This window comes from Eschrichtius robustus, chromosome 14 (assembly GCF_028021215.1).
Source record: "Eschrichtius robustus isolate mEscRob2 chromosome 14, mEscRob2.pri, whole genome shotgun sequence".
Taxonomy (NCBI): Eukaryota; Metazoa; Chordata; class Mammalia; order Artiodactyla; family Eschrichtiidae; genus Eschrichtius; species Eschrichtius robustus.
Genome location: NC_090837.1, coordinates 76,509,857 through 76,654,035, shown reverse-complemented (window position 1 = coordinate 76,654,035; position 144,179 = coordinate 76,509,857). Strand labels below are relative to the sequence as shown.

The following is a 144,179-nucleotide window of genomic DNA, read 5'->3' as shown; positions in this document are numbered from 1 at the left end:
CCCATAACACTGGATCTGATACCCTTAACACTGGTCTGATACCCTTAACACTGGAACAAATGCATGATTCACAATGTAAAACTCCGAAGTAGAAAAAATGTTCTGTAAAATTTATCACATTCAGTGTGCTCTCCTCCTACATTCGTTCCTGGAGGGAATATTTTTTGAAAGAAATACAAATGGTTCTTTTTTAAAAAAAATATAAATGTCACTCTATTGTTAGATTTGCAGTTGCTATGTTACTTGATTATATTAAATGTCACTTCTGCTCATCCAAGAACAATCTTTCTTTTCCTTCTCTCTCTTTTTTTTTTTTTTTGAGGAATAACATATCTGTGGCCTAAATAAACATTCATTTGGGAAAGTGAATTCTTAGCACAAAATTTGTAATAATGAATTCAGCTTTACTTTTATTCTAATAGAGTTTTAAATTCAGGAACAAATAGAAGGGAACAATTGGAACTCTCTTTTCTCTAGGGATCAAAATCAAAGGGAGAAAGACAGCTAATGTCCTTCTTCTACACCCACTTCGTACTGTAAAGTGAAGTAACACACAATTAGTAGCTTTCTACCAGGTCCCTGGGTTTTAAATAATGGGCAACTCTGGAAGCACTGAATTTACACCCAACTAGAACTGAATTAATAGAAAAAGGTGAGTTAATGATACTCTTCATCTATGATTAAATATATTCATTGTCTAACAGATAAATGACTTTAGTATTTGTTTTCAGAAGCACAAATTGAGAGGTGAAAATGCCCTAAGATGTACAGAGGGCTCTGCCTTCCTGCTTCTCCAACCAGCCTTCTCCCTCCTTCCCCTCCTCAGCCCCACTGCTACAAAAAACAAAACAAAACACTGCAGCTTTTTTTTTTAATGTGTTCTCTTGGGGGGATGTGCACAGCAATTAAGAAGTATGTCTTAGACTTTTTTTATGCTTAAAAGTGCATGAAATAAAAAACACCTGTAACTTTCTATTCTGATAATCCCTGTTGATTTTCTAAATTGAAAGCAATAAATACGTCTGGTAAGAAAAATTCAAACTACACAAAAAGGTATACATTTGAACTAAAAGCTTCCTTCCTCACCCAATTACTCTCCTCCTAGGAGACTCCTGTTAATGATTTCTTGAGTGCCCTTTTAGAAAAAAAAATGGCTATATCAGCACATATTTCTTTTTAAAAATTTACGTACATTGATTTATAATATATTCTCCTCTGAACCTTGATTTTTTTACTTAATAATATACCTTGATATATCAGCACATATAGATCTACTCTGTTTTATAATGCTCCCTAGTATTCCATTGTATAAAGGTACCCTAATTTATTTAAACTGTCCCCTGCTGATGGACATTGCAATAATTTATTTGATATTACAAATAATATTTCAATGAACACCTTTAAACATATATCCTGATGTCATTCTTCATATGTATTTACAAGGTAACCAGGGTTAACATATACAGTTGCATAGGTTGTACACTGCACAAAGTGCCTCATCTGTGTGGGCACCAATCACTTTGTAGACATCATAACTTTATTTTTAAAATATTTTATATATATATATTTTAAAAGTTTTTATTGGAGTAGAGTTGATTTACAATGTTGTGTTAGTTTCAGGTGGACGTCATAACTTTAAATACTTATTATGATACTTTTCTGGCAGATAGACATAAAATGTCTCGAGGAAGGGGTTCTTTTTTCTAATTTGCACAAAATCATCACCGCCCTGGGTGAACCACTATCAACAGAACTGCTGAGTCAAAGGGCACATGCACATGGACTTTTGATAGATATTGTCAAGTTTCCTCCCAAACTTAAGAGCTACAAAAAAAAATTCCTAGTGGGTAAAATTGGGTGATTTGCTTGTTACCTACTTTCCCTTCCTTTCAGGGGACGATCTAACGTATACTCTCTTGAAGGAACAGAGACCAGTAGGAGAGAGAAGCAGCTGCTCTAGGCCCAGAGCACCTGAAGTCTGCAGACTTGATTCCTGAACAAATATATGTTGATAAAATTGACTTCTTTTTCTCTTTTCTTTTTTTTTTGGTTGCACCGCACACGCGGCATGTGGAATCTCAGTGGAAGAACGTAGTTTTAACGACTGGACTACCAGGGAAGCCCCTTTTTGTTCTTTTCTGGAGGAATTAAATGAAAAATATTGGGAAAGGTGCAGGAATGCTGTGATGGAGCTATGGTGGGAGGTCGGTATTGTGGGATAAAGATGGAATTGTTGAAATACATCTGTTGTGGGCTATATGAAAGAATGCTCTATTACTATAGTTTTCTCCAATCCCTCAAGGAAGAGTCAGCTGTCCCAATCATAGCCTGGATTTCTAATCCAGTACACATTATAGGGCACTTTTGGACATGGATGTATTGTTCTGTTGGTCAAATTGTGCCTGACGTCGTTCTCATTGTCATAAAATGCCTATACACTTGTCAGTCACTGGAATTCTATTGGATTCTACTGTAAATGCAAAATTAAAGGAAAAGTAAGTGCAATCCTGAGACCGATTCATTGAGGAGGAAGGAACGTGTGAAGCAATGTCCACAGCAAACTGAAAATGGAGACAAGGAAGGTGAGGGATGGGGGGAAGAAACCAAGGTGGGGAAAGGTCAAAGTTGAGAGAAAGGTAGACCATAGAGAGTAAGAATGGCCTGTAGAGGTGAGTGGCCGAACCCTCCAATGACTCTGATTGGTCAAAGCAGGAGAGGAAGCCCAGCCCCATCAACCAGCTTTGAGACTTTGGGCAAGTCCCCTGCTCACTCTGCCTGCCCCTCAGTTTCCCTACTTGTCAAAGAGGCCTGAGAATGACCCCCTTCCTAGGATTGTGGGGTACAACGTGACAAAGAGCATGAGAATGCTTGGGGATGTTGAAAGCAGGGCCAAGATGACACGTGGTCATGTCCGTGGGCTTGATCTGCCGCTCATGGTGCTGTCTATTGATCCAATTCTCTTCCAGGATGAAGCTCGTGTAGCTTTCTCCCTGGGCCCTTGCAGAAATAGGAAACTAACATGAGAATCTTCAAAGTTTGCAAAACAGCATGGCCTGTAATGAATCTCTAGCAACTATCAGGGGCAGATAGCCTAAAAAGGTGTTATTATGTATTTCCCTCTCGTGATAAAACTCTGATCTGTTTAATGTTTCATCTTCAAGGACAAAATGCAGCTTACAGCCGGCCCCGAGCTTGTTTAAAGGACAGCGGCGTTCCTGGGGGTAATCAATTTGCCTTTCATCAGGATGAGTTCTGAGGAAGAAGCCTCATCGCCCAGCTCAGGTAAGACAGCACAGAACATTTTCTGGATTCAACCGATTCTACTAAACCTTGTAGTTCAACACAGTTCATTGACTGCTACAGATTTAACCAGTTGGGCTGGAAAATGTTTATATACGTTTATGGTTAATTTTTGGAAGTAGGGGTGTTGGTGATGGTGTGAATTAATGTCTCAGATAGGAAAGGTGTTTAAACTTGAACTTCTTCTTCTTTTTTTTTTTTTAATTTTATTTGCATTTGTTTAATGCTGAATTTATTCTTGCACCATAAGTTTTTGCTTCTTCAGTTTCTTCTGGGATATCTTTTTTTCTGTGCAACAATCTGACCTTTTTCAGTAAGGCTCACTGGATGGTGGCAGAGGGAGTTCACGCAGGGGTGAATCGGACCATGAGCTCTGTAAATCCAGAGGCACATCTTGGGGCTTTGTTCACCTGGATGAGCTCAATGCCCAGAGAGAATTGACATCAGAGCACTTAAGTTCAGCATTACTCTCTGCATGTTAAAGCATTTGCAGAAAACACTCAGCACTCTTTAGGGGCCACCAATGCTGTGCCAGCCCCACCGTTTGTCCTGGGCATTCCGCCATCGTGACGATGGAGGGGCACACATTGCTTCTGCAAAGTGGCATCTTTCAGAGACTTGGTGGTTTTTTTAGATATGCACACTTTGGTGGTTTGGGCAGTGAACATGGAGATTTGAACCTCTCGATTTGCATGATTCTGTCAGCTTCCTGGGTCAAGTGAGTAGCGAAGCATTTTCAGAGATCATTGCAGGCTATTTACAGAAGAGTTTGAATATATTCTCCCATCCCGGTACTAATAAAGACTGCCAAGTAATATAGTCGGGAAAACAGAAGGCAGGACAGCTGGACGGTGGGCTGGATAAGGAAATGGCTGAGAACGGCTTTCTGTTCATAGTTTGTAGAACTGGAGAGACTTCATAGGCTCCTGCTTCTCTGTGCCTGAGGGTATTTGAAGAAGAGGGATAAAGCTGGAGCTTCTCCCTGTGGCATCTACTATACTCAAAGATTTGAAACAAAAAGACTATTGCTTTTATATTAAAATAAACCAGATATGTAGTAGAGTGGGAAGCAAACGGGGGGGGGGGTGGGTGACATTTGAGAAGAGCTTCCCAAGGGATGTCCGCCTGCCACGGGCAGCTCTGGGTTCCCATCAGTGCTGGGGGCTCGTGGAAGAGTCTGGGGAGCACGAGGTTCCCCGGCTCATCCATGGTCCTCCATCTGGGGCCCCGCGCCCGTGCTCCTCCTGTCTCCCAGAACGCCTTTGCCTTTCTTCTCTGCCTCTCCCTGCTAAACCAGTAAGCCCAGGTGCTGATGCACCTTCTTTTACGAAGGATATCCTGAGGGACTGCTCTTCGTCACCTCCCCTTTATGGCCCTTACCGAGACCATATCTCACCTGCGTTCCCAGTGGTCTCCAGAGGGCACGGTGCCACCTGATATGTGCGCTCTGCCTTGTTGAAAGTAGGATCTCCATAAGCATTTGAAGAACAAGGAATGAATGAATGAGAAGTTGGCATTCCCAATTAGTGGCTCAGCAGACAGCCAATTTGATTTCTTTTTCGAAGTGAAAATCAAGACAGAGTTTGGCCTGACCTGGGGGTAGTTCTTGAAAGAAGATGAGAGGGAAGAAATTAAAAACCATTCCTTTTAACAGTTTCCTGATAAGACTACGCACAAGGAGGGGCTTCTGAAAATCCTGACACTAGAGATCAAGCCATGTTGATTGCTGCCATCATTTGTCTTCACTTCCCAAGTCTAAATCAAAAGTGAAATGCTGATTGATTTAGTTCTGCCTGTTGCCCTTTCCATCAATAATGCAGACTAATAATTACCCTCTTTTGATTTTTTCCAGTGGCATCAGCCCTTGCACTTCTGACAATAAGGAAATATTGAGAGTGAAAACCGAGTTGTTAAACAAGAAAATTAAATAATTATGGTATGTGAAGGACATCATGTCATCAGCCCATCAATCTGTTGCAATCGAATTATGAGAGAGACTTCCCCTCTCATTCCCAGAAGAACTGTGCTGTGTCCTAAGGCCATGTTAGGAGAACCTTTGTTCTTTTGGCATCATGTCCTGGTCTGGATGCTTCCCAAGTTTGTGCTGTGTCTGGGACTCTTTGGGGCTGTTAGCTGTGTCCTTTGTGGGAAGTGCTTAATAGAGCTGAATTTGGATCAATAAGTCTCCTGGGTACCAATTCTGGTTGTGCCCTGATTTTCTCTGTGACCTTAAGCCAACCAGGAAAACTTGTCTGCCCTTTTGTTTTCCCATTTGGCAAGTGAGGAAGACATTATTTCTCTGCAAAATGTCTCAACACCTGAACACAAAGAAACTTTAGACACAAGGGGTTATTAAGAGTCTATCTGTTGTATTTCTGTCCATGCTGTGTGTGTGGGGGGGATTTCAGTCCTGAGTCACCTGTGAGACTCAGCAGAGAATCCTTATACTTGCAGCACAGATTTTATTTCTCCAGCTGCTTCTGTGGCCTAGTTTAATTTTATCTGCTTTTTGGTCATCCTAAGCACTACACGGATTAGTTCAATGCAAGGATATGACCTCCCCAATCTTATTCTCACTCTTGGCAGATAACCCAACTCTGGTCTTACTGAGAAGACGGAGGCTGATTTGGATGAACTGAACTTGCCCATCCTTCTCATTTTCACGCTGATGGATCTCCATCTCTGCGGTTGTCTCCCAGTTTCAGATAAAAAGAGGAGGCATCTCTCTCCCTCCTCCCCAGAGCTAACCCTGTCCCCTGTCCCCTTGATCCCTCCCTTCAGCTCTTTCTATTTCGCTTTTCACTGCTTGCATTACCCACCTCTTAGGGTTCCCTTGCAACTGTTTTCAAACATGCCCAAGCTTTATTCTATTTTAAAATCACACAACAAAGCCGAAATGCCTTTTTTGACCTTGCTGTCCCTTCTAGTCTATTTATTGCCTTCCTTTTGCAGCAAGATGCCTCCATTTCCTCTTTCCACATAGCCCCTGAGCTCTGCAGTCTAGCTTCTTTGTTGAAATTGCATTCTCAGTAGTCACCTGGGTGCCCTTGTGCACCCAAAGAGGGTTTTGTTTTAGCCTCATTCTTATTTTCTCAGGGCATTGGTTTTCTATCCCTCTGCTTTTTTCTTCCAACCTTCCACTCTGATGTACTTCTCTGGTTTATATTTGCCCATCTGACTCCTAGTTAGATTTCCCAAACTTGCCCACTGCCTAGCATTGTGGCTAAGGGTCTAGGCTCTGACATAAGCCTGCCTGTGGGTGAATTCTAACTCTGCCACTAATTAACTGTGTGACCTTGGGCAAGGTCATCTCTGTGCCTCAATCTCCCCATTATGAAAATGAGGATCATAATAAGAGTACTAACATAAGAATCAAACAAGATAGTCTATGCAGTATTTACCCCAATGTTTGGCGCGTAGAAATATTCAATGAACATTACCTATTAGCATAACAATAAGCTCCTAGAGTTTTGAAAATATAACTTTTTCCTTTTAGGACACATTGCCTACGTCACCCAACACAGAGCCAGACAATAAATCATTATTGATAAATAGATTCTCGCACTTGGATGGAGAGTCCAGGGAAGGATGGGAGGAAGGAAGCTCCCCAAATCTGCAAGTACCCAGGTTTTTTTGGTTTGGTTTTCCCAATAAATCATTTAAATTGTTGAGAGTTTAAATCAGTCGTTTCAGGTCCTGTGGTGTTTGTTGGGCTGCAAGGGGCTTCAACGGTTAAAGCTTTGGCTGGTGGTACACCAGTCAGTCACAATGAAGCTACCTGGCCTGGAGCACAGTGTCCTGTCCTGAGATTAAAAGCTGCCCCAACAGGGATTAGGGAGGGAAGCGCTGCAGCGGCTGCTGGGTACGGAGGCCGCCTGGAACCGGTCCATTGAGTGATGCCGCCATCTAGTGGTCTCACGGGGAACGGCGCTGGGCAGAGTCCTTTCATTCGCTGCAGGGGCAGGACCCTAGAATTGCAGTCTTTTCTTTAGAAACTGTGGGTGGGACTCGGAATGAGGGCAAACACAGCATAGGAAAGGAGGAAAAACACCTCAGCACAGTTTGGCGCAGTAAAGGGCACAAGGGATGCTTATTCCCACCTAGAACAACCTTGTGGGTATCAGAGGACAGTTCCCTCCCCCACTTCAATTCCATCTAAACTTTGATTTTTTTTTTTTTTTTTTTTTCCTCGTATGAGTCTCTCTTTCCAACACTCTGCGCTGACCCGTTATCCTCAACAGACCCTGCTTCACCTTCTCATTTCCCTTCTTCTATGTTAGGAACTCAGGGCTGGGAAAATTGAGCCGACTCACCCCATCCGGCTGCTCCCCAGGGAACAGCCGCTCTCCGCGCCGCCCGGGACCTGAGCTTCGGCCAAACCGCGCTTCTTCACCACGTGACCGCCGCAGGTAAGGGCCGGCTGCTGGCTGGGGCGGCCCGGGCTGCGGCGGGAAGAGGCTAAGGTCCACTTGGGTTCCCCAGTCCCTTCTGGAATGTCACTCAGGTCGTTGTATCAGAGAGCTGACGTTCTCTTTGTAAAAATGTACTAGGCAATGTTGACGAAGCCGTTTTTTCTTTTCGCAAACTATGTCAATCCGTCTATGATCAATAGATGGATTATAGATCATTATATTAAGATCACTGTATTAAGAGCTTTAGATGGGAGGGGACTGAAGGGAAGGTATGGATGCTTCAAACTGAAGTGTCTCTGCCGTGTGTCCTTACCTGGTTAGCACGCAGGACACCGTCTAGGAGCTGGATATAGGCTTAGAACACAGTGATGGAAAGTATAGATTTTGGAGTCTGGAACTCCGCTCTGCCACTACTAGCTCTTTTACTTTGGGTGAGTTGTTTGTATTACTCTAAGCCCCAGTTTCTCCTCTAAAATGGGCGTAAGTAAACCTACCTCTCAAGATGATTGTAAAGGTTAAGTGAAGTACAGAAAAGACCTCTTATTTGAGAGATTGGATTTTAGAGAGCTTACGGAAGAAGTTGGTTAAAGCAGTGAATTATAAAAAATGATATGTAATCCAACACTTTACCTTAAAATATAGAATTTCCCAATCTTTAATGTAGGGCCATGGCCTTTTCTTTGAACATGGATCCTCTAGTGGGCATTTTTTGATATGTCTCTCTTGCACAAGCCACATGCATAATACTCATACATCTATGAGTTCTAGTTTTGGCTTCTGTCAATGTAGTGAGACTTTAAGGCTTCTGGGAAGACGCGTGTAAAATCACTTCCTGTAAGATCATCCCAATTCCAGTAAATCATTCCAGATTATTAAGACTGTTTCCAAACTTCTGTCCACACGAATCCTAATTGGACAGCAGCTATTTTTAGCAGCTTTCCATTGTTGAATCCTTCCAAAATATTCAATTTTGCTTTCACAGAAACAACTTCCTTTCTTTGTATACTCCTGTTTCATCAGTTTCTATAATATTTAAATTTCACAGTTACAGTAACAAGTACAGCTGTCATAAACTGATTCTTGGTAAGCCTATGAGAACTAGTGGAGCAGAAGTTAGCAGTGGGTACTGTCAGCCACAAGCATTGGTTGGTACCGTTCGCGGAGGGCCTGCAGAACACGGTTAACCTGACGAGTTGGTTAAGCAGAGGTCAGCTAAACAGGCTCCCCTGCAGTGTACACAAAATGCTAAGTATAGTGCCTAGTATACACGTGTCCAGTAATAGTAGCTACTAATATTATTAGCATGAATACCTTCAGTGTTGGAAGGATTGTTACACATCTAACAGTTTCTTCCCCTCATTTTACAGATAAGATCAAAGTATTATGTAATTTTGGCCTTCATAATATAGATTTTGGCTTTAATAAGTTAAAGGATTATTGACGATGAACGTAAGATTTTGAGTCAGAAGGATTTAAATTTGCAAAGGCATCTGGGAGTCAGCATAAAGCACACAACTCATCTAAGTCACCCCAAATCCATGTCTGTTCAGGAAGACCAGGTAGGACCACAACATGGCAATGGAGACAAGCTGCAGGGTCGCGGTGACGGTGAAACTGTCCCCACTGGTGACAGGGCGTTAGCACAGAGGGAAGGACTTCCCAGAGGGGGAAGAATTCGTTGAAGAACGTACACAGGGATGAATGAAACTACAAGCAGAGCCTTGCCTTAGCTGTCCAGGTGTCCTCCCGGACTCAGTCACACTAGACTAGGCACCTGGGAAGCCCAGAGCAACCCGCCAGAAGGAGGACCCAACACTCCCAGCAAAGAACGACTGTCTGTGGGCGAGTGGGTTTGTAGGTGGAGTTATGAACACCTAAGAATTCTTTGAATCCATATACTCTGTTTCTTCGTAGTTTGTTTACAACATTCCGCTGGGAGCTCCTGTATTGCAACAGTTTTGTTTCATTGGGTTGGGTCAAAAGGACTTAATTTGCCAGAGAGGAGGAGGGAGGCCTTTAAGAGGCTGCAAGCTCAGGAGACACAAAGCTCAGGTAAGGGGCTCTGCAGCCCCGAATGAACTTTTACTTTTGTTTTATTCTTTAAGCAGACTTTTAATTTAAGAATAGTATCCAAGACGAGTGTACAAATCATAGCCCGTGCAGCTCAATGTGATTTTAATTTTATTTCGAAAGAGAAGTTCAATGTGCTTCACAAACATGTGCCCTCCATCCCCAGTTCTCTGCAAAGACACTGACCTCTCCCCTCTTGTGCCCTCTGGCCCCAGCTGCTCCTCCCACTTCTGGGATCTCTCCTGCCAGTGGCCTCAGGTGAGTGGAGTATGCCACTACTGGAGGTAGTTAATTTCCTCTGGAGTATTCCGGGGGTCCTTCTACACCAGCATGTGTGTACCGTCACAAGGCACCTTGTAAAAACGGGCAGCGCACAGGCCCTCCACTCCCTGAGACTCTGACCCCATAATTATGGAGCCGGCCTGGCGCTTATAACAAGCACTCTGGGGGATTCTGATGTAGGAGGCCCAGCCAAAGAATGCTTTGCTTTCTCTGCCCCAAAGATGGAGATGAGCCCTGACAACCCGAGATTGAACTAGATCACAGTTTTTATCTTGTGCTGGGGAGGCAGGAGGTGGGAGGTGGTGAGCCCTGTGTTTTTCTTTCTTTTTTTAATAAAACTATTCTTATTTATTTATTTGGCTGCGCCGGGTCTTAGTTGTGGCATGCGTATGGGATCTAGTTCCCCGACCAGGAATCGCGAACCCCAGCCCCCTGCATTGGGAGCGCGGAGTCTCAAACACTGCGCCACCAGGGAAGTCCCACCCTGTGTTTTTCTAACCACACGCTGAATCTCCCACGCAGGGCGCTCAACCCTCATGTACTTTGCTCTGCTTGAGAGCCTTCCATGACCTTAAATTCTAGACGTGCCTTTTAAGAAGTGACAAGGCAGGATGCTTGGCTTCTGAGGCCTGGGGAAGTGGCCTTGGGTGGCTAAAGCCCTCAGCTACTGTGCTAATGCTGCAAGAGAAGTCCAGTGTGAAGAACAGGGAACCACGTTTGCTTTCCTTCCCAATGGAGCGAAGCTTCAGGCATGATTTTCTTATGCCTCAGAACAGGGACACCAGCTGTCTTTAAATGAGGCCTGTGCCCCCCTTGGTGAGTGAGCATCAGCTTGAGGGAACTTTGCTTCTTCTAAGCTCCCCATACCCACTGTCCGGCGCCCATCGGCTCTGATCCAGAGCATTCAACCTGAGGAGTGGCAGGTTCCATTGATACAGAAGGTTGTGTCCAGAAATTCCCCAGAAAGAAACAACCAAGCATGTTTTTTGCCTGTGTTAACTTTTAAATCCTCTTGTCCTGGAAAGGAATCATAGCAATACTGGTTTCTTTCTGTCAATGCATTGCTTCTCAAAGTGTGGTCCCCAGACCAGGAGCATCCCAGCATCACCTGGGAGCTTGTTACAGATGCAAATTACTGGGTCCTGCTTCAGATGTACAGACTCAGAAACTCTGGGGATTGGGTGTGGGAATCTGTGTTTTAACGAGTCCTCCAGGTGATTCTGATGCGGACTCGGGTGTGTGAACCACTGGCTTAATGTAAAGTGTATGGGAACACCTTTTCACTCAAAGAAAATCTTGCTAGTTAGTGGGAGTGCAATTTTCTGGGGGGGATGGGGTGGGTTGGGCTCCCTCATTGCCATGGTGAGGGGAGGTCTGCTGGCCAGAGATGGAGAAGAAATAGAGACTGCGGCTCTGGGGTGAAGAGGTGTGTTCATGGTTCTCTTGAGTGTCTTCTGACCAAGAGAGCATGACCTAAACCTGCTGGGGGGGAGGGGCACAGAGATGATGGAGAAACCAAATCCCCGTGTACCTCCAGGTCAAACAGAGTCAAATGTTCCAAAGCACAGCTGTTTAACAGGACTGGGCTCTATCTGTAACTTGCATTAAATAAGTTCCAAACTCCAGTAAAATCAGCGTGGCCAACTTGCCCTTGTTTGCCCAGGACTTTCCTGGTCTTAGCACTGAACGTCCCATGTCCCAGGAAAGCCTTCAGGGCCAAGCTCCAATGTGTGTTTTTTGCACACCACCAATCAGTTCTCCAGTTCTCAGTGAATACTGACTGGGTGTCCTACAATTCAGTTCAATTCAACTCAGACACTGTCTACTTGAAAATAGCGTCAGATCCCACAGGTTAAGGGCTCAGTCCTCATACTTTAGAGCCCAATCACAAGTCCATGTTGTCACCTGTGCTTGTGACCAACATGCTAAAGATTGGAGGTTCCCACAACCCTGTCCTTGGGTTCGATTAATTTGCTAGAGCAGCTCATAAAACTCAGAGGAACGTTTTACTTCCTGAATCACTGGTTTATTATAAAAGGATGTAACTCAGCAACAGCCAGATGGAAGAGATGCACAGGGCAAGACATGGGGAAAGGGCAAGGAGCTTCCATGCCCTCTCCAAGTGCACAACTGTCCCTAAATCTCCATGTGGTCACCAATCCGGAAGCTCTCTATCCTTTTGTTTTTTTGTGGAAGCCTCATTACCTAGGCACGATTGCTTAAATCATTCACCACTGGGTACTGAACTCAATCTCTAGCCCTCCTCTCCTCCCAGGAGAAGAGGGGGTGAGACTGAAATTTCCAACCATCTAATTACAGGATTGGTTCCCCTGGCAGTCAGACCCCACCCTTAGGTGACCTAGGGTCACTTCATTAATATAATACAAGATACCTTTAATCACTTAGGAAATTCCAAGGGTTTTGTGCCAGGAATGGGGACCAAGACCAAATATATATTTCTTATTAGAAATCACAATATCACAGGGACAAAACAAGATGATTGGTCACTGGTCACCCTATTCAGTGACTGCCCATTGGAATTACCTGGTGAGTTTTAAAAACTACTGATGCTCAGGTCCACCTCCAGATATGATGGTAGACTTGGTCTGGGGTATAGACAGGGCATTAAAATGTTTAAAAGTTCCTTAGGGGATTCTAATGCAGCTAGGGTTGAGAACCACTGTTATTTCTCCTACTAAAAAAAAATTTAAAAACCAAAACAAATAAAGGTCAATGGTTCTGATGAAGTTGAACCCCTACTGCACACCATACACAAAAGTTGACTCAAAATGGATCAACAGCCTAAGAGATAAAACTATAAAAATCTTAGAAAACGTAAGGGTAAATCTTCATGACCGGAGCTGGCAGTGAATTCTTAGATATAGCACGAAAAGCCTGAGCAACAAGGACAACAACAAAGATAGATAAATTAGACTTTGTCAAAATGAAAAACTATTATGCATAAAAAACATTATCAAGAAAATGAAAAGCCAACATACAGAATAGGAAAAAATATTTGTAAATCATATATCTGATAAGGGTCTAGTATCCAGAATATATAAAGAACTCTACAACTAAAAAAAACCAAAAAGATAGACAACCTAATTAAAAATGGGCAAAGGATTTGAAAAGACATTTCTCTGAAAAAGGTACACAAATCACAAACAAACATACAAAAAGACACCAGTAGTCATTAAAAAAAGTGCTAATCAAACCCATAATGGCATACCACTGTACACCCACTAGGCTGAATGTAATAATAATAATTAAAAAAACTGGAAAATAACAATAGTTGGTGATGTGGGGAAACTGGAACCCTTGCACATTGCAGCCACTGTGGAAAACAGTTTGGCGGTTCCTCAAAAAGTTAAACGTAGATTCGCTATATGTCTCAGCAATTCCATTCCTGGGTATATACCCAAAGAATTGAAAGCAGATACCAAACACTTGTACACCATTATTCATAGAAGCTCTATTCACAATACCCAGAAGGTGAAAACGACCCAAGTGTCTAACAACAGATGAATGGATAAACAAATGTGGCCTATCCATATAATGAAATATTGTCCAGACCTAAAAAGGAATGAAGTACCCTTACATGCTACAACGCGGATGAACCTCAAAAAGGTCATGCCAAGAGAAAGAAGCCAGACACAAAAGTCATAATATTATTTGATTCCCATTTATATTAAATATCCAGAATAGGTAATCCATAGCGACAGAGAGCCAATTAATGGGACTGGGGGGAGGGCAGAATGGGGAGTGATTTCTTAATGGGTATGGGGTGTTCTTTTGGGGTAATGAAAAAGTTTTAGGACCAGATAAACGTGGAGGTTGCACAGTGTTGTTAAAATAGTTAATTGTATGTTACATGGATTTCATCTCAAAAAAAAAAAAAATTCAATGGCTCACTCTTATCTACAAAATACAATTAAAACTAAACTCTTTAGCAGTCAGTCCTTCACAGCTGGCCTTTAATTATTTCCTGTAGCCTTATCTTTTACCACTCTCCTATTTTAACTGTTATTACTACCACTACCATGATACTTACTACGTAGAATCCCATTAGAATCCCAATGTGTGAAATACGCTTCTGCCTCTCCATTAAAGCTCACCCACGTGCAGTGGAATGTCTCTACCAGCTCTTCCAGCCCACACTCCTCTCTTATCTCTTGGGGCTCCTAACTTTGCATCCCTCAAAGCATGGTACTTGGGACCCAGCAGCATTGGTGTCACCTGGGACTTATAAGAATGGCAGAATCTGGAGCCCCGCCCAAAACCCACTGAGTCCGAACCTGCATTTTAACAAGTTCCTCTGATGATTCAAGTGCACATTATAGTCTGAGACACACTGGTTTACTTTAGTGGGTCTCAAGTCAGGCTGTAGATCAGAATCACTTTGTAAGCTGTATTTATTTATAATGTATATTTTAAATAATATATACACATGGAAAAATTACAAATTCTATACCTTGTAAACAAAGAACAAACAGCATTGCTCTGGCCATTCGGGTTTTGTGTTTCCATACGAATTGTAAAATTTTTTGTTCTAATTCTGTGAAGAATGTCATTGGTAGTTTGACAGGGATTGCATTGAATCTGTAGATTGCTTTGGGTAGTATAGTCATTTTCACAATATTGGTTCTTCCAATCCAAGAACATGGTATATTTCTCCCTCTGTTTATGTCATCTTTGATTTCTTTCACCAGTATTTTATAGTTTTCTGAGTACAAGTCTTTTGCCTCCTTAGGCAGGTTTATTCCTAGGTATTTTATTCTTTTTGTTGCAGTGGTAAATGGGAGTGTTTCCTTAATTTCTCTTTCTGATTTTTCATTGTTGGTGTATAGGAATGCCAGAGATTTCTGTGCATTAATTTTGTATCCTGCAAACTTACCAAATTCATTGATTAGTTCTAGTAGTTTTCTGGTGGCACCTTTAGGATTTTCTAGGTATAGTATCATGTCATCGGCAAACAGTGACAGTTTTACTTCTTCTTTTCCAATTTGTATTCCTTTTACTTCTTTTTCTTCTCTGATTGCTGTGGCTAGGACTTCCAAAACTATGTTGAATAAGAGTGGTGAGAGTGGACATCCTTGTCTTGTTCCTGATCTTAGTGGAAATGCTTTCAGTTTCTCACCATTGAGTATGATGATTGCTATGGGTTTGTCATATATGGCCTTTATTATGTTGAGGTAGGTTCCCTCTATGCCCATTTTCTGGAGGGTTTTTATCATAAATAGGTGTTGAATTTTGTCAAAAGCCTTTTCTGCATCTATTGAGATGATCATATAGTATTTATCCCTTAATTTGTTAATGTGGTGTATCACATTGATTGATTTGCATATATTGAAGAATCCTTGCATCCCTGGGATAAATCCCACTTGATCATGGTGTATGATCATTTTAATGTGTTGTTGGATTCTGTTTGCTAGTATTTTGTTCAGGAGTTTTGCATCTATGTTCATCAGTGATATTGGTCTATAATTTTCTTTTTTTGTGATATCTTTTTCTGGTTTTGGCGTCAGGGTGATGATGGCTTCGTAGAATGAATTTGGGAGTGTTTCTCCCTCTGCAATTTTTTGGAAGAGTTTGAGAAGGATATGTGTTAGCTCTTCTCTAAACGTTTGATAGAATTTGCCTGTGAAGCCATCTGGTCCTGGACTTTTGTTTGTTGGAAGATTTTTAATTACAGTCAATTTCATTACTTGTGATAGGTCTGCTTATATTTTCTAATTCTTCCTGGTTCAGTCTTGGAAAATTGTACCTTTCCAAGAATTTGTCCATTTCTTTGTGGTTGTCCATTTTATTGGCATATAGTTGTTTGTAGTAGTCTCTTATAATCCTTTGTATTTCTGCACTGTCAGCTGTGATTTCTCTTTTTTCATTTACAATTTTATTGGTTTGCATCCTCTCCCTTTTTTTCTTGATGAGTCTGGCTAAGGGTTTATCAATTTTGTTTATCTTCTCAAAGAACCAGCTTTTAGTTTGATTGATCTTTGCTATTGTTTTCTTCATTTCTATTTCATTTACTTCTGCTCTGATCTTTATAATTTCTTTCCTTCTACTGACTTTGGGTTTTCTTTGTTCTTCCTTCTCTAGTTGTTTTAAGTGTAGGGTTAGATTAATTATTTGAGATTTTTCTTGTTTCTTGAGGTGAGATTGTATTGCTATAAAATTCCCTCTTAGAACTGCTTTTGCTGCATCCCATAGGTTTTGGGTCATCATGTTTTTGTTGTCATTTGTTTCTATGTTTTTAAAAATTTCTTCTTTGATTTCTTCAGTGATCTCTTGGTTATTTAGTAACACACTGTTTAGCCTCCATGTATTTGTGTTTTTTACAGTTTTTTTCCTGTAATTGATTTCCAATCTCATAGCATTGTGGTCAGAAATGATGCTTGATATGATTTCAATTTTCTTAAATTTTCTGAGGCTTGATTTGTGACCCAGGATGTGATCTATCCTGGAGAATGTTCCATGTGCACTTGAGAAGAAAGTTTATTCTGCCACTTTGGGGGGTGGAATGTTCTGTAAATATCAATTAGATCATTGGCGTAAGTGGGGTGTTAAAGCCCCTACTATTATTGTGTTACTGTCGATTTCTCCTTTCATGGTTGTTAGCATTTGCCTTATGTATTGAGGTGCTCCTATACTGGGTGCCTAAACATTTATAATTGTTATATCTTCTTGGATTGATCCTTTGATCATTATGTAGTATCCCTCCTTATCTCTTGTAACAGTCTTTATTTTAAAGTCTATTTTATCTGATATGAGTATTGCTACTCCAGCTTTCTTTTGATTTCCATTTGCATGGAATATCTTTTTTCACCCCTTCACTTTCAGTCTGTATGTGTCCCTAGGTCTGAAGCGGGTCTCTTGTAGACAGCATATACATGGGTCTTGTTTTTGTATCCATTCAGCCAGTCTGTTTTGTTTGGGGCATTTAATCCATTTACGTTCAAGGTTATTATTGGTATGTGTGTTCCTATTACCATTTTCTTAATTGTTTTGGGTTTGTTTTTGTGGGTCTCTTGAGAAAGAAAAACGGAGTTGGAGGAATCAGGCTCCCTGACTTCAAACTATACTACAAAGCTACAGTAATCAAGACAGTATGGTACTGGCACAAAAACAGAAATATAGATCAATGGTACAGGATAAAATGCCCAGAGATAAACCCACGCACATATGGGCACCTAATTTATGACAAAGGAGGCAAGAACATGCAATGGAGAAAAGACAGCCTCTTCAATAAGTGGTGCTGGGAAAACTGGACAGCTACATGTAAAAGAATGAAATTAAAACACTACCTAACACCATACCCAAATGTAAACTCCAAATGGATTAAGGACTTACATGTAAGACCAGACACTCTAAAACTCTTAAAAGAAAACATAGGAAAAAACACTCTTTGACACAAACCACAGCAAGATCTTTTTTGACCCACCTCCTAGAGTAACAGAAATAAAAACAAAAATAAATAAATGGGACTTAATTAAACTTAAAAACTTTTGCACAGCAAAGAAAACCATAAGCAAGACAAAAAGACAACCCTCAGAATGGGAGAAAATATTTGCAAATGAATCAACAGACAAAGAATTAATCTCCAAAATATACAAACAGCTCATGGAGCGCAATAGCAAAAAAAACCAAACAATCCAGTTAAAAAATGGGTGGAAGACCTAAATAGACATTTCACCAAGGAAGACATACAGATGGCCAAGAGACACATGAAAAGATGCTCAACATCACTAATTATTAGAGAAATGCAAATCAAAACTACAATGAGGTATCACCTCATGCCAGTCAGAATGGCCATTATCCAAAAATCTAGAAACAATAAATGCTGGAAAGGGTGTGGTGAAAAGGGAACCCTCCTGCACTGTTGGTGGGAATGTAAATTGATACAACCACTATGGAGAACAGTATGGAGGTTCCTTAGAAAACTAAAAATAGAACTACCATATGACCCCGCAATCCCACTACTGGACATATACCCTGAGAAAACCATAATTCAAAAAGAGGCATGTACCCCAATGTCCATTGCAGCACTATTTACAATAGCCAGGACATGGAAGCAACCTGAGTGTCCATCGACAGACGAATGGATAAAGAAGATGTGGCACATATATATAATGGAATATTACTCAGCCATATAAAGAAGCGAAATTGAGTTACTTGTAGTGAGGTGATGGACCTAGAGTGTGTCATACAGAGTGAAGTAAGTCAGAAAGAGAAAAACAAATACCGTGTGCTAACGCATACAGATATGGAATCTAAAAAAAAAAAAAAAGTTACTGATGAACCTAGTTTCAGGGCAGGAATAAAGAGGTAGACATAGAAAATGGACTTGAGGACATGGGGTGGGAGGGCGAAGCTGGGGCGAAGTGAGAGTAGCATCGACATATATACACTACTGAATGTAAAATAGTCGGCTGGTGGAAAGCAGCCACATAGCACAGGGAGATTGGCTTGGTGCTTTGCGATGACCTAGAGGGGTGGGATAGGGAGGATGGGAGGGAGGTTCAAGAGGGAGGGGTTATGGGGATATATGTATACATATAGCTGATTCACTTTGTTATACAGCAGCGACTAACACAACATTGTAAAGCGATTATACTCCAATAAAGATCTATGAAAAAAAAAAAAAGAAGAGCGTTGCTCACCACCCAGTTCCTCAAGAAGTTAAGTCCTAACCCACTGCAGTCTTTGACCGACAGTGCCCTCTGAGAGGTGTGAGGTGACCCCTCATTGTGGTTTTGGTTTGCGTTTCCCTGATGATTAGTGATGTTGGTGTTGCTCTTTATCTTTTGATGCAACTGTTCCATTTGCTCACCAAGGTGACATCCTGAGGAGGCCTCGTGGATGCTGCTTCTTTACATTCTTACCCTGGCACAGGGCTTTGTGTGACGATGCTTGTTAATGATGAGGCTTCAAAGAGTGTTTGTGGCTCGTATGATGATTTGTTCTTTTTTTAGTTCCATGGACCAAACACAGAGAAGAATGCTGGACCAGCCCCTTTCCATCCCCACTGCCCAGCCCAAGAAGAAAAGGACATCAGTGATATCTTTCTTTTCCAAGGTCTGAGACAAATTATTATGAACAAATGTCCCTGCTCAGCAGCCACTTTGTGTGCTTGCTGTTCTGCCTTCGTTTGGTTCCTTCCATTCCTTCTACTGAGGTTCCTTCTCCTGAAAAAAAGTTTGATGACAGCTCTTTTAACACGAATAGGATGTTTATATGATAACAAGAAGATGAGCTGGGAAGAACTTAGCTTGCTGCGAACTTAATGATAAAAATATAGAATGAACTGCAGTGAATATTCAGAAATACTGATGAGACTTGGTAATCACCTGAATACCATATAGGGCTGTGGGTCTCCTCTCCAGCCCCCACCCACTAATAAGGATGGTGAGGAAGTGGTTTGTTCTTGGATCTTGGTTCTGACTCCAGGACATGTTGGTATGTCCTGTGATGCGCAGAACACCAGGGCCTTCCTAGCATCAGGGGTTAAATGCTCTAAAAACCTATCTCTTGCCTTGCACTTAATTAGAGTTTAGTCCTTGAAGTACAGATTTCTGCATCAGCCACAAAGCGCTTCCACTTTGCATTATTTATGCATTTCTTTTCCTAATCTTAATTGCTCAGATGCTCGCATTCTGAGGTAGGATATCCTTCAGGTGCCCTGAAATGCCTGTAGATGTGCTTTGCTAATTGTGTCAAATGCTGTTGAGAGGCTGAGTGAGGTGAGCTCTGAGAATTGACCCTGGGATTTAATTACACTGGGGGGCAGGGGGTGGGGAGCGGGTGTGGATGCCATCAACCTGATTGCAGAAGGTTCAAGGGAGAATGGAGGAGAGGAGCTGAAGAAAACAAGTATAGACATGTCTTTCAAGCTTTAGCTACAAAGTAGAGCAGAAAAATGGGGAAGGGCTGGGGGAGGGGGAAGGGTCAAGGAAACTCTGAGACAGGAGGAACACAGCTTACCTTGTCCTCTTAAAGGGATCCCTATTCTCAGATCACATCAACACTTCTAAAGCCCCCTTTTCTCATTTCTGTCACACCCACAACTGTCTAGACACCTCTCTCCATAATGCCCCCAAACCTACCTCAACATTAGCTCTGCATTATTTTTCTCCACCCTTTTCCTCTTCCTCCATCCATTTCTTCATTATGTAGATCAAACTAATATATTCCCAGCAAAAACCAGATGTCTTTAGGTGGAGAAATAAGGATTAAAATTGAGCGGGCAACACACATTTTCTTTAGAGGGAGGGATTAGGGTTGGCGATGGGTAGGGTGTGACTCTGAACACTCCCAAATCAATACATTTTTGACTCGCCACCCAGGTCTCTTGGAAACTGAGGCTCCAGAAGCAGGAGCCTCTGAAGAATGTGTTTTTCAACTTGGCAGAGAGAGCCTGGGACCCCAGTGTTAAAAAGTGTCATATGGCAATGAGAAGCCTGGGAACTATGGCCTGTGAGACCCCGGACAAGGTAGGAAGGGCAGGGGGTGCTTGGCCAGCCCTCATGGCCTGGAGTCCTCAGTACTGGGATGTGGGGCTTCATGTACTAGTTGTCTACCGCTGTGTAATAGTACATCAGGGGCCTGGCGTTTATTATCTCACAGTTTCCTTGGGTCAGGAGTCCAGGTACCACTTAGCTGCGTCCTCTACTCAAGGTCTTGCAAGGCTGCCATCAAGGTGTGGGCCAGACTGCATTCCTTTCTGAAGTTCAGGGTCATCTTCCAAGCTTATGTGGCTGTTGGAAGAATTCATTTCCTTCTAGTTGTAGGACTAAGGTCCCTATTTCCTTGCTGAGTGGCCACCCTCAGCTCCTTGAGGGCACCCTCTCACAACACGGCAGCTCACTTCTTCACGGCCAGTGGGAGAGTGTCTCCCACTCCTGTCTGCTAGATGGAGTCTCATATAATGTAAGGGAACCATGGGAATGACGTCCGTCACCACTGTCATGTTTGAGAGGCCACAAGCAAGTCACTGGCTCCTTACACACTCAAGGGAAGGAGATTGTACAAAGGCACACATGACTCATTTGGGGTCATCTTAGGGTCATCACACCTCAGTATCATCAGCCTTGGGAAACAGAGCTGCAGGTAGGATTAACACACAGCTGGACATCACCCTCCGGTGAATTTAATTTTTCTAGTAATTAATGCTTGTTTAGTAAAAGATGTTTTCCCCACCTCTTCCTTCAGCATCTGTAAACTTAAGGGACCATTTCGCCTTATCTCCTGTAAAGGTACCCAGTACACCCAGATCACTAGATCGTCCAGGTCCACCACCCTCCTTGATGTGCCCTCCCCAGCCTCACCCACCCATAGGCTGCTCTCCTCCCAAGACCAAATTGGGCTCTTGGGTCAGGTTAACGGAAGCATTTGTACTTTGCTGAGAGTTGTGGCAGCAGGTGCTGAAGAAAGCCATGGCCTCTTAGTCCAAGTCCCGGGTTATTGGAAGATTAGGAGTGGAGATAATTTTCAACTCATGGGGAGCAACTCCTGTGCTGCTAATGCTTTCCAAACCTTGGTAACAGGTGAGAAAGTATAAAATGATTGTCCTGGACCTGCTGGTGCATGGACTGTATGACCCCGTGAGTTCTGAAGTCATCCACGAGAGCCTGAAGACCCTAACCATCATCCTGGGCAAGATCCAGGGGAAAGGCTTGGGCTCCTTCTTCATAGACATCACCCTTCGGACCAGGACTTTGTTAGATGACGTAAGTGAGACAACGCAGGAAGATTCCAGGTTCTTCAAGTCAAATGTGAGCCCTGGTTGGTGCGTTGCTCAGGAAACAAGGTCTCTATTGTTCACTATTTATTAAGAAATCTTGTTGAGAGATTGGTACTGTGCTGGGGGTTATGGAAGACGTATAAAGACATGTAGGATTTCATCACCACTCTGCAAGGAGTTTCCACTGTAATAGAGCAGTGAGTACATATACACTGATGAGGGTGATGCACGTGTGTACTCAGTGCTCTCTTATAAATGTAACAATAAGAGTAGTTTGCGCTTAGTGAGCCCTTACTGTGTGCCAGGCACAGTGATGGGCAATTTACATGGATTGTCTCATCTAATCTTCACAATAACCCTGTGAGGCAGGCACTGTTATCTTCACTTTATAGAGGAGGAAACCAAGGCCTAGAAAGGTTAGGTAACTTGCCCACGGTTCACAGAGCCAGTAAGTGCACATGAAGCCAGGCCCTTTGCCCAGGGCCTGCACTCTTAACTGCCGGGTGACGAGGTAGGTGGAGCAAAAAGTGCACAGATACAGAAAACGCGAGGACTCAGAAGCTAATCAGTTAGCTTACCCCAGTTACACACACACACACACACACACATACACACATGCACACACACACACACTAAGACAAGACCTTTAGAACAGGGAACATAGCGACAGGGAACTTGCATTTACTCGCAGAGCGTCTCGCGTGAGTTCCCCACACCTAATTCCCCAGGAGTAACCCAGCAAAAGCGGGGTGCCTGCACCTCACGGGAGGAAGAAAACCCTCGAAATTCTAAAACTTGGAGCATATAGAGGAGCTGCTGGCACACTGGCCTCTCCTCCCGCTCAGAGAGGCAGAGAGGCCTTTGCTCTGGGATGTAAACCAGACCTCTCTGGGGCTGGGAGAGGAAGGTCTCTACTCCACGTCCCTGGAATATAAGCAGATATCTCCGGGTAAGTGTCTCTAAATCTCTCTGGAGGTGCCATCTTAATGGCCAGGGCTTGTTTGCCATGCAAGTAGTTTTTAAACCCAGGTCGACTGTAATTTTTGATCAGAAACTCCTTGTCATGGGGAAACCTGGGAATACTCATGGGGAGCTGTTTCTGACAGTTTGTATCCCTGTCATAATTCTCTTCACTGCCTGCCTGGGCTCCGCCCCATCAGATGATTGTCAGACTCCCAGGGGGACAGGCACCCCCTTACACATCTCTGTACATCTCACAGCGTTAGGGTCATGCTTCAGATAGAGTTAGGTCTCAATAAGTGCTAGTTGAATTGAATTAAACACATACACACACACACACACACACACGTAGAACAGTGAAGAAAGTGCAACACTAAAGCAGTTTCTGTATGTGTCATATGTGCTAAAAAATTGTTTTAAATACTTCAGAAGATGATCAGTGGTCTCCACTCTTGCTGAGTGTCTGTGACCTCCATTTCTAGGTGAGGAGGCCTGTCCCAGACCAGTCCCTTCTGGTTCACTTGGAGCTGGACAAGATCAAGAGACATTGATATAAAAATCCCTTCACCATGAGTCAGGAGGCTGGGTTGCTACCCTGATTCGCTGTTCCCTGATGGTGTGACTCTAGTTGAATCACTGAAATGCCCTGGGCCTCCGTCTCCTCACCGGGGCAGGGAGATACTCAGACCAGACAGCTCTCCTGGGAGAGGGAGGAAGGGCCGAAGCCACTGACTTGCAGTCAGGGACAAACCAACGAATCAGACCCAAAGCAGGGAGAGCTGGCAGGGCGTCAGGAAAGAAACAGAATTGTTATTTCTGCTGCAGGTGGGAGAAACTCAGACCAGGGTAAAGAGAGATGGCCTGGCAAACATGCTGGAAGTAGTAAGCAGGGGATGGGTCGAATGAATTATGATGCAGCCAAAAGAAAATCCCTTTACGTATTGACATGGAAAGAGCTCCCAGAGAGAATGATGAAAAATCAAGGTGTATAACAGTGGGATGGTCCACATCCATTTGTTTAAAAATGTGGGAAAGGGCTATGTAATATATATTTCATTTTTTTCTTCTTTATTTTTTGGAGGAATCACACAAAATTTATGACTTTGTGGGGAGGAAAATTTGGTGGCAGGTGGAGAGGTGTAGGAAGGGAGACTTACTTTTTTATAAACCTTTTTGGTTATTTTGAATTTCGAACCAAGTAAATATAATCCATCTCCAAAATGTTAAATAATGAAGAAAAAAGCTGGGAAGCTGGGAGTAGCACCAGTGAGCCCCCAGTCTAACCCTCTGGTCTGCTGAAGAAGAGGTTCACTGAAGACTCAGCCCGTCTCCACTCTGTCCCCGAGTCCGGCTGGCTGAGTGCCATAGACTGGAACTGATGGCCCACCTGTAACATGCAGCAAGGAGCTAGGGCTGTGCTGTTCTCTGATGCAGCTGCCTTTTGGTACTGACCCGAGGTTTGTTGTTTTGTTCACGGGGGACCCACAGGAGAATGACAGCCTGAGATACTCGGCCTTTGTCTTGTTTGGGCAACTGGCTGCCTTTGCTGGGCGGAAATGGAAGAGATTTTTCACCCGTCAGGTGAAGCAGACTCAGGATTCTCTCCTGACCCATTTACAGGATAGGAATCCCCAGGTTGCCAAGGTAAGTCCGTGACTCTAACCAACCGCATGAAACCTCAATGCCATTCCTCAAGGGAGTTGGAATGCAGCCCTGCCGAGTCGAGATGCCAGGCCCTCAGTTCCTGCCAGTTCGGTTTCGGACACTCAGCCGTGTATCCATGTGAATCCTGGAGAAAGTGCCTCCTCGATGGTTAATCTCTCTCTGAGCAGCAGTGTTATTTTCCATTTGCTCTTGCCCCACTTGCCCGGTCCCAGGACCTGTCAACGCCAGATACACTCAGGTTAATGGCGGGGGGGGGGGGGGGTGCGGCAGGGAGGTGCTGCTTGCTCCGTGGGGCAACACCTCCTATCAGAGGAGATTTATTCATACCAAGTTGGCTTTTGTCACTGCACCTGGTACAAATTTCCCACCCTTGGCTTCTTAGTTTCCTATGAAGCTTTTGTTTTATTCTTGGAGAAAATGTGTCCTAACAGGGTTGGATCAACCTCAGGGCTGCTTTGGAGCAGGTGAGTGTTTCAAACCCATCAGGAGCAAAGGTTCCACCAAATCACCTGTCTTCTTTAAGGTCACACATGAGGGAGGGGGAGAGAGAGAGGGAGAGAGAGGTTGAGATTGAATTTAGGAATCCAGCACTACTTTTGATGAGACAATAAGGGCTGTGGTAAAGTGTAAAGCTTTGCCCTCCCCACCAGCCCCAAATTACAGACATGGTCGTTTTATAAGCATAAATCCTTTAAGATTCAAGTTTTCAAACTTCCTGGAAGTTACTTTCACTCTTAGTGGCCCCCAGACCACAGATTGGGTGCAACACTTTTCCTTGCTTGGGATTATAAAACTCTCTAATATATATATATTTTTAATTAATTTATTTATTTTTATTTTTGGCTGTGTTGGGTCTTCGTTTCTGTGCGAGGGCTTTCTCTAGTTGCGGCGAGCGGGGGCCACTCTTCATCGCGGTGCGCGGGCTTCTCACTATCGCGGCCTCTCTTGTTGCGGAGCACAGGCTCCAGACGCGCAGGCGCAGTAGCTGTGGCTCACGGGCCCAGTTGCTCCGCGGCATGTGGGATCTTCCCAGACCAGGGCTCGAACCCGTGTGCCCTGCATTGGCAGGCAGATTCTCAACCACTGCGCCACCCGGGAAGCCCTCTCTAACATTTTTGACAATAAAATGGTAATATTATTTCTCTCAGGCTTGCAAAACAACTTTTCGAGCCTGTTCTCCGTATCTGAGACAAAGGAAGGACTACAGCTTCCAGAGTGAAGAGGATCAAAGGAACCCTAAACTCTGCCGGCAGCTGGTGAGTGAGCGAGGGCAGGAGAGGTTCTCCCAGATTCCCTGCCCTCCCAGTGTTAATGCAGAAGGCGGTCGGGCACACCAGGGAGTTACCCCCATAAAACGACTCAGGCCAAGTATGTTTCAACTGTAATTGACCCATAATGCGATGTAAATGGCAAAACACCCAGAGGATTATGCATAAAATATATTGGCAGTGCCAGCTGAGAGCATTGGGTGAAATATATTGGCAGTTCCAGCTTAGATCGTTGGGTGAAATATATTGGCAGTTCCAGCTTAGATCGTTGGGTGAAATATATTGGCAGTTCCAGTTTAGATCATCATTTGGATAATGACTCCTCCTCCTCTGAGAATCTGAAGATTGTTTATCCTCATGCTTTGCCTTTGACAACTGTCTACTCATTCTAGAGGCAAGGAGGTTTACTGACTCCCTTCCTCACGTGTCCCTTTGCCAATTTCTTTCAGAGCCACTATCATCCAGAGGTCCTGCAGTTCTTCTATGCAAATAAAATCCTGTAAACACAGAGCAGCAGGGAAATGGTTCTAGTGAACACATTGCTGGGGGCTGATATTCCCCCTTTTAACTCTTTGGATACTTCTGCTGCTTCTTGTGATTATGAAAGAAAAGGGGATGTTGGGAGAGCAATTGATGGCAAAAAATAATACTGTGGAATTGTATAATTACACCCAAAGTAAATTCTAAATAGCTTGTGTATGTCTCATTTTCTCTCCACACAAATTTGATGAGAAGGTGCATACTTTAAAACATTTAAAGTATATGTAGATTCAGTGCTTATTTCTCAGCTTTTTTCTTCTTAAGGATATCTCTGTCACCAATTTTTATTTTTAATTTTACCTTTAATTTCTAAGGCTTAGGAGAATAACTACTACCTGAAGTGTTTCTTTTTTTTTTTAATCTGCTATTGATACTTTGCCATTTGCTATTAACGCCTTTTCTTGGCGAGACCTATTTAAAGTTGGCCAAGGTACCAAGACGTTGGTGTGGAAGGGGATAATTAGCTTCTCATCATCTTCAACAGTCAGCGCCTCCAAGATCATTCCAAACAAGAATTAATAAAGAGAAAAAAATCGATGAACATGTGTTGAAAAACCTCAAGTTAATGGTAATGTGTGGAATAGTAATAATAAATAACATATATTAAGAATGTTTGTAGTTTACTGGGCACTCTCTAAGCGCTTTGCGAGTATTACTTAATACTCACAGCAAACTGTGAGAAAGGTACTGTTACTACCCTCATTGTGTAGATGAGAAAACTAAGGCACAGGGAAATTGAGTAACTTGCCCAAGATGACCAGTAATTGATGGAGCTGGAATTCAAGCCCTGACTTCTGGAGCCTACGTTCAGTCATCGTGTGATACTGCCTTGTTATGGAATAATTGACCGATGGTTAGAAATGTAAAAAAATAAAAGAAATTTAAAAAACCCGCCACTTCTGCTCTTCTGTTTGACTCAGTTAACTTTTGCTTTTGTATGTACTAAGTACACATTTTTATTTAATTTGTGAGCTAAATATATATTTTTATTAATCACGTCTTGGCTATTATGTCAATTTTTTGGTGATCAATCCTAGTTATAAATAGGGTCACATTACTCTTATAAAAAGTTTCAAGAAAACTCTCAGAGTTCCTCTCACCTTCCCTCCAACCAGATTGCTACCCAGGCTTCTCCCGGAAATCCTGTTACTACCACTGAACTTGGTGCTTGGGTCAAACCTGGAACAACTATGTCCAGTATTGAAAATGGAAAACACAAGAAGGTCACACATGCTACAGAGGGATCTTAATGTCGGTCTGAGAACCAGGAGCTCCGTTTTTCTGCCCTAGCTCTCCAGAGACAGGACCATGTAACACAGATGAGGGGCGAGGTGTGTTCTAGAAGAGATGGGATGTGGGAGGTGGCCGAAGGGGCAGTTGGAGCCAGACACGAATGGGGTTTCTTTCTTCCTGTTTTGAAGCTTGGGTACTTGACCAGGAGCTCTTGGGAGTGACCCAGGCTCAGGAGTGAGCTGGTGAGATGCTTCTGAGCTAAGAGCCCTCTTCCTTCCTAGAAGTTGGCTTGTTTGAAACTATATCGCAAGGTTGGTTCATTCTAGAATCTGATGCAGTTCTAGTAAGTGATCAGTAAGTGGTGTGAGAAATGACTGCATTCTGCCAGCTTTCAAAAAAGCAGGGGTAGAGCGGGGCAGGCAGGATACATGCTCTAGAGTACAAACATCTGTGCACTGAATGCCCCTCAGTTGATTAAAATTGTGGAAGATGCTGTTGAATTCTTTGACTTTAAGACTTGTGGTAGACTGTTGCTTCGGTGGCCTCCAATGAATCATGCCTCCTGATATTCATGTCCTTGTGTAAATCTCTCCCTTCAGATCTGGGCTGGCTTTGGGACCTGCTTTAACCATTAGCATGTTCTGGAAGTGCCATGTGCTAGTTCTAGGCTATGCTTTAAGAGCCCAACAGCTTCCTCTTTTGCAGTCTGGGTTAAGCCAGCTGCCATGTAAGAAGCCAGACTACCAGAAATGAAGAAGAATGTCTGAAGTCTCCATTTTGGAAGGAAGACTAAGCTAACCTCATGGAGATGCCACGTGGAGGAGAATTGAGAAACCCAACTATACGGTTCAGCCACTCAGGATGGCTATTCTCTTGCTCTCTGTACATGCCCTGCTCAGCCAGCCCCTGCTTCACTCACATGACTATCCAATCCTCTTAATTATAGGGCTTAATTAGCCCCTGGTAACCAGTGAGCCCACCTGATGTCAATTCCGCCTATAAATGGTAGCCTCCTTCTCCCCTGAGTAGCAAGACTGCTGGCATGTCCTGCCTGGTGCCTGCCGCACATGGTGGGGTGTTGCTCCAGGACCCTTTGCATAAGATCCCCCTGTCCAATAAGCCATTGATGTCCCCGCCGCCGTCTCCAGGCTCTTTCTTTGGCCTCAAGGCTGGGCAGCTACAAGGCTTGCAGGCCTGCGGGGTGCAGCCCAACACCAACCCTTGGTGAGGTCTGAGACCCAGACATATGACACAAGTTGGCCGTTCCAGCCAGACCCCAGTCATTCAAGCTACTCCAGCTGTCATCGTGTGGAAAAGAGACCAGCTGTCTCCATCAAGCCCATCCCAAACTGCAGAATTGTGAGTAAGTAATCAAGTGAGTGTTATTTTTAAGTCACTAACTTTTGGGATAGTTTGTCACTCAGCAATAAGTAACCAAAAAAAAAAAAAAATTCCTTGTCACTAGTGTTGTCTTTTGGCCAGTTTTGTTTTGCTCTTAATAAGTCCACTTTGAGTTTATACTTCTAGAAAATTATGTCGTCATGGAATGTCAACATGGAGAGCAAGGGTCCATGCCTTGATTTTCTTTCTGTATCTCACTGTATCTATCCCAGCACCCAGCACATAGCAGATGATAAGGAAACATTTGCTAAATGACTGAATAGTTCCAAACAAGTGGGAATAGAGTCCAAACACTAGTTTGCCATTCTGGGCTCTCAGCCATGGGCTCACACTCTTCCTTTCCAGCTTTTTCTTCTGTTACTCTCTCTGCTTCAGTGAAGTTTGGCCCATCTCTTCCCTAAACACTGCTGGGTCTCTTAGGTTCCCTGCCTTTGCTCAGTCTGTACTTTGTGCTTCGAATCCCTTCACTCCCACACCCAGGCACACTCACACGTACACACACACACATCTCGTGTGTATTTCTTGTCGCTACTCCAAGACCTGGGTCAAATGCCTGATCCCCTCAATCAGGGAAGAACTCGCATCTCTGAATGCCCAGAATATTCTAGCAGTCTTCTGCCACTTAACATGTTTTACCTCATTTGAAAGTTTTTTAACCTACAGTTCTTTCCCCCCTCTGTTAGATTGAAGCTGCTAAAGGTTGTGCCCTATCTTGTATATTTTTGTATCTCCTATATGACCTCAAAGGTGCTCAGTAGGTGCTTAGTAAATGAATGTTGATTGGGGGGAAAAGTCAGAAAGTCATCTGAAGCTATTGCCCCTTGGGAGGAGCCCATTTTGACAAGTGAGGGTGATCATTTCTCTCCTTATAACCAATTTACAGGTTCCTTTTACGCTTATGTATTTAAAGTTTCTCTTCCCCCCTGTTAATTTGAATGCCAACCTAAAGACAACGCTTTGACATTTCTTACTTTGAAACACTAGACATAGGACAGTTGAATGAATGAAAGAGAAAGGAAAGTTCAAGTGCTACCATGCTAAGTGGTCAGGGAGGGGTATGCATAAAACTTGGTCCCGGCTTTCAGGTCGCTCATGAAATCGGTCTTTTTAAAGGGAGAGGAGAAGGGAGAGAAAAAGACACAGAAGGAAGTTGAGGACCTAACAAGTGTGATCAGTACTGGTCATCGGCGTGAACAGAATCCTGGAGAGTAATTGAGGGAATGCTTCACACGTTATAAGAACACTAGAGTGTGGTTTGTAAAGAGGAATGGGCAGCCGAGTAGGAGAGCCAGAAGGTAGTGTTGGTAAATAAGGCAGACACATATTTCTGCTCTTCTATATTTTCCAAGTTTTCTGCAATAAGCATGTATTACTTTTACAATCATAAAACACATGCCAAAATGCTCTTTTAAGGTAAAAATTAAATGCCTACTGGTGTGTAAAGTGATATATTTTGGAAAGCTTGGGATGGTTATTGTTTACTCTCAGTACTATGTGTTTGCCTTTGCCCTTTTGTGGCATTCTCTTTTCTTTATTTTTTGGCTGCATCGGGTCTTAGTTGCTGCACATGGGATCTTTGTTGAGGCATGCGGGATCTTTGGTTGCGGCATGCAGTCTCTTCATTGCGGCACTCAGGCTTCTCTCTAGTTGTGGCATGAGGTTTTTCTCTCTCTAGTTGTGGTGCAGGGGCTCCAGAGCGCATGAGCTCTGTAGTTTGAGGCACGTGGGCTCTAGTTGAGGTGCACGAGCTCAGTAGTTGTGGAGCAGGGACTTAGTTGCCCCACGGCATGTGGGATCTTTGTTCCCCGACCAGGGATCAAACCTGCATCCCCTGTATTAGAAGGCAGATTCTTTTACTGCTGGACCACCAGGGAAGTCCCCTTTCGTGGCATTTTTGTTTTAACTTGTTGATGACATAACTTGTTGACAAGTGAAAGGGCTTATGGGTAATTATCAGGGTATTGATGTTACTGAATTTACATTCTTCCAGTCTGACCATAGGAGAATAAGTCTCTTGTTTCTATATTTATTTATGCATTAAATGGTCTTAGAAAATCCTTGGGTTCTAGATAAACCCAATACATCCCAATTTACTGAGGAGAGGTGGTTTGATATTCAAAGCCCCCTGTTATTTACCAAGTTAAGCACAGACTTCCAAGCCTGACGTATAAGACTCTTCAGAGACAGCAACCTCTAATTTCCCTTGGCTCTTCTTAAATTCCTACTTCCTGAATACTTCACCCTCCATGTCCTTGTTTCCACCCACCATTCCCTGGGCTGATTCCAAATGCCCTTATTCTTCCGAGGGAGAACAAAGCAGTTGGGAGGATGGGGCCTGGAATTAGCCACCCTCCTGCCCCTCCTCCCAGTGTGAATCTGGCTCTGCCACTTACCCATGTGACTCTGGGTAAGCCAGGGCACCAAGCCTCAGTTTGCTGATCTCTGAAATGGACACAATAACCCAACTCAAAGAGTTGCTGTGCTACAAATATTCAATTAAATAACACTAAGCACTTCACACAGTGCTTGTGTAACAGGGAAGAACAAAATCTGACTCCATGTTGGATCTGTTTCTTTTACATTTAACCTTTGCTCTCTGTTGCTTTTTGTTCCTATAATCATTAAAATGATGTTGTCTATAGCTGTTGGCATAAATAATGTCATGCCTAGGGGAACCCTGCCCGTCTGCCTGAATGTTAAACTAAAGTGCCTTTGTTCAGCTCACAGGGAGACATTCTGACTGTGCCCACCTGTGAATGGCTGCAGAAAAGAAGAAATTAACACATCCCCTCCCTGATGCTGGCCAAGCCAAGAGATATTTTGCAAGACTAATGGCCTTTTCACTTCACTTCCTCACCTCCTCCCCCTCTCTGTTCTATAAAGGAAACTGGCATCCATACCTCGATAAGATGGTACTCTAGGATATTAGTCTGCCATCTTCTCAGATGCCTAGCTTTCCAAATAAAGTTGCTATTCCTTGCCTCAACACCCCGTCTTCCGATTTATTGGCCTGTCGTGCAGCAAGCAGAGCGAGCTTGGACTCGGTAACAAATTTGGCTTATAGAAGGTGCTCTGGAAACTCTAGTTAATTTTGCTCCTCACCTGCAACCAGCTCTCCAGATATTGTTCCTTCTCTTTCTGAAGGCACCCGGGTCTTCAGCAAGGTCCATTCTGGCCTGCAGTATGGGGATGTGAGTCTCATCCCAATTCTCCCCAGTGAATGACTGTAGTCCCAGGGGCAGCTGTGCATCCTGCTCCTCACCAGGCCCCCAAGACTGTAGCTTTGAGCCTGGCCCCCCACCCATATTCACTGAAGATGGTTGAGTTTATTGAATTGCAAATGCTGGTGCCTCAACCAAGCCTGAATCTGTCGCCTTGTAGGTGTTGGAATGGCTTAATGCATCTTAATAAGAATGAATCGTAACTGAATAAGAATAACAAGTTGTTCTTTTCCACTGGGCTCTTGCTGGGGTGCTGTGACTCCTCAGAGCAGGAGGTGGGCCTTTTCTTGCTCCAGAGATAGCTCCAAGGGCTCTGTTCATTCCGTCCTAACAGTCCCAACAGCTCTGTTAATCATTCTGTGTTGTATCTTGGGAGTGATCTCTTGTTAATAATTAACGCCTTACCTTCTGTTTCCAAATGTGACTGCTGTAATCATGTTCCTTTCAAGCTAATGAGTTTCCTGCAGCAAGTTGCAAATGTTAACCAGGAAATGGCCCAAATGTCTCCCTGCAAGAAGAAATGTTTTTCAGAAATGTAGATCAGAGAGTTAAAATGTCATTTCTTAACCCATGCTACTAGAGGCACAGGCCTCTGCCATAGCAAAAATGTGACCAGAAGTCCAAAGCTTTCCGCGTGCTTATATTGACTGTATCAGCAGATATAGCTTCCCTGGAGAAAGAGAGAAACTTGATTCCCAAATGTGACATCGTGTGCACTGGAAGGACACAGGACTTGGCAACAGAAGACCTGCACCCTGACTTTGTCACCTGCTGGCTTATTACCTTCAGCAAGTCACGTAATCTCTCAGAGCCTCTGTTCCTTCATCTGTGAAGTGGGAGGAAAACTCACCACACAAGATATTCTGATAATCAAATGAGACATTCCGTGTAAACTGTGAAATGTTACCCCAAGATGAGGTGTTATTTACATGGTAGCCACTCATTATTGTAGCCTATTTACACAAGGGAAAGCGGTGGAAAGAATGAAATACAATATTAACACAGGTTTCTATTTAAAAATAACAAACAATTGGGACTTCCGTGGTGGTCCAGTGGTTAAGAATCCGCCTTCCAATACAGGGGAAGCAGGTTCGATCCCTGGTCGGGGAACTAAGGTCCAGCATGCCATGGGGCAACTAAGCCCATGCGCTGCAACTACTGAGCCCACGTGCTCTGGAGCCCGTGAGCCACAACTGGAGAGCCCGCATGCTGCAACTAGAGAGCCTGTGCGCTCTGGAGCCCACACACCACAACTAGAGAGAAGCCCACAAGCTGCAACTAAGACCTGATGCAGCCCCCCCCAAAAAAAAAAAATCTACATATAAAAATCTTAAAAATATGAAAACAGTAAAATTAGGTACAGTACATGGCTTTACATCAAGATGCTTTGCCAGATAACAAGTACCCCTGTTACTCTGTGAAATAGGATTCCATTTACAAGTTCAGCATGGATCTATTTTGTACAATTTAGTTACACCCAAACCTTTTCTATATGATAGGAAGAGTAATGTTCAGAAATCATGGTGATTTTCTTTTGGATCACTCAAATATTGGGATCAAATTTAACTCAAAACATTTATGACTCTGTTAGGGAAAAATAAAAGTGTCAGTCTGTTTAGATTTAAAGTTGCTAGAGTGACAGTTTATTTAGTAGACCCTTATAAGCCTGAGAAAAACGAACCCAGGAATTGGAGATTTTCTGACCAGCAAGAAAATCTATACCATGTGCAGAACGCTGGATTAGATTAATTCACTAGTGAGCTCATCTTACAACCTTAGCAAATGAATTCAATTCCCTAAACAAAAATTTTATGACTTAAGGGAACAATCTAATTTCCTGTATTAAACACAGTTTACTTGTTTAGATGGTTAACCTATTTTATTTATGTGTTGCTTCTTATTAGCTACCAGTAAACAAAGAAAAGATATTATCTTGATAATGGAATATACACAGTTAAGTCTGTTTTCAGGCGTACCTCATTTTATTGTGCTTCATTTTATTGCCTTTCCCAGATATTGCATTTTTTACAAATTGAAGGTTTGTGGCAACCCTGCGTTGAGCAAGCCCACGAGTGCCATTTTTCCAATAGCATTTGCTCACTTCATGTCTCTGTGTCACATTTTGGTAATTCTCTCAATATTTCAAACTTTTTCATGATTGTATTTGTTATGGTGATCTATGATCAGTGATCTATGGTGTTACTATTGTAATTGATTTGGAGGGGTCACAAACATGCCCATATAAGACGACGAACTTAATAAACGTTGTGTGTGTTCTGACTGCTCTACCATCCAGCTGTTCCCTTATCTCTCCCCTTCTCATTGGGCCTCCCTATTCTCTGAGACACAACAATATTGAAATTAGGCCAATTAATAACCCTACAGTGGCCTCGCAGTGTTCAAGTGAAAGGAAGAGTCACGTATCTCTCACTTTAAATCAAAAGCTAGAAATGACGAGGCTTAGTGAGGAAGGCACGTTGAGAGCACAGACAGGCCGAAAGCTCGGCCTCTCATGCCAGTTAGCCAAACTGTGAATGCAAAGAAAAAGTTCTTGAAGGAAATGAAGAGTGCTACTCCAGTGAACACAAGAATAATAAGAAAGTGAAACAGCCTGTTGCTGATGTGGAGAAAGTTTTAGTGGTCTCGATAGAAGATCAAATCAGTCCCAACATTCCTTTAATCCAAGGCCTAATCCAGAGCAAGGCCCTAACTTTCTTCAATTCTATGAAGGCTGAGAGAGACAAGGAAGCTGCAGAAGAAAGGTTTGAAGCTAGCAGAGGTTTGCTCATGGAGTTTAAGGAAAGAAGCCGTCTCCATAATATCAAAGTGCAAGGTGAAGCAGCAAGTGCTGATGTAGAAGCTGCAGCAGATTATCCAGAAAATCTAGGTAAGGTAACCAGTCTGGGTGGCTCTACTAAACAACAGGTTTTCAATGTAGATGGAACAGCCCTCCCTATATTGGAAGAAGATGCCATCTAGGACTTCATAGCTAAAGAGAAGTCAATGCCTGGCCTCAAAGTTTCAAATGACAGGCTGACCCTTTTGTTAGGGGCCAATGGCAGCCAGTGACTTTAAATTGAAGCCAATGCTTATTTGTCATTCTGAAAATCCCAAGGCTCTTAAGAATTATGCGAAATTTCCTCTACCTCTGCTCTGTAAATGGAACAACGAAGCCTGGATGGTAGCACATCTGTTTACAACATGGTTTACTGGATATTTTAAGCTGACTGTTGAGACCTATTGCTCAGAAAATAAAGATTCCTTTCAAAGTTTTACTGCTCATTGACAATGCACCTGGTCACCCAAGAGCTCTGATGCTCCACGTGCCATGAAATTAATGTTGTTGTCATGCCTGGTAACAAAAGAGCCATTCTGCAGCCCATGGATCAAGGAGTGATTTTGCCTTTCAAGTCTTATTCTTTAAGAAGCACATTTCATGGGCTTCCCTGGTGGCACAGTGGTTGAGAGTCTGCCTGCCAATGCAGGGGACACGGGTTCGAGCCCTGGTCTGGGAAGATCCCACATGCCGCGGAGCAACGAAGCCCGTGCGCCACAACTACTGAGCCTGCGCGTCTGGAGCCTGTGCTCCGCAACAAGAGAGGCCGCGATACTGAGAGGCCCGCGCACCGCGATGAAGAGTAGACCCTGCTTGCCGCAACTAGAGGAAGCCCTCGCGCAGAAACGAAGACCCAACACAGCCGAAAATAAATATAAAAATAAATTTAAAAAAAAGATTACTATAAAATTCTTAAAAAAAAAAAGAAACACATTTCTTAAGGCTATAGCTGCCATAGATAGTGATTCCTCTGATGGATCTGGGCAGGGTAAATTGAAAACCTTCTGGAAAGGATTCACCATTCTAGATGCCACTAAGAACATTAATAAGAGTTTGGAAGAAATTGATTCCAACCCTCACAGATGACTTTGAGGGGTTTAAGACTTCAGTGGAGGAAGTAACTGCAGATGTGGTAGAAACAGCAAGAGAGCTAGAATTAGAAGTGGAGCCTGAAGATGTGACTGAATGGCTGCCATCTTACGATAAAACTTTAGTGGAGGTGGAGTTGCTTCTTATGGGTGAGCAAACAGAGAGGTTTCTTGAGATGGAAACTACTCCTGGTGAAGATGCTGTGAAGTTTGTTGAAATGGCAACAAAAGATTTAGAATATTCCATGAACTTAGTCGATAAAGCAGTGGCAAAGGTTGAGAGGATTGACTCTAATTTTAAAGAAGTTCCACTGTGGGTAAAATGCTTTTAAGCAGCATTGCACGCTAAGAGAAATAGTTCATGAAAGGAAGAGTCAGTCGGTGTGGCAAACTCGATACGTCTTATTTTAAGAAATTGCCACAGCTGCCCCAACCTTTAGTAACCAAACCACCACCTCGATCAGTCAGCTGTCATCAACATCAAGGCAAGACTTTCCACCAGCAAAAAGATTATGACCCACTGAAGGCTCAGATGATTGTTAGCATTTTTCAGCAATAACGTATTTTAAAATTAAGGTATGTGCATTGCTTTTTCCGACATAATGCTATTACACACTTAATAGACTACAGTATAGTGGAAACATTCATATGTACTGGGAAACCAAAAAATTCATTTGACTCATGTTATTGCAATAGTTGCTTTATTGCAATGGTCTGGACCTGCAATAACTCTGAGGTATGTCTATAAACTTAAAAGACCTTTGCCCTACTTGGTTTATTTCTGGACCTAACTATTGATTGACTTCCTCGCTCTACCTTTCCCAAGAAAAGTAATGGCTGGCCTAGCATTTTGGATTTCACAAGGCTTTTTATTAAATATGATTTAAACTTACATGTCAATAAATGAAGTCTGCCTGAGAAATCGAAGCCTGTAACTTCTGGTTTCCCCAACATTAATGTAAGGCTGTCCCCAACTGGCTCCTGGGAAGGCACTTCTCAGACTGTAGCATGGGGAGGTGTCAGAAGGGGGGACGTGGGCTTATACCTTTTCTAAGGGGGCATCCAAATCTTACCCTTCACGCTTCTAGGTGTTTCTAGAGCTGGAGCCCGTGGTGTGGCAAATGACCCACAGTTCATGGCAGGGGACTGAGCTTTGGGGCTTTCTTCATTTATAACGCTCTTTAATAAGAGCAGTGAATGGTGATCTCTCAAACAATGAAAGGCACCAGGCAATTCTTTTACATGCGTGGGCATGAAACAACCATTCAAAATAAAAAAACAAACTGGCAACCCCCTCTGCCTCTTCTTTCGCTTGGCCCTCCAGTCTCCTCTTTCTGGCCCTCCCCTGGCTCCCCTGGGCTGAATAATGCAGTTTCTGTGCTATGTGATGTCCTTGCATGAAGGGGTGGTGGACAAGACAACATAGGGGGCTCACCGGAAGTGGGGGTCTGACTAGGATGGGATTTGCCTGCTGGGTCTGTTGGGTGGAAGGTAGAAATCGTTTCTGGCCTCAAAACTCAACTCCTCCCTCCCCACTACGAACAGAGCTGCCCTCAGGGGCCCATCAGGCACTTTTCCTTGTTCTTTTGAGCACAGCCCTTTCGCTTGAGGTCAGCTCAGTGAGTGAACACTTATTATTCAGTTTAGGCTTCGTACTCTTCTGCTGGGTTATTAATTGTAGCCCTGCCTGTTATGGCAGGTTTGCAGGTTGCCTGAAGAACTCCGAGTTCCTCATGCTGCCCTGTCCTTTCTAGGACTATTTAATAAACAGCACAAGTTGAACTAACCACACAGAATCTGCAAGGAATGCAAGCATAGTCAATTAGGATCGCTGTACACCCCCTCCTGCCATCAGACTGTCATTTCTTGCCAAATTTAAACCTATTTCTTTGGTATTAATTCCAAAAATCAGTGGGGCATGAATGTGTGTGTGTGTGTGTGTGTGTGTGTGTGTACAAGGTATGTTTGGGTAACTGCAGAGAGGAAAAACTCTTCCAAGTACACTCTACTTATTAAGGAACCTGTATCACAAAGAGTGCTAGAAAACTCAGTGCAGGTGCTTTAAAACCACCTCCATCCCACCACGACAAATAGCCCAGTCTAGCCGGGCTCCCATTTTTTCTTCTCTATTTTTTCTTCTGAGGCACTTAGGATTTGACAACCTACTTTTGGGCTCTAGGGATAAATCCCTTCTCTGATCCATTCATTACATTCAGGGCCCTTAGAGACCATCCAGGACCTTGGCGCCCTCTTGATCTCTTGAGGAAGGCGTTCTGTATTAAGAACTCCTGCTCTTTCCCTGGGACCTCACTTGGAAGTGCTGCCTGTAGGATTCGGCCTACGTGGTTGGGCTGATATGAGCTAACGTCTTCACTTCAGCTGCATGGAATGTTCCTGGGACGAGAGGTGCTCTGAGTGGATGACGGCTAACAATGTTGTCAGCTGAGGCAGCCTAGCTGGATGGGGATGGAGGCGTGAGGCCCTCCTCATTTCTCTGTATGGCCCCGCGACACCCCTTCTCACTTCCTCTTCTGAAAGTCGTCGCCAGGGGCCCTCAGCCCTGGGTGTAATTACCCTCTTGCAGCCCCTTGGCCTGCTATCTCAGACCATGGGTCCGGGTGGAGAACTTCTAGTGTGGGACCCCTGCCCAGAGGCGGGTGGCAGCAGCCCCAGGTGAACCTGCACTTCTTAGTCTGGCCTTGACTTTTCTCTACTACAATCGATAATCAATAATTCCATATCCTATTTCATAAGGGCCCTGTTCCCTCTGACCTCCAAGGAGACAGAGCTGTTGGATTATGACACATGAACAGTGATTGTGCAGTAGTACCCTCCTCAGGGATGTTTGCGTTGTGTCCTGGGACTCTAGTATGCACAGTCCAGTATGGTAGCCATCAGCCACAAGTGGCTATTGACTACTTTAAATATGGCTGGTCTGAATTAAGATGTGTTGTGAGTGTAAAAAAATAAACTCGTAGTGCTCCATTGTGCGGTTGTATTATGATTTATTTAACCCATCTCCTATTGAACATTGAGGATTTCCCCATCTTTTGTTATTATGAGCTGTATTGCAATAAACATCCTTATCATTTCATCCACGTAGAGGAATATATACTTGATGATACGTGAAAGTTGAATTGTTGAGTGAAAGCATCTGTGCATTTAAAATTTTGACAGATATTGCCAAGTTGTTCTTTGTAGAGGCTGCACTAATTTTCACCACCATGTGCAACAAATAGGAAACAGCCTGGCTTTGCCAACTTGGTAAATTATCAAACTTTTTTTTTTTTGGCGGGCTGTTCAGCTTGCAGGATCTTAGTTCCCTGACCACGGATTGAATCTGGGCCATAACAGTGAAAGTGCTGAGTCCTAACCACTGGACCACCAGGGAATTTCCTTATCAGACTTTTTGATCTCTGCCAATCTGGTAGTAAAAAATAGCATCTCACTGCAATTTTATGTTGCGTTTCTCTTATCAATTGTGAGATTGAGTATATTTCTGGTGGTTTATGGATATGTCACAGTAAAGTGGTCAGCTAGTAAAGGCTGTATCTTTGGGCGGGCAAGCTAGTCGTGATCTCTCCTGTTACCCTGAGCAGGCAGCTCTTTATCTACATAAAAGGCCCAGGGCAGAAGTTCTTGTGGTCTGGGCAGCCCCCCGTTAGGTCTTCAGAGATGAAATGAGACCACCTGAGACAAAGGGGACACCTGTTTGCCAGTCTGATCTTTGTCACTGGCCTGGGAAGAAGAGTCTTCGTGGTGAGCAGTCCCAATGGCCCTCACTGTGTCTGGGCAGATTGAAGGAGAGGGTGTAGGAGAGTTCCCTCCCTAGGAATGGGAGCTGGGGTCATCCCCAGTATATCACCCCACAAAGGAGAAGTGTGGCACTGCAAATGGGAGGCATTATATCTTTGTAATTTCTCCAGGTTCTCAGTAGGGATTAGCTGTGAACATGGAGGAGGGCGTGAACCTTTCTTCTGAGCAGCGAGCGGAGGGATGTGGGTGTCTGCAGGGTCAGATGGGAGAGGAGGACAGGCTGGGACCCAGGAGCCTGCCGCGTGGGAGGGTGGAGGGTGCAGGACACCAGTGTGTGTGTGTGTGTGTGTGTGTGTGTGTGTGTGTGAAGGGGTGAGGGGACAGCAAAGGGTGTGCTGCCTTCACAACCCCAGTCCCTCAAGCTTCCTGAACATCTCAAGACCCCGGAATGCACACACAGAGTGAGAGGGGAACTTCTGGTGCCTCAGCCAGCGGGTAGTAACCACCTTCCCGGTGGTTTTCTCAGAGGGAGAAAACCAAAGGTGCTCAGTGACCAGAGGAGGGCGACAACGCCCTGCCTTTCACCTTCTAAGAGGCATTCTTCAGGTGGTGGTGATTGGGGGAGGATGATTTAGGATTTCCAGGGCACACTCGGAATTCTCAGGGGAGAAAGGATATGTTCTTCTGCTGCAGGTGAAGTGGGGAGGGGAAAGTATCATTCTTCACCGCAAAGGCAGGAAGTTTCTTTCATTTCTGTCTCCAGCCCTTGGATAGGAATTTGTTGAAGTCTTTTTTGTGCTTAGTTGGCAACTGCCTAAGGGTCACCTTAGGCAGTTATGTGGAAACTGCAGGTGCACGTCTGGACTTTTGAGATGTTCCTGCCCTGCAGCTCCCCTTGGCCTGGGTTGCCCCAAGGGAAGCACCTCTCCCTGTTTCCTGCGGCTGGCTAAATCCCCCTCACTCCATGCCAACTCCTTTTCCATATGTTTTTTGTTTTGTTTTGCTTTTTTGGTGGTCATACTCATATAACATAAAACTCACCATTTAAATCACTTTAAGCATGCAATTCAGTGGCATTTAGTATATTCACAATGTTATGCAATCATCACCACTATACAGTTCCAGAACTTTTTCATTACCGCAAAGGAAAATGCTATACCCTTTAAACAGTCACTCCTATTTCTCATCCACTCCCCCCTCCAACCCAATCCTTGGCAACCACTAATCTACTTTCTGGATATTTCTTATACATAAATGGAATTGTACTGATACAATATATGGTCCTTTGTATCTGGCTTCTTTTGCTTAGTGTAGTGTTTTTAAGGTTCATCCATGTTTAGTGTTGTTATGACTTTGTGAAATGAACATTTGTTAAGTGGAGCACAGGGTGCTGGTGAGTCCCCTAGTTCAACATACCACAAGAGAAATTAAAATAGAGACGTTCATTACCCACAGGTCCTGGAGGAAGTGCATGGCATACCTCAAGGGGCCATGTGGGCGGGTCAAGGCAGGGACAGATAGAGAGAGGCAAGACCCAGGGCACATGCCTTTATTAGGCTCCATGGATGGAGTGTTTTTTTGCTTTGTTTTGTTTTTGTTTTGCCATAGAAGGGTTTTATTATTCCATGTCATCTTTCCTGAATTCTTTTTTTTTAATTTTATTTTAATTGAAGTATAGTTGATTTACAATATTATATTAGTTTCAGGTGTAGAACACAGTGATTCAATATTTTTAGAGATTATACTGCATTTAAAGTTATTATAAAATATTGGCCATAGTCCTTGTGTTGTACAAGGTATCCTTATTTATTTTATAAATGCAGTTCATACCTGTTAATACCCTACCACTATCTTGCCCTTCCCCGCTCCTCTCTCCCCACTGGTAACCACTAGTTTGTTCTCTATATCTGTGAGTCTGTTTCTGTTTTGTTGTGTTCATTCATCTGTTTCATTTTTCAGATTCTACATATAAGTGATAATATATGGTGTTTACCTCTCTCCATCTGACTTATTTGACTAAGTATAATACCCTCTAGATCCATCTATGTTGTTACAAATGGCAGAATTTTTATGGCTGAGTAATAGTCCATTGTATATATCTACACCACATCACATCTTCTTTATTCATTCATCTATTGATGGACACTTAGGTGCTTCCTTATCTTGGGTATTGTAAATAATGCTGCTATGAACATTGGGGTTCAAGTATCTTTTAGAATTAATGTTTTAATTCCCTTCAGATATATACATGGGTGGAGTGTTTTGGGGTGCCTGGCTTAGGGCCAGATTGGTCAATTCATAACAAAAGAGTAGGGTTTTGGTAAGCTCCACAGGGGGTATCTCCTAAGGGATGCCTAAGGAACACAAGTGCTGGGCAGTGGGGAGGCTGTTGATCACAAGGGCTGTTGGGGAAACATATCAGGAACTTACATATGCTTGTAACTCTGTGGATGCCATCTAGGGTATGTGCTTGCATGAGGGGATAGTGTCAGTTTAAGGTCCCTATAGGCAACTTGGCCAAACAAAATGGATGCTGAGGCAGCAATACCCAGGAGTGGCTTAGCTAAACTCTTGACAAGCCTGCATCAGTACTTCATTCCTTTTCATGGCCGGATAATATTCCATTGTGTGGACATACCACAATTGGTTTATCATTCATCTGCTGATGAGTATTTAGGTTGTTTTCACCTTTTGGCTATTGTGAATAATGCTGCTATGGACATTGGTGTATAAGTATCTGAGTCCCTGCTTTCAATTCTTTGGGGTATATACCTAGGGGTGGAATTGCTGAGTCATATGGTAATTCTATGCTTAACTTTTTGAGGAATACCCAACTGTTTTCCACAGTGGCTGCAACATTCTACATTCCCACCAACAATGTATGAGAGTTCCAACTTCGCCACATCTTCACCAACATTTTATTTCATGTTATTATTGTTGTTATTGTTATTATATCCTTCCTAGTGAGTATGAAGTGATATATTATTGTGGTTTTCATTTACATTTCTCTAATAACTAATGATGTTAAGCATCTTTTCATGTGTATGTTGGCCACTTGTATATCTTCTTTAGATAATTGTCTATTCAAATCCTTTGCCCACTTAAAAAAAATTGGATTTTGTTTGTGTTTTTGTGGTTGAATTTTAAAAGTTCTTTATATATTCTAAATACTAGAACCTTATCAGATATTTGCTTTGCAAATGTTTCTCCTAGTCTGTGGGTTGTCTTCACTTTCTTGATAGTGTCCTTTGATGCACAAAAGTTTTTAATTTTGATGACATTTAATTAATTAATTTAGTTGCTTGTGCTTTTGGTGTCATACCTAAGAAATCATTGCTAAATTAAAGGTAACAAAAACATTAACTCCTATGTTTTCTTTTGAGAGTTTAATAATTTTATTTCTTATATTCAGGGCTTTGACCCCTTTTGAGTTAATTTTTTAATTTGGTATGAGGTAAGGGTCCAAGGGTCAACTTTATTCTTTTGCATGTGGCTATCCAGTTGTCCCAGCACCATTTGGTGAAGAGACTATTTTTTCCCCATTGAAAGGTTTGGCGCCCTTGTTGAAAATCAGTTGATCATAGATGTATGGTTTCTAGACTCTCATTTCTATTTCATTCCCTTTGTTTTTAAGCCCCCCCGGACTATTTGAGAATAAGGTGCTTCCCTTCTATTTTCCTATTCCTTGTCACTCTTCTTAGTTACGATCATTGATGCTCTCTTTTCATTCGCCACGTGCTCCCCTCCAAACCTTTGCCTAAGATTCTGTAATGTCTGTGTCCATGTAGACAATTCTATTTATGACCTGATCTCTCAGGTCTGAAGCCTCTTCTAGTCTAGTATTTTTCCCCTACCCTACCATATCTGCCCACTTCCACTGATATTCCATTGACCTTGTCATCACCAATAGCTCCACTCTCCATAATCATAGTTTCAGAAATCCCAGGTTTCAGCCACCAAGTCATACATCATTAGGGAATTGCAAATTAAAACAATGAGATACCAATACAAACTTACTAGAATGGCTAAAAGCCAACACACTGATAACACCAAATGCTGGTAGGGATGTGGAGCAACAGGAACTTTCATTTATTGCTGATGGGAATGCAAAATGATACCGCCACTTTGGAAGTATCCATCTTGCAACCATAATAAGGCTGAGCACGAGACCAAGCTCCCAAAGCAAACAGAATTTTTAAAATCCCATCTTTGAAGATATTGAAGGCTAAGATTAACCCTGAAATTGCCCCCTTTCTTGTAAGAAAATAAATCTCTCATTGTTGTTACTTTTTTTTTTTAAAGTCAGTATTTTTTTTTAATAATTTTTATTTTTTAATAATTTTTATTTTTATTTATTTATGGCTGTGTTGGGTCTTCGTTTCTGTGCGAGGGCTTTCTCTAGTTATGGCAAGGGGGGGTCACTCTTCATCGCGGTGCGCGGGCCTCTCACTATCGCGGCCTCTCTTGTTGCGGAGCACAGGCTCCAGACGCGCAGGCTCAGTAATTACGGCTCACGGGCCCAGTTGCTCCGCGGCATGTGGGATCTTCCCAGACCAGGGCTCAAACCCGTGTCCCCTGCATTGGCAGGCAGATTCTCAACCACTGTGCCACCAGGGAAGCCCTGTTGTTACTTTTAATTGATCTTCATTTACCCTCAGTTGAAAACATCCTAATCAATGTATGAGTCTAATTAGTCCATTTTATACATAAGTAAACTGAGGTTAGGAGAGATTCATTGCTTTTAGATAGATAAACTGCTTTCCAAGATCACACAGCAATAGAAAACTAATATACTATCCCTTGCATTAGCCATATTTTGATTCTCCACAATTATCTAAATTGTGTTTTACAAATCTTGACATTGATACGAATATTAGATTTATGTTTCAGATGGGTAAACAATGATTCTGGAATGAAATAATTTGCCAGCAAGAGTTCTTATTTTCTGTTTTGAATTTCAGAAAAGACAAAAGAAATGTGTGTCATTTGAACTGAACATAATTAAACTGTCTTTCTTGAGACCTTGTATCAATCTGATTAGCAAGCAAATTGTTTTTGCTTTTAGTTCCCTGGGTTGTAAATATTCTCTCTATCTTCTAACTCCTTTTTCCAGAAGGGATTGATGACATAAATAACACAGTACTTTCTGGTCCAAATGATTTGTTTCATAGTTTTTTTTTTTTTAATAGTGAAAAGCTTATCCTATTTTAAAAAGACCCATGCAACTGATTTTATATTTCTCTTTTTAAAATAGGAACTTAAATATGCTAACTATATGCATAGACCTCACGTAAGCAATTCCTGTTAACAGCCCTCCACCAGACAAAGGGTAAAATCTCTTATATTGTGGAGGTGTAGCTGAGATGCAGCCTGGAAGGAAGAATCATGATTTCCTAGCCTGGTCACCCCAGCTCACAGGTTTGACTTACAAAAGTGGGATTCTGTTAAACTGAGGACCAAGGGGGTGGAGAGAACTTCAAAGCCAAGTCCAGGCCCAATTCTAGACCAGAACATTAAAACTAGCCAAGAACTCTGGTTTTGAGTTACTAGAATGTGGGACTGACTAGAAATAGACTGGAATTCTATTAAATTTTAAGGAAGCTTTATTGCCAAAGAAATTCCAGAGCTGGCAGACAATCACTAGGTCAATTCTTAAGGTGCTCACAAAGAAAGGGCTGCCAAACCTGTAGGACCCTCAGAAAGGACGTTCTTTCCAATGGCCACCTGAGAAGTGACTGTGGAAGACAAGCTTCCCCTTCAGGGAGCAGAACACTGGGCAGCCACTGGACTGCCACCAGGATAGGAAGTCCTTGCTCTTTCTATTCTAGTGACCCCGGTGTGTGGTTCACCTTTCTTTTTCCAAGTGGGAGTTCATATTGCAGTTATCCTTGTCTCTTCATAGCTGGATTTTGGGCTTGATGGGATAGATTGCTTCTTCTTTAGCCTTTGGTCATTGACTTGCTCCATCAAGGCCTGTTAGGGGATTGGTCATAGCTCAGCGATCCTCTGTTTGGAGGTGGATGAAGCAACTAGCTCAGCCTTTAGGTACTGTCTCGGGGAGGGACTGAGCATACAGCATATGGCCTGAGCTTTTGGAAAGTGTACTTACAAGAAGAAGGACATAAATGGAAGTCAGGTAGCCAAGGGCTGAACTATATTAGATACTTTCTGGTTGTCTCTCTCTCCTCCATTTCCGCCTTTTCAAATGGAAATTCCTTATGGCAACAGTGAAAGTGGGTGCCCATCTGATAATAGTTCTTTGAGAAGTTGACCTCTCTCCTGTCATTTGTATGACCTTGGAAGTTATGACTGTTAAGCTAGATAAAGTCAGAGAGATCTGCAGAATCCAATCAAATGTCATTTTGATGGATTCAAATGGATTCATGGATTGTAGGGAGACTATGGAAAGAATTCATAGGAGAAATAAGTAAATAGATAGTGAAATCCCATCAGGTGGCTGCCAGTGACTTAGGTACACAGTCATTTAGAATTAATGAGTTAAGGTGTAATGAATTCAAGCAACTTAATCAGTAGGATCCCCCTGTCAAACTGTGGTTAAGTTTTATCCGTTAGAACCACTTTACTAATAAATGCATATTGCAAGTAAAAATGTCCCTTTAGCTATGTGCCTAATGTTAAGAAAACTGATTCAGTCCTTTCCTATGAGTTGAGTTCATTTGAGCTAGACAAATGCTGTCATAGTGAATTAATTTGTCACCAAGATCGTTGGGAAAAATCAACTTCCTATGACAAGTGCAGCTTATAACTCCAAGTGAACAAACACCATTTTCTACAATAAACATCCTCTCAAATGTAGTTACACAAAACAAACATATTCGTCTTAAGATTACAAGTCAAAATCCTTGGAACTGTAAGAATAAAACTTTTAATACTACAGCAAAGCTCTTTGTACTTTTTAGCAAACTAGACAGGATTTCAACTGTGATGACAAGATACAGAATGTGCATAGAATTAGCTTATGTTATCTGTTCACAGGTGTGTAAATATTCACTACTATTTCCTCTTCTACCTAATAAGATTTAATGGCTACCCCAGGACTTACGTTTGCAGAGCACCTGTATCAACAATCTCTCATTTTCTAAGGAATCTCCTTTAACAATGGCTGAGTCTTGGAGATTCTGCTTCCTCCTCCATTTTCCAGCCAAAGCTGAATGAAAGAATTTGTAGGATATGATCTCTGTTTCCATAATTCCGTTCAGAAGGCATGGACTTGGATTCACACTGGCCTAGTGACTGTGGAAGATGGTTCTGTGTCTCCTCACCCTGGAGAACCACAGTTTCTGTTCTCACATCCTGCCAGAATCTCTGGTCAGTTTGAGAAATGGTCAGCTGAAAGGAAACCTCAAAGTTTGCTTGGAAATCCACTAAATTGATTAAAATAACTTAATTGTTCCCTTAGTGTTGTTATGAATTGAATTGCGTCCTCCAGGAAAGATAAATTGAAGTCCTAATTTCCAGTATCTCAGAATGTGATCTTATTTGGGAATAGGGTCTTTGCAGATTTATCCGAGTTAAGATAAGGTCGTTAGGGTGGGCCCTAATCCAGTGAGTGGTATCCTTATAAAAAGGGGAAATTTGGACACAGACACACACAGAGGGAAGACGATGTGAAGAAACACAGTGAGAATGCCGTGTAAAGGCAGAGAGTGGACCTGACCGATGAAGTTGCAAGCCGAAGGACTCTAAGGATTGCTAGCTGCCACCAGAGCCTAGGAGAGGTAAGGAAGGATTCTACCCAGAGTTTCAGAGAGAGGAGAGCCCTGCTGCCACCTTGATTTCAGACTTCCAGCCTCCAGAACTATGAGAGAATAAATTTCAATTGTTTTAAGGCACCCAATTTGTGGGACTTTGTTATGACAGTTCCAGTGGGTCTTTAAACCTGGGGATGACTTAGAATTGAGAAGAGAGATTATGAGGCAAAACAAACCCATGATATCACTACTGTGTGAAATCTGGGAATCATATGTGTGTACTGGTATTTGTCTTAGCCTGCATTGCCCCTAAGAAGCAGAGCTGCTGTGACGATGGCGTTTGGGCAGGTAATTTGTTTTGATAAGGAATCCCAGGGAATAGGAATAAAACAATAAAACTGGGTGCATAATTGAGTTGGTCATTGCTGTGGGTCACTGAGGCTCCATCCTTCAAGCACCTCTGAGGAACCTTGTGGAATGTGCCATAGAATTGTCTGTCCAAGGAACAGTAGAGGAGAACATGGAAAGAAGCACTGGCTTCTTTCTCCCACTGGATTTCTCCTACATGACATCAAATCCCTTACACTTCTGGGTCTGTGCATGTATGGATGCAGAGTGGTTCCCAAGGGGTCCTTGGCCTTGGGTCTGAGAAGCAAGACAAGGGTGAAAAACAAAAGAGACTGAGGATGGGAGATGCTGTCAGGCCTCGTCTGTGCAAAGCTAGGGGCTGCAGCAGTGACTAGTACAAAGGATGTGAGGTGGGACACAAGAGTTATCCAGAAGGATTTGGAGAATTTGGCTTATTAGAATACTGAACAATGAATTCAGATTTTAAGCTGAAAAGCGCAAAAGAGGTGTAGTTTATAAACAACATCAGAACATTTAGAAGAACTTAACCATCATATTGATAAACTTTATTAGATTTCTAAGAATTACTTAAGTCCTTGGAAAAGTTGTTCGGTTTGCCAGCCACTGACTTACTTTAAAAAGGAAATTGAGTATGCTGGATTTGTCCATACAGTTAAAAATATTTAAAGGAATTTAATTAAATTATAAAAGTCTCCTTAAACATTTTTGTGGAAATTTGAAAGATTTATAAATAGAACTTATTTCTAAATTAACTTAAAAACTTAAGGAAAACCAGGACTTTGAGTGATTTGAATATTGACTTTAAATACCAAAGTAGCTCCTGAGTGTTCTTTTCTGTAAAAAAAAAGCCACTCCTAAAGACTAAAAAAAAATTCATAATTACATCTTCCAATCCTATGGAAATCATCATTCTTTCCTATACTGTTCATCTGAAAAGTGGGATAAATATAACATATCCATTTAATTTGCAGCTTAAATTGTGTTTTAGTTGGGGTTCTTTGGTTGCAAACAGCAGAAAGCAATTTTGGCAAAGCAAAGGGAACTTACTGGAAGGATTCTGGGTAGCTCAGAGAGTCAATGAAAAGGCTGGGATGCAGTCTCTGCAATGGATAGGAATCAGGTTTGCTTGGTAGTCTAAGCAGGGTGCGTGGACTCTGCCCCAGCGCGATTCAGTTGCAGGTATCAGAAGCCACTCTGGCTCTCGTCTGTGGAAAAGGATTTAATACTGGGAGTTGGGTGCTTCTGAGATCCATGGAAAGGCCAGAGGAACGGGGTGTGGAACACCACCAGAAGACTCACCTGCCAAGGGAGTGCTAACTTCGCCACTGCCAGGAAGTCTGAGAGTCCTATGAGCTGTCCTTCCCCCCCCATAGCCTCACCTTTCCTGGTATCAGAGCATCTAAGTTCCCCGCAGGTCTCTCCTGGGGCTGGGATGACTGGAGCTCAAGCCACTTTCTCCTGCCGTGCACTGGAGAGTTGTCCTCAGCCCCTGGGGCTGGCCCAGTATCCTCAGCTCAGGCCTTTGTTGTGATTGATTCATTGCTGCAAAACAACTATGCCGATACCTCGGGGTGTAAAACAATGACCATGTTATATCACAGATCCTGTGGGCCAGCAATATAGACAGGCACAGAGGACAGGGCTTCCTCTGCCCTACAGGGTCTGGGAAGACTCGAATGGCTAGACTCTGGAGTCACTGGAAGGCTTCTTTGCTCATGTATCAGGTGTCTCTCTGAAGAATGGGCTGCGCAGGGGCTGCCATCCAGAGCTCACACATGTGGTCTCTCTGGGATGCCATCTTAGGGTAGTGGAATTTCACATGTGGAAGCTCAGTTCTCCAAGGGCACAGGTTCCAATGAGCAAGATGGAAGTCCAAGGTCAAGGTGCCAGCAGATTTGGTGTCTGGTGAGAACCCACATCCTCATAGATGGCCATCTTCTCACTGTAACTTTACATGGCAGGAGGGGCAAGGGAGCTTTCTCAAGCCTCTCTTATAAGAGCACTGAACCCATTCATGGCTCCACTCTCATGAACTAATCACCTCCCAAATTCCCCATCTCCTAATACCATCACCTTGGGGGTTAAAATTTCAACATGAATTTTGAGGGACACAAACATCCAGCCTATAGCACCCACTTCCTCTCAGGACCTCCATCATAGTCTACCTCCAAACCTCTGGGCCATGTGGGCCTCCAACCTTGGAGGCCCAATTCCATAGCCCAGTCCAGCCACGGACCAGTTATGAAGGCGTGGACAGAGCACTGAAGCCCCCTCCCTCGGAGTTCTTATCTAGAACTTTCCTGCCTCCCTCCTGGGCTGTGTGGGGCTCATAGTGGAGGCCCTCTCTGCAAGTTCAGAAGGCGTCTCAATAGGGAGGCACATGTGCTTTTAGTTGAAGGTCTGTAGTATTTATCTGTTTTCCTGGGTCTCGGCCCCAGTCGCCGGGATATAGTAGATCCTCTCTCCGTATTTGTTCATTGAGGGAATAATTGAAGTGATTTTAAATGGCCCTAGTTTTGCACCTCAGGAAATAGAGGCACGGAGGCGGGAGAGGCCTGATCTGGGCTGAGGGACAGGTGAAGTTTCAGATGGACACTTGCTGAATCGCCCATTGTCTTGGCCCCCAGATGTCCTCCTTTCTTATTGTCCGTGTCAGTTGGAACAATGAGGCCCGAGGATCAAATTCAAACCGTGGCTGCGAGAGCGCTCAGGCTTTGTCAACTCAGCATCTCTTTCTCCTCAACTCAGCCGGTTCCTGCTCATTTCATTTCTTCCCTGATTCAGATGGAAGTTTGGCTCCAGGTGCCGGGCCTACAAGTCAGGCTCTTGGATGCAGAGTGAACATTCCTGGCCGAATAGTGCAGAGAAGAGCAGAGACCCACCAGCTGGGAGTTAAGAGGTGATAGGTGCAGATTTCTCTCGCAGGGGCCTCATTCCAGGGGCAGGAAAGGCTCGTTCCACGTCTTTCTCGTGTCCTCTAGTTTTCCCACTTGGTGGGTGTGTTTCGCATATGTCCAAATAGATGTCTGTCTTTGGCCTCCAGAAGGGCAGGTTGTGAATTAGGGCAACTGCTGGGGAGTGCGCTGTTAGAGACCCTGATTGGAACAAATAGCTCTGGAGGGTAAGTACACAGAAAACAAACTGAGAGATGTTCTCATTCATATGAAAACAAGCCCCTGGGTCACGGGTGCCAGATGAGGTAAGTGGAAAACATGATGTCATTATTCAGGCAGGAGTCTCTCTCTCTCTCTCTGGCACCCCTTCCCCCTCCCTTCTGCTCTGTGTCTCTTTCCATCACCTCTTGTTGCCTCCCTCCCTCTCCCACTCCTTTAACCTCAGGGTAAGCTCCCCTCCTTGCCCTCTCTCTCTCTCCACCAGTCTTCGGGGCATCTTCTCTCCTTCCCTCTGGCCCTTCTGACAAGACCCATGCAGGGTATCTCCCTTCCTTTAAGATAAACTCAGTAACAGTGAGGTGCCAACGACTGACAAGGCATGAAATCTGTTGGTTTCCGAGGGCACTATATTGGCCTTTTGACAGATGACAGGCATCTCAAAGCCTCCTCCCCAAAGGAGAAAAGGGGTCTCTGACAGTGGAACTTCCTTCCCCATCCCAGGAATGGGGGGGGGGTGCTTTTTTGTGTTTGGGCCTATTTTGGAGTCGTATCCTACAGACCCTACCTACGAGGCTGGCAAAATCAGAATTCAGCTGAGTCGAAGCATTTGGGGAGGTGGGAAAGGAAGGGACACAGTTAACTCGGCCCAAAAGCAAATCTGGTCCGTTTTGCGGGCCTGTGGGACCTCCCGCCACCCCTCCTGGAGCAGGTGGTCAGTAGACCCTGCACAGGAGGTTGGTCCTGCCTGTTCCTTTGTCTTCGCTCAGTCGGGTCAGATCTCATTTTCCTCTCCTCCAGGCCTTTGCAGCAGCTGCTGGCTGCTTTCTCCGCAGCAATTCCCCCCACCCCCAGCCTGCTGCCCACACTTCTCCCCCTCCCAACACCCTCAGTCCTCCTTGCACTTCCTAGTAATTCCATCACCAGGCATTTGATCCAATTTTGGGTGCACAGCTTCCCAGGAGTGGCAGATGGAAGGCACCAGAGTCCCCAGGTGAAGAGCTGGCTTGGGACTTCCCCTGAGTCGGACTGGAGATGCTCGAAGCCTAGGAGCAGCCATGGTGGATCAATTTCCAACTCCCTTCACCCGGCTGCCAGGTCCTTTAGGGGAGGAGTGGATTGGTTTTGTTCATGCTGCATCTCACATCTAAGCACCATAAAAGTGCTTCATCAGCCATGTTCCGCGTGTTCAGAGTTAACTTTGTCCTGTCCTGCCTGGGGCTCTTGCTGCTGTGGAGACTTGCCCAGAGGAAACCTCTTGTGGCCCTAGAGCCATCCATCCAGGTGTGTGTCCACCTTAGCTCTGTCTTGTGAAGTAATCTTCCCCACTACACATACGTGCAGGACTTCATAAGAGGGCACACTTCTGGACCCATCATCTCGTGCAACGGACACAAGGCATGGTCCACACTCCCCATGCTACAGGTGGGCAGGCGAGGGACCCAGAACTCCTATCTCCTGTCCCTGAGGTCTTCTCACTACTATACATACATGTGCCCCAAGCCTTCTTTACATTTCTGCTTTCCCACAGTCCACCTCACTGGAGAGTGAATCCACTCTCCTTCCCTCTGTCTGGACCAGCCGTGCCAGGTTTAAACCTGAGCTCTGTAGTCTAGCCCTACATCTCACAACCAGAGCCCTGCTTCCCTGACCCAGCTGCTTGGATTTCACAGACGCTGCCCAGGGCCCCTCTCTGTCTCAGCCAGATTCCCCACTTACGCTTTCACATCCTCCTCAGCATAGCGAAGGCCATCTTCTGGCCCTGACCTGAGGATTGGTCCTCTCCTTACCACCCCCTGACCCCTGCTCCCTCACGTTTGACACTGGTTCTGTGGGTATTTTCCAGCAAATTCTTAGCTTCTTGAGATATCTAAAAATAATGCACCTCCTCCCACTGTTTCGAACTGTTAACCCCTCTGCTCAGTATGTGGGGTTTGCATTTCAAAGCCCTAATTAAAATTGCTTAACATTCCTTTATAGCTAACTACCCCTAACCACTACTTCCCAGGCTGGTCAGGAACAAAACAGCAGTAAAGGTAGAAGCTATGATTCCTTTGACAGTGGTCACTGTTTCTTCCTCGCACCCCACTCTTCCTCCACATCCAGCCGAAGGGAGCCGGGAGCCATGGTGGGGGGGAGTGGCAGGAAGATGAAGGATGCTCTGGGCAGGTGAGTGCCCAGTGAGGGCAAGGTGCCTTTGATGGAAACCTAGCGCGACGGCAACGTGCGGCTGCTTCATCCTGGGGCGGTCGCTGAAAACTGTCCCCTCTCAGTTGTGAAGGAGACCAGAATACGCCACCCCCAAAATATGCCACTTTGGCATAAAGATTATTTTGAGCTGAAGGCAACTGAAAATCAAAAGATACAGAAAGAAACCTCCTTGGGGCTGCTTTCCTCATCTGATTAAAAGCAACAAACTCTGGGAAATAAGGCTGCCGTAAATTTCTTCTACAGGGCAGATCTACCCCCCAGAAGGGAGAATGCGAATAAAATCCACATTAAATCTCTCCTCTAGGGGAGTTTTGAGGCCCTGAAGGAGATGGAAAGTTTATTCATACTTGTACAGACAAACACTATCACACACTTTATCTCTTGATTGCTCTCCTAAAAACTCATTTATTTTTTCCAAAAGCCCATAAAAGACTTTTCCTTCCCCTACCTTTCCCCTACTAGAGGTATATAATCCTCTAACTTCACCTACAGTTGACCCTTGAGCAATGCAGGGGTTAATCTGTGTATAATTTGGACCCCCGCATCAGAGGTTCGTCTGCACCTGTGGATTCAACCAACCCTGGACCGAGTAGTACTGTAGTATTCACTATTGAAAAAAATCCATGAGTAAGTGGACCCTCACAGTTCAAACCTGTGCTGTTCAAGGGTCCACTGTATTTAACAAGCCAGTTACTTCTCTTGTTGGCTTTCATGTGTACACAAATAAACCTTTTTCTCTTGTTAATCTGTCTTTTGTCAGTTTAATTCACAGACCCCAGATTAAGAACATAAGAGGGGGGAGGAAAAGATTTTCCTCTCCAACAGTCGCATGTCTTGATGTGAAGAGTGACAGCCAGCAGCTTGGACTCTGGATCCAGGTGTCAAATTTTTGGTTGGCAGGGAGAGTCCTTTCTGGGACCTCCACCTTCTCGTGGGAACACCTCACTCACCTTCTCTGGACTACTGCAGATGATTTTAACTTAGAAGGGCATAGTTTTCCACTGCCCATTACCTCAGCCCCCAAAGTAAACACATTTAGCCTTCATCTCAGGTGGTTTACAGAGGGAGATTTATATATAATAACAATAATAATAATGTCAATAATAATAATAAACTGTTTACTTCATAATCTTTACACACAAAAATCCATACTCACAATCATTATTTTTCAAAGCACCCCTGAGCTGGAAGTACAGCTATTAAAATCAAGGCTTCCAAAAAATGAGGGTTTGTCACCATATCCCAGTCTCATCACTTGTTTGGTTCTCATTAAACCTCCAAAGAGCTATGAGCCATGTAAACAGACAGTTAAAATGAAGCATCGCACTTTCCAGGGAGGGTTGATGTCTGGCCCCAGCACAGTGGAGTAGTGGTGTCCTTGGAGAGGGTGAGAGGCTGGCTTCCAGTTCTTTCCTCTCGCCATCACTCTTGCCTTTGGTTCCAGGAAGACCATTTGCAGTGTAAATCAGGGGCCCGGGAGGTGGAACTGCCTTGGGGTTACTCCAGGTCTAGTTACCTAGTAAATAAATTCTCTCAAATGGACACTCCTTCGGGGTGCCTGGATTTTCAAGCATTCCTATGGGAGTCCTCCTTGGTCCTTTCTGTTGTAACCTGTCACTAAGTCAGGTGGTGAAAGCTCTGGCCTCTGGGGTGCGTCACCACATCTGGGCACCAGCTGGGATTTGCAGGTGGGGCTGAGCCCTGTTGGACAGATGATAGGACTGAGCTGGCACTTAGAGCAGAGAATGCTGAGCCTGATTCTGATGTCAGCCCAGGCTACCCAGGAATCCTCCCCCTGGAAGGGTCAATTCCTGAGATTCCAGGCCATGAATATTGATGGCCCATCTGTCATCCTATTGGTTTGTGCAAAAGAAATGTCTCCCCCAGGCTGGACTGCAGCAGGTGAGAGAATAAGTGATGGGGAGACACTGAGGTGATTGATTTTGGCCAGTGGCCCCTGCAGAGGGGTGTGACAAGAGAAGGGAAAACAAAAATTACACGAAGCAGCTGAGAAGTTTTCCCTCGCAAGCTGCCAGAGGTGTTAACAGTGAGAGTGCCCTGCTCGGAACTGGTCTGGGCATGGAGGCCTGGCTCCTGCCTTGTCTTTCCAGGCAGAGTCGGGCTGGAGCGGGCGGGAAAAGCAGGGAACAGCAGGGAACAGCTGGTGGGCCACTCAATGATCCCCTCACAGCCAGGCTGGGTGTTCCTAGACTTGAATGGTGACTTCACAGACTCCATCCCATAGCCTGGCAGGATTTCCCCCTCCCTCTTTGAAGTCAATAGACTTTGTTTCTAGAAGAGAAGATCCAAGGAAGTGACCTGCTTCTTACTTGCACAGCAGGGACTCTGGCTTGAGCCCCAGAGCACAGACAGGACGGGCCGCTCAGAGGCAGGTGGGGAGGCCCTGCTGGGAGTCTACCTCAGGGGACTGAGCCTTCCTGCGCCCTCTGTCTGAGTGAAGGGAACCTTGAAGCAGTAGGAAGATGCAGGAGAAGGTAGAATGGCTCTATTTATAGAATTTCTGAGAAGCTCTGGCAGCTACAGGAAGGGGCTCTGAGTAGGGCTTCACCGTAGCTTCTCTGCAGCTACTGCCACTTGGACATTCGTCCCAGGGGCCTCGCAGCAAACACGGCCTCTCAGAGCCTGAGCTGAAGAGGGGAGACATGGTAGGTGTCAGGGAGTGGCCGAGATGGCGTCTTTGGCGCACACGTGGAGAAGAAATTGGCTAAGGCTGGGAGTCCTGCACGATCTAGAGAAGAGGCGAGAAACACTGTCCCATTGCTCTTTTTTTTTTTTTTTTTAACATCTTTATTGGAGTATAGTTGCTTTACAATGGTGTGTTAGTTTCTGCTTTATAACAAAGTGAATCAGCTATACATATACATATATCCCCACATCCCCTCCCTCTTGCGTCTCCCTCCCACCCTCCCTATCCCACCCCTCTAGGTGGTCACAAAGCACCGAGCTCATCTCCCTGTGCCATGCGGCTGCTTCCCACTAGCTATCGGTTTTACATTTGGTAGTGTATATATGTCCATGCCACTCTCTCACTTTGTCACAGCTTACCCTTCCCCCTCCCCATATCCTCAAGTCCATTCTCTAGTAGGTCTGTGTCTTTATTCCCATCTTGCCCCTAGGTTCTTCATGACCTTTTTTTTTTTTCTTAGATTCCATATATATGTGTTGGCATACGGGATTTGTTTTTCTCTTTCTGACTTACTTCACTCTGTATAACAGACTCTAGGTCCATCCACCTCACTACAAGTAACTCCATTTCGTTCCTTTTGATGGCTGAGTAATATTCCATTGTATATGTGTGCCACAGCTTCTTGTCCCATTGCTCTTGCTACAACAGGCCAGCTTAGCTCCCCGGCTGCTCGGCTTGGGAAACATGGCGATAGAGTTTCTAGAAGGAGAAATGGTCGACTTGGGCTTTACTACCACGGAACGATGCACTACGGGGCTCCAGGTTAGCAGCCAGGCCGACCCAGGGGGCAGCATCTGAAATACGGAAGGTTCCCAGTGTGGAAGAAAAGAGGTTAAGCTCTGGGGCCTCACATTGCCAAGCGTTTCTGATCTGAATGCTCCTCCTCTATCATCCCCACCTTTTCATAGCCTCTCCTGGGATGGATTGCAGAGCCTTTGTCCAGAAAAATCTTTTCCCAGAGGCCCTTCCTCACATCTCCCTGTGGAAATTCCCCCTTCATTCTCAGCCCAGCTCAACCTCCTTCATCAAGTGGCCAATGATTCTTCCTCCTGGTTTCCATCTGTCTTCCTTTGAAGAGAGGTTCTCGTAGGGGAGGCCAAACTTCACCTCTAAGCATCTTAGGTTTTCAGGTGGGACCCTAACAAAAAGATTAACAAGAGAAAAACAGTTTATTAACATACAGTGCACATCACATGGGAGAAATCCAAAATGAAGAGTAACTCAAAACGGTGGCTCCGAACTCTGGCTTATATAGCATCTTCAACAAAGGACAATGCATCCGTAGAGAAATAACAGACAAAGGAAAGCAGTTTCAGCCTTCCAAATGTGGCAAGTGGCAGGAAGGTAAATTAATGGGAGGAAATGGAGTGAGGTTTGTTTGCAGATTCCTCTGGTGCCTTTTCTGGGCTGATAAGAGTCTGTCTCCAGTAAAAGGAAAATTTATATCTTCTCTTTAGGCAGAAAAGAGGACAGATAGGGAGAGCTGAGCTTTCTTGCGCTCGCTGCTATTTTTTTTTAAATTAATTAATTAATTAATTAATTTTTGGCTGCTTTGGGTCTTTGTTGCTGCACGCAGGCTTTTCTCTAGTTGCGGTGAGCGGGGGCTACTCTTCGTTGTGGTGCGTGGGCTTCTCATTGCAGTGGCTTCTCTTGCTGCGGAGCACAGTCTCTAGGCATGCCGGCTTCAGTAGTTACGGCGCATGGGCTCAGTAGTTGTGGCTCACGGGCTCTAGAGCGCAGGCTCAGTAGTTGTGGCACACGGGCTTAGTTACTCCGCCACATGTGGGATCTTCCTGGGCCAGGGATCGAGCCCATGTCCCCTGCATTGGCAGGCGGATTCTTAACCACTGTACCACCAGGGAAGCCCCGTGCTTGCTGATTCTTAATTGCCTTTAGCTCAAAATAATTTTTAGGCCAAAGTGGCTTATTTTGGCGTGGTATATTCTGCTACCCTTCATTCCATTGCAGGTCACACTTGTTGCAGGACAAGTTTGGGTCTCACCTGAACTGGTCTGACTTCTGTCGCTTTCTCTTAGGCCTTGCTCTTAATGTAGCTGGTGAAGGATCTCATGCTAGTGCAATGTGTTGTTCCTTCCAGGTAACATGGTGCACGCAAGAATGGAAGGACTGGAATGTGAGAGGTGTTGGCTCGGGAAAGAATGGAGTAGGAGGGTCAGTGAGGGGGTCTTCTCTGAAGAGCTTTGTTCAGTCCATTAGGGGAACGTCTGCCACCCACACGAGAGGTCTAACCTTGACTGCTTTTTTTTTTTAATTTTTATTGACTGCTTTTTTTATCTGACCAGGTTCCATTAGGGTTTCATGGGATGAAGTTTTGTTTATACAGTCCTCCACATATGCAGATCTTTGTGATAATGAGTTATCTTAACGAGTTCCCTCCCTTTTGACCTAATTTTACAAGCTCCCTGATGGTGAGCAGGCACGCCCACCATTAAATCAGTGCCCATCCTTGGCACAGCTCCTTCTGCTTTCTGATTCAGACTGAAATTTCCTCTGTGCGAACCAGGCAGACTCATCTCATTGGCAAGTCTAATAAATAAATCACAGCTCAGCGTGACGGGATCCAAATGTAAAATGCAGTGTCTGGCACCACTGGAGGTAAAATAAATTACCTGTAATCTGGTAAGCGGGTCATCTTGATCCTCCACTCTGCTCTGGTGACTTCAGTGATTGATTTTGCTAAACTCAGATAAAGCAGAAGGACGTTCAGCTTCAGGGCTTCAAGTGAAATGAAAGTGGTTGGGTGGGCCAGGAGATGAGATAATAAAACGCTTTGCAAAGGGAGGTGAAGAGAAGAACTTTGATTCTTGGCTTCTCCAGGGCTTCTGTTCAAGTCCCTCGTGAGGCTTGATTCTGCTTCTGGCCTTCAGATTTCAAGAGACACTATTGTATCTGTTTAATAAACACTATTTTTTTTTTTGTTTAGGGCAGTTTAAGTGAGTCTGCAAACAATCTTTAAGACAAGAGGCCAACACTTTTATGATCTGATTTGATTTGAAAGAGACCTGCTCCACATAGACTGCTTGGGGCCTGGAATTCTGGGGTCACTCTTCTAGTTTAAGAAGATGAAGACCTCACTGAAATGAAATATTATTGTAGAAGAATTAAGGCCATAGTCAGCCCATAGCATTCTAGAACTGTACTGTCCAACAGAAGTATAATGCGGGGCACTTATATAATTTTAAACTTTTGTATTAGCCAGCCACATTAAAAGAAGTAAAAAGAGACAAGTGAAGTTAGTTTTAATATATCTTATTTAATATGATTTCAAAAATGTTATAATTTTAATATGTAATCAATATAAATAATTATGAATGAGATATTCTACAGTCTTTTGCAGGGGATACTAAGTCTTTGAAATCTGGTGTGTATTTGACACTTACAGCACCTCTCAACTAGGACCAGCTACATTTCAAGGGCTCAGTAGCCACATGTGGCCGGTGGCTACTGAATTTGGACAGTGGCTGGAAGTCATGAGGGAATGGGGTTTGCAGATGGGCACGTCTCTGGATAGACGTCTATCTTCTCCCAGGAAGTACAAAGGTGGGAGATAGGAGCAGATATGAAAGCCAGGGAGGAGGACTTGCAAATCGGGGACTGTGGCTGTTTCTGAGAGGAGCTAGGTGTCCAGTAAACATCTCAGGAAATAGGCTGGAGAAACAGGATGGCTAGAGAACTGTAGGTTAAAGACACAATAAATAATGCAAGAAGGTTTCCCTGGGTGGCAGGAGGGGATGAGAGCAACATTTGGCTGTATCTACAAGAGAGCCCAAACACTCATTTTGGTTGGGAAATTTTGCGCATATGTTCTAGGAAAAGCCAGGTTCTTTGCAATAAAAGGCATAACCCTGAGCAGAAATATGTCCCTGGGGTCAGCCAAGAGTCTACCAAGCTGCAGGAGCCCGGACCGTAACAGTGACAGGAATGAAGCAGGATAAGATAGTGGAGGAATTAGGGACCTTCAAATAAGTATTCACTGGGATGCTTTCAGCTGCAAGTTAAAGAAAACTTGTAACTGAAGACTAATGGCTTAATCATAAGGATATTTATTGTTTTCTCAACAAAAAGTCTGAAAGTAGGCAGCTCTAGGGCTGGTTCAGTAACTTAATGACATCATTATGAACTTGGGCTCTTTCTATCCCTCTTTTTTTACCCCCACAGTCTGTTTAACTTTTGTTCTTTGGCTTGTTGCCTCATGATCTTAAGATGGCTGCTGCAGTTCCAACACTGCATCCAGATTCAAAAGCAGGAAGCAGAGGTAACAGGTTTTCTTCTCATATGTATTGAGAAGATCCTCAGGAAACATCCCTTTATACCTCACTGACGAGAACTGGGTCGCATGGCTGTAGAATGTTTCCAGGAAGGTTGGAAAAGCAAAGTTTTCCAGCTTGTAGGGACGTAGACAAGAGGAAAGGGTGTTGGAAATTACTTCTGGATAGCCAACCACAGTGAATGTTTCAAGCCCCAAGATAAGGCATCATGCTGTAGAAGGAAGAGCATTAGATTATGAGCCAGAAGCCACCATCTTGCTACATGACCTTACTCTGGTCAGCTAGCTCTCCCTGAACCTACAACCTTATCTCTAGGGTAAGATTCAGTAGATGGTCTCTTTCTGCTCTAACACTGCTGATTTTATTAAAACTCCTTGAGGGCATTGAATGAGCTGTCCAGTGGTAATGTAATTAATTTAATGAGATCCATTTGGTAAAAAAACAGCTGTGGCTCTTTTCCTTCCTATGGTCAGAGGACGTTTGTTGGCTGGATAAACTCTCATGCTCACAGATTTTGATAGAAGTTTAATTATACCAACAGCTTGGTGTCCTTGATCTTTTGAAGTTTGTTCCCAATGAGAGTGTCAGAGAGTGCTGTCCAATAGAAGTAAAAGGTGGGGCACATACGTAATTTAAAACTTTTGTATTAGCCAGTCATATTAAAAAAAATAATGGGACACAGATGAAGTTACTATATTGATATTTTATTTAATACCATATCAAAAATGTGATTTTAATATGTAATCAATATAGTTATGAATGAGATATTTTACATTCTTTTTTGAATGTAAATCTTTGAAATCTGGTGTGTATTTGACACTTGCAGCACATCTCAATTCGGACCAGCCACACTTCAAGGGTTCAGTAGCCACATGTGGCGAGTGGCTACCAAATTGGAAAGTGGCTGGAAATCATGAGGGGATGGGGCTGGCAGCTGGGAGCTGCTCTTGCCATTGACTGACCTCTGCCCTGCTCAGTTCAGCGCAGCCTCAGGCAGAATTTTGGAGGAGATGAAATTGGCCCCAGAGGTCCCTCCACATCTTCCCCTGCCACCTGGCACTCCCTACTCTCCCACAGTTGGGTTCACACAATTCTGACCCAGGTGAGGGCTTTATCTAAATCCTTCCCAGAGCCCCTCCCTTCATGGAACTACCACGCAGTCTCCTCCCTTTTTCTGCAAAGCACTGCTCACAGGAGGCTGCTGTGACGAGCTACCTGTGCCAAAGTGTGAAAGGATGCTGGGGGATACAGCTCCTCCCCATCCAGGTCAGGTGTGGAGGTTCAGCACAGGCTTGGGCAGGAAGGCTGCTGAGTCAAGGCTCTCCTCAGCCCCCGGAGTCCAGGCAAGGGAGTTGCACATAAAGGGGTGTTAGTCTAAGGTCATGGGGTAACCGATGGGAACCAGGGGCAGAAGGTGCAGTCAGGTCCCCACGAGACACTGAAACTGGGAGAAACCTGACCAGCACTAGGGCAGTTTCTTTGTCTCTCTGTCTCTCTCTCCTCTTGCTTCTTCCTCTCCCTTTGCGATTAAAGATACACAGTGAACTTGGTCACCTCACAGTTCTGAGGTTGGTTTGTCCTCAGTTCAAGCAACAGCAAACACTGACAAATGTCTCTGCATCTTAAATCTAAATTCCCAGGAGAGAGAATGTGATTGGCCCAACTCAGGTCAGGTGTGTGCCTTGGTCCAGTCACCTGGGTAGAGGTGGGACAGGTGAGGGAGGAAGGTCACCATAACACAAACGTGGATGCAGAGGACTCCCCTGTGAATGCGGGAGTACACTTCTCAGAGAAGGGAGGTTGTGGGCTGGGCAAATATTTCAGTTGGTGGGGTTTTGCTCTTGACTTTTGTTTTTAATGGAGATGTGGATTTTCCACATGTTTGATGTAATGTAAAAACCCCAGAGAACAAATAACACTGAAAGTGTTATTTATTAGGTACAAATTTGGATCCACCATTTACTGTTGGTATTATCTTGTATATCTTAATTACTAATCAAACCCTTATAAAGCACTTTCTACACATCAAACACTGTATTGTACAAAGACTAAGTGCTTTACATATTTTAACATCTTTAATCTTTGCAATGATTCTATGAGATAGCTATTATTGTTATTATCCCCATTTTACAGATGAGGAAATGGAGGCATAGAAAGGTTACGTAACTTGCCCCAGGTCACACAGCGTGTGAGTGGTGGAGCTAGAATTCCAGCCCGGGCTGTCTGGATCTATTATTCCTGTTCTGAAACCCTATGTTATACTGACCTTGGATAAGTTATTTAACTTCTCTGTGGTTCAGTTTCCTCATTTCTAAAATGGGTTTAATGACATCTGTCTCCTCAATTGTGGTGAGGATTAAAATGGATAGTACATTTAAAGCCCTGCCCTCTCTACTAGTCAGGGCTCTCCAGAGAAACAGGACCAATAAGATATGTGTGTGTGTGTGTGTGTTTGTGTGTAGAGAGAGATTTATTTTAAGGAACTGGCTCACACAATTATGGAGGCTGGAGTCTGACAAACCTGAAATCTGCAAGGTAGCCCAGCAGGCTGGAGACCCCATGAATAGCTGACATTGCAGTTTAAGCCCAAAGGCTGTCTGCTGGCAGATTTCCTTCATGCTCGGGGGAGGTCAGTTTTTTTCTCTGTTCAGATCTTCAACTCATTGAGTAAGGCCCCACCATATTATGAAGGGCAGTCTGCTTTACTCAAAGCCCACTGATGTAAATGTTAATTTCATCCCAAAACACTCTTAAAGAAACATCCAGAATAATGTTTGACCAAATACCCAGCCACCATGGCCCAATCAGGCTGACACATAAAATTAACCATCACACCCTCTAATCACACCTGATAGGTGCCTGTAGGTAAAGAGTCTGGTCTTTTCCTTCCTTCTCACCTCCAGAGCCCCCAGAGCACCATCTTCTTGAGGACTAGGAGCTGGTCGTGGCTCAGCCTGACTGTTGCATCCTCAGTTCTCAACTGTGCCTCTTGCTTCATGTGGTCATTCCTCAGGCAGCTGCACAGCCAGAGAGCTCCTTCAGCCGCAGAACTCCGCAGCTGCAGCGCGGTGTTCCAATGCGGATCTGGTATCGCTGGAAATGATTGCTTCCCAAAGCAATCCATCATGCATGTGGCACAATTGCCCCAGTGGTAATAACCACGCTGACAGAATGAGCAGTGAGCTAGCTTGCAAATCTGGTGACAGTCTGGGCTTTCATAAGCAGACTGTGATTTAATAAGAAAAGGCATCTCAGGTGTTAGATTGCCTAACACCTGCCTCAGCATGCATGCTATTTCTATTATTATATTTAAATAATGCTGCATATTCTTAAAAATAAGTAGACATATTTTACCAAATAAGATTTCTATTACAAGCAGCTGTGTTGCCTCAGCTTTGCTGCAATGTTCACATTAGACAAACTCTCACGTGACTTTAGAATTGCAGGAGACACAAATATGTTCAATGCCACCATGCAGTAGAGGGTTAACACAGCAGGACCTAATACAGCTGATCCTTGAACAACATGGAGATTAGGGACACTGACCCCTATACAGTAGAAAATCCACATATAAATTTATGGTCAGCCCTCTCTATCAGTTGTTCCAGATTTTCAGATTCAACCAACTGTGGATTGTGTAGTAGAGTAGTATACATTTATTGAAAAAATCCACATATAAGTAGACCCATGCAGTTCAAACCCCTGTTGCTCAAGGATCAACTGTACATTCCAGAGGAAGGCCTATCTTCAGAAGCACTGGCCCTTGACTGGCCCCTGAGAGATAATCTCTGAGCCTTTGGAATACCCTGCCTGATAAGAATGTTTTGTATGTCTGAGGCTCTGGGCCATGCTGTATCAGTTTGACTTCTTGGGGGGCTGGAGACTGAGTAACATAGATCAGTCCAGAGTCCTACATGACTGATCCCCAGTAAAAACTCTGGACACTGAGGCTCAGGTAAGATTCCGTGGTTGATAATACTTCACATGTGTTGTCACTCATTGCTGCTGGGAGAATGAAGCATGTCCCCATGCAACTCCACTGGGAGGGAAAACCTGGAATGTTGTACCTGGCTCCTCCTGGATTTAGCTCATGCACCTTTTCCCTGTGCTGATCTGTATCCTTTCATGTAATAAACCATAACCATGAGTATAACAGCTTCTCTGAATCCTGTGAGTCCTTCTTGCTGTGAATTATCAAGCCTGAGGGTGGTCTTGGGGACCCCCAACACAGTCACTTGGCTGAGAGTTCCACGGTAGGGGGCAGTGGTGGAGAGGTTGCTTTTGGGAAAGTTAACAGCAGGAAATTTATAATGAAAGGGCTGGAACTGGGCCTTGGAGTGCTCATCAGGTGGGGAACTTTGAAGGTCTCTTATTTGCATCTCAGAGGTTTTATATAGTTGCCCCATTTATCCACTCAAACCATAAAAGTCTGCTGGGCAGTCCCCTTTTCTCCCTCTTTATCCCCCATAGCGTCTAGTGCAATGCTTTGTGATGTGGGTGGTACCCTACCCAGATAGGTCCCCTTCAGCAGTGAGTCTGCCAATTGCCCAGTGGCTGTGGGTTTGGCTGCTGAATGGTTCACAGCTGCTCCTAGGAAAACTGCTTTTGCTGAATAGGCTCTGCTCCTCCACCCTACCCCCACAGCCTGCAACCAGTGACTGGCTGACATGGAGGCACAAAAGGCTGTCCTCTTTTCCCCAAGGTGGGGTCAATCCCATGGTGCAACGTGTGCTCCAGAGCTCTCTGTGGGGTGGAGCTGAAGCTGGTCTTTAGCCTGGACCATGTGCTTGCTGAGTGTTCTTCCCCAGCCTTAATCTGCATCCCATACTCCCTCTCGTCTTCAGGCACCCCCTCCATCAATCATTTACTCAGGAATCCCCATCCCAGGATTCCTGAGAACCAAGCCAAGACGGTAGTGACTAAGCTCTGATGGCCATTGGGACCCCTACAACCATATTTTGATGCATCTCAGCATGGCTCACAGTGTCCTTGTTTCTGCAAAGGAATTTCTCAGTCATTTAAAGCTCTATCTTAGTTTTGAGCCCATGAATTAAAGTGGAGAAGATGTAAGCCTTGTTTTGGTCCAGACAGAGGGTGGAACAATTGTTGGATGGGAGGTTTTGCTCTTAGACACAAACTTGTCGTTCATATGCTTGTTCTTTCCCATAACAGAGCCTGTTTGCAGCAAGCCTGTCAACTAAGATTGACCAGAGGGTCTGGGTGGAGTAGGTGCTCCAAGGGCAAATCTGATCCCACATTGTCATTGCCATGGGAATTAGCCACTGGGCGCTAAAGTAGCAGGGCATATGAGTGTTAACATTCCTGTTAGTCCAGAACGTGCAGAGCAAGAAAGAGACATCCGTGGAGACTAAGTAACTTGAACTCTGAATGTCAAAGTCTGGAAGGGTTTTTTATGGTCTTCGTGAAGTTCTTAGTGTAAAAAGCAAAATTCAAGTCTCAAGGATCAAAGTGACCCTATGCATAGGCAAGAAAAGAGCTCCTGCGCTCACACCACAGGCCTGCCAGTAGGTTCTGACACAAAGACCCCCATTGGTTTGACACCAAATCTTCTCAACAGTGACGGGGATTACTGATCCCAGAGTTTGATGAGTGGGACTAATGGCTGGGATACTGATGCTGGGCTTGGGATGTTTAGCAGATTGAAAGGAAAAGCCACGGGTAGCTTAGGTAGCAACCCAGCTTAGGTAGTACCTCCAGCTTCTTTCACCTCTACTTGCTGAAGCTTTATGAAAGTGCGGCTTCCTGCCCTGTGACCAGTTTGAATTGTTATAGGCTGGGAGGAGGGGATAGGAAGGGTTGAGAAAACCTGAGTGTATTGCCAACACTAGGAGGTGTTCTCTGTCTGGGTCCTGAACACTCTTCAACATTAAATCCCACTGTTGACACCTGTGGGTGTAGTTGGTGCTCTACCGAGACCCCCTTTGTCCTCATCTTTCTGTGCATGCCACTCCAACTTCCACCTGCCAGCACCTGTGTCCTTTTGCCTGTGGCCTTTCTCTGTCCACTGGAGCCTTTGCTGCAGTGCAGAACAGGCCAGAAGTGCTGGGGAAGTGACAGCCCGTAGTGTGTTCATCAGCCAAGGACGGGCAGGGTGGGAAGGCCCTGAGGTGGACATTCCACTCTGCCTAATGGAGCTGCTTTGCCCACAGTGGTGACTTGCACCCTTTGTTGGCTTCTTTCCCCTCCCCATCACTTCCCCATCACCTCGCAGTGTCTCCTGAGGTCATTCCTCCCACCCCCAAATTATTCACACTTGATTCTTTGTCTCAGAGTTTGCTTCTGAAGGAAACTAAGCCAGTGCCCCGTTTGACTTTCCTTACTGATAGAGCCCCAAGCTAGGAAGAAGCTATCGGACCAAGGACCAGCCTTGGTCAGAAGGTTTGGAATTGGCTCCAAAAGATGGTTTGAAACCTACTATATGAACACTGGGCCTGACCCAGGTGATTCTGGAATGTCTTCCCTTTCTACCAATCTGTGTAGATTCTCCCCTCGCCTCCGCTGCAACCGCAAACCCTCAAAACGCTGGCCTTCATGGGTACAGGGAGGAGCCAGCCAGGCTCCAATGGCTCATCCGCTGTTAAAGACGGGGTCAGATAATGTGTAAATGAATGAGAGAGTAAGTAAATGAACAAACGAATCTATGTTCCAATAAAGCTTTATTTGGCCCATCCTGATCAAGTTTAATAATGTTTAATAGATTTTTCTAAAACATGAGTAAATAATAGCAATTCCTCTGTAATAACAATTATATATGAACTTCTGGTCAAGATCAGCAGCTTGTTCCTTTACCAAAAAAGTAAAGCCGCCCTTTGAGGACAAATGGCACATGAGGAGTGGTGTACATTTCCTTTTCTTTAAAAAAAAAAAAGAAAGAAAAGAAACCCAGACACTTCATATTTACATATTTTCCATTTAAAAATTGGTCAGTATGGTTGTTCTTAAATATAAGTTTCTAACGTGTTGCAGGTTTCAATGCACAGATCCTAGTTAGCTGATTAGATTTAAGGTGCAGTTGAGGTGAGGGTGAACCCAGCCTAAGATCAACACTGAGGAATCCTCTGTTTACAGACTGGCTCCTGTGGGCATCTTTGGGGGAAGCTGAACGCCAGTGGTGGAAATGGCAGAGCATTTCCAGGGGGCTGGGCTCCATGCTTCTGCAGAGGGCCTGCTGTGCCCACACACCAACCCCCGCCAGGCTCTGCGTACAAGTGCACCTTTGTTTTGGCATGCTCCGAACTCATCCTGGCCTAAGCTAGGAGGGACATGGTGGCCTCGAGTCCTTTCTTTTGTCGTGGGGTCCCCGTGCTGGTGCCTGACCCCTGAGGGCCCTCGATGTTGGCACCCCACCTTTCAAACCTTCCTACCTCTCCGGATTCCCTGTCCCCAAGGCCTCTTGCTCTCCAGTGCATTTCTTCAGGGCCTGCCCTTTGCCGGGGCTAAATGGATGATCAAAATCAAGGGCAGTATTAATGAAGTCGGATGGGCCCTGTGTGAAATCTTCTCTCCTAACACATTTGCTCTAGGCAGGCACCTCGCTGCTTTCCTCCAAATGAGCAATTCATGCCGAGAACATGAGTTCCTAAGGTAGGCTTGGAGAGGGGCTATGAGTATGGGGGTTGGGGTGTGGGGCAGGCTGGAGGGATTCTTGGAATTGCTGTCTTCAAACTCACCTGTGTATGACATTCCCTCGGGAGCAAGAGCTGCGTCATTGTGTCTGTGCGTGTGTCAGGAAAGTGCATAGGAAGTTCTGGAAAAGGTGTGTGCACAGGCCTGGGAGAATGGGTTATTTTACCCACAGAGCCCAGACTGGTCTGATCTGCAACCAAGATTTCAGACCACACAGGGGTGAGGCAAATACTACAGGGGTGAGGCAGATGGGAATATTTGCATACTTGAGGAGCCAGAAAAAAATATGCTTGGTGACTAGGGGAAAGAAGCTGGCTCAGTTTCCAATTTCAGAATTCAAGGGGCATTGCTCTGAGTAAAAGCATGTAGAATGGGTCTGATGGTAATGGACAGGGAAGAAACATCTTGAACCAAGTCTTCTGAGCGAAAAGCCAGAGTGACGCCAGTAGAGGAAGACATTGTTTAGCGGACAGACACTGGCCTGGGGGCCAGGAGCCTGGGATTCAAGGCTTGCCCTGACACTGACTAGGCCCTGAACTTATAGTCACTTTGCTTCTCTGGGCCTCACTGTCCTTCCACAACTGTCAGCTGAGGCTAGTTGGGCCAGGTGGTTCCAACACTCTGCCTGTAAGGTTCCACTGCACACAACCACCCAGGTGGGGCCTGCAGACTGCTAAGACATGTTTCTGCCCTGTACACCGCCACTTATAAAAACACAAGGGCCTCTTCCTCACTGGGAAGGTGATCAACCCCCAATCTCGGCTCCTGTTCAAACCCACTCCCAGAGGTTAAAGGCTAGTTATTAAGGCAGTTTAAGAAATGGACATTCCTCTCGCTCCTCGGATCCTTCCTATGTTCTGCTAACCCCAAGGCAGCAGAGAGGGGCGGAAGGGGTGGTGCAGATGCCAGGGAGGCGGCCCCCTCCTGCCAGGCCCTGCTTTCCCAGGATGGTCTTCAGGATGGCCTGGAGCGCCCTTCCGCCGCCCTCACCACCTTTCTTTGGAGAAGGCCTCAGTCTGCACGAGATCGCCAGGGTGCTCGGAGATACACGCGCCGTTGAGGTCGCCCAGTTTATTGTCCGGCAGGTCCTCGGGCTTGGTGCAGAGCTTCAGGGCGCGGGAAATGAACACGTCCAGGTCGAACTGGGGGCTGGAGCCCCCGTCAATGGGGGCCGGACGGCCGGGCGGGGAGGCCGACAGGCGGCGCTCGGGGCCGTCGGGGGGTGGGCTGGCGCGCTCGGGGCCGCCCTGCGTGCTCTGGACCCACTGCGCGATCTCCAGGAAGAGGCTGGCCGGCTCTTCGTCGCGCGGCCCCGCGTCCGCCACCGCGGCCACCGCGGCGGTGGGGGGCGCCCCGGCCGCCTGCTTCCAGTGCGACAGGTCCAGGATGAGCTTGGGCTCCGAGTAGTGGTGCGGCTTGTTGTCGCGCCACAGCAGCTTGTCCAGGTAGGACGGCGACCCCACCTTGTAGTCGCAGGAGTGCCCGTAGTCGGCCTCGACGGCGCGCTCCATGGACGAGTGCGACTGCTCCAGGAAGCGCTCCGAGCTGCTCTGCGAGTCCTTGCGCGGGTCCACCTGCACGTCCTCCGCCAGCGGCGCCGAGCCCGCGCGCGGGTCGAGCTGCACCTCGCTCGCGTCCTGGTACCTGTCGGGCCGCCACTCCAGGTCCGACGACAGGCTCACAGGGTACCTGCAAGGGTAAGACAGGATGGCGATTGGACCCTTCCAACCGGGTTGGCTTTGTGTGTGTGGGGGGGAGCCAACCCCCCTAATCCCTGTCTGCCACCCACAGGCCGGCTTTCCATTCCTTCCCTCCAGCTCCTTCCCTCACCTCCCAAGGTGATGGGACAAAGTAACTGTGAACCTCCAGGGCTCAGGTAGAAGGACTGATTGCCCGGCTTAACTCTTGTATCCTTTTGTATTCATTCAATATCCTACAGATATTCCTTGAGCACCTCCTATGTGCCAGGCGCTGTTCTGTGCATTACCAGACACAGCAGGGAACAGAACAAAATCCCTCTCCTCGTGCAATGGTACTTTCTAGTGGATCCACCTATGCAGTGCTCCTCAAACTTTGATGTGCACACAGATCACCTGGGGACCTTGTTGAAATGCAGATCCTGATCCAGTAGATGAGGTGGGGCCTGAGATCCTGCATTTCTAACAGGCTCCCAGTGATGCTGATGCCGCTGGTCCCTGGCCCACACTTTGAGTAGCAGGGGCCTAATGAGGGCTTCACAGCCTTGGCTCAGATTAGAATCACTTGTCGGGGGGGGGGGGGATTCAAAATAAAGTTCCATGCCTGCCCCACATCCCCAGTGCTGAATCAGCAGGTCCAGGGAGGGGCCCAGCATCTGCGTGGTTTTCAAACCTCCCCAGGTGTTTCTAAGTTCCAGCCAGGGCTAAGAACCCCTGCCCTAGTGGATCTGGTTGGAGGCCCTGCAGCACCTTGCATAGATGCTGAGCAGGCAGGGCGTACTGAAAGATTACAGACACCCTCAGGAGAGGCCAGAGATCCTTGGACTTCTGCCCTCCCTCAACTGTCCTGCAGCCCTGAAGAGCAAAGTCCGCTAGCCAAGAGCAAATGAAGGGCAGGTGGGCAGGCCAGCAGCTTGGGCTGAGCCCTCCCTCGCTGTGCCAGGTGTGCTCTGCAGAATGGAGGGGGCGGGGAGAGGCAGGGAGCCCAGGGGAAGCCTCAGGCAGCAGCCAGCCGCTCCCGGAACAGGAGGTCTAGTGCTCACACAGGAAAAACCAGGGACAGACAGGTTTGGCTGCGTGACTGGGCAGGTGGGCAGCTGCCGTCCACGCCTTGTGGTTTGCGAGGCACAGGAAGGCCCCAGTTCTGCCCACCCTCCCAGTGATGCCATTAAGGTAGGAGTCACTCCTAGAGGTGAACACTGCCTCCTGCCATGAGGGTCCTTGAAATTGCAGGGATTTCTAGGAGGAAGAACTTGTGAAGCCCGTCACCTTTGGCTGCTACACGCCAAGGGCCAGATGTAAGGTGTCTGCAGTCTCCAGGCAACCCTGTGGAGTGAGTGCTACCACCTGCTTCGTAGATGAGGACACTAGCATTCAGAGGTAAGCAGTTTGCCCGAAGCAGCAGGGCCTGTGGGAAGGGGTTTGTCATGGCCTTTGTCGTCCGCCTTCCTCATGCAGGTGTGATGGGAAGGGTCAAGAGCAGGGAACACCAGGTTTAGAAATGGTCAGAGTTGATGGGCAGGGGCCAAAGAAGCCCTGCTACGGTCTTCCTAACACCAACGCCATGCCATAGCCATGATAAGCAGAGGACAGACCCTGCAGAGCCAATGCTCCGTGCCCCCAGATGCCGTGGAGTGGAGGAGGAGGGGCTGCAGGAACCACAGTCAAGGGCAAGGCTAGCATGGGGGTGGCAGAAGAGAGAGTCTTCATTAATCTCTATTTGCTGGCAACTCTTGATAACAACAATCAACAACAACAAACCAACAAACCTGTCCCGAAATAGCAACGCTGCCCTGACCCTCCCTCGGAGCCTCCTTAGTCTGAAACCCATCATCTGTCAAATGACTGAAAAGGAGAAACTGCTCATCTGTCACTTATGTAACTAGCTGTCACGTTCTCGCAACAGCAGCGCTCCCACTTAGGCCCCCTCGGAGTCCTAGCTTCTAAGCCCTCGACTTCTATTTCTAAACCGAGCAGCTACCAGTGCTTCCTCCCAGAAATGGCAGATGGTGATGCCCAAATGTTTAGCTGCCTGATCTAGGAACATCAGAACAGGAAGGGACCTAAGAGATCACTGTGTGCTTATGCGGAGATTGTCAAAAACTGTATCTTCTACCCAACTCTGATTCATTGGTAGTGACTTCCGGGCACACTGTGTTGAGAAGGATTCTGAGGCCCGGCTCAGTTTAGCAGGGAAGAGTCCTGTGATTGCTTAGCAGTGTCTGACATGGGTGCAGATTGGGGAGGGCCCCACATAGGCCAGGAGTTAGGTGTGTGACACAATGCCAATCTCTAACCTCTCTGAGCTGTGGCTTCCTCGTGTGTCAATGAGCAATAATAATAATGGTGCCTCCTTTACTGGCATCTCAGGAGGTGCAAATGATGTGAACGGCATGAAGGTGTTGTGTGGTGGTAAATGTCACGTTGTTTTCTTGTCTTGCGTTGCTGCATTTTGCTTTTCTGGGGCAAACTCCCAGCCTACTAGACGTGAGCTCTGGCTGTGGGTGCTCATTAAATGCTTGCCCAACATTGTATTGAGCCCTGTGTGCAGTACACTCGGGGTGGGTTGGAAAGCTGGTGGTGGCCAGTGTTGCACAAAGGCAGGCCCCTGACCACGCATGCAGGACATAGCTGGTCATCTACCGGGAATGTCTGGGGACAGGAGAGAAAGGCAGGAAGCTAACCTGGGGAAGGCGCCCTATGGGCTATAGAACTTGGGAGACAGAAGGAAAGGTCATGGAGGATCAGAGGCAAATAGAAATGGGAGGACGGGGACGTAGGTTCCAGACTCCAGGGCTGGAGTCCCTGGAACCGCACCTGTCCCAGTTGGAGAGCTGGCTCTGGTTGGCGGCCATCAGCAGGATGTCGTCAATCTCATCCTCTATGCGGAAGGGGTGCTGCGAGGTGGGCTCGTCCTCGGGGCAAGAGTACGGGCTCATGTAGGGATGTTGCAGCCCCATCTCGGCAGTCAGGCGATCCATGGGGTTAAAGGTCAGGATCTTCTCCAGAAAGTCGATGGCTGTGGGGAGCAGAGCAGGACAGGAAGGTCATTCGTGCCCTTGCCAAGCTGAGAATAAGACTCCTCAGCATGGGGACACCCCCTAGTGTGTGTACTTTTCCATTTGTAAAAAGGCTTCTGGATGTTTCCTTTCTCAGGATCCTCACCACAATCCAGGGACAAATTCCGAGCAGATGCTGCTTTTTGACTTCACTAATGAATTACTAGAGGTCCAGAGGGGTACAGTGACTTGCTCAAGGCCACCGTTGGTTACAGGAGGTCCAGGGCTAGAACTCTGCCTTGGGCTGGATTTCCCCAGAGACAAGGAGTGGGGTGGAGGTAGTTTATGTGGCAGTGACGCCCGGAAGCATCGGTAGGGCAATGGGGAAGAAGCCAGTCGAGGATGTGCCAATGAACAGTTCCTGCTGAGAGCCCCTGGGGCTCCGTTCCACTGGGTCCTCCAAGAGACAGCATGGGACACACCTCAGAGATGGTCCCACTTCTGGGAGAGGGGGGGGGAAGCTGGGGTATCTCCATCCCCACTCTCATTTGTCATGGGTTGAGTGCTGCTGGAGTGGGTGGAGGACCCAGCAGCAAAAAGCCTCAGTGAGAACGGTCGCCGTGGAGCTAGGCTGCTGGGACAGAGCCTGACAGCCCAGGGCTCCTAAGTCCAGAGCCCTTTCTACCATACGTTGCCCCTGGAGGTTTGACAAATAAAGGCCATCTTCAAAATATTTATCCACTGGGCTGAAGCCCCCATGCTGTGCCAGGCAGTAACCCTTCAGTGGCTAGATCAAGGGGAGGACCTGGCAGCTGAACCTGGGCGTGGAAACGGACACTCAGGAGCCCTGTGCGGTGGCTATTTGCCAACCAGCATGAAGGTATATCAAGATGGCAGCGACCTGTAGGGCGTTGTGGGTGTGCACTGGCTGAACGTCAGCTCCGCGCACAGGTGCCCTTTGTCCTGAGCGGGGGTAGAGACACCTGTCTGCCCCGTGAGCTCAGCCCCGGGTTATCTCAGGGCAAGTTCAGTCTGGAGGTTTGTCTTCCTTCTCAGCACTGGAGGCTCCACTTAAATCATGGCTTGGCTAATCATGTTACAGCCCACATGGAAAAGGAGGAAAGCAGCTGAGCTCAAGGCCAGGCTTCTGTGCCCTCCGAGGGGCTCCCGGGTGGGCCTCAGCCTGCACCATTACCCTGCCCCTCACACCAGCCCTGGACCTCTCTGCAGAAAAATTCATCAGTGATTCAGGAAATCGATGGATTCTGGAGGTCACTGGCCTCCCGGGAGGATGCAGTTCTGCTCCGTAATCCTAGACTGCAAGATCAGTTAAGCAGCAGTAACTCTGATCCCTCCCCAGTGCTCTGGGGCTCAGGGGGTGCTTCTGGGCCCAGGGCTGCAGACCTGAAAGAGAATCAGCCTCACAGTTTCCCAGGACTGGGAAGAATCAGGCAGTGCAGGGCCCAGCTCTGCCACTGTCCAGCTCCAGGCTGGGCAAGTCTTTCCTTCTTTGGGCTCCCAGCCCCTCCCTCGGCTCCACCTATTACCCTGAACCTTTTGACAAGGAAGTGAGAGAGTTGGAGCTCTAAACATTGGCAGGCATCTTCACCATTATCATCATTATTAAGAAAGACCCAGCGAACCCTGACGTTGGAAAGCGCCAGCCCCGAAGGCCGCTCCACTGACTCTAGTAAGGATGAGAATCTCCCCTTCCCTCTCCCTGACAGCTGGTCCTCCAGCAGGTGCCCAGACACTTCTGGGAAGCCCAAATGTTAGAAAATCCTGCCTTATAGCAAACCTAAATCTGCGCCTTTAACTCCTACCCTGAGCTTCGCTCTGCCCTCTCTGGTCCCCCCACGTCAGCATGCTCTCTCTTCCCCGTGACTGTTCCCATCATGCTTCAAGGCAGCAGTCATGTCCCACGCAAGCCCCCTGTCCTCCTGGCACACAACTGGCCTACATCTCCTAGCCTCCCCCGCAGTTCGGTGTGGCCGTGTGACTGGGGCCGATGGAAAGGGGTTGGAAATGATGTGTGTACCCTGCTTCCAGGCCAGACCCATAAAAACCTCCTGCAGGAGTGTCTGCTCTCCCTTCCCCTGCCTTCGGCCGGAAGTTGGTGCCCTGGGGGTAGGGGGGAGCCTTGAAAGCTACGATTGAAGATGTCACATGGCCGGCATCCGAGGCATGGCCCCCAGGTTCCCCCACTCTGTCTGAACTTGAGTTGAGCAGTGAATACACTGCTAGTGGGTAAGCCACAGAGACTTCAGGTTTATCGGCTACAGCACTGGCTTCACCTTAACTCATAACCACCCCGCCCCGCCTCCACCAACTCCTTTTCTCTAAGTTCAACCTCCCACATGTTTTTTTCGGTGCTTCTAATACAATGAGGCTTCTGTACAATTGTGTCACCTCTCTGTGGCCCCGGTGGATTCCCAGCTGGGCTTCTCAGAGCCCCAGGGATCCTGGAAGGATTCTCAGGGGCGTCTCTGGAGATCAAGAGGCAGGTGGGCAGGGCCCCTCACCCCTCACCCCTGCTGCCCCCAGAGCACTCCTTTCCCTGTTTTGTATATTAGACTTCCTCATCAGCTCTGTCATTTGTGATATAGTTTCTTCTTGTAAGTGGAGCTCAGGAGTGAACGCCCTGGCGTGGTCTCAGGCCTGCTCCCTTGTCCTGAACCTGTGGTGTGACGGCTGTCTCGGCTGCTGAGGGATACAGCCCACCCAGACTATGTCCTTTGAGCCTCTGAGGGTGACAGCCAGAGACGACTCCCACCTCTTCCCAGGCCTACGGGGCCTCAAATGGACAATCCAGGACGAACCGAGGGTCACCAACTGACTCTTATGGGCAGGTGGGCGTGATACCCTTTCTCCCACTGAAGTTTCATTTCAGCCATACCTCATTACCCTGAGGCCAGGCTAATTGGGGCCCCTTTTCAAGCCCGGTGGCAGACAAGAGAACTGTGGCTGAAGCTGGCACACTGGGAGGGTGACGCGTTCGTGAACATCTGTTCGGCTACAGGATCAAGTCTGTACACGTCAGCTGGGTATTCAGAGCCCTGCAGCCTCTTGGCCCTTCTCACCCATCCAGCTTCACTTCCTACAGTCAGTTTCCCGCTGATCTGAGCCCTCACCAGTCCTCCAGGCCGGTTCTTTATCCCTCTCAGTGCTTGGTGGCTCTCTTCCCCTCCCCAAACACCCAGAGCTCTCGTTAGCCCCTTAGGATGTGTTCCTTCATCTGCATGCTCATCTCTGATGTGTACTCCATCTTCCCAGCTAGACCATCACTTATGTCTCTGATCTCTGCGAGACAGGCCCACCACGCTCAGAGCCAAATCACTGAGGGACTGCTGTGTGTGTGGTGGTTTGGGGGATGGGGACATGGGTGACACATTCCTGATCCAGAATTCCTGAGAATTCTGAACCTTGTGTCACATGGTGGGATTTCTACAGAGGCCTAGGAATCAAAGTAAATGTGGATGGGCTGAGTCTTAATTTGTGGGGAACCAAATTGCCCCCCTCCCTTAAAGATGGGGAAACTGAGACAGATTGAATGGGGATCAGGGCCAGAGAAACTGTTAGTCCAAGTTTCTTGGTTTCTTGATGGGGAGGAGTGTGGCAGAGACAGCCAATTTGTACCCCGTGTCTGTTCTCCTCTTTCATAGTAATGGACACAGTGTGGCAATGGAATAAGTGTCCACTTCCCGGCCTCACTGCAGCGAGGCGGGGCCATGTGACTAAGTTCTGGCCAACAGGACACGAATGGAGGTGAGGTTAAGTCAAGGGGACCTGCCCTCCTTCCCCACCTTCCCCCAGGTGGTAAGGGCAACACCCTAAGGTGGCAGAAGTACAAGACAGAAGGGGCTTGGGCCCTGGATGACTGTAGAGCAGGTCTACCACATTGGCCCTAGACTGCCTACTTTGGATTATTATATAAGAGAGAAATAAACTTAACTTCTTTTTTCTTAAATAAGAAATACATGTTATTTAAGCTGTTGAGAATCTGGGTTTCTTTTACGATTGGCAAACCCATATCCTACCTGATATAGGGGTTTCCTAAGGGAGCCTCTAGCAGGTATAAGGCTGGTAGCGATGTAACATCTCAGATGATGGAGCAACTATCCTATGCTAAGGGCTTTGCAAATTCTATTTTACTTACTTGTCACAGTGACCCTATGTGTCATGTATTATTATATCCATTTGACAGTTAAGGAAACTGAGTTGCAGAGAAGTTAAGAAACTTGCCCAAGGCCAAACAGCTAGTCACTGGTGGAACTGGGAACTGAGCCTGGGTCTGGCTTTGAAGCTGATGAAACCATACCGTGCCTTCCATGGTAAATAAAGGGATGGTAAATAAAAAAATAAGTAAATAAAATATAAATAAAAAATGGTAAATAAAAAATAAAGGGAGGTGGAAGAGAGGGAGGGAGGCAAGTGAGAAAGAAGGAAAAGGAAGCAAAATCAGGGGTAGAGTATGGAGGACCAGCTGTGACCGCCTTGAGGGTGGCCCGATGGCCGAACTGAGTCTGGAAGTAGCAAGGGCAAATGCCCGCTGCCAGGGGTCCCCAGCTTCTGTGTCTAGGGACTCTGTTTGGTCCTTTTGGAAGAGACTGCCTGCCCCAGCCCCCAAGGTGAAACCAGAGTGCTGCCTCCAGGTGCTGGCTCGGCTGTCGGGCTCTGGTACCTTCGCTGTTCACTTCAGGGAGCAGCTTGCGCAGTGGCCTCTTGACCTCCCAGGTGCTGCTGACGAAGGAAGGCATCACCTTGAGCAGCTCGTCCTTGTCCTCCTCCCGGATCACAGGGATGGTCTCCAGGATGAGTTGCATCTGCTCCAGCTCGTGAGCCCCTGGGGAGGTAAACACCAGACGGCTGAGCATGCTGCCCATGTGGCTGGCACGGGTGGAAGCTCCCGGGCTTTCTAGGACCCTGGGACCGGGGGACCAGAGCTGGGCTGGGAGCCAGGGGACATGAGTTCACTCCGCCACTAACTTGCTGTGTGACTGTGGGCAAGTTGCTTGCCATCTCTGGGGCTTGGTCAAATGTAGAAAGAAGGGGTAGTCTCTGGGGCCCCATCCGTTCCCCTAGCATTCTGTGCCTCTGGAATGGACCGGTCTCATATAGCCTGAGTCAGCCGTCACTAAAGGGATGGGAGCAGCCTGGCCCAAGGCTTTCCAAGTGCTCTTTCCCATATGCCTCTGTGCATGGCCTTTACTGGGCTGGGGAAGGAAGTGATTTTAAGGCTAGGAATGAGTCTTACCTTTTGGATTCCCATGAGGAGGAAAAAAAGTCAGGAAGAACAAATTAAGCTTGGGACATGTCATGAGCCCACTGCCTCTGTGCTCCTTTGGGCAGAGGGAGGAAGACAGACTGTGCCAGGTCTGTGGGACAGGATGGAGTCGAGCATTCAAGCACTCATTCACTTATTCATTCATTCAACAAATGATTATTTATGGAGTGTCGTCTCCCTGCCAGGCATCATGCTGGATGCTGGGAATGAACACCATCCTCATCCGTAAGAAGCTTCAGGCTTTGTGCATCTTGGAAACTCAACGCCTTTCTATGCTCAGGCCATCACTGATGCCGCTTCAGAGCTTTGACACTGCTGGGATGGGTCAGGTCCGAATCCTTGCTGCCCTCTCTGACTTCCAGGCTGTTCTTACCTCCAGTTCCTCCATTTTCCCTTTTGGCATGAGTAGCCTTGCCATTTACCTCTACCAGGTTAAATCCAACCAGGCCCCATCTTCCTTAAGAAGTGCCCCTGACTCATCCAGCTGCACAGAGCTCCCTCCCCTTACCACCGATTCCCATGGGGTCCCAGTCTTCCCGAAGCTGGTAGCCAAGGGCGGGGCTCTTCCGTGTCCCCCATGATGCCCTGTGCGTGTCCCCTCACCCAGAAAGTGCCTACGGATCAGCATCTGCTCTGAACGAGTCCCTTGGCCTCTCCCTGCAGTGGGCTCATGTAGGCTCAGTTCAGGGACTCTGGGAGACTTGTGGGGTCCCCTCTCCAAATGAGCACTCCAGACTGACCTCTCACAGTGGCAGGGAGAGGAGAGGAAGGGGCTGAAAATGTAGGGTGCGTGTTTTCAGGGGTCAATCTCAAGGTGTTTGAATACATGCGATTACTTGATTTTGAAAGTTCTGTGCTCAAAAGGCTTTTGTTAGCCTGTCCAGTATTTTGCCTGAAATGGTTGATAATAAGGTGCCTCCAAGTAGGGCCATAAAAGCTGCAGAGGTAACGTCAAAGAGAAAGACTAGCATGTTTGTGATTAATACGTGTTTTCCCCTTTTATTGAGCTCCAGCAGAGGAGAAGGAAGGAGGCCTGGGTAGCAGCTTACCAGCAAACAGCATCCTCCCCGTGAGCATCTCTGCCAGGATGCAGCCAGCGGCCCACATGTCAATGGCTTTGGTGTAGTTGTTAGGGGAGAGGAGCAGGCGTGGTGAGCGGTACCATTTCGTTACCAACCCTTCTGACAGGTAACCCTGGAAGACAAAATCCCGGCTTCCAGTAATCAGTCATTCGTAGACACCCTCCCTCACATGCCTCTCCTCCTTTCCCTTCCCAGGGAGACAGGACCCCTTTCACTCTCCATCCTTTCCCATTGATCGTCTGGTTAGGGGGGTTCAGGCAGGTTTATGGGGCTCAGAGGCTTTGGTGGGGGAATCTTATGAGGCCCTGGAGTTCTCTTCTGTAGAAAGGGATCCAGAATGACACTATTTAAGAAGCAATGCTTTCCCACCCCATCTTGATGTAACGACGCATAGCACTCTGCCCTCATCTAGTAAGAAGATGGATAAACAGGAGCCATACTTGAGTTCGTTACCACCATCAACAGAGTAACGATGAGACAGTGGAATTTGATTTATTCAGTGGCTGAATATCAGAAATAGCTGTAAAATTTAAATCAAGCCAGTTGCTTTGGTGCAGATGATTAAATTAATTCTGTCGTGATGCCAGACGCCAAGCCCCTGCTGGGAATGGATGAGGCCAGCTTCATAATGGGTGCGGGTGAAGGGCTTTTGGAAGCAGCCCTAAAAGGCAGAGTGGACACAGCTTTGGTTGGCCCAGAGGATTCTGGGAGTTCTACAGAGTGTCTTTTGGGGGATAGATGTTCTAGCTGATTTCAGCCACTGCTCAATGTGCGGTCTGGAGTGGAATCCCTCACTACGGGATATAGTGACAGCATAGGTGCTTTAGCACAGATAGGGAAATATAGCCAGGCAATTCGGAGCCTGTTCTCTACGTAATTCACAAAGCTGGCCCAACAGTGGAATCTGGGAAATGTCTGTTGAATTACCTGGAACGGTCTCTCTAAAGTGAAAAAATAGACCTATTTGGCGGTCAAGGTCAGATAATTAGCACCAGGGGGATCCAATGAGAAATTCTAGGGATGGTTTTGTTATTTGCTGTTGTAATTTCCAATTTAGCGTCTAATTTTCCTTTTTGCTGATGTAAAAAGTATCACAAACCTAGGTTAAAAACAGATGAAACGTTAGGAAGCCCAAGTACCCAGGAGCTTTTGATCAATTAATCTGAAATCTCATCACTTGTTGAGCAAAGATTTATTATGTCTTAAACCTGAGAGCCCTGAGTTACAGCAGTTTTCTCTCCTCTGTGGCACGTATTTCTTTAGAGCAGGTCCTCAGACTGGTGGAAGGAAGGAAGAAAAGACTAAGGTGTACCCATTCCCCAGCCTCGATGCTCCAAAATGAGCTCCTTGTAATTTTTAAAATACGCCCCCTTTCTCTGTCCTTTGGGCCTTTCCATGTGTACTTTCCAGGGATGGGTGTCCTCACACCCACTGTCCTTCCTGGCTAACTCACACTCAGGCCTGCTTCCTCTCAGAAGCTTCCCAACTCCCTGGGATGAGGTTGAATGCCCCTTCCCAGGAGCTCCATGATCCCTGTCTTGTTACTGTTTCTTTACTTCTCTGCAGTTCCCCCTTCACCCACCCCACCCCCAGGACCACTAGACTATTCACCCCTCATGGGCAGAGGCTGTATCTTGTTTCACAGCCATTTCTGCATTGCCTACTCCCAAGTCTGCCTCCTAGGACATGTCCAATGAACACGGATGGATGGATGGGTGGATGGGTGGATGGGTGGATGGATGGATGGATGAGTAAGGAACGTCTCACATGGTCTGAGCCCCTTCAAAATGGGGCACCTTCTGGAGGAACCACTGATCCCCTTCTTTAACAGACCTGATTTTATGGAGAGATCCAGTTCCCACTTTCAACGGTGGATGAGGAGTTTACAAAAGTTGACAGCTTTTGCCTTATGCCTTGCCTTGTTCCAGAAAGGACTGGCAAGTGTAAGTAATTTTTTTTAAAGTCAGGTTTATTGTAGTATAATTTATAAACAGTAAGATTCACTCTTTTTAGGGTACAGTTCTATGAGTTTTGACAAAGCGTAGAATCATGGAACCACCATCACAATCAAGAGACATAACAATTCCATCAGGTCACACAATTCCCTCGTGCCCCCTTCTGGTCACCCCCGAGCCCCAGTTCCCTAGAAACCACTGTTTTCCATCCCTTTAGTTTTGCTTGTGCAGAACGTCATATAAATGGAATCACAGCGTGTGGCCTTTTGAGTCTGAATTCTTCCCCTTAGCATAATGCATCTGGACTCATCCACATGCTGTATGAATAGTAATCTGTTAGGAGTTTAAGTTTGATTCTATAAAGGAAAGAGACAAGCCAGACTGTAGAAGCTCACATCTGGGTGGGTGGCTTATAAATAAAGAATGGTCCAATTTTATTTTCTAGTCAGAGGGTGAGAGTGTCAGAGGAGGACTAAAGCAGAGTACCCAGAGGGGAGGTGACTTAAGGCGAGTTTACTCTGATGTGTAAATGAGCAATCTTTTATGGGACGGAATTCCCTATAATTAACACCTCCCTATCTGCAGAGTCTGGAGCTGAAGTGGGACACAGGGAGCTTCCTTCTGAAACACCTGCCCTGAAAGTAAAAGAAAGATGTTTGCATGGGCAAGGCTGCCCCTGGGCCAGAATTATGGGCAAGGTCATGATAACAGCTGAGAAAGTTCACCACTGGCTCTTCCTTACCTTTGAATGAAAACCAAGAACCTGCCAGATTTTTGTCAACTACTAGCTGCTTCCCTCAAGTTACTTGTCCCTCAAGTCAGGGGATTTACTGATATGTTTCAGAAGCCACAGGACAGAGGAGAATTTGGGAAGGTGCAGTGGCTTTTCTGCCAGGCTCTGGAGCAAGGGGAGCCCTGGGGAAGGGGGGATGGGAACAGAGGGGAGCCTCCATTCCTGGGTCTGTGGGGCAGACATGGGGAGGGGCTGGAGGTCTTGCCCTCAGCTGAGATGAGCCCTGGGTGTCTGGGTGGGAGAGGCACTGGGGCCCACCGCACAATACTGGTGATCTGAATTCAAGAGAGGAGTTTCAGTTGAGTGATGAGCCCTGGGTGCCTGGGTGGGAGAGGCACTGGGGCCCACCGCACAATACTGGTGATCTGAATTCAAGAGAGGAGTTTCAGTTGAGTGGATGGGGCAAAAGTCAGAATTTTCTAGAATAAAAAAAAATCTTTAAAGATACCCAGGAGTGGAGACTCAAGAAGGGCCCATAAATCCGTAAGTGTATTGGCTCAACAGAAATCCTTAAATGGCCTTCCTGCTGGAGCCTACAGGGAGAAGATAGCTTCAGCTCCATTTGGATGTAGAGGAAGCTGTCTTCAGTGATCAGACATGGTCTCTCCTGGGGCTCGCCCATCGGCAGGCTGACCAGTGGGTGGGACAGCGGGCACAGGCAGGGGGTGTTGTCTCATCACCACGCTGGGGAGACGGGAAGTGGACACTCCTCGCGTCACCCCCTGAGTGTAAGAGGCAAGACCAGAATCACCCTTTCCCTAGTGTCCCGTTCCTCCTGCCACCCTGTCTCTTGGTGTTTCCGGTGAGAAGCTGATTCTGGAGGCACCACTGGGAGTGGTGGACACGGCTTCCTGTCTAGACCCCACCATGGGGCCTTTGGGCATCTTCAGCTATTACTCCAACCAGCCCATTGTGCTGGAGTCATGTCCAGCCAGTGGGAGGCTTTGACTTTGAAAGCCTTAAAGGTGTTTGGAAATAATCTGGTAGCAGCTGCCCCGGGAGGAGGGTAATTAGGGAACCCCCACAGATCCAGGGGGAGGGTAGAATTAAAGCTGAGCATTCTCTTTGCTGAAGGAGCAAGGAAACCACACTCAGTCCCAGCTGCCTGCCAAGGAATTCAGAACAGCTTCCATTGAACTCACCCCGGAAGGGTGGGCACCCATCCGCTGCTCCGGCGAGCCTGTATTGGGTGGGCTCCAGCTCTGCTCAGCTTGCCCTCTCTGTGCCTCCACCGGCCCAAGCCTGATCTCTTGGGTCTGGGAGTCAGAAGGCTGGAGGAGAAGGCTTGATCCTATAAACTTTCCACTTCACCCTTTAATACACCTACTGGCACCTCACAGAGGTAGGGCAAATTTAAATAGGGACAACACTCTCCCAAGAATAAAAGCCCTGGGTGTGGGAAGATGCTAACTTAGTGTCTCCCCACAACTAGAGTGCCTGCCGGCTGCTGGTGGGGACCCTGACGCCCAAGGAGATGGGAGGAACCCCCAAGTGAACTGGTAGGACGTGGGGGGACTGAAGGGGGAGGAGAAGTGGAGGCCAGACAGGATTGGCGCCCCTGAGGCTGGGGAGATCAGGAGAGGCAGGCGGGAGGGACCCTCATGGAAGACTGGGAGAGGAGCGGAGGGCCAGGTCCTGGCCCACTTGGGCCGGGGAGCTTGCTGAGCTCCCAGGCCGATACCCCCCCTCCAAAGCCCCCTCCAGGCTGCATGGCTCCTGGGGGCATAGGAAGGAGGCTGAGGGGAGAACAGGAGAGGCAGGCAGGAGGAGCCCTACCAGACCGGAGGAGCAGGAGAGGAGAGGAGGGCATTTGTCCCACCCACTCGAGTCCGGGAAGCCTGCTGAGTTCCCAGGTGAGGTCCCCTGCTTTCTGAGACCAGAGGTGGGGGGCACGCCTGGGCCCCTTCTGTTCCTTGAGCCTAAGCCCCACCCCCCACAGCCCCCAAGGCCTTTTCCAGCCCTGTGGGTCCTAAGCATTGGCCTCGCCCACCACCAAACCTCACCCTTGCTTAGACCTCGCCCTCCACAGCCAAGGCCTTCTCCCCCATTTTTTTCTTGCTTTCTTTCTTTTTATTTTTTCCTTCTTCCTCCTCCTCTTTCTTACTATTGTGGTACTGATGTACTTTCCGGTTGTTGATTCATCTATATTTTTATCTTTATATTCTTTCTAACATATCTGTTAATTTCCTAGTCTAATTTTATTTTTTACCTCGTTATTGTTCTCTCTCTTTTTTTTTTTTTTGCCACCCCACATGGATTGCGGGATCTTGGTTCATGAGCCGGGGGTCGGGCCAAAGCTCCTGCGGTGGGAGCTCCGAGTCCAAACCACTGGACTAACAGAGAACCTCAGACCCCAGGGAATATTCATTGGACAGAGGTCTCACAGAGGTCCTCATCTCAGCACCAAGACGCAGCTCTACCCAACAGCCTACAAACTCCAGTGTTGGAAGCCTCAGGCCAAACAACCAGTAAGACAGGAACACAATCCCACATTAAAAAAAAAAAAATGAGACGGCAAAAAGTATGTCACAGATGAAGGAGCAAGGTAAAAACCTACAAGACCAAATAAATGAAGAGGAAATAGGCAACCTACCTGAAAAAGAATTCAGAGTGATGATAGTAAAGATGATCCAGAGTCTCGGAAATAGAATGGAGGCGTGGATTGAGAAAATACAAGAAATGTTTAACAAAGATCTAGAAGAACTAAAGAACAAACAAACAGAGACGAACAACACAATAACTGAAATGAAAAATACACTAGGAGGAATCAATAACAGAATAACTGAGGCAGTACAACGAATAAGTGAGCTGGAAGACAAAATGGTGGAAATAACTGCCAAGGAACAGATTAAAGAAGAAACAATGAAAAGAATTGAAGACAATCTCAGAGACCCCTGGGACAACACTGAACACACCAACATTCGAATTATAGGTGTCCCAGAAGAAGAAGAGAAAAAGAAAGGGTCTGAGAAAATATTTGAAGAGATTATAGTTGAAAACTTCCCTAACATGGGAAAGGAAATAGTCACCCAAGTCCAGGAAGCAAAGAGAGTCCCAAACAGGATAAACCCTAGGAAAAAGACACCAAGACACATATTAATCAAACTAACAAAAATTAAATTCAAAGAAAAATTATTAAAAGCAGCAAGGGAAAAACAAAAAGCAACATACAAAGGCATTCCCATAAGGTTATCAGCTGATTTTTCAGCAGAAACTCTTTAGGCCAGAAGGGAGTGGCAGGATACACTTAAAGTGATGAAAGAGAAAAACCTACAGCCAAGATTACCCTACCCAGCAAGGATCTCTTTCAGATTCAATGGAGAAATCAAAAGCTTTTCAGACAAGCAAAAGCTAAGAGAATTCAGTACCACCAAACCAGCTTTACAACAAATGCTAAAGAAACTTCTCTAGGTGGGAAACATAAGAAAAAGACCCACAAAAACAAACCCAAAACAATTAAGAAAATGGTAATAGGAACATACATATCAATAATAACCTTGAATGTAAACGGATTATATGCCCCAACCAAAAGACACAGACTGGCTGAATAGATACAAAAACAAGACCCATATATACACTGTCTACAAGAGACACTTCAGACCTATGGACACATACAGACTGAAAGTGAAGGGATGGAAAGAGGTATTCCATGCAATTGGAAATCAAAAGAAACCTGGAGTAGCAACACTTGTATCAGATAAAATAGACTTTAAAATAAAGACTGTTATAAGAGATAAGGAGGGACACTACATAATAATCAAAGGAACAATCCAAGAAGAAGATATAACAATTATAAATGTTTATGCACCCAATATAGGAGCACCTCAATACATAAGGCAAATGCTAACAACCATGAAAGGAGAAATTGACAGTAACACAATAATAGTAGGGGACTTTAACACCCCACTTACACTCATGGACAGATCATCAAAACAGAAAATAAATAAGAAAACACAAGCTTTAAGTGACAAAATAGACCAGATAGATCTAATAGATATTTATAGACTATTCCACCCAAAAGTGGCAGAATACATTTTCTTCTCAAGTGCACATAGAACATTCTCCATGATAAATCACATCTTGGGTCACAAATCAAGCCTCGGAAAATTTAAGAAAATTGAAGTCATATCAAGCACCTTTTCTGACCACAATACTATGAGACTGGAAATCAATTACAGGAAAAAAAACTGTAAAAAACACAAATACATGGAGGCTAAACACTGTGCTACTAAATAACCAAGAAATCACTGAAGAAATCAAAGAAGTAATTAGGAAAAACATAGAAACAAATGACAATGAAAACACGACAATCCAAAACCTATGGGACACAGCAAAAGCAGTTCTAAGAGGGAAGTTTATAGCAATACAACCCTACCTCAAGAAACAAGAAAAATCTCAAATAAACAATCTAACCCTACACTTAAAACAACTAGAGAAAGAAGAACAGAGAAAACCCAAAGTCAGTAGAAGGAAAAAAATCATAAAGGTCAGAGCAGAAGTAAAAGAAATAGAAAAGAAGAAAACAATAGCAAAGATCAATAAAACTAAAAGCTGGTTCTTTGAGAAGATAAACAAAATTGATAAACCCTTAGCCAGACTCATCAAGGAAAAAAGGGAGAGGACGCAAATCAATAGAATTAGAAATGAAAAAGGAGAAATCACAGCTGACAGTGCAGAAATACAAAGGATTATAAGAGACTACTACAAACAACTATATGCCAATAAAATGGACAACCACAAAGAAATGGACAAATTCTTGGAAAGGTACAATTTTCCAAGACTGAACCAGGAAGAATTAGAAAATATAAACACCTATCACAAGTAATGAAATTGAAACCGTAATTTAAAATCTTCCAACAAACAAAAGTCCAGAACCAGATGGCTTCACAGGCAAATTCTATCAAACGTTTAGAGGAGAGTTAACACCGATACTTCTCAAACTCTTCCAAAAAGTTGCAGAGGGAGAAATACTCCCAAATTCATTCTACGAAGCCACCATCACCCTGATACCAAAACCAGACAAAGATATCACAAAAAAAGAAAATTATAGACCAATAACACTGATGAACATAGATGCAAAACTCCTGAACAAAATACTAGCAAACAGAATACAACAGCACATTAAAAGGATCATACACCATGATCAAGTGGGATTTATCCCAGGGATGCAAGGATTCTTCAATATATGCAAATCAATCAATGTGATACACCACATTAACAAATTAAGGGATAAATACTATATGATCATCTCAATAGATGCAGAAAAGGCTTTTGACAAAATTCAACACCCATTTATGATAAAAACTCTCCAGAAAGTGGGCATAGAGGGAACCTACCTCAACATAATAAAGGCCATATACAACAAACCCACAGCAAACATCATTCTCCATGGTGAAAAACTGAAACCATTTCCTCTAAGATCAGGAACAAGACAAGGATGTCCACTCTCACCACTATTATTCAACATAGCTTTGGAAGTCCTAGCCACGGCAATCAGAGAAGAAAAAGAAATAAAAGGAATACAAATTGGAAAAGAAGAAGTAAAACTGTCACTGTCTGCAGATGACATGATACTATACATAGAGAATCCTAAAGATGCCACCAGAAAACTACTAGAGCTAATTAATGAATTTGGTAAAGTTGCAGGATACAAAGTTAATACACAGAAATCTCTTGCATTCCTATACACTAATGATGAAAAATCTGAAAGAGAAATTAAGGAAACACTCCCATTTACCATTGCAACAAAAAGAATAAAATACCTAGGAATAAACTTGTCTAAGGAGGCGAAAGACTTGAACTCAGAAAACTATAAAACACTGATGAAATAAATCAAAGATGACATAAACAGATGGAGATATATACCATGTTCTTGGATTTGAAGAATCAATATTGTGAAAATGACTATACTACCCAAAGCAATCTACAGATTCAATGCAATCCCTTTCACACTACCAATGGCATTCTTCACAGAATTAAAACAAAAAATTTTATGATTCATATGGAAACACAAAAGACCCCGAATAGCCAAAGCAATCTTAAGAAAGAAAACAGAGTTGGAGGAATCGGGCTCCCCGACTTCAAACTATACCACAAAGCTACAGTAATCAAGACAGTATGGCACAGAAACAGAAATATAGATCAATGGTACAGGATAGAATGCCCAGAGATAAACCCACGCACATACGGGCACCTAATTTACAACAAAGGAGGCAAGAACATACAATGGAGAAAAGACAGCCTCTTCAACGAGTGGTGCTGGGAAAACTGGACAGCTACATGTAAAAGAATGAAATTAGAACACGCCCTAACACCATACACAAAAATAAACTCCAAATGGATTAAAGACTTAAATGTAAGACCAGACACTATAAAACTCTTAGAGGAAAACATAGGAAAAACACTCTTTGACATAAACCACAGCAAGATCTTTTTGGACCCACCTCCTAGAGTAATGGAAATAAAACCAAAAATAAACAAATGGGACTTAATTAAACTTAAAAGCTTTTGCACAGCAAAGAAAACCATAAGCAAGACAAAAAGACAACCCTCAGAATGGGAGAAAATATTTGCAAATGAAACAACAGACAAAGGATTAATCTTCAAAATATACAAACAGCTCATGGAGCTCTATATCAAAAAAAAAAAAAAAATCCAGTTAAAAAATGTGTGGAAGACCTATATAGACATTTCACCAAGGAAGACATATGGATGGCCAAGAGGCACATGAAATGATGCTCAACATCACTATTAGAGAAATGCAAATCAAAACTACAATGAGGTATCACCTCATGCCGGTCAGAATGGCCATTATCAAAAAATCTAGAAACAATAAATGTTGGAAAGGGTGTGGTGAAAAGGGAACCCTCCTGCACTGTTAGTGGGAATGTAAATTGATACAACCACAGTATGGAGTTTCCTTAAATAGCTAAAAATGGAGCTACCATATGACCCAGCAATCCCACTACTGGGCATATACACTGAGCAAACCATAATTCAAAAAGAGTCATGTACCACAATGTTCATTGCAGCTCTATTTACAATAGCCAGGACATGGAAGCAACCTAACTGTCCATCAACAGATGAATGGATAAAGAAGATGTGGCACATATATACAATGGAATATGACTCAGCCATAAAAAGAAATGAAACTGAGTTATCTATAGTGAGGTGGATGGACCTAGAGTCTGTCATACAGAGTGAAGTAAGTCAGAAGGAGAAAAACAAATACCGTATGCTAACACATATATATGGAATCTCAGGGGGAAAAAATGGTACTGATGAGCCTAGTTGCAGTGCAGGAGTAAAGATGTAGACATAGAGAATGGACTTGAGGACATGGGGTGGGAGGGGGAATCTGGGGTGAAGTGAGAGAGGCATGGACATATATACACTACCAAATGTAAAATAGATAGCTAGTGGGAAGCAGCCGCATAGCACAGGGAGATCAGCTCGGTGCTTTGTGACCACCTAGAGGGGTGAGATAGGGAGGGTGGGAGGGAGACGCAAGAGGGAGGGGATATGGGGACATGTGTATGCATATGGCTGATTCACTCTGTTGTACAACAGAAACTAACAGTAATGTGAAGCAATCATACTCCAGTAAAGATCTATTAAAAGAAAAAAGAGTAAGAGTGCAGTCAGCCGTAGCTCTGTGCGTGCGTTGGGGTGGGGGGATGGCAGGGCAGGCAGGAAGGGTTGCTCCTCCGCTCATACCGAATGGCTGTTGAGGGCTGCCCCTGCTTCCAGGTCAGGATGGAGCGGGGGTCTGACAGCCTCACCTTCCCGACCAGAAGTCTGTGGCATGTGTCCTGGGAGCCCAACATGTGTCATCCATGTGCGGCAGAAATGAAATGACTAAGATCATCCCTGGCTTCAAAGAGCATGTCATGTGGTTACATAGATGAAACGTTCAATAGGAAAAGATGATGGGGAGGACCAGGAGAGGATCTCGGTCAATATTCATGTAGGACTTGCTCTGTGCTGGGCGCTGTGTTAGCATTTTACCTGAATTTATTCAACAGTCCCTCCTTCAGATTCTAGATGCAGGCTCTCTACACAACTTGTCCAAGTTCACATGGCTGGGAAGTGGTCCCGGGCATCCAGCTGCAGAGCCCATACCCCAGCCTGTATGCTGCTGGACCCCCACCACCTCGCATACTAAATAGAGTCAATGGTAGGCAGCAAGGCAGAGGCGTGCTCAGAGCACCGAGGGGTGATACTTTGTCCTGAGGTGGGTCAGAGAAGGCTTCATGAGAAGAGGTTGGTTTCAGTTGGTCTTGATGAATGGGGACATCTTGGATAGCTGTGCTGGGGAGCATCTGAGGGGGTGGTGGCGGTGGGGGGGAGCCAGTGTGAGTAAAGGTTGGGGGACCGGCGAGACCTAGAATGTGCTCAGAGGACAGACATCTGGACATGTGGACAAATGGGACATGGGGAGGGGCTGAGGAGACTGACCTTCGTTCTGAAGGTCAGCGGTCCCCAAGGTCCTCCTGTATGAGAATCAGGGGAAGTGCTTGTGAGACGTGCAGACTGGCCAAAGCTGATTTAGAGTCCTCCAATCTCCATCTCATGTGAGCTCCCAAGGGAACCCTCATGCCCCTCCTACTTTGAGAACCCCAGGAAGGACGCAGGGAGCTGTGGAGGGACGCCGAGTGGGGAGGAAGGGATGGTGGGTAGGATGGGGCTTTCAGCGTAGGCTGCGGAAAGCCCTGGGCAGGCCTGCGCCTGTGATTGGGCTCCTGCTGATTCTGACTAGGGGGAGGGGCGTTCTTGGAGCACTCGTGGCAGTTGCAGGCTCAGCACACCTGTCCCTGGAAGCTGGAGAGGCTTGCAAGCTGGGCTGGCAGCAAAGATGCTGCTCTCCGGATAGCAGGGGGTTCAGTCTCAGAAAGGCTTCGGGAAGGCCCCTGGGCACCACACTTCCTTGAAAGCGGGTAGGAACGCACACATGGACTCCTGTCTGATCTAGAAGAAACTAGGTCAAGGGAGAAAGGAATCAGGCTATGGAGAAGTAAAAACATTGAGCTTTAGGGGGTCAATGGCGGCAGTTGCACGATTGCTGTGATTTTGTGGAGGTGCAAGTTCCCAGAAGAGCTCCTGGTGGATGGGCTGTGGAAACCAAAGGCACATCACATAAGGAATGGGAAAGACAGGGCATGCTGAGCCTGGAGAACATTGTGGGGGGCATGAAAGCTGCCTCTAGACACATGCAAGGCTGTCATTCGGACCACGAGCTAAGCTTGCTCTCTGAGGCTCTGGGGACAGACATGAGCCAAAGTGTAAGGCAGAAATCCATGCAATACGCTGATAATAGCTAACATTTATTGAGCTCCTGGAACTGCTCTCATGCTTCGTATGGATTAACTCATTTCGTCCTTGCAACAGCCCCATGAGGTAGGGACTCTCATTATAGTCATTTGACAGGGAGGCATCTGAGGCAGAGAGGGTAAGCAACCTATCCACAGTCACACAGGCTGTAAGTGGCACAGCTGGGATTCAACCCCAGGTTGTGCCGATGTAGCACCTTTGATGTGAATATGCAGCTCTACTGCCTTTCAAGTAAAGAGAGCCCTCGAAAGTCACCGGGCTCTCTAAGGGGGGCTGGGCTCCTGACAGGCAGAGGTGGGCAGGGACAGAATGGGCAAGCTCGTGGGAGATGTGCCAGCACCACCCTCCACAGCGCAGCTCCTCAGACCTTGGCATGCACTCGAATTCTCGGGAATCCGGGCTGAATACATGTAGATTCCATTTCATCAGGCCAACGAGGTGATGCCGATGCTGCAGGTCAGGGGACTGAACTTGGACGAGCAAAGCCCTGGATGATCTTTAATATCCTGCCCTGCCTGAGGCATTTATGACTTGCCTTGCTCACAGGCCAGGCAGATTTCTCTAACTGAGCAGGAGACTGACCTGTAATAGGGGCTAATTCTTTGTGTTACAGACACTCATCAGAAGATCATTTAGAAAAACAACACCCTCCCAGAGGCCCAGTTTAGGCAGAAATATATGGCCTCCCTCTCCACAGCCTCCTTCCTCTGAAGGTGTAATTCTTATTTGTGCCAATATCCATATCATGTACGTTAGAAGCCTTTTAAAAAAGAAATAATACCACAGCGGAATCGCCTTTCTTATTGCCGACTCCAAACTCATTCTATTAAACGCATTTCCATGAATATATGCAGCAGGGAATCTCTCAGGCTGAGGGAAGGAACACACAATCTTAAAAGCCCACCATTACAACACAATGATTGGTAAGTCACCTGGTACATTCTGTTTGTGCAGCTAAAATACACACGGTGAAGAAACAGTATTGTTAAATCAGCTGCACTGAGTTTTCATTAACTTCTAAGATGCCCTTAAATGCTGATCTGCTGCCCTCCTTTCTCGGGGCTGCCCCTTCCCCACTCCATGCTGTGGGGAATCCTGTCCAATGAAATTCATCACTTCCCCAGTTTCCATGGAAATCAACCAAAAGCCCAGTTAAGTTCCTATAGGCCTGCAGCCCCCATGTGGTCCCTTCGTTTTACATTAAAAAAATTATAATAGAATTGCTTTAAAAAAACAACTTATTTTTAATCGTGGTAAAATACACATAAAATTCACCATCTTAACTGTTTTTCGGTGTACAATTCAGTAGTATTAAGTACGTGTTGTGCAACCATCACCACCACGTGCAAAACTGAGTAAACAGTAGCTTCCTGTACTCCTCCCCCCAAAGCCCCTGGCGACCACCACTCTACTTTCTGGCTCTGTGAATTTGACTACTCATCTAAGTGGGATTATATAGTATCTATCCTTTTGTGACTGGCTTCTTTCACTCGGCATACTGTACTTCTCCTTACTTTTAAACAGCAGGAAAGTGGAAGCAATGGAGTTGGGCTTCTTTTTAAAAAGCACTTTCTTGAAATGTTGTTGTCTTTTAATTCATCTAGAGCTCACCATCACAGATAAAAGCTTTGGCCATTATCCTCCTGGGGTCCAAGTCATCAACTCTGAATTCTCTTACAGTTCAAAGACATGATCAAATGTTTTGTTTGTTCGGCGATGCGCCGGGATCGCCAGCTCTAATCCCACCATCCTCGCTAGGACCAGGGCTGGGCTGGTTAGAGAGCTGGGTGGAGGGAAGGCTTGGTGTGGCTGCTTCAGCCTCAGTTTCCCCATCTGCTTGTGCTGCTGGTCTCGAAGCTTTCCTCTGTGGGGCACTAGAGTCCTAGGATTCTGCATCACAGTCACTGGCAATCTCTAAGTGAGGGACCCTGCTGGGCCAAAGTGATTAATTTTTAATGGACCAGTCTGTGAGCAAATGGCTCCTTTTAGGAAGATACATTAACCACCAGGCCATAATTCGACATTTGTCTCGCTGACTTTCAAGGGGAAATCTGGCAGCACCCTGGAGCAGCGGCTCTCAAACCTGATACACATTAGAAGCATCTGGGGAACTTAAGAAAAAAATCCCAACTCTCAGGCCACCCACCATGCTGATTACATCAGAATCTCTGGGGGAGGCCCCAGGCATCAATCATTTAAAAAACTCCCCAGGTGACCCCAATGTGCAGCCATATTTGAGAACCGGTATCCTAGGGATCCTTAGCTCATCAGCTACGGGAAGGTAAGCAGTATTTTCACGGTCCCCCAATTAGTGCAGCCTTCTATTTCTGGCTCCACTCAAGACGAGATGATTCCTTGAGTAGCCACAGTGGTCTCCAGACATCTGACCCACAGGAAGTAAAAATTTACCGGAAAATAACCAATAATAACAACAGCTGCTGTTTACTGAGAACTTAGGATATGCTCGGCCTTGTGCCCCCTGCTGCTTTATTATCAGCGCACTTAATCATCAAAGCGACCCTATGAAAAAAGTAGAGAGAGATGAATAACTTGACCAAGGCCAAATTAGATACTAGCTGGCAGCACTGAGAATCCACCCTGGCAGTGAACAAAACAAAGTCCCCTGTAGTCATGGAGCATACACTTTGGTAGGAAAGACAGCTGAACAAATGGATGTATAGTATGTCTGGTGGAGAGAGTGTGAGGAATAAAAAATAAAGCAGGGTAAGGAGATACAGTGATGGATTGAGTGGGTGGCCCAGGAAGGGCTCTACGACAAACGGACATGTGAGCAGAGACCAGCGTGAATCAAAAGGAGTGGCCATGTCGGGGAAGAACATCAGAGAAGTTGATCTCTGAGCCCCAAGTCCTCCCCTTCTGTCCCCCACTCCTGTCCCCAAATAGGGGCAGCTCTCTCATCTTCCCCTCTCACCCAGCAAGCCCTCCTCTCCTGATTAATCCCCACGTGTAAATAAATGAGAACAGGTTAGAAGGGGGAGGGAACTAGTATTTGTTGAGCCCCCATTATGCACAAGGGATTGTGCCAGCATTAGCTCAGCTGACCTCCTGACAACCCTGCAAGGTAAGTATTTATTTTTTCATTTTCTCTGTGGGGAAATTCTTGCAGGCCCACCCCCCCCACCTCTGCCTGGCTTAGCTGGTAAGCCTTTGTGATCCTAGCCCCCTTCATCTCCAGATCACAGCTCCATAGGAGGGGAGGCCCTGAAGGCAGGGACCGGCTGTTTTGTCTCTGCCGAGCAGGGTAGATGCTCACTTTAAATGCAGTGAATGAATTGGATAAAAATCTAAGCCAAAGGAATGACTGATATGCCCATGGTGGAATTTCAGACACTGACCTCCAGTCAAGAGGAGATTGTTTTGAAGTTGTTTGGTTTTTTTTGAATTTTATTTTATTTATTTTTCTATACAGCAGGTTCTTATTAGTTCCATTTTATACATATCAAGCCCAATCTCCCATTTCATCACACCACCACCACCCCTCCCCTGCCACTTTCCCCCCCTTGGTGTCCATACGTTTGTTCTCTACATCTGTGTTTCAATTTCTGCCCTGCAAACCGGTTCATCTGTACTATTTTTCTAGGTTCCACATATATGCGTTAATATACGATATTTGTTTTTCTCTTTCTGACTTACTTCACTCTGTATGACAGTCTCTAGATCCATCCACGTCTCTACAAATGACTCAATTTTGTTCCTTTTTATGGCTGACTAATATTCCATTGTATATATGTACCACGTCTTCTTTATCCATTCGTCTGTCGATGGGCATTTAGGTTGCTTCCATGTCCTGGCTATTGTAAATAGTGCTGCAATGAACACTGGGGTGCACGTATCTTTTTGAATTATGGTTTTCTCTGGGTATATGCCCAGTAGTGGGATTGCTGGGTCATATGGTAGCTCTACTTTTAGTTTTTGAAGGAACCTCCATACTGTTCTCCATAGTGGCTGTACCAATTTACATTCCCACTAAAAGTGCAAGAGGGTTCCTTTTTCTCCACGCCCTCTCTAGCATTTGTTGTTTGTAGATTTTCTGATGATGCCCATTCTAACTGGTGTGAGGCGATACCTCACTGTAGTTTTGATTTGCATTTCTCTAATAATTAGTGATGTTGAGCAGCTTTTCATGTGCTTCTTGGCCATCTGTATGTCTTCTTTGAAGAAATGTCTATTTAGGTCTTCTGCCCATTTTTGGATTGGGTTGTTTGTTTTTTAAATATTGAGCTGCATGAGCTCTTTATATATTTTGGAGATTAATCCTTTGTCCGTTGATTAGTTTGCAAATATTTTCTCCCACTCTGAGGGTTGTCTTTTCGTCTTGTTTATTATAGTTTCCTTTGCTGTGCAAAAGCTTTAAAGTTTCATTAGGTCCCGTTTGTTTATTTTTGTTTTTATTTCCATTACTCTAGGAGGTGGACCAAAAAAGATCTTGCTGTGATTTATGTCAAAGAGTGTTCTTTCTATGTTTTCCTCTAAGAGTTTTATAGTGTCCGGTCTTACATTTAGGTCCCTAATCCATTTTGAGTTTATTTTTGTGTACAGTGTTAGGGAGTGTTCTAATTTCATTCTTTTACATGTAGCTGTCCAGTTTTCCCGGCACCACTTATTGAAAATAGTGTCTTTTCTCCATTCTATATCCTTGCCTCCTTTGTCATAGATTAGTTCACCATAGGTGCGTGGGATTATCTCTGGGTTTTCTACCTTGTTCCATTGATCTATATTTCTGTTTTTGTGCCAGTACCATATTGTCTTGATTACTGTAGCTTTGTAGTACAGTCTGAAGGCAGGGAGTCTGATTCCTACAGCCTCGTTTTTTTCCCTCAGGACTGCTTTGGCTATTCGGGGTCTTTTATGTCTCCATACAAATTTTAAGATTTTTTGTTCTAGTTCTGTAAAAAATGCCAATGGTAATTTGATAGGGATTGCATTGAATCTGTAGATTGCTTTGGGTAGTATAGTCATTTTCACAATATTGATTCTTCCAATCCAAGAACATGGTATATCTGTCCATCTGCTGGTATCATCTTTAATTTCTTTCATCAGTGTCTTATAGTTTCCTGCATACAGGTCTTTTGTCTCCCTAGGTAGGTTTATTCCTGGGTATTTTATTCTTTTTGTTGCAGTGGTAAATGGGAGTGTTTCCATAATTCCTCTTTCAGATTTTTCATCATTAGTGTATAGAAATGCAAGAGATTTCTGTGCATTAATTTTGTATCCTGCTACTTTACCAAATTCGTTGATTAGCTCTAGTAGTTTTCTGGTGGCATCTTTAGGATTCTCTATGTATAGTATCATGTCATCTGCAAACAGTGACAGTTTTAATTCTTCTTTTCCAATTTGTATTCCTTTTATTTCCTTTTCTTCTCTGATTGCCATTGCTAGGACTTCCAAAACTATGTTGAATAATAATGGTGAGAGTGGACATCCTTGTCTCATTCCTGATCTTGGAGGAAATGCTTTCAGTTTTTCACCATTGAGAATGATGTTTGCTGTGGGTTTGTCATATATGGCCTTTATTATGTTGAGGTAGGTTCCCTCTATGCCCACTTTCTGGAGAGTTTTTATCATAAATGGGTGTTGAGTTTTGTCAAAAGCTTTTTCTGCATCTATTGAGATGATCATATGGGTTTTTTTCTTCAATTTGTTAATATGGTGTATCACATTGATTTATTTGTGTATATTGAAGAATCCTTGCATCCCTGGGATAAAACCCACTTGATCATGGTGTATGATCCTTTTAATGTGTTGTTGGATTCTGTTTGCTTGTATTTTGTTGAGGATTTTTGCATCTATATTCCTCATTGATATTGGTCTGTAATTTTCTTTTTTTGTAGTATCTTTGTCTGGTTTTGGTATCAGGGTGATGGTGGCCTCATAGAATGAGTTTGGGTGTGTTCCTTCCTCTGCAATTTTTTGGAAGAGTTTGAGAAGGATGGGTGTTAGCTCTTCTCTAAACATTTGAGAGAATTCACCTGTGAAGCCGTCTGGTCCTGGACTTTTGTTTGTTGGAAGATTTTTAATCACAGTTTCAATTTCATTACTTGTGATTGGTCTGTTCATATTTTCTATTTCTTCCTACTTCAGTCTTGGAAGGTTATATCTTTCTAAGAATGTGTCCATTTCTTCCAGGTTGTCCATTTTATTGGCATAGAGTTGCCTGTAGTAGTCTCTTAGGATGCTTGGTATTTCTGCGGTGTCTGCTGTAACTTCTCCTCTTTCATTTCTAATTTTATTGATTTGAGTCCTCTCCCTCTTTTTCTTGATGAGTCTGGCTAATGGTTTATCAATTTTGTTTATCTTCTCAAAGAACCAGCTTTTAGTTTTATTGATCTTTGCTATTGTTTTCTTTGTTTCTATTTCATTTATTTCTGCTCTGATCGTTATGATTTCTTTCCTTCTACTAACTTTGGGTTTTGTTTATTCTTCTTTCTCTAGTTCCTTTAGGTGTAAGATTAGATTTTTTATTTGAGATGTTTGTTGTTTCTTGAGGTAGGATTGTATTGCTATAAACTTCCGTCTTAGAACTGCTTTTGCTGCATCACATAGGTTTTGGATCGTCGTGTTTTCATTGTCATTTGTCTCTAGGTATTTTTTGATTTCCTCCTTGATTTCTTCAGTGATCTCTTGGTTATTTAGTAACATATTGTTTAGGCTCCATGTGTTTGTGTTTTTTACATTTTCTTCCCTGTAATTGATTTCTAATCTTATAGCGTTGTGGTCAGAAAAGATGCTTGATATGATTTCAATTTTCTTATATTTACTGAGGCTTGATTTGTGACCCATGATGTGATCTATCCTGGGGAATGTTCCATGCGCACTTGAGAAGAAAGTGTAATCTGCTGTTTTTGGATGGAGTGTCCTATAAATATCAATTAAATCTATCTGGTCTATTGTGTCATTTAAAGCTTGTGTTTCCTTATTTATTTTCATTTTGGATGATCTGTCCGTTGGTGTAAGTGAGGTGTTAAAGTCCCCCACTATTATTGTGTTACTGTCGATTTCCTCTTTTATGGCTGTTAGCAGTTGCCTTATGTATTGAGGTGCTCCTATGTTGGGTGCATATATATTTATAATTGTTATATCTTCTTCTTGGATTGATCCCTTGACCATTATGTAGTGTCCTTCCTTGTCTCTTGTCACATTCTTTATTTTAAAGTCTATTTTATCTGATATGAGTATTGCTACTCCAGCTTTCTTTTGATTTCCATTTGCATGGAATGTCTTTTTCCATCCCCTCACTTTCAGTCTGTATGTGCCCCTAGGTCTGAAGTGGGTCTCTTGTAGACAACATTTATATGGGTCTTGTTTTTGTATCCATTCAGCAAGCCTGTGTCTTTTGGTTGGAGCATTTAATCCATTCACATTTAAGGTAATTATCGATATGTATGTTCCTATTACCATTTTCTTAATTGTTATGGGTTTGTTTCTGTAGGCCCTCTTCTTCTCTTGTGTTTCCCACTTAGAGAAGTTCCTTTAGCATTTGTTATAGAGCTGGTTTGGCAGTGCTGAATCCTCTTAGCTTTTGCTTGTCTGTAAAGCTTTTGATTTCTCCATCAAATCTAAATGACATCCTTGCTGGGTAGAGTAATCTTGGTTGTAGGTTCTTCCCTTTCATCACTTTAAATATGTCATGCCACTCCCTTCTAGCTTGAAGAGTTTCTGCTGCGAAATCAGCTGTTAACCTTTTGGGAGTTCCCTTGTATGTTATTTGTCGATTTTCCCTTGTTGCTTTCAATAATTTTTCTTTGTCTTTAATTTTTGCCAATTTGATTACTATGTGTCTTTGTGTGTTTCTCCTTGGGTTTATCCTGTATGGGGCTCTCTGCACTTCCTGGACTTGGGTGGCTATTTCCTTTCCCACGTTAGGTAAGTTTTTGCCTATAATCTCTTGAAATATTTTCTTGGGTCCTTTCTCTCTCTCTCCTCCTTCTGGGACCCCTATAACGTGAATGTTGTTGCATTTAATGTTGTCCCAGAGGTCTCTTAGGCCGTCTTCATTTCTTTTCATTCTTTTCTCTTTATTCTGTTCCACAGCAGTAAATTCCACCATTCGGTCTTCCAGGTCACTTATCCGTTCTTCTGCCTCAGTTATTCTGCTATTGATTCTTTCTAGTGTAGTTTTCATTTCAGTTATTGTATTGTTCATCACTGTTTGTTTGTTCTTTAATTCTTCTAGGTCTTTGTTAAACATTTCTTTCATCTTCTCGATCTTTGCCTCCATTCTTTTTCCGAGGTTCTGGATCATCTTCACTCTAATTATTCTGCATTCGTTTTCTGGAAGATTGCCTATCTCCACTTCATTTAGTTGTTTTTCTGGGGTTTTATCTTGTTCCTTCAACTGGTATGTAGCCCTCTGCCTTTTCATCTTGTCTATCTTTCTGTGAATGTGGTTTTTGTTCCACAGGCTGCAGGATTGTAGTTCTTCTTGCGTCTCTGTTTTGAAATTTGTTGACCATGTTTGAATCGCAGAACAAAGGCAGCTGCCATGTTCAAGTCCAGCACCCTGAAATCTATGGGCTCCCTCAGGTGTGGGGTGTGACTGTGGATTTCTGTTTGACCTGACCTTGATGCTGGTAGCTGGGCCCTTGGTGCTGTTATTCTTGCCTGGGGCCAAGCTGGAGGGCAGACTCAGGGCTTTAGTGCATCCCTCCTAATTCTCTCTCAAAAAGAAAGAGAATATTCATCCCAAAGCACTACTAAGTGATGCATACAATAATAATGAATGTTTGCCAGGAGCTGCCCACGTCCTAGTTAGCACCTGAGCTCTCTCTGAGTTCTTTCATTTGATTATCAGCCTCACAAGGGGGGCACTGTTACTGTTCCTGATGGGAAGCAGTGCAGAGCTGAAGCAGAAGGTCAATGACACAGTGCCAAGGTCATCAAGTCCCCCAGAAGACAGTTCAGTCCCCAAAGTTCCTCTCCTGCTACCAGCTACCCCATTTCTGCTCATACATCATCCCCTCACAAGAGGGTTAGTATTCTCCCCTGTTCAGCTTGCAGGGAGAGACTGTCCAGAAGAATAAAAGGCACTTTGTTGGGCTACCCCTTTCTCAGAAGGCTCTGGGGTATAAAGTACCACCTTTATTGAAGATGGACTCAATGGACTAAGAAAAGTAAGAGAGAGATCCTCGCTGTCTTGCTTGTTTTCATTCAGGATCAGGTGGAATTTAGCAGGGCAGATTTTAGAGCCCCCAGGTGGCTTCATTACACAGATGGCTGTGGGAGGGGACCAGCTTTGGGCTCGAGCATGCTTACCTAAATGTGTTACAAGTCCCTCTCTCCCAGGGTCCTGAGAAGGGCAGGGGTCTGGGGGAAGGAGGCAGTGGTCATTCAGGGCTCCTGCTGCGGGAAGGCCCCTGACCAGGGTCCAGCCTGTATGTAGGAAGGAAGTCGCTGCCTGCAGAACTTGATAGAAGGAGCCAGAAAAGCCCTGCTACTGCTGAATGTGACTACCTACCTGTTCTGGTGAAAGTCTTACCCACAGTTGCTTAAGGCAGTTGCTTAAGGCAGTTAAGCATCCCAGAGATGCTACTAGGGGCAGGTCAGGTGTGCGTACAAACACCCTTGGGACAGGTGGGCAGCAATCAACAAGATTATTTACAGCCTCAGAGATTAAGGATGCTGTGCTTGCCACACCTCTTTGTCCACATAACCATTTGTTTTTTCTAGGTGCATCTTGGGGACCAATCTTCTGCAGGATCCACTGTGGGAAATGCAGGGTAAGGTCCTTGTTAGCACGTTTACCTGGGAGAGGAAACATACTGACCCGTTTGTCCACTGTCTTCTATTACATCGGCAAAGACTACTGACATCCTGGCTCCTGCAGAGTGTGCTCTGTGTGGATGGAAACTCACCACCTCCTCCACTTATCTCTGAGCATCTGAGGGCAGGGACCACTGGACTCGCTGCACCTTCTGGGGCCTGCAGGAAGATGAGGCTGAAGGCAGGGTGGCTGCATGTTACAAAAGCCACTAGAAATGTGGGGATTGCAGGCCACTGGGTGAATAGCATCAAGGCCACCCCACCCCTCTCTCCGGGGCACAGGAGGAGTACAGGCTGCATGGGTGGAGAGGAGGCAGCAGAAAGGCCCTGAGACCAACTCCAGCCCTTGTGCCATGTTGCTTCTGTCTGGGTGTGAGTCCAGGCTCAGCAACCCTGCCCAGCACTCACCTTGAGAAGGGTCTTCTCTCCTTGGTGACCAGGCAGCCAGCCCGGATCACATTACCAACATGGGCCACAGCCTCCCTCTGTGGAAACACTTCTCTTCTTAGAAAAACTGCAGGTCCCTGGCCCAGGTGAAGTGCCCCAGCACTGAGAGGCTGCCCAGGTGACCTGATCCAGGGAATGCCAGTCCCATTTCAGACAGGTATTTTGACAGGCATTTCTTAAGTGTTTCTGGTGGCTCTGGCCCTGTGTGTGGTGCTCTGAGTCAGGGGACTGTCCTCAAGGAGCCTACAACCCAATTCTGGGCAGTGAGTTTGCTGGTTCAACTGCAAAGACAGTCATTCAACCAGCGACAAGTCAACACTGGGTGAGGGAGGGAGGACGGGGCAGTCACCAAGTGAAGAACGAAGCAGCAAGGGGGCCACGGTGGATCCAGGCTCAGGGGGGTGCTTAAAAATAGGAAATTATGAACACAAAATTAAGTATGAAAATGGATATTTATTTTTGAATCAGAAAATTGCAGCAAGTTAAAAATTATAAAAGGCTGGCAAATACCACAAACATCACAACATTCATAAAAATAACATTTTTACTAATTAGCTGCTTGGCAAACTGTGGGTAGCAAACACGTGAATGGATTGCATAACCTCTGATCATCTTTTCTATGACAATTTTGTAATATAATTTTTTACAGACAGAATTTAAAGCTAATTCAGCATTTGAAAGATAATTGAAAAGATAACTCAGTCTTTCCTTTAATACAGTCAATTCTTCAGTACGGTTGATATTCTAGAAGTTTCTTTCACCTTCAAAACTAGTTACCAGTATATCATATAAAATTTCAGGATTATTGTCAGATTTGGGAAAAACCTTATTAGGTATTCTTTTGTTGATGAGCTGTAAGATTTGGGGGTATTTCCAGTTTTCTTATGCGGTGACTAATCATCTATTCTTTGAATCAATGATACTCATCAACCAGGCTGTCCGTGATGTCCTAGTTGTTGTCGTGTACTATGAGCTGTAGGTTGGGTCCTGCTGCTTCGTCATGACACTCCATGAGTTGATTTGGTGGGCCACAGAGGGATGCCTAGAAGTTATTCCTACACCGAGATGCTGGCACTCACTAAACTCTATATAGAAGTAGCTGCAAACCGTATCAACATATCCCATTAAACCCAAACTAAATGTATCCCTAGCCCAACCTACCCTTAATCAGATTCTCTGAATGCCCAGTCACACCAGCACCATCCAACACAAGGGGAAGTGTCGGGGAGGGCAAGTCAGAATGGGAATAGACCACTTCCTAACAAATTGCTGCCAAAATATCTTACATTGCAAATATTACAAAAACACGTGATACATCGTTAGGATCCCTCCCAGGGCCTTGGGTGGGGGGGTGGTCATGCAATTTAGAAGCCCTGAGTTGAGTCACAAGCTCCATGGTAAATCTGACCCCCACCAGGAGTAAAACAGGCCAAAGAAGGGGTCAGTGGCCAAGGAGGACAGGGAGGCATCTTGCCAGGATTTTCAAGATAGGAAAGCAGGTACCCATTCTAGGAACCTTCCCAGAAGTAAACCGTGGCAGGACCCACCTTCTTATCAGCTGAGGCAAACTGTCTAGAGAGCTGGTCACCCAGAGAGTTTGAGAAGAGGCCCTAGGAGGAATGTGGGTGTAGGGAATGATTACAGGGGGTTGAAGGATGTTTCCTTCTCTCCTCAGACAAACAAGCTGGTATGATTTTTAGCCACCAGAAAAGGTCTCTCTGATTTTTTTGCCATCTAAAAATGTCCCCTCACCACCTCACTCCCTTAAATCCATTTACCAAGGGCCCAAACCCCTTGGTTTCACTTTTAGAGGAACAGCTAGCAAAGCAAATTCCTTGCCACCCGGAAGAGAATATGCAAGGATTTTATTCTCCACTCTCAGGAATGCCTCTGGAAGGTTTTGGAGAGCTAAGGGAGGTAGAAGAATACAAGAGCCCTGGACATGTCGAGGGAGGGGGTGGGGGGCTGTGGAGAGGAAGGGGCACAGGAGGAGGTGGGAATGGGTCCCAAAGAGAAAGTCTGCCTTCTTCCCAATTTTCCACCACCCCACTTGGTGGGCCCTGCCCACTCTTGGAATTTGGTTCTGCAAAAGAGCAGTGATCTTTCTTTCACTGTTTATGACAAAGCACTGCCAGTGAATTTGGTTTTCAAAACTAATTCATACAGCAGTTAATGTGTGAAACTGTAGTTCATTCATCTTCACAGCTGTATAGTATTCCAGCGTCTTTATAGAGGGAGTTTGTGAAGAGGCACTAGGTATTCTTTTGTTAGATTTACTTCTAATAAAAGAATTATAATAAAGAATTTGGCTGGTCTTTATTCCCAGTTCCTGGGAGGGAGACTCTAAACCCTTTGGAATTTCCTGAGTAATAGGAATGTCTTTGTGATTCATGGTGGACCCCTAGACATTTTCAGGGTGGGTCTAGCCCAAAAGACCAACTATATGATTAGAGGATTATGGGGCTGGAGATTGAGTTCATTCAGGTGGTCAATGATCCAATCAACCACACCCCAGTAATGAAACCACAGTTAAAACTCTGCACACTGAAGGTTGAGTGAGTGTCCCTGGTTGCTGATACACATCAATTTGCCAAGAGGGTGACCAAGAAGCTTCACATTTGGAACCCTCCTAGACCTTGCCCTATGGATCTCATCTTTTGGCTGGTTGTGATCTGCATCCTTTATAATAACACTGTAGTTTTAAGTATAGGGTTTTCCTGAGTTTTGCAAATTGTTCAAGTGAGGGGGTGTGGGAATCCCCAAATTTGTAGCCAGTTGATCAGATATGCAAGTGGCCTGGGAAACCCTGAGTTTGTGGCTGATGACTGCAGTAAGGGCAGTCCTGTGGGGGGGAGTGCCCTTAACCTGTGAAGTTTGTCCTAACTAAGGGTAAGAACTGAATTGCCAAATTACCAAATATTTTTGGATTGCTATTATAAATGGTATATTATTTAAAATTATGTTTTCTGTTTTCAGCCAGTGTGTAGAAATGAAGTTGACTTTTGTATATTAATCTTTTTTTTTTCTTTTTTACAGACTGTTCTTTTTTTTTTTTAAATCTTCATCCTTCCTGTTTTTAAATTTATTTATTTATTTATTTTTGGCTGTGTTGGGTCTTCGTTTCTGCGAGGGCTTTCTCTAGTTGTGGCAAGCGGGGGCCACTCTTCATCACAGTGCGCGGGCCTCTCACTATCACGGCCTCTCTTGTTGCGGAGCACAGGCTCCAGACGCGCAGGCTCAGTAATTGTGGCTCGCGGGCCCAGTTGCTCCGCGGCATGTGGGATCTTCCCAGACCAGGGCTCAAACCCGTGTCCCCTGCATTAGCAGGCAGATTCTCAACCACTGCGCCACCAGGGAAGCCCTGTATATTAATCTTATATTCAGCAACAAAAAGACTAAAGTCTTTTTATTAAATCTATTGATTTGGCCGTAGATTGAGGTTTTATTTAGACAGTCAAATCATCTGTGAATAATAACAATTTTGCCTTATTTTGTTTGCCAGGACCAGTGCAATCTTAGCATGTTCCTAGTTTTTTGTTTTTTATTGTTTTGTTTTGGCCACATCGTATGGCTTATGGGATCATAGTTCCCGACCAGGGATTGAACCTGGGCCCTTGGCAGTGAAAGTGCCGCGTCCTAACCACTGGACCTCCAGGGAATTCCCCAGCATGTTCCTTGTTTTTAAAAAAGGCTTTTATAAAAAGAAACAAAATTGAGTTATTTGTAGTGAGGTGGATGGACCTAGAGTCTGTCATAAAGCGTGAAGTAAGTCAGAAAGAGAAAAACAAATACTGTACGCTAACACATATATGTGGAATCTAAAAAAAAAAAAAAAAGGTTCTGAAGAAGCTAGGGGCAGGACAGGAATAAAGACGCAGACGTAGAGAATGGACTTGAGGACACGGGGAGTGGGAAGGGTAAGCTGGGACGAAGTGAGAGAGTGGCATGGACATATGTACACTACCAAATGTAAAATAGATAGCTAGTGGGAAGCAGCTGCATAGCACAGGGAGATCAGCTCGGTGCTTTGTGACCACCTAGAGGGGTGGGATAGGGAGGGTGGGAGGGAGATGTAAGAGGGAGGGGATATGGGGATATATATATATACGTATAGCTAATTCATTTTGTTATACAGCAGAAACTAACACAACATTGTAAAGCAATTATACTCCGATAAAGATGTTAAAAAAATGAGAAAAAAAAATTGATAGGTAAAAAAAATAAATAAAAAAGGCTTTTAACATTTCACTGTTAAGTATAACATTTCTGAAGATTTTTGGTAGAAACCATTTTTTAGATGGTTTAGGAAAAAACCATCTAAGCATTTAGGAAATGCTTTTATCCCTAGTTGGTATGAGTTTTTATCATTCACAGATATTGAACAGATATTGAATTTTCCAGAATGTTTTTCTGCATCTATTGAGATGATCATGCGGTCTCTTTTTTTTTTCCTCCTTTAATTTGTTTCTGGTTTTGTTAGCAAGCTTTTAATGTAGCAGAATATTTCCTCTTTTTCTATTCTCTGTAAGAGTTTGATAAGACTTATGTGTTATTTAAAAGTTTGGTTGAACTTGCCTGTAAACTACAGGGCCTGAGGTTTTTGTTGTGAGATTTTTAACTACTGATTCAGTTTCTTCAATGATTATTGCATTATTGAGGTGTTCTACTTCTTTTTGAGTCAAATTTGATAAAACTATATGTTTATTTATTAAATAATTATATGAAATGAATAAATTCTTAGAAAACTGTAAGTATATATTTATTTAATAAATGAACACTTATGAGCATAGGGTTCATAGTATTCTCTTAGTTTTGAATCTGTTGCATCTGTGGTTACATTCTTTGCTGTTTTAGGGCTGTTGGGATAGCCTGATCCTAGAGGCCACTCGCCTCTCTGTGGAAGGCTGACACTGAAGCCTGCGACTTGCTGCCTGATTTGATTTTATTTCATGTTGATCAAAGATGTACCACATATAGGAGTGTTTGGGGACATGACCCAATAATGTAACCTAGGCCCTGACTGGGTTTCTTCCTTCCTTCCTTCAGGAGAATGAAAACCATGATCAGCTGTCATTTTGATTCCCAGAGGGAAAGAGTATTATTGTCCTTTAAGAGCTCATTTGTGTGGTCTTACTATGGTTGAGTACTTTTTAGAGTGACAGAGGAATATGGGTGATGTCCTCTGAGTTAAGAAGGCTTCACAAGTCCATCCCTTAAGGCAGCTCTGAGAAACTGCTCACTGGGCAGGGCCCATGAACCCCTGTACCCGCAGGTTGTCTGGCCCCAAGGGGCCTCATGTTGAGGATTTAGGACTCAGACTCAGCTGATAGGAATGACTCGGGCCAGTGAAACCTCCAAGCTGCTCAGGAGACCTTGAAAACTCTCTAGATGGCTGAGAATGCTCTGTACTTGTTGGGCCCAAGGGCCAGAGGTGACCGATATCATCCTGCTTCCTTCTGTTCCCCTCTGTGGATGAAGGGACAGCCTACCTCCTTTCTCCTCCCCATTTAGATATTTTGGTGCACAGTTAGAACCCTCAGAGGCTGTTGATCTGATCTTCTGACCCTTCCTCTGAAAGAGATGTTATAGGTCATTTCAATCAAGCCTCTCATTTTGCAGAAGAGGAACTCCTGACCATCACCATCATCATTATCAACAACAGCCATGATTACTAAGCTCTTACTAGATGCCTGCCAAGTACTGTATCAATACTTTACATAAAGAACTTCAACGAATACTTCACTGGAGTCTTGTTAAATCATGAATACAGCAACTATCTACTGAGCTGCTATGTTCCAGCTACTTTTTCTGAGTGCTGGGACAGAGCAGTGAACAAAGCAGATAAGTTCCCACCTCTGCTGTCCACATGCTACTCCTGTAGAGGAGGTGTTTTTATTCCTATCTTACACATAAGTAAAGTAAGGCTTAGAAAAAGATAAGGTGACCCAGCTAGTTAAGTGTTGAAGCTGTGAATAAGCCAGGTCTTGTTTTGAACAGCTTTGCTCTACCTTAGCAATTCTCAAACTGAAGCAGGCATGAGAATCACCTGGAGGGCTTGTTAAACTCAGATCTCTGGCTCCGCCCCCCAGGGAGTTTCTGATTCAGTGAGTCTGGAGCAGGGCCAGAGACTGCGCAGGTCTAAAAAGTTCCCAGGTAATGCTGATGCTATGGGTCTGGGGGCCGCGCTTTGAGAAATCACTGCTCTGTATACAGAACCAGGACTCTGAGTTCCTCGCTGCTTCTTTCACACCCCACTTCCTCTTCTCCTCACCGTGTCTCTCCTCCGAGTATGTGCAAGGGGCCCCATACCAGGCCGACTCCCCGCACGTTCCCAGGACCTCAACCCCACTGCTGCCAGCCAGCGCTGGTGTGTGCTGCCATCATCATCTGTGTCTATGTGGATAATTACCCTAATTAAACATGTTCTCACACTGCATGTAAACAAGTTGCGCTGGGAAAAAGGGCTGTTCCTGCACCTGATTTCTCAGGCTGTGTTATGGGCAAAACACACAACTCACGCCTGCTAATGCTGGCTGCTTTGGCCCTGAGTCGGATGAGGAGCAAGGTCTCTGGATCCAGAAAAGACCCCGGATTGGAACCTCATAGTCTTTCAGGGTGTATGGTTAGGCCACTTGAGATGCCTGTCCTCTTGTTCTCTGTACCTCCCCTGCTCGACTAAGCCCTGCTTCACTTACATGACTATCCAATGCTCTTAATTATAGGGCTTAATTAGCCCCTGGTAACCGAGGAGCCCTGACATCAATTCTCCCTATAAACAGTAGCTTCCTTCTCCTGCAAGCAGTGGATGTTGCTGTCACGTCCTGCCTGCCGCACGCGACGGTATGTAGCTCCAGGACCCTTTGCCTCTGACTTTTAAGATTCCCCTGGCCCTTTCGTAAGACCTCGTAAGATCGATATCTCTGTTGCTGTCTCTGGGCTCTTTCTTTGGTCTCGAGGCTGGGCAACTATTATACAAAGCTTGCAGCCCTGCAGGGTGCAGCCCAACACAGGGTGAGTACGGCCGAGTCCTGTTTTCTCAAATCTGCAGTTTCTGCAGAATGGTTCTTGTGTGTCTCCAGGGAAGCCCACACTGTCCTCAAGCAGACCCTGTGGTTGGACGTCGGGGTTCAATGCCAGGGAGCACCATCTCATGCTGTTCTCCTGGCTCTCAAGGGTCCAACCCTCATCCCGACTCGTGGTCAGGACCTCATGGTCTGTCCTCTCCACACTCCTCTGCTCGGTGGGTCCCCAAGGCCAGGAGAAGCTTTAGAGGCCCTTAGGACTGATCTATCTTGGTGCTCCTTTCCTGTATGTACTTCAAATAAAATCCACACAAACTATAGAATAAGTGTAAGGAAGCCTGTTTTAGGCTGAATTGTGTCCTCCAAAATTCGTATCTGGAAGCCCTAACCCCCAGTACCTCAGAATGTGACCTTATTTGGAAATAGGGTCATTGCAGATGTAACTACTTAAGATGAGGTCATTGGGGTGGGTCTTAATCCAGTATGGCTGGTGTCTTTCTAAAAAGGAGAAATTTGGACACAGACATGCATGCTGGGAGAAGATGAAGGCAGACATCAGGGTGATGCTTCCACAAGCCAAGGAACGCCAAAGATTGCCGGCAAACCACCAGAAGCTAGAGGGGAGGCATGGGACAGATTCTCCGTCACAGCCCTTAGAAGAAACCAGACCTGGCGTATCCTTGATCTTGGACTTCCAGCCTCCAGAACTGGGAGACATTAGATTTCTGTTGTCCAAGTCACTCAGTTTGTGGTGCTTTGTTACAGCAGGTCTAGCAAACTAATACAATGTCCGACAAGGGTCTAATTTTCTTCCCACAATGATTACTTTGATTTTTTTGTTGTTGTTGTTTTTAATAGCAAAAATCAAATTCCTTACAAATCCTTTTGGGTGTTTCTGTTCTGCTGGGGCCCTGACTCTTGGGTACAGTGCCCTGAAATATCTTTGGGTTTTCTTAGCAGAAGGCCCTGGCTCTGGCCTCATCCAGTGCAACCTGCACTGCCCCGCCAGACAAAGATTTCTCAGATGCTGGGTATCTGTGTTGAGAACGTGAGCTTGGGTTCAAATCCTGGGCCAGCAACTTACTTGCTGGTGACTCGCAGTAACTTTCTTAACCCCTCTGAGCCTCAGATTCCTCATCTGCAAAACAGAGGTAATACTTTCCAAGGTGGCTGTCAGGGCTCAGTGGGAACATACGAGAAGCACCGAGTTCTGAACAGATGCTCCTCTGCCCTCCCTTTCTCAATCTCTGTGTCGATAGAGACTTTAAGAGTTCTTTCGCTTGTTGTGTTATCGCTAAACCCACCAGCCTGCGCGCTCTGGTTCTTCCTGCTCTGCCTTGCTCTCCCAGCCTTCTCACACTTCTCCCACCAGGGTCACGCTCTGCTGTGGATGAGATGCCCACCGCCTCTGCTCTTGCTGTAGCCCTCGCCTGGAATGGCTCTTCCCTCATTCCTATTTAGATCCTAACAACCCACAAGGCTCACTCCACGCCCCACCTCCTCAGGATGTCCTCTTTGACCCCTTCAGCTCCAAATGACCTCTAACTTAGAGAAAACATAGGCCAGAAAGGGAAGCAGGGAAAGGAAAGTTTTCGACAAAGGATCTCATCTGTGTCACTCATTCCACACTGACTAGATGCCACCTTGTCTGACTTGCTAGGATTTTAGTCTATCTTCTGTCTTTCCCGTTGGATCATTGGCTCCCAGTAGGCAGGGAACAGCAGTCATAGTCAACACTGCTATTTATCAAGCACTTACCATTCAGGCTGATTTCTTAGAGTGGCCAGGAGAAGGAGAAGTAGAATAATTTCCCTCTTAAGATACCCAGCGCAGATTTTCCACATTCAGCAAGTGTCTGCTGGTGGCAGCAGTGGTGACATATTAATGACTAACCTCTGGTTGTCACTCTCACACTCTTTCCTCCTCTCAGGGTGGTGTGGGTGCAGAGTGACAAAGCGAGCAGGGCCAGATCTTCCTGGGTGAATTAGTGGCCACCAATATGGTGTCGTGGAAGCCCACTCTATGCAGATAACTCTCCCGGGGGCCTGTTGTGGGGCCTGATATTCCCACCTTCAGGTAAATGACATGGGGTGATATTCTGGTGTGTAAGAGGCCACTTGTTAAAATGCAGAAAGATACCTGTCATTCATTCGGCAAGTATTACATGTTCACAGCTGGGGAGACACATACAGACATGAGCTGGTGTTAAAGACTTTACTGCATGCTCTGTTGGGGAGAGAGGACACCACGTGAGGTAAGCTTTGTTAGTGGAGTATCATTGAGGAGTTTGCCAGGTGTCTCCCAGCGGGACTCTGAGGGAACAGGACACCAGAGGTACAGAGAAGGGACATGTTTGGCCCATGAGACAGTGATTGTAGAGGGCATCGATGGCCCTGGGTGGCCTGAGGACCCTGCATGCATGCGTGGTGGGTGGAGGGAGAGTTAGTAGAGAGTGGAAGCTGAGAACTTTCCATCTAAGGTTGGTGGCTGAGCCCACCTGGGGCAGCCCTCAGGGAACCTGCATCCCGGAGGACTGGGACATCCCTGGGGGAAGTCATTCTGGCCAGCTGAGATTTCCAGAGAGCAGAAAGTCTGCCCTGTGTGCACAAAGCCCCATGACGTTCTTTCGATTTTAATCGTTTTGGATAGAAATGTTCCCAAAATATTTAGGGCAACATTTTCAGTAGCTTCACAGTTTTTTCTCTTTCTTCAATTTTTTTTTCTAGGCAGCAGGACCTTTTGATATTCCCCATCCAAAGTCTCTTGCAGACAAATACTGAGCACTCCTCATTGAATCAGAGGTGGGAAGTCACAGCCCTGAAAGGGGGCCACCCCTGCATCCCTGCAGCAGCCCCTGGGCAGAACCCTGGGGCTCCAAGGAACACAATCTGTGAAAGCATCTGTGGTGGAAGCAGCATTGGACCACAAGTCAGAAGTCCCGGAGGGAAGCCCAGCTCTACCACGCACAAGTCACGTGAGCCTAGGCCAGTCTCTTGGTCACGCTAAGCCTTTGTTTCCTCATCTGTCAAATGGGAGACGATAGCCTGAGCCCTGCCTTTACCCCAGGATTATCATAGGAATTAAATGATAATCAAATATGTGGAAAGAATTTGCACACTTGAAAGTGCCTCCCACCCCAGGTTCTATTGTCCTTCAAGTTAGACACACCACTGGCTGCTTAAAATACACTGAATGTGATTGAACATCCTTCGGCAGGGTCAAGAATTTGAACGTCATGATTCTGAGCCATCACACACAGAAGCTCTCAGAAATCAGAGGCAGAAACTTCTTTCAAGAGCCTGATGGCTGTGACTCTTAGTTAATTCTAATGTCTGTCTTTCTATTTTTTTTCTGTCTCCTTCCTTGTCAGACTACCGACTGTCACTTCTCTCTGCTCTTCGGGTGCCTGTCTCGTCCCCAGTTTGCTGCCTCTTATCCACTGTGGACTTGACAACCGGATAATGAAGTTTATGAGAACTGTGTGTAAAGTGAACAGGCTCAGGTAAAATGTATAATAAACGTCGTGCACGGGCTATACACCATCTGTGCGGCAGTTAAAAATCTTTTTAGCTTCCGTCTTGCCTGTGCCTCAGATGAATGAGGCTGCGAAACAGAGGGACTGCTATCCTCAGTCATCATTTCAAAACTTGTGCTGGGCTTGGGAGCCACCAGCCAACCCTCATGCGTGCTCGCCCACTGCAGGACCCATAGGAGGCTGCTGGGTCAAAGCTGCGAGGACAGAAACAGGTGTCTTTGTGCCAAGTTCTCTGACCCCAGGTTCTGGCTGCCTTTGGGCCTTTGGTTTTCTTTTTTTTTTTTTTTTTTTTAAATTGTCACTTTTTTTTTTTTAATTTTATAGCTCCTTTATTTATTTATTTATTATTTATTTTTGGCTGTGTTGGGTCTTCGGTTCGTGTGAGGGCTTTCTCTAGTTGCGGCAAGCGGGGGCCACTCTTCATCGCGGTGCGCGGGCCTTTCGCTATCGCGGCCCCTCCCGTTGCGGGGCACAGGCTCCAGACGCGCAGGCTCAGTACTTGTGGCTCATGGGCCCAGCTGCTCCGTGGCATGTGGGATCTTCCCAGACCAGGGCTCGAACCCGTGTCCCCTGCATTAGCAGGCAGATTCTCAACCACTGCGCCACCAGGGAAGCCCAAGGGCCTTTGATTTTCTTTCCTCCCACATGCCCTGCTCTGTCCCACCGAGTAAGAAGAACTCACGTTTCCTGAGGGCTCCCTCCCTGCCAGGCCTGGTGCTGAGCACTTTGCATTCTTTAGCTCAATCCATCCTTAACACAACCCGAGAAAAACAGATGCCGTTATTTCCTTCTTACAGGTAAGAAAACTGAGCTTAGAGAGGATGAATAGGTTGCTCAAGGTCACACAATTTTTCAGAAGTAGAATCAGGGCTGGAACCCTGACTGCTATGCTCCAGAGTTCCTTCTCCTGGGCTCTCAACAGTGAATCCCAGGCCCTGCTGCATCCTGGGTGTCCAGATTCTCTCCTACAAAAGGTGAGTGGTCTGCGCCAGAAACCTCCATTTAGTCTGTGAAAAACAATGAAAGATGTCCTCTGGAGAGCAGAGGGGTCCCCCAGGACTGGGGGAGGCCCTGTACTGAGGCTCTGGGTGGGAAGACCCAAGACCTAGGCAACAGTCAGGTGGTGTGATTTCTGGAGCAGCAGGAAAGTTGCTTGAAAAATACTGCCTCCACCTGCTGGCTGGTGCCTGAAAATTTCTTTCCCTGAGATTCAACCTTTCCTTTCACAGTCAAGAGTAAAACTTACTTCGTCCCAGCTTACCCTTCCCCGTCCCCGTGTCCTCAAGTCCATTCTCTACGTCTGTGTCTTTATTCCTGTCCTGCCCCTAGGTTCTTCAGAACCTTTTTTTTTTTTTTTTAGATTCCATATATATGTGTTAGCATACGGTATTTGTCCTTCTCTCTCTGACCCACTTCACTCTGTATGACAGACTCTAACTCCATCCACCTCACTACAAATAACTCAATTTCGTTTCTTTTTATGGCTGAGTAATATTCCATTGTATATATGTATCACATCTTCTTTGGGATGAAGTGAGAGAGTGGCATGGACATATATACACTACCAAATGTAAAATAGCTAGCTAGTGGGAAGCAGCCGCATAGCACAGGGAGATCATCTCGGTGCTTTGTGTCCACCCAGAGGGGTGGGATGGGAAGGGTGGGAGGGAGATGCAAGAGGGAGGAGATATGGGGATATATGTATATGTATAGCTGATTCACTTTGTTATACAGCAGAAACTAACACACCATTGTAAAGCAATTATACTCCAATAAAGATGTTGAAGAAAAAAAAGAGTAAAACTTAAAATATAAACATCTCCTGGCTCTGTGGCCATATTTTAACATTCATACTAAAGTGTAAATGATTGATACCAGCTTCCCTTTTAAGATCCATGGAGGGTTTTGAGAAAAGGAGGAAGCACCAAGTGGTGCTCCTGTGGATGTAAGGAAGGATGGGAAAGGAGATGGGGGATGGCAAACTGAGGAGGGAAGCTCTAATGTGAGCAAAGGGAGGCAGAGAGAGGAGACTAAGAGATACAGATTCTACCAGCTCTGCAGTTTTGGCTAAAACTAGTCCTGGCTCTAGACATTCTCACTCTCTTAAACCATCAGAGGTGTTCTCTGCCCAAAGGTACATGGGGCAAGAGCCTATTGAAAACCTTGAAGTAAAACCTGAGAGTGATAAAAACCTATTTTGCAACGAAATTCTCCAGGCTTTTTTTTTGTTTGTTTGTTTTAATGCTCTGACTTTAGGATGATTGGTTTTGGAAAACTGCTTCTACTTGAACGCCACATGGGCATTTAAATGACAATGTGTGGGTATGTAGGAAGTCCCCGATATCAGCGGTCCCCAACCTTTCTGGCACCAGGGACCGGTTTCGTGGAAGACAATCTTTCCACGGACCGGGGCGGGGGCGGGGAGAGGGGAGTGTTGGTTCAGGCAGTAATGCGAGTGATGGGAAGCGGCAGATGAAGCTTCGCTTGCTAACGGGCTGCTCACCTCCTGCTGTGCGGCCCGGTTCCTAATAGGCCCCGGACCGCTATCGGTGTGCGGCCCGGGGGTTGGGGACACCTGCCATATATACATAGAGTAGGCTCTTACACAGACTGTGCCCCAGTATTTAAGTTCAGTAGCACAGACCTCCATCAGAAAGCAGAAAATGTTAAATTTCAACTGACCACGAATCCTTTTTTTATAGAGTTAAGTCAAATTCTTGCTCCTTCCGTATCTCTCTGGTGCCCTGCCCTTCCTGGAGACGCTTTGCCTTCCTGGCAGATTCATTTCTGGAGCTTTCATTTTGCTGTCTTGCAGGACAGATTTTTATTTTATTTTTTAATTGCAAAGTGGTACAGGTCCACTTAAAAAAATTTCAGCCATCAAAGAAATAATCCTTAAAGGAAAAGTTATTCCTTGATTCTCAGGGTACCCCATACCCTAAGGGGAATCACAATTTAGCATAAGTCCTGTTTTTTCCTTTCCTCTCTCCATCCACACACACATATACTTTCTTTCCAAAAATGAAATAATTCTATTATACTTTACCTAACCTGCTTTCTTCATCTCAGTTACAGACGACTTCTTGTTAGGATGAAAAGAGCTTTTTAAATGGTTATACAGTGAGTGCAGAATCCCTTTGTCGTTTATAATCTCTGTTCAAAGCCCTTAAATTTTTGTTCCAAATGCCTTGTTCTCTGTGGGGATTTATTTGGGTGCTCTGAAATATGTCAGCCTAGGTTAACTCACTGTGTTAAGCTGTTAGCAGCAAGATGCTCTTCCGAAAGGAAATAAGTATAACTTACCTATCAACTCTCACCTGGATCTGAATAAGTAGGAGTGGGGTTGGGTTAGGAATGTGAGAGCCCAACCGGAACAGTTATCACTTTAAAATAGGGGGGCAGCTACCACTTTCCTTTTCTACCATCTATTACGAAGAGGCCCTGGAGAGAAGCAAGGTCAGAGGGGCTGGCCGCAGAGGTCACTGTAATGACCTGAAACAGCCAAGGCAGGTGAAGCAGAAGAGCTAGCTTGGGAGACATGAGCCTTCTGGGCTAACTCAGGCCTCGCACCCCTCCTTTTTGGGCTGTCCCCGTCCAGGCTTTGTGGAGAAGGCTAGGGGGGCAGAGTCTAAGGTGGATTTGCCAGGGACTTTACATACATCCTGTCTTGCTTCCTTGATCTCACTGTTCTGAATCTGTGACCTCAGTCCTGACTCTGCCCTTCTCTCCTCCAATCAGCCAGAGGCGAGTTGAAAAAAGCAGTATCCCTTTCTTGGATGGCCCTGGGCACCTATGCCCCTAAATAACAGAGACAGATTTCAGAAAAGTCTCATTGCATATAGCAGACATGTCCCTGAAAACTTGGGCCCATGCTGGATGGAGGAAGCTCTCGATCTGCTTAACATGTACAAGCTTAAAGGGAAGTACATTTGCAAAATGGACTTTGGGTTTGTAATGTGAACAAACACACCTTATTTAGCTCTCCAACAAGCACAGAGTTGGGCAGTTTGGTTTGCTTAAATCAGGAGCCACTTCTGAGACGAAAATCCATTGTTCAAGAAGGAAGCAGAATGTTACAAAGAATATGGTGTAGACAAAGTTTTAGTGCTTCTGAAGGGGCAGTCTGGTGTTGTGGCTAAATGAGGGTTAAGCAGAAAAGGCTTTTTGTTTCAACCCCTGCAGCTGGAAATACCTCTGAAATGTCCCCATTCGATTTCCTGCCTTGGTGCACAGCACCCAGGGAACAGAATTCAAGTTTTGATGACTGAATGACTTTCTTCGCTTCCGGGTCTTTCCGAATTTTAGTTCATTATGGTGCCAGGCACCAGAGAGAAGCATAGAGAATGTGGAAGACATTTGGCATTTGGTCTACAGACTTCAGAACCGAATTGAAGTGAAAATCCAAAGAACAATGGAATTCTTGATGAGACTTGTATTTATTTTGTTGTCATTTGTTTGCTCCTTAGAGCCAAATCTATACTTTACTATCAGGCAAGTCACTTTTTGGGGGGTCCTTTCTGGGTAGTGAGATGAGTTGATATCTAGGCTCTAACGTGGCCCTCACATTCTGTGTCCCTGAGAACCGTGCCGCTCTGGTTACTTGAGCGTTCCCGTCGATTGCTATTTTGCTAACTGCCGCCTGCCCCAATCTCATCAGGAAACTCATCAAGCGCTGACACGCTGGCTCCCGCGGCAGGACGTGCTGTGAAGGCAGCAGACTTACATCACTGTGACAACAGAGCCCTCCAGGGGAGCTGGACACGCCGAGGGTCATAATCTGGCACCACTCGAGAAGATGATAATCTTTAAGCCTGGTTGTTTCTCCCAAACACAGTCTGAGGGTGATGTGAACAGAAATGGCCTTCCTGTTGGAGGCGGAGGTGCAGGGCAGAGACCCGACGATCAAGGATGAAGGCTGCTTTGATCTCGCACAGTCTTGCATCTAAAATTCTGGGGTCTCTGTCTTGAGATGGACTGAGGGGAAGGCCCTGGGACGCGAGTCCTTGGCTGGCTTGATAATTAGTCTGGGGGCTGGTGCTCTGTAGTCACCGTGCCTCCGCACACGTGTGACACGCCCGCATCTCCGATCTTCCCCACAGCAGCGTGCGGGATGCGGGTGTACTCTCTCTTTCATTTACAGTGACGAGGCTGAGCCCCGCAGGGTGGGGTGACTTGCTCAAGGTCACACAGGAAATGCGTGGGAGGCAGGACTGGAACCCAGGTCCCTGACGCAAGCCCCTTGGTCTTTCTTCCGGTCTTTGAAAAGATTCCACATTGCTTTAAATTCTGATCTTCTGCGCCCTCAGGAGGGAAGAAGTGCAGCCACTGCTCCCTTTCCCAGATGGGGAAACCAAGGCACAGGGCAGGGATATTTGTTCCTGGTCAGTTGGTGAGTTGGGAGTGGAATGGAGCCTAGAAATCAGATTGAGTCTCAGGCCAGGGTTTTGTTCCCAAACGAGCAACTTCTTTAGTCCCATGCATTCGTGACGGTCTGTGGGATGCCCACTGGGAGTGTCCTGAGCAAGGAGGCTAGGCAGAGGAACCGCGAAGGCATGGGGGGAGGGGGGAAGGAGGAATGGCAGGTGAGAAAAGCCGGGCTGGGACTGCCTCCTGGGAGCCAAGCCTACAAATGTGGCTCTGCCTGCAGGTCACCCCACACACCACCGCTGGCCCTTTGGCCCCAATCCTGACAGGCCTGCCGAGAACCTAGTTCTCTATCCCTGCAGCAGCCTCCATCCTATTCAGCTTCATCCCAGGACATTCCTGAGGATGGTCTCTAGAGCCCCGGGGGGTGCTCACCCACGCCTGCCTTCATCTGCACGCCTCCGGACAGACCTTCCTCCCTCCTGCGTGGCTGCTCTGAGCACAGTGGGAGCTGCTCTAAGGAGCTGATCCAACCCACACCCGTGTGTTGCTGAGGGTAGAGGGTCCTGCCCACCACGCCTCGCCTCCTGCTCTCCTGAAGACAGACAGCTCTTCTTAGCCACAATAACAGAAGCCACTCAAAGGAGTTTAAGCAGAAAGAGAGGCTCCTCCAAGGGTATTTGATGGAGGTTAGGGCGAGGGTAACGTCCGCAAAGGACTGAAAACATTAATCAGCGGGCTCTCTCTCTCCAGCTCTCCTGACCCGACTTCCCTCTTCACGTGGCACCTTCCATCTGCACATGTGGGCTGCTGTCTGCTCTGCTCTCAGACAAGAGCGACCACTATGCCTGACCCCCTTCCTGCTGGTCAGGGTGGCAGGGCGGATGGTGAGTCAGATGCCTAAAGGGGGACCCCCAGAGAGAAAGGAGAAAATCCAACCATGGTTCTTCTGGGGCTGAGCCCCAGCTCCATGCAGCCCTGCGTCTAGCTGTGCTGCCCACTCTTCTGCACTTTTGGAAGGGAGGGAACTTCTCCATCTGGGGCTGAAAGGGTTGTGTGGGTGAACTCTGGGACTGTTAAAACATCTAGTCTGCATAAGCTTCCCACTTAAATATAAACTCCATGAAGGCAGGAACCTTGTCAACAGTCTTGTGTTTCAGTTTTGTATCCCCAGCACCTTGACCGTGGTTATCATTCAAATGTTTGTTGATTGAATATTTTTAATTTTGGGGTCTTTTTATTGAGGTATAGTTAATATACAATATTATATAAGTTACAGGTGTGCAACATGGTAACAATTTTTAAAGATTGTACTCCATTTATAGTTATTATAAAATATTGGCTATATTCCCTATGCTGTATAATATATCCTTGTAGTTTATTTTATACATAGTAATTTGTACCTCCTTAATACCCTACCTCTATCTTGCCCCTTCCCCTTCCCCTACTGGTAACCCCTAGTTTGTTCTCTATATCGGTGAATCTGTTTCTTTTTTGTTACATTCACTAGTTTGTTTTATTTTTTAGCTTCCACATGTAAGTGATATCATACAGTTTTTGTCTTTCTCTGTCTGACCTATATCACTTAGCATAATACGCTCCAAATCTATTCATATTGTTGCAAATGGCAAAATTTCATTCTTTTTTACGGCTGAGTAGTATTCCAGTGTTATACCACATCTTCATTATCCATTCATCTGTTGATGGACACTTATGTTGCTTCCATATCTTGGCTATTGTAAATAATGCTGCTATGAACAGTAGGGTGCATGTATCTTTTTGAAATAGTGTTTTCATTTTTTCCAGATATATACCCAGGAGTGGGATTGCTGGGTCATACAGTAGTTCTATCTTTAGTTTTTTGAGAAGCTTCCATACCGTTTTCCACAGTGACTGCACCAATTTACATTCCTACCAACAGTGTATTGGATTCCCTTTTCTCCACATCTTTGTCAACATTTTTCATTTGTGTTCTTTTTGATAATAGCCATTCTGACAGGTGTGAGGTGATATCTCATTGTGGTCTTAATTTGCATTTCTCTGATGATTAATGATGTTGAGCACCTTTTCATGTGCCTGTCAGCCATTTGTATGTCTTCTCTGGAAAAATGTCTATTCAGGTCTTCTGCCCATTTTTAAATTGGTTTTTTTTTTAATGTCGAGTTGCATGAGCTGTTTATATATTTTGGATTTAACCCCTTATTGGTCATCTCATTTGCAAATATTTTCTCCCATTCAGTAGGTTGTCTTTTCATTTTGTCTTTTCACAGTGTTTTCCTTTGCTGTGCAAAAACTTTTAGGTTTAATTAGGTCCCATTTGTTTATTTTTGCTTCTGTTTCCTTTGCCTTAGGAGACAGATCCAAAAAAATATGGCTACATTTATGTCAAAGTGTGTTTTGCTATGTTTTCTTCTAGGAGTTTTATAGTTTCTGGTCTTACATTCAGGTTTTTAATAATTTTGAGTTTATTTCTATATATGGTATTAGAAAATGTTCTAATTTCATTCTTTTGCATGTAGCTGTCCAGTTTTCCTGGTACTGCTTCTTGGAGAGACTGTCTCTTCTCCATTGTATATTCTTGCCTCCTTTGTCATAGATTAATTGACCATAAGCGTGTGGGTCTATTTCTGGGCTCTCTATTCTGTTCCATTGATCTATGTGTCTGTTTTTGTGCCAGTGCCATAATGTTTTGACCACTGTAGCTTTGTAGTATAGTCTGAAGCTAGGGCGCATGATACCTCCAGCTATGTTCTTCTTTCTCAAGATTGTTTTTGCTATTCATGGGCTTTTGTGTTTCCATACAAATTTTAAAATTATTTGTCCTATTTCTGTGGAAAATGCCATTGGTATTTTGATAGGGATTGTACTGAATCTGTAGATTGGTTTGGGTAGTATGGTCATTTTAACAATATTGATTCTTCCAGTCCAAGAATGCGGTATATCTTTCCATCTGTTTGTGTTATCTTCAATTTCTTTCATCAGTGTCTTACAGCTTTCTGAGTACAGGTCTTTTACCTCCCTAGGTAGGTTTATTCCTAGGTATTTTATTCTTATTGATGCGATGGTAAATGGGATTGTTTGCTTAAGTTCTCCTTCTGATAGTTTGTTGTTAGTATATAGAAATGCAACAGATTTCTGTATATTAATTTTGTATTCTGCAACTTGATTGAATTCATTGATGAGCTCTAGTAGTTTTCTGGTGGCATCTTTAGGATTTTCTATGTATAGTATCATGTCATCTGCAAACAGGGACAGTTTTACTTCTTCCATTTCAATTTGGATTCCTTTTATTTCTTTTTCTTGTTTGATTGCTGTGGCTAGGACTTCCAGTGCTATGTTGAATAAAAGTGGTGAAAGTGGGCATCCTTGTCTTGTTCCTGAACTTAGGCTTTTCACTATTGAGTATGATGTCAGCTGCGGGTTTTTCATATATGGCCTTTATTATGTTGAGGTAGGTTCCCTCTATACCCACTTTCTGGACAGTTTTTATCATAAATGGATGTTGAATTTTATCAAAAGCTTTTTCTACATCTATTGAGATGATCATATGGTTTTTACTCTTCAATTTGTTAATGTGGTATATCACATTGATTGATTTGCAGATATTGAAAAATCCTTGCACCCCTGAGATAAATCCCACTTGATCATGGTGTATGATCCTTTTTATGTATTGTTGGATTTGGTTTGCTAATATTTTGTTGAGGATTTTTGCATCTATGTTTATCAGTGATATTGGCCTATAATGTTCTTTTTTTTGTGTGTGGTATCTTTGTCTGATTTTGGTATCAGGATGATGCAGGCCTTGTAGAATGAGTTTGGAAGCATTCCTCCCACTGAAGATTTTTGGAATAGTTTGAGAAGGATAGGTGTTAATTTTTCTCTAAATGTTTGGTAGAATTCACCTGTGAAGCCATCTGGTCCTAGACTTTTGTTTCCTGGGAGTTTTTTTTTTTTTTTTTTCTTTTTCCACCGATTCAGTTTCATTACTGGCAATTGGTCTGTTCATATTTTCTATTTCTTCCTGGTTCAGTCTTGGGAGATTGTATATTTCTAAGAATTTGTCCATTTCTTCTAGGTCATCCATTTTTTTGGCACACAGTTGTTTGTAGTAGTCGCTTATGATCTTTTGTATTTCTGTGGTGTTGATTATAACTTCTCCTTTTACATTTCTGATTTTATTGATTTGGGTCCTTTTTTTCTTGATGAGTCTGGCAAAAGGTTTATCAATTTTGTTTATCTTTTTGAAGAACCAGCTCTTAGTTTCATTGATCTTTCCTATTATTTTGTAGACTTTGTTTCATTTATTTCTGCTCTGATCTTTATGATTTCTTTCCTTCTACTAACTTTGGGTTTAGTTTATTCTTCTTTTCCTAGTTCCTTTAGGTGTAGGGTTAGGTTAAGATTTTTCTCATTTCCTGAGGTAAGCTTGTGTTGCTATAAACTTCCTGTTTAGAACTGCTTTTGCTGTGTCCCACAGATTTTGGATCATTATGTTTTTGTTTTCATTTGTCTCCAGGTATTTTTTGATCCTCCTTGATTTCTTCAGTGATTCATTGGTTGTTTAGTAGCATATTGTTTAGCCTCCATGTGTTTGTGGGAATTTTTTACAGTTTTTTTCCTGTAGTTTATTTCTACTCTCATAGTATTGTGGTCAGAAAAGATGCTAGATATAATTTCAATTTTCTTAAATTTACCGAGGCTTATTTTGTGGCCTAGCGTGTGATCTATCCTGGAGAATGTTCCATGTACACTTGAAAAGAATGTGTATTCTGCTGCTTTTGGATGGAGTGTTCTAAAAATATCAATTAAGTCTATCTGGTCTAATGTGTCATTTAAGTCCACTGTTTCTGTATTGATTTTCTGTCTGGATGATCTATCCATTGATGTAAGTGGGGTGTTAAAGTCCCCTACTTTTATTGTGTTACTGTCAATTTTCCCTTTATGTCTGTTAATATTTGCTTCATGTGTTTAGGTGCTCTTATGTTGGATTCATATATATTTACAATTGTTATATCTTCTTGGATTGATCCCTTGATCATTATGTAATGTCCTTCTTCATCTCCTGTAACAGTCTTTATTTTAAAGTCTACAGCAAGTCCCCTACATATGAACGAGTTCCATTCTGAGTGCATGTTCATAAGTCCAATTTATTTGTAAGTCCAGCAAATTTAACCTAGGTAGCCAACTATTGTGAAATAGGCTGTATAGTACTGTACTGTAATAGGTTTATAATACTTTTTACACAAATAATACATAAAAAACAAACACACACAGAAAAGAAAACATTTTTAATCTACAGTACAGTACCTTGAAATGTACAGTAGTACTGTGCAACAGCTGGCATACAGGGGCATGTTCGTATCTTTGAAAGTTCACAACTTGAAGGTCCATATGTAGGGGACTTACTGTATTTTATGTGATATAAGTATTGCTACCCAGCTTTCTTTTAATTTCCATTTGCATGGAATACCTTTTTCCATCCCCTCACTTTCAGTCTGTGTCTTTAGATCTGAAGTGAATCTCTTATAGGCAGCATATATACAGGTCTTGTTTTTGTATCCATTCAGCCACTCTATGTCTTTTGAATGGAGAATTTAGTCCATTTACATTTAAGGTAATGATTGATATGTATGCACTTATTTCCATTTTGTTAATTGTTTTGGGATTGTTTTTGTATGTCTTTTTTGTTCTTTCTTTTGTTCTCTTGTGATTTGATGACTATCTTAAGTGTTATGTTTGGATTCCTTTGTCTTTTTTTGTGTGTAAAGCTACTATAGATTTTGGTTTGTGGTTACCATGAGGTTTATATATAGCAATCTCTATACATATGTAATAGTTTTCAGTTGCTGATCTCTTAATTTCAAATGCATTTTAACAACCCTGCATTTGTACTCTCCTCCCCTCATGATTACTGTTTTTGATATCATATTTTACATCTAATTGTTTTGTGTATCCCTTAACTGCTTATTGTGGATATAGATGATTTTACTACTTTTGTCTTTTCACCTGCCTACTAGCTTTATAAGTGGTTGATCTTCTATCATTAATGTATGTTTGCCTTTAACAATGAGATTTTTCCTTTCATATTTTTTCTACTAGCTTTATAAGTGGTTGATCTTCTATCATTAATGTATGTTTGCCTTTATCAATGAGATTTTTCCTTTCATATTTTTTCATGTTTCTAGTTGTGGCCTTTTCTTTTCCCTCTTAGAGAAGGTCTTTTAACATTTCTTGTAAAGCTGGTTTGATGTTGAACTCTTTTAGCATTTGCTTTTCTGTAAAGCTTTTGATCCCTTCACCAAATCTGAATGAGAGCCTTGCTGGGTAGAGTATTCTTGGTTGTAGGCTTTCCCCTTTCATTACTTTAAATATATCACGACACTCCCTTCTGGCCTGCAGAATTTCTGCAGAAAAGTCAGCTGATAGCCTTATGGGAGTTCTCTTGTATGTTATTTGTTGCTTTTCCCTCATTGCTTTTAATATTGTCTTTATCTTTCATTTTTGCCATTTTAATTACAATGGGTCTCGTGTTTCTCTTTGGGTTAACTCTGTTTGGGACTCTCTGCCCTTTCTGAACTTGGATGTCTGTTTCTTTCCCAGGTTAGGGAAGTTTTCAGCTATTATGTCTTCAAATATGTTCTCAGCTCCTTTCTCTCTCTCTCTACTCCTTCTGGGACCCCTATTACGTGAATATTAGTGCACTTGATGTTGTCCCAGAGGTCTCTTAAACTGTCCTCATTTCTTTTCATTCTTTTTTTCTGTTCAGCATCAGTGATTTCCACTAGTCTGTCTTCCAGCTCACTGATCCATTCTTCTGTATCATTTAGTCTACTATTGATTCCTTCTAGTGCATTTTTCATTTCAATTATTATACTCTTTATCTGTTTGTTCTTTATATTTTCTAATTCTTTGTAAAAAAAAAAAAAAAACTTCTAAGTTCTTGCTCTGTGCATCCATTCTTCTCCCAAGTTCTTTGATCATCTTTATGATCACTACCCTGAACTCCTTCTTGGGTAGCTGCGTATCTCTACTTCACTTATTCTTCTGGGCTTTTTTATCTTGTTCCTTAATCTGGAACATGTTCTTCTGTTGCCTCATTTTGCCTAGGTTGCTGTTTTGTTTGTTTGTTTGTTTATTTTTATGTATCCAGTAGGTGGTTACCTTTCCTGACCTTGGAGAAGTGGCCTTTATAGGAGATATCCTGTGCATCCCAGCAGTGCGGTCCCCTCTGGTTACCCTATGAAGGCTGCGTGGGTCCTTCTGTTATGGCAGGCTGACTATGTGAGTGGTGTGGTAGGCTTGGTTGTCCCTGGTCCAGTTGGTTGCCAGGCCCTGCCTTGTGCAGAGGCTGCCAGCTGCTGGTTGGCAGACCCGGTCATGAGGTGGCAGATTGTGGAACCCTGTGGGGGGGTGGCGCTAGTGCTGGCTCACTGGTGGGCAGAGTCAGGGTCCAGAATACTCTGGGGCTGTTGTCCATCTACTGGTAGGTGAAGCCAGGTCCTGGGCTTAGTGCCAGCCTACTGGCAGGCAGAGCTGGGTCCTGCAGTCTGATTGCAGGGCCCAGGGGTCCCAGAGCTTGTGTCAGATCACAGGTGGGTGGAGCTGGTTCCAGACACAGTTGGGTACAGGGCCTGAGGTATCCTGAAGCTTGTATTGACCTACTTCAAGTGTGCAGGGCCAGGGTCCAGCCAGTCCCAGGTCAGGATTTGGCTTGCTTGTGGGTGGGTTGGGTACTTAAGCTGTGGGATTGTAGTTTTCTTGTGTCTTGTGTCTGCCCCCTGGTGGGTGAGGCTGGTCCAGAGTCTAGAGAAGGCTCTCTGGAGGGCAGGGCCAGGGTCCAGGGGATTCTGGGGCTGGTGCCTGCCCACTGGTTGTGGAGCTGGGTCCTGCGCCCTCTGGTGGGCAGGGTTGTGTCCAGAGGCAGCTGTGGGCTCGGGGTGGGGGTGGGGGTCTAAGGCAGGCTGTCTGCTGATGGGTGGGGCTGTGTCCCTGCCCAGTTAGTTGCTTGGCCTGAGGCATCCCAGCACTGGAGCCTATGGGCTGTTGGCCCAGAGCAGGCTGGGTCCTGGGGCTAACAAGCTAGAAGGAGGATTCCACAATGGCTCTTGCCAGCACCAGTATCCATGTGGTAGAAGGAGCTCCCCCAAATGGATGCGACCAGTTTCTATGTCCCCAGGGTGAGCTGTAGCTGCCTCCTGCTGCTCCAGGAGACTCTCCAAGATCAGCAGGTTGGTCTGACCCAGGCACCTGTCAAAATTACTGCTTCTGCTCTGGGTCCCGGAGTGTGAGATTTTGTGTGCACCCTTTTAAGAGTGAAGACTCTATTTCCCCCAGCCCTCTAGGACTCCCCAAATTAAGCCTTGCTGCCCTTCAAAGCCAAATGCTCTGGGGGCTCGTCTTCCTGGTGCAGGACCCCTGGGCTGGGGAGCCCAATATGGGGCTCAGACCTCTCACTACTCTGGGAGAACTTCTGCAATTGTAATTATTCTCCATTTTGTGTGTTGCCCACCCCAGGGTATGACACTTTATTGGGAGTCTGCCCCTCCTACCCTTCTTGTTAGTTGTAGAAGATCTTTTCTGGTAGGTTCTGGTCTTTTTCATCGATGGTTGTTCTGCAGGTAGTTGTGATTTTGGTGTGTCTGTGAGAGGAGGTGAGCTCAGGGTCTTTATTCCACCATCCAGGCCGATGTCCCAAGATTTTTCACTTTAAAACAGCTTTGAGGTATAAATGAAATACAACAAGCTGTACATATTTAAAGTGTACAGTTTTGATAAGTTTATGTACTTATATCTATGAAACCATCACCAATCAAAATAATGAACATATGCATCACCCACAAAAGTTTCCTGATGTCCCTTTATAATCTCTCTCCATTCCCTAGGCAACCATTAATCTGTTTTCTGTCACTATAGATTAGCTTACCTTTTCTAGACTTCTGTATAAATGGAGTCTTATAGTATTTGCTTCATTCATTCATTTTGGTCTGGCTTCTTCTGCTCAGCATAATTACTTTGAGATCCATCCAAACTTTTGTGAATGGTTCATTGCCTGTTGTTGCTGAGTAGTAATTCCATTATATGGATATACCACAGTTTGTTCACATGGATGTTGATGAACATCTGGGTAGCTTCTAGTTTTTCTCTATGAAAAGAAAGCTGCTATGAACATTTACACACAAGGCTTTGTATGGACATATGCTTTCATTGCTCTTGGGTAAATATATAGAAGTGGAATGTCTGAATCATATGGTAGATGTAAGTTTAGCTTTTAAAGATACTGCCAAATCATTTCCCCAAATGGTTATAACATTGACTTTCAAATATTAAGCCAAACTTGCATTCCTGAGAGAAGACATACTTGACTGATGTGCATTTTCCTTTTTATATATTGCTAAATTCAATTTGCTAAAGTTTTGTTTAGAAATTTTGCATCTATGTTAATGGGAGATATTTCATTTATTGTAATTTTTTTTGTCAGGTTTTGCTTCACAGTAATGCTTAGAATAAATTGGGAAGTAGTCCCTTCTCTTCAGTTTTTTGAGAGTTTATAGAATTGGTACTTAAATATTTGGTAGAATTCACCTATGAAGCTATTTGGGCCCGGAGTTTTCTTTGTGGGAAGGTTTTTAACTACAAATTTAATTTCTTTAAGAAATATAGTGATGTTCAAATTATTATTATTTATTATTAATTATTATTATTATTATTATTATTATTATTATTTTGAGATTATTTTGTTTATTATTTTTTTGAGATATAATTCACATATCATAAAATTCGCTATTTAAGAATCCAATGGTTTTTAGTATATTGTACAACCTTGCCAATCATCATTACTATCTAATGCAAGAACATTTTTATCACCCAAACATAAAACCTCATAATTATTGGAAGTCACGCTCTATTTTTTCCCAACATCTAGCCCCTGGCACCAAATTTATTTTCTGTCTCTATGAATTTGCTTATTCTGTACATTTCATATAAGGGAATTATATAATATGTGGCCTTTTGTGACTGGCTGCTTTTCACTTAGCATGATGGTTTCAAGATTCATCCATATTATAGACTATATCCTTTTTGTGACCTGAATAGCCAACACAACCTTGAAAAAGAACAATGTTGTCAGACTCACACTCCTGATTTCAAAACTTATACAAAACTTCAGTAATCAAGATAGTGTAGTACTGACATAAGGAGAGACATATGAAAGAAGTTGGACCTCTATCTCATACGTTATACAAAAATTAACTCAAAATGCATCAAAGACCCAAATGTAAGAGCTAAAACTATAAAACTTTAAGGAATCATGGGTTAAATCTTCATGACCTTGGATTAGGGAATGGTTTCTTAGTTTTGACACCAAAGGCAATAGCAAGAAAAGAAAAAATATATAAACTGGATATCATCAAAATGAAACACATTTGTGCTTCAAAGGGTAACACCAAGAAAGTAAAAAGATAGCCCAAAGAATGGAAGAACATTTTTTGCAAATCATTTATCTGATAAGGGACTTGTATCTAGAATATATAAAGAACTTATACAATTCTATTTTAAAAAACCAATTAAAAATGGGCAAAGGATATGAATAGACAGTCCCCCAAAGAAGTTGTACAAATAGCCAATAAACACATGAAAAGATGTTCAACATCATTAGCCATCAGGGAAATGGAAATCAAAACCACAGTGACATGCCACTTCACACCCATTAGGATAGCTAGGATAAAAACAAACAGAAAATCTCAAGGGTGAGTGAAAATTTGGAGAAATTGAACCCTCATACATTGCTGTTGAGAATGTAAAATAGTACTGCCATTTTGGAAAACATCCTGGTATTTCCTCAAACAATATCATATGACCCAGTAATTCCACTCCTATGTCTACATCCAAGAGAAATGAAAACCTCTGTAAACACAAAAACTTGTGCATGAATGTTCATAGCAGTATTATTCCTGATAGCCCCAAAGTGGAAACCCAAATATCCGTCAGCTGAGGAATAGGTAAGCAAAATGTTGTATGTCCATACAATGGAATGTAATTTGGCAGTAAAAAGAAACGAAGTACTAAAACCTTCCACCAAGTGGATGGACCTTGAAAACACTAAGTAAAAGAAGCCAGTCACAAAGGATCACATATTGTACAATTCTATTTATATGAAATGTCCAGAGCAGGCAAATCTATAAAGAAAGAAAGTAGATTTCTTGGTTGCCTAGGATTGGGGGGATGGAGACTTTGGGGGATGATGACTCACGTGGGTGAGGTTTCTTTCTGGGGTAATGAGGATGTTTTAAAATTGATTCTGGGGATAGATGCATGACTCTGTGACTATACTAAAAGCCATTGGATTGTACATTTTAAATGGGTGAATTGTATGGCATATTGAGAATATCTCAATAAAATTGTTTAAAAAAAGAGTTTAAAGGCAAATATAAACCAGTGTTCTACTGAAAGGGATACCCTAGCTGGTAGCCCTTTTCCAGCTGGCTGAATGCTGGGGCAGCGAGCTCTGGGTCCCTTAGTGGGAGCCTGTGTTCCAAAGAAGCAGGTCCTGGGCTTCAGTAAGTTTCCAGTGGGGAGAGATGGAGGGAGAGGGTGTGTGGGAGTGCTGGGAAACAGCAGCAGGGACGTGGGAAGGTGGGAACCCACAGGGAGAAGAAGGGAGGGCCAAGGACACAGGGATCATCATTTCCTGTCCTGGCTCCATCTCTGCCCACTGTGAGGCACAGGGCAGGTCACAGAACTGCTCTGCTCTCCACATGTCCTCATGAGAAAGCAGAAGCAAGTGCCCCGTTTCGTGACTCTTCCCTCATCTCATCACGGCAGGTAGCAGGGGAGTTCTCAAGTTCTGAAGCTGAGCCCAGTTGCATCAGCTGCTCCTGGTCCTTGGAGGCAGGTCTGGTCCAGCTCTGCTGCTTATTAGCAGTGGGTCTTAGATTAGCCTCTCAACCCCAGGGGCTCCCTAGTCCTCAGCTGTCAAGTGAGAACAATAATTAATGTGACCTGCCTCCTTCAGAGGGTTGGTGTGAGGATCCAGAGTTATCATGGATGGGAAAGTACTCCCAAGGTGCACTATTGTGAATTGCAGGAAAATTTTCAGGGTCGATATCATGATATTGGTCCCCCAACTAGAGTAGCCATTGGCTATTCACGCACTCTCATTAGCGTCTCACCCACCCAGCATATGCGAATTGGTTGGGGGTCAGGGTTGAGGGCAGCTGGTAAGCACAGAACAGAGCTCACACAAAAAGCCAAAGACAACCAGACTTACAAACTCAGTCCTCCCAGCTTCAGACTCCTCTGCATTCATCATGTGATCTACGGACAACCTCTTTCCTCCATGGTGATTCCTCAGGCCTGTGAAGCCAGACCAGGCTGGTCATTCTGTGCTCCTGGGTTTGCTCTCCTACACAGGGAACTGTGACTCCAACTCCAAAATAAATGGGGTAGGGGTTTAAAATGGGAAAAATTCATCCCTAAGAAGATGAGTCCTGCAGATCACAACTGCTTAACTGAGCTCACCATCAGGAGGATGCATGGTTTCTGCAGATGGTAGTAGTTCCGGGTAGAAGGTGCAATGATAAAATCTTCATGGCCGTACTCTAGAGGCCCCAACATCCTAGAAACCTGCTGTCCAGGTCATCTGGGGACACAGGAGGGGCCAGCACGGCCCAGAAGGGAGACTAAGGAATGGCTTCACTTTTCCTGCTGCCAGGTGTGTGTTGGAGAGCAGAGGGCAAACATGGTATCATGGACGAGAGAGAAGGAAGCAGGAATAAGAGTGTGGGGCAGCTCTGGGACAAGGGCCTGGCTCTCGGTTGCTGCTCTGCCTGTCTGGATGTGGAGTCACTGGCGGACACCTAAATGAGCACCTCTGGAGAGGCCAGGCCCTGCTCTCCAGGCTTTGTAGGGTGACGTGTGCAGGGGTAGCCAAGATCCATCCTGATGGGTCATCACTGATGTCTGTTCTGATTGGTTGGTCCCAAACCTTAGAAATTATTAAGTATTTTGAATATCACTCTTAGTGTATAACCTCAGTACTAGAATCAGTCTTCGGCTAAATTGCCAAAGTGTCAAAATTAAGACAGGAGGCTCCCTATTCTGGTCCCCTTTTGGGTTAAACACACTTCCCTCAGCACGCTGCTTCCTAATCCATCCATTTTGGTAAGTTCATTCAAATAAAGGATTTCTGACTTGTTCCCCCTCTTCTTCATTCCTTCAGTTTGTATCTTAGAAGAGAAACTAAAACATGGTCAACTGCCTCAATAAAATTTACTGTTAGTGAAATTGATCAGGATCCTGAGGGGCTCCTGGGCACAGAAGCCTGTGTACCCGATTTCTTGTTTGTAGGGAATAGGCTTCAGCCTCTGTGACTTTCCCTGAGTTCCAAAGGGCAGGTTCAAATGGTTGCTAATCAGGGAAGGGAGGGGATGCAGAGATGAGAGAGGAGCAGTCAAGAAACAATAGTGCAGCCTTGGGGCAGGGTCCTGGTTCTGCCTCAAGGGATACACATAACAATATCTTTGAGCTCTTCTGCAGAACTAAAACTTCCAACAAATGGAAGATGTTAACCACTTGATGAAGCATTCTTCATTCCAGAGAGAAGGTTATATAGTCTGATAACCTCGAGAACCACAGAAGCTCATCAAGCTCATTCCAGATTAAAGGAATGCAGGCCCTGCACATACCCTGATCCTTATCAGCAACCTCACCCTTGAACAACTGCTATAGAACTCACCAAATCCCCCCAGGTTGGGACACACAGTTTTGAGGACATGAGCCTGCTGTGTCCCCCTTTGCCTGGCAAAGCAATAAAGCTATTCTTTTCTACTTCACCCAAAACTCTGCCTCCGAGATTTGATTCGGCACCAGTGCACAGAGGCTGGGTTTCGGCATCATTAGTGGTTGAATTTCAGGTATCAGAACTCCCTCCAATGGTGATTCATAATCATAGTACAAAAAAAAAAAGAGCTAATATTTACCAAGTGCTCCCCAGATGGCTGACACACACATCACACACATTATCTCCTCTACTCCTCACACAGCCCTGTGAAGTAGAATCTATTATCATGAGAGGATGGAGCCAGCCAGAGGCAGGCTACATAACTGGCTCAGGGTCCCGTGGTAGCAGTGTATGCCCACCCCACCTATAAGGAGGGTGGTCCTGCTTCCCAGGGGCATGGCACACCCAGAAGAGCCTATCCCATGGTCCCATGGAGACAGTGGCCAAGGCAGGGCTGCCACTCTGGGTGAGGAGGTAAGATCTACACATGCAACACCGTGGGCACCTCAAGGCAGAATACAGTCGAGGGTCAGCATGCACAGGCTCCCAGGCCAGATGCTGCTGTGCTTGACCCTGCTCTCTTAGGGACCATATAATCTCAGTTTACCACTTTTTGCAATAAACATCTTGTAAACTTACTCTTCCCACCCAGCAAACTTCCCCAACTTCCTACCTGTAAAGGTTACTGTGATAAAATTATGCATGTTCATGCTGTACTTTTTCTGGAATTATAGAAAAGTAAAAAGAAGAAAAAGCCATGTGTAGTCCAATCATTAGCATTTTGGAGTTTTAACTTCTAGTCTATTTTTTATATGTCATTCTTTTCTCCTTGTTTTAAACTTATGATCATACCATCTATCCAATTCTGTATCTTGCTTTTTAAACCTAATCATTATTACATAAACAGTTTCTATGTTATTGTAAACTCTTCAAACTCACCATTGAAAATGGTTGTATAACTTTCCATTTAGTGGATGAACATAGTTTATTTATCCATGCCCTAACCTCCAACACAAATTTGTTAAGTTTAAATTTTCATGTATCATGTTTTCTCTAAGTAAAGAGGTAGTGTTTGCCAATATCTGAGTTCTGTGTATCTAGGAATCACAGCTGGTCATGAAGCTTGAATTGGGATTTTTTTACTTTGGGATAAGTTTTAAATTGTACTGAGGTAGAATGAGTGGATTCTATAGACAATGCCCCCGAATCTCAATAAGGCATTTAGCTAAATCTCATAGGACATCTTTGCAGACAATGAAGAAACATGGGTCAGACCACTATATAATTATGTAAATTCACAACTGGTTGGACAACTAAACCCAAAGAATTCTGGCTTAGGGTCAGTGTCACCCTGGAGGGAGCTGTCTGGTGGCCATAAGATGAAGCCTTTCAGCGAATCTCTTCATACATTTTAAAACTGGTGATATAAAACTGGGTGAAGTCATAGAAGATAGGCTTGTGAATTGTGAAGCTGTATGGGATAAGATTATGTGATAGAACAAAGATCCAAAAAGATCTTGTCAGGTTGGAATATTTGCCTGAAGCCAAGAAGATGAAACTTATCAGGGAGAAGGGTAAAGTCTTGTAGTAGGGCTAAAAATCAATGATATGAATGTAAAATAGGGAATACAAAACTTAATGGAAGTAAGTTGGGTACGATCTCAATATGAGCCAATAGTGTGACATGGTTGCCCCTCAAAATACCAGCAGCATGAGCAGTGAGTCATTTATGGAGCAGAGATGTCACCCTCCCCCTGGGGTCTAATAAGTAGGAGGAGGTCAGTGAAAGGACAGTCAGGATAGTGTGACCTCTGGAAACACTGTCATCTAAATAGTCAACAAGGCAGTATGCTCAGTGGATAAAGCATGACCTGAAGCCACTATTATGTGGCTATTCTATTGGGCTTTGAAATCCAACTTTGCCATTTACTAGCTGGGGGACCTTGGACAAGTTACTCTCTGTGCCTCAGTGTATTCATCTGTAAAATGGGAACAACGGCACTTATTATTATTATTTTTATGTTGTTGTTGTTGTTGTTGTTGTTATGAGGACTAAATGGGTCTACACCTGTCAAGCACTTAGAACAGTACCTAAATATTATTGTGTAAAGACAAAGGAGTTCTAGGCTCCAGAGATTTAGAGGGACGTGGTAGATGACTTCAAATATTTGAAAACTGCCCTGAAGAAGAGAAATTATACTTTATCCTGGGAGGCTCTTGAGGGTCATGCTTGATTCAGTGGAAAGGCATTTAGTCAGTAAGCATTTAATGAGCACATATATGTCAGATACTGTGCTTGTTGCTAGGAATACAGAGCTGAATGAGATTCATACTCTTTCCTAAGGGCCCTACTATCTATTGGGGGAAGAGGCATAATCATAAACATATTAGATCATAAACAAATAATCACAATAGTGTGGGGATGACTGCTGTGGAAAACCAAAGAGATTCATACTCTTTCCTAAGGGCCCTACTATCTATTGGGGGAAGAGGCATAATCATAAACATATTAGATCATAAACAAATAATCACAATAGTGTGGGGATGACTGCTGTGGAAAACCAGAGGAAGGTGTGATTAACTCTCCCCTGGGGAGCTAGTGAAGCTTTACAGAGGTGGGGCTTTTGAGTGGAGTCTGAAGGGATAAGTAGGAGTTTATGTGGGAGCAAAGGGAACAGTGTGTGGGACTAGAGCTGTCACCAAGTATGGCATTTTCCAGCGAATGGTGACAAGTCAGTGATATCACGGCACAAGATGAGTGGAGTGGCAGCAAATGAGGCTAGAGATAAGGATTGGTCTCTCCCAGCTCCCAGAAGTGTGGTACTGAATTAGAAGCTACCCATGAAAGTAAAGATAAACATAGCAATATGATACTCCCCTCAAGCCTTCTATTTCTATAGTACTGTCTTAACAGGCTACCAAAGTAAAAGATGAAGAAAAAAAACCACATTTCAGAAGAAAATTTAAAAGGGTTTGATCCAATTTTCTAATCTTTCTTCTTCAGTATAAACACAGGAATATCTGCCTATAGTATAAGACAGTATCATGTTCCTGAGACATTTACAACCTTGGAGTTCCCAAGTAGAGAGACTGGAGCCAGGAATGGAGCAATTGGGATCCTTCCCAAGACTGAAGATGCTATCTGAAAGGAGTTTCCTTCCCAGCACATCTCCTAGGTACAAAGGAAGGAGGAGCACATTATTCAACACTTATCTCCCAGACTCTCCACTTAATTCCATTTAATAATATTCATTAAGCATGCTACAGGGATGCAGAGATAAGTAAGTCATCAACACTTCCTCCAAGGTGCTTATAAGCTAGCATTAAAAGATGTTCAGCCACACAGAGCATTACATCATTAAATGTTAGCGCTGGCCATTTCTGATCATGATGGAGTAACAAGTACTGGACTTTCCCTCCTGTTGAAAGCAACTATAAAACTAAACAAACATACATAGCAGTTTTCAGGCATTGGGCAATAGGCTGTGCAGGATCCCTGAGAGAAGGGAAGCAGACACATAAGGTGAGCTTCATCTTCACCCTGGCACTCTGCCTGGGTAGATTTCCCACCCATAGCACAGGGAGGTGGAACGAAGCAGAACATGTTTGTCCTACTGAGTTGAGGAGGTAGAGTCTGGGGCTGCAGAAGCGCTGGAGCCGGTCGGGCAGGATACTGGAGAAGAAGAAGCTTCATTGGGTAGGGACCCAGAAGTTTGTAGGGGGTTCCCCCACAGATCTCTGGCTGAGGGCTGGTCTGAATATGCTGAGGGCTGGTCTGCATATACACAGGGTGAGGTCTAACAGAGAGTAGTTACTTTGGTACTAACAGCAGAACAGGGATAGTAGAGGTTGCAGAAACATTGGCTACATAGGAGTTTCAGTCCAGTCAGAGGGGAAATGCTTTGTTAACATTCTAGGCATTCAAGCAAGACAACAGAAAGGTCATACCATAGGAGTAAGGATCATGCTCTGGAGTAAAATCTACTCTAGTCCTGCATAAAACCAAGCCTTAACAGGATCAAGGATTCTGTAATTTACCATCAGTAAATTAACTCCCTGTCAGAACAAAATTCAACACTCATTAAAGGAAGACAATATCATTCAAGTTTCTTTCAGAGTATCAACTGTAATATCCACAAACAACCAAAAATTACTAGAAATGTGGAGGAGCAGGAAAAGTGACCCAAATTCAAGAGAAAAAAAGTAAATAGGAAACAGATCCTGAGGTGTCCCAGAGGTTCAAATTAGCAAAGAATTTAAAGCAGTTATTATAAATATGTTCAAGGACTTAAAGAAAAATATGGTCTCAATGAGTGAGAAGATGGGGAATCTCAGCACACAAGTGGAAACTTATAAAAAAGAACCAAATAGAAATTCTAGAAAAGTACAGTATCCAAAATGAAAAATTCACCAAATGAGCTTAGCAGCAAATTAAAGATGGCAGAAGAAAGGGTCAATGAAGTTGAAGACAGACCATAGAAATTACCCATTCTGAAAAAAAAGAGAGAAAAAAGATCGGACAATCTTTTGGGATGATACCAAGCTGAGTAACATAGTAATCAGAGCCCAGAAGGAGAAGAGAAGGTGGGGCAGAAAAAATAATTGTTGAAAATGTCCCAAATATGGTGGGGGAAAAAAATCAATTTGCAGATTCAAGAAGCTCAATGAATTAACTAAATAGGATAAGTACAAAGAAAACCACACTTGTGCACATACAGTCAAGCTGTTGAAAGTTAAAGGTCAAGAAAAATTGTTGAAAGCAGTCAGAGAAAGAAAGACATTACATACAGAGGAACCATGATATGAATGAAGACCTTCTTTTGAGAAACAATAAGGATAGGAAATAAAACAATGACATTTTTTAAGTACTGAAAGAGAAAAATACCATAGGTTCAGAGTTTTATATCCCGGGAAAACAAAGTTTTAAAATGAGAGTAAAATAAAGACACTTCCTAGATGAACAAAGAATTTGTCCCCAGCGAGCCTGTACTGCATGAAATACTAGCTCCTCTTTAGCAATCCTAGCAAGAAGGCTGACTTCCTGCTTCTTGAATTCTTCTGGAGCTTTGGAGCTTGCCATAGGACGGCAGCTTTAATTGTGAGTAGGTGAGTGAGTAGGCTTGTGTTGACAGTAAGGAGGGAGCTAGTGATCTCTTTGCACTATTTAATCCACCATTCACCCCCAGTGGAGAACCAGACCCACAGGCACATGGGAAGGGTGAGCTTTGACATGAAGAGGAAGGCAGCAAAGCATGGCTGGTATGCACTGGTACAGCTAGGCCAACTGTTAGAACAATGAAATACCTGCAAACTGGTTGGAAAATAGCTACTGCTGAAGCCCCTGGTCCCCTCGCTCATCACCTTTGCCTCATTCCCAGATACTCCCAGACCTCCCTATGATCCAGCAATAAAGGGTCAATTTCTGGCAAGCAGGGCACCTCCAGAACCCTGCCTTAGGACTCTGCCAGCTTCCTTTCTAATTGGTTGGTGCCTGGACCATGCCAGTTATTAATGATTTATAATATCACCCCTGGAGCTAAGTGGGGTTGCTTACCAGGAAGGGAGGCCTGGGTGTAGCGTTCTGGGAGTGGGTAGAAGAGGACCCCAGGAGGCCCAGGGACAGGATGAAGACCCTCCTCCTGGGGGCGGGGCTGCAGTGGGAACTAGGGGGATGCACTGAAAGCCAACAAAATTGGCTTTTCCAAGTCAGCTTAAGTGTTCAGGGACACTTGACTCTCTAGCACAACCTCTGTTCTAATCCCCTAGGTCATATTTTTCCCTTTTAAAAAGGGATATTTCATAGCCTTTCAAATAAATCTTTTCAGCTCCACTGATTTGGAATAACATGCTTAGTGGCTTAAGAACTTCTAGCTGGGCGCTCAGCAAGTTGTCCTTCAATGAGCCCATTTTGTCATGAACTCTGGCTTTCAAGGGTGGCTAGGCCTCTCCCAATGCCAGCACTGTGGACCCCAGTCCTGTTCTAGGATCTCAGGCAAACCCTTCCTCCCTTCCAGCCCCTAGGGACCTGCATCTTCAAGGTGGAGACCATGCAAAATACAGGCACACAGAACAACAAATGAACATTCTCTTGATCAGCTGCAAAGACTCTATTTCAACCACAGAAATGGGCATTCCTCTTCCTAGGTTCAGTTTCAAGGGAATCCGTGCTCTAGGGGAGCTTTCTGTGTGTCTGCCTAGGCAGACAGAGGGAGATAGACAAGAAGCCATCAAAGGAAGGCAGAGTGGCCAGGAGGTGAGGCTGATCAACACAATTTAACCAGCATAAACACAGCTGATCAAAGCTCTGTACAAAGCCTTTGGAAGCTGGCTGATACATACTCCATCATGTACCTCTTTGCCTTCTTTGGGACCTTGAACCATAAGTCTTACCAAACTGCAGTAATTTGCTGAGCCCTCAATCAAACACTCAATCTCACTGAACTGTGAAAGCAATGTCTTGTCTTTAAATAACATCTAGTGAAGCAGTTTACACCAGGATGAAAAGCATGTTTTCTAAAATCATCGTTTGTATCACCTAACTCTTGTTAAAGTAAAACCTAAACAGAACCAACACTCCTTTTGATGGAGTTCCCTGGTCTGTACAGCTTTCTGCCAAGCTCAAGGGATGGTGGACCAGGTGGTTTCCAAGTGATGTGACCGAGGCCCTAAAAGTCATGCTGCCTAAAACAGTCTTCACAATACCTCGTCACAGTGCCTTATATCCCCACCATTAACTATCCTTTTTGGTTAAGGTACCTACTTCAAACACACTTGTGTTACCTGGGAGGAGTTCTTAGCCTTCTTCATCGTGCTCAAGTTTGAGAACCTTGGCTGCAAGCATCAGCAGACACACCAGGGGCGTCCGCTTTCTGCCCACAGACAAGCTACTCCACATCTCCAGATCAAAGATGCTTAGAAGTTCACAAGCCTTGGAATCACCTGGAGGCTAAACCACAGCTTGCTGGGCCCCACACTGGGTTTCCGATTCAGTAGGTCTGAGATGGGACCTCAGAATTTGCATCTCTAACAAGTTCCCAGGTAAAGCTGGTGCTGCTGGTCCAGGACCACACTTTGAGGACCACCGTACTGGTTGATTTCTAACGAATCTTCATGATACGGAGGCAGAGTGTGAGAACATTCTGATCACGAACCATGAGGTAAGAAGACGGGGTTCTGAAGTAGAAAGGGGTCAGGGCTCAAAGGCAGGCCAGCCTAGCAGAAAACTTAGACTTGCTCAAATGATCCACCAAAACATATTTTATGGACCTCTTACTCTTGCTTTCTTTCCTTTGCTTGCTTTTCTGATTATTGCCCCCAGGAAAGGCAAGTCTGCTGGCAGCCCCAGCAAGGACAAAATGTGGTTCCCTCTCCCAGGCCCCTTCCTGAAGGGACGCGTTCACACAGCTAATCAGACTGTCAACATGCTGCTCAGCCCTCTGCACCCTCTTCTGAGGGCTCCTGACATGTCTTATTATTTACACAGGACTTTTAGTGAAATCTTAAACGACATTTTTTTTCTCTTTTGAGATCATCTACTTCCTAATAGGATAAATTCAATGGAAAACACGCTCTGATCCTTCAGCTGCCTCTTCTTGACACAGACACAAGGAACTAATTAGCGGGCCTGCCCAGGAGGCGGGCAGAAAGGGGTTCATGACAGGACCACAGGCTGGGTAGCCACCGTCAGATAGGGCCTCATGACTCACCCTTTGGCCATCACGTCAGGAGTTGGGTCCATATGTCAGTGGAGGGGAAACTGACATGTGGGTGTCTGCCTGGTGTTACCATGGCATCTACTGGGCAAGTAAGTTCTGTTCATGATTTAGCTCCCTGTACATCTGAAAGCCCTCGACATCCCCACTTTCATTTGACTCTAACAAGAATCCTGCGAAAGAAGCAGAATGGAACTGATGACCCCATTTGGCAGATAAGACAATTGAGAAGGAGCTCAGAGAAAACTGGACATTGTACTCCTGGCTCAGCCACTCCTCGTGTGGTCTTGAGCAAGCCTCTTCCCCTTCCTAGGCTTCAGTTTTACCATCTGTGAAATGGAAGGAATGGACAAGGTGATTGCGAGGTCTCCTTATAGATCTCTTATTCTGGCAGTAAGCTATACAAGGAAAAGGACTTGCCTGAGGTCATGCAATTAATGACACAGAGAAACCAGGGGCCTCTATACCGTGTCTGTTGAGTGAGAGCCATCAGAGCACCCCCATTGCCACCCACTGCCAACTTCCTGACAGTGTGGGCCAACCGGGGCCTCCAGCTGCCCTCTGCCTTGCAAAGACCAAGACCCCTGGGATGGTGAGGTAGGGGAACACGTGCTCAGAATGCTCCCTGACTGTGACTTAAAGCCCCAGTGCTGCCAGCTGCTCATTAGAGAAGGCCATTCCCTCTGGCACCTCGTCTACCAGACAAACACAATGCGCACCTACCCTGTGCCAGGCCCTGTGCTAGATGAGGGGATGTGGAAGGGAAGGAGGCTTGCTGTCCACCCGTGAGAAAGTCACAATGAGGAGAGTGAACACCGGCTGCTGCAACCGAGTCCAGCCCCCCGTCGGATCACAAAGCCCGTCCCTGGCAAGGGGCTGTGGCCCACGCAAAGGCACTAGCTGCAGCCCAGGTGAGCACAATCCTCTTCAAGGCAAGCACAGGATCCATGAGACTTTAGGAGGGGTCAGTTTAGAGCCGTTCCCATGTAGGCACTGTCCTCCAAACACACCAGGGAAAGCAGATGCACACGTCTGACCCCCACCAATTCATTGACTGGAAGAATGCCGTGCTCTCTCTCTGAGAGTCAAACCTCCCAAGCACGTGGAATCAATGAGCCCAACTAGCTTCCTATCTGTAATGTGCTGGCCAATGACAGTTCTTCCATTAGTTCAAGACAGTCAACACAATCAACCGGGCCATGTCTCAGGCACAGGGTGAGACTCCCTGGAGGAAACCAACATGAACATGGCACGGCCGTCAGGAACTGGGGAGCTCTCAGCCTAGGAGCGCACGGAAGACGCAGACACACACACAGTAAAACAGAGCGGAGAATGGTAGGCGCTAGAAGATCCAGGTTAGGGGGTGGGGAATTCAAAGGAAAGAATGACTCATTCCAACTGGAGACCCAGAAAGCCTTCATGAAGGAGACAGCACACAGAAAGGTCATCCATCAAGAAACAAGAAGGTCAAGTTCTTGTGTCCCTTCTGCTGCAGTCAGCCAAGTAATCTTGAGAAAGCCAATTCTCTCCATTTTAAAATGGACCATTTGCCCGAAGTGCCTCACGGCATTTTGAGAATTAAATGAGAACTGATTCAAATGCACATCAGATAAATAAAGGCACCAAATATAAAGCTTTCGTCATCACTCGGGGCAGAGCAGGGAGGAAGCTAAAAGCAGAAAGTATATGGGGGAGGAAGCAGGTGGGGGCACGGGACACCTGCCAAACGCAGGGCTGATGTGAACACCTAGTGGGCTCGTAGCTGGCTCCAGTGATTTCTTTTTTAACCTCCCACAGCTAATTTTACTGAAGAGAGCACACGAAGGGAAAGTCAGAGCATCTAAATTCCTCTGCATCAGGAAAATGAAAGTTCCCACTGGAGAGGTGGCTTCCCACCCCTGAGTGACAGGAGCCTGTACAGCCACCTGCGGTGGTCCGTGAACCTGGGGCTCCTCCCGGGCTCCCAGCATAGGGCCCGGGCCCTGTGTACTCAGTAAACGCTCATTAGATGAACGGATGGGGTCCTTACTACTTTCCAAGGGGCTTTGCTTTCATGTTCCATTTTGATTCACAACCACAAACCAGCGGGGCAGGCAGGGAGCATATTATCATCCTCATCAAAGATGGGGAAACGCAGGCTCGCAGAGGGTGACTGTCCACGTCGCAGTCAGCGCCGTCAGAAGGGAGCCCGGGACTCTGCCTCCTCAGACGGTATCACCTCCTCACACCACGCACCTCCTAAGAATTGCTGCCACAGCCAGTCTTTGTGACCACCTTCCCTGATTTTCCCAAAAGCTTACCACGTGCTGTTCTGCGCACGTTCCCTGTAATACTTCACTTAATCAGACCCTTTCATCGAGGAAGGTCCTATTATGACTCCCAAATGTACTGGTTTATTCCAATTCAGAAGGTGGTTTTGTGCATCCCAGAAATAAGAGTGTTATGGATTCTCTGGTCCTTTTACCAAATAAGAACTGATTTGCATTAAAACCGTTGGTTCAATTGTTTGAGGTCACTGCTCCTCAGAAGGAGACATAGCACAGGGAGTTAGGAAGATAGAAGGGCATGATTTTTTTTTTTTTTTTTTTACCGTGGACATTCCTTCCTACAGAGTCGGCTGTCAGTTTTGACAGATGGCCTGGCTGCAGGAGAGGGGGACAGAGGGCAAGCTCATGGTTAAGGCAGCACCAGGGAACTAGAGCCAGCTGGGCTGATTCGAGGTCTGAAATCTGGGCTGGACCCCAAGTTCCAGCTAGTGAGGGTGGGACAGGGAGCCCTGCTCCGCCCACCCCCACCCCGCTACAGCTGTACCAGGCAGGTCAGCACGTTTCTTGGTGTCCGTGACCTTCTGGCTGCAGGCAAATAGGGTGGCGAGGGAGAGCAGAGGAATGGGGCCTCAGAGAGAAAGCTGAAGCATGTTCAAGGTCAGAGTTACCCTCCCCTCTCATCACCCACCCCAGCCCCTTGGCTGATAACAGTTTATGGTGCACCTACTTCCTGAGGGATGTATTCATTCTAGTAAAAATTCATGATACAAAAGTTTTGGCAGGAGGCTGGAAATCACAGCCACTCCACAGCTCTGTTGAGGGGTGCCTGGCTGAGGTGCTCAGAGACTCCCCTAAAGTGGCAGGAACTGAGGTGAGGGGAATAGAATTTCAGAGGACTCCCAGTTCCTGAAGGGCACAGTGGATCAGGTAAGAAGAGGTCTGGGGCCTTGAGAACAAGGGTCAGTGTGGCCGGGTCAGCTCTGATCTCTGCTGCCGCTGGAGCATTTAGCCGTCCACCCTGTGGGGGGTCAGCACCAATCCAGACACCCGTGGCTTTAGTGTCACACTAGGGGGCTAGTGCATCACGGGACCTGGGAGAGCCGAGCCATTAGCTGGATAATGTACACCGAGAATTAGTTTATCAGATTCTCCGCTTATGCCTCCGTCCACGGACAGAGAGAATGGAACACAGGGTGGGGCAGCTTTGATGGGAGGAGGAGGCGAGATGAACCAGAGCAAAAGATTCCAATGGTGGGAAGCCTCCCAGGGAGTCCTGAGCAGAGAGTAGGCAGGGGAGGTGGTTAGGTGGATGGCAGGAATAAGAGGATGCTAGAGGCAAATTCAGCAACTGCACAACGTGTTTTTTTTTTGGCTGCACTGCATGCCTTGCGGGATCCCAGTTCCCCAGCCAGGGACTGAACCCGAGCCACAGCAGTGAAAACTCGGAATCCTAACCACTGAACCACCAAGGAACTCCCCAGCAGCACAATTTTAAAGCCATAGAGTTTAGAGCTGTATCTTCTAATCCAACCCCTCTTGTACGGCCTTGAGTCATCGGTCACAGCCATGACTAACGGCCACAACCATTAGACCAGACTAAGAACCAGAACTTCCCTACTCCCCCAGCAACAACTTTTCAGCCCCGTGATCCTTCTAGCACCCTCCAGCCTCCCCCAAATACTGACCCCAGTCCTCTGATTCCACGGGAGCTAGGAATACCCTCTTGAACACTGAGCATTCTTGAGGATTACATGGACCACCCGTATCAGCCATTCTGGCCAGACGTACCTTGTGTGAATAGTGCTGATCAACAATCCTCGCCAACCCGAAATCCCCAATCTTGAGCACAAGGTCCTCCGTGCTGATGAAGATGTTGGCGGGCTTCAGGTCCCTGTGCAGCACGTTGGCGGAGTGGATGTACTTGAGCCCTCGGAGCAGCTGGTACATGAAGAGCTTGGCATGCTCCTCCGTCAGCGTGCCCTGCTCCAGCAGGCGCGCCAGGTCGGTTTCCATGTACTCCTGGACGATGTAGGCCACGCTGAACTTGAACAGCTTGCCCTGCAGGTCGGCACCCTTGGACCCCAGCACCTCATACACCTTCACGATGTTGTCGTGGTCCAGGCGGCGGATGATCTTGATCTCCCGGAGTGCATGCTTCATGCTGCGGGCGTCGCTCAGGGTGATCTTCTTCACGGCCACCTTCCGGCGGGCCCTGCTGTCCACGGCTGACAGCACCAGCCCGTTGACGCCGAAACCCAGGGGTTGGAAGTCAATGAAGCGCCCACCAAGGTCATACCCATAGACGCTGGCGATGCCGTCGCCCTTCTCAGCCATCGTTGGCTCAGTGGTCAGGGGCTGCCCGTGGGACGAAGGGGCAGTCAGGAAAGGCCAAGTCCCAGCTCATGGCTTCCCCAGCACCCCTCATTCTGTCAAGCCCCAAGGCTGAGGGACGCTTTTTCTCCGGGTGATGTCACTGCCACCAGCTCCCTGGAGACAAGAGTGGCATATGTCCATACTCGCTGAGCTGCAGAAGTTGGAGACTCAGACTGTTTCCTTAACCTGTACTGGGAAGGCTGTCCACCAACTCCTATGTATCCTGAGCCTCCCTGGAAGCTTAGAATGGCTCATGATTCTTTCAAATATAGCATCTTGGAAAGAAAAACCAGTCTCATTATCTATGTGAACGTAAAGTTTTCTATCATGATGGACCATAGAGTAGAGATGCAGAAACTCTCCCCTTTAAATCCTTTGTTAAAAGAGGCTCCTTCTTGCTGAAATGTGGTGCTGTTGCTGAGCTGTGTTCCTTTACTTTCGATGGTCCAAAGCTCAGTGGTATCACAGCCTTCTGCAGCTTGGGAGCTGCTCTCTGTGTCCCGAGCAGTATGAAGAGATCCCAACAATGGATTCTAGAGGCTCGTAGGGACTTCTTTGTACCTCTGCCAGCTCTCCTTTCTACCAGCTCCTCTTAGATTCTGAAACCCAAACCAGTCTGTTGAGCATTGGTGAAGAAAGCTGGAGAAATCCAAGCACCTTTCATGAGCTCTCAACCAAGTTACACCTGAAGTCCCAGACCTGAGGGCAGCTCAGCTGCCCAGCCAGGATCCTCTGGAGGCTTCAGATGTGGGCAGCATCCTCTGTCACCCCCTCATCCACACTACCTTGAATGAGACACTGTTCTGCTGGACCCAGAGAGGCTGGCAGGAATGCAGCATCTTTCAGACCAAGTCTCCTTTCCTGTCAAAGAAACAATGTTGGGTAAATTTCCACACTTCAGCTTCCAGCACCTTCCCACTTGTGTGTCTTTTGTTAACCAGCCCA

General features: G+C 45.1%; 2 protein-coding genes across 2 annotated transcripts; one reads left to right on the top strand and one right to left on the bottom strand.

The window, feature by feature from the left end:
- Positions 1 to 7,653: 7,653 nt before the first annotated feature.
- MRO (maestro) lies at positions 7,654 to 27,085 on the top strand. Its single transcript, XM_068563139.1, has 7 exons — positions 7,654 to 7,709; positions 19,037 to 19,139; positions 20,408 to 20,554; positions 21,608 to 21,790; positions 24,253 to 24,408; positions 25,578 to 25,685; positions 26,147 to 27,085. Exons 2-7 carry the CDS (start codon positions 19,041 to 19,043, stop codon positions 26,198 to 26,200), a joined length of 747 nt encoding a protein of 248 aa, XP_068419240.1. The 5' UTR covers positions 7,654 to 7,709; positions 19,037 to 19,040; the 3' UTR covers positions 26,201 to 27,085.
- A 41,718-nt stretch (positions 27,086 to 68,803) lies between these two features.
- Positions 68,804 to 143,253, bottom strand: MAPK4 (mitogen-activated protein kinase 4). Its single transcript, XM_068563377.1, has 5 exons — positions 142,650 to 143,253; positions 78,847 to 78,991; positions 77,195 to 77,356; positions 72,332 to 72,533; positions 68,804 to 69,506 (listed from the first exon to the last, which is right to left on the bottom strand). The coding sequence occupies exons 1-5, from the start codon at positions 143,193 to 143,195 to the stop codon at positions 68,804 to 68,806; spliced, it is 1,758 nt and encodes a 585-aa protein (XP_068419478.1). The 5' UTR covers positions 143,196 to 143,253.
- Between the last annotated feature and the right edge of the window lie 926 nt (positions 143,254 to 144,179).

Bases quoted from the DNA above. Each gene is read 5' to 3' on its own strand.
- MRO (XM_068563139.1), top strand. From the start codon at position 19,041: ATGGACCAAACACAGAGAAGAATGCTGGACCAGCCCCTTTCCATCCCC. The intron at 24,409-25,577 runs GTAAGTCCGTGA...TATTTCTCTCAG, and splicing joins GGAATCCCCAGGTTGCCAAG to GCTTGCAAAACAACTTTTCG. The intron at 25,686-26,146 runs GTGAGTGAGCGA...AATTTCTTTCAG, and splicing joins CTAAACTCTGCCGGCAGCTG to AGCCACTATCATCCAGAGGT.
- MAPK4 (XM_068563377.1), bottom strand. From the start codon at position 143,195: ATGGCTGAGAAGGGCGACGGCATCGCCAGCGTCTATGGGTATGACCTT. The intron at 78,992-142,649 runs GTACGTCTGGCC...TTTGTCTTCCAG, and splicing joins ATCAGCACTATTCACACAAG to GGTTACCTGTCAGAAGGGTT. The intron at 72,534-77,194 runs GTACCAGAGCCC...TGCTCCCCACAG, and splicing joins CCCTGAAGTGAACAGCGAAG to CCATCGACTTTCTGGAGAAG.